At 39.4% G+C, this 144179-nt stretch overlaps 7 protein-coding genes and 2 long non-coding RNA genes across 13 annotated transcripts; 6 read left to right on the top strand and 3 right to left on the bottom strand.

Moving 5' to 3' along the window:
- The first annotated feature begins 51027 nt into the window (after nucleotides 1-51027).
- On the top strand, nucleotides 51028-57077 carry LOC101742086 (pyruvate kinase). The gene is made up of 10 exons (XM_062670041.1): nucleotides 51028-51151; nucleotides 51455-51569; nucleotides 52256-52482; nucleotides 52598-52933; nucleotides 53115-53261; nucleotides 53596-53700; nucleotides 54033-54269; nucleotides 55053-55275; nucleotides 55883-56072; nucleotides 56751-57077. Exons 2-10 carry the CDS (start codon nucleotides 51464-51466, stop codon nucleotides 56776-56778), a joined length of 1599 nt encoding a protein of 532 aa, XP_062526025.1. The 5' UTR covers nucleotides 51028-51151; nucleotides 51455-51463; the 3' UTR covers nucleotides 56779-57077.
- A 678-nt stretch (nucleotides 57078-57755) lies between these two features.
- On the top strand, nucleotides 57756-75056 carry LOC134198699 (pyruvate kinase PKM-like). Of its 3 annotated transcripts, XM_062670037.1 has the most exons (9): nucleotides 57757-58394; nucleotides 59519-59745; nucleotides 60645-60974; nucleotides 61678-61824; nucleotides 62968-63078; nucleotides 63841-64083; nucleotides 72048-72270; nucleotides 74422-74611; nucleotides 74972-75056. In XM_062670037.1, the coding sequence occupies exons 1-9, from the start codon at nucleotides 58283-58285 to the stop codon at nucleotides 74994-74996; spliced, it is 1608 nt and encodes a 535-aa protein (XP_062526021.1). In that variant the 5' UTR covers nucleotides 57757-58282; the 3' UTR covers nucleotides 74997-75056. The 3 variants fall into 3 exon arrangements, with proteins under 3 accessions (XP_062526022.1, XP_062526021.1, XP_062526024.1); XM_062670038.1 differs by lacking the exon at nucleotides 63841-64083 and having other exon boundaries at nucleotides 57756-58394; XM_062670040.1 differs by lacking the exons at nucleotides 57757-58394; nucleotides 59519-59745 and adding an exon at nucleotides 60393-60546.
- Nucleotides 75057-78810: 3754 nt separating this feature from the next.
- Nucleotides 78811-88096, top strand: LOC101741940 (pyruvate kinase). 3 transcript variants are annotated; one of them, XM_021353296.3, is made up of 9 exons: nucleotides 78811-78953; nucleotides 79127-79259; nucleotides 80581-80804; nucleotides 81822-82151; nucleotides 84127-84273; nucleotides 84754-84855; nucleotides 85104-85349; nucleotides 86037-86187; nucleotides 87858-88096. In XM_021353296.3, exons 1-9 carry the CDS (start codon nucleotides 78915-78917, stop codon nucleotides 88043-88045), a joined length of 1560 nt encoding a protein of 519 aa, XP_021208971.1. In that variant the 5' UTR covers nucleotides 78811-78914; the 3' UTR covers nucleotides 88046-88096. The 3 variants fall into 3 exon arrangements, with proteins under 3 accessions (XP_021208971.1, XP_004922942.1, XP_062526020.1); XM_004922885.4 differs by having other exon boundaries at nucleotides 86037-86259; XM_062670036.1 differs by lacking the exon at nucleotides 84127-84273 and having other exon boundaries at nucleotides 86037-86259.
- A 2609-nt stretch (nucleotides 88097-90705) lies between these two features.
- On the bottom strand, nucleotides 90706-94024 carry LOC119628922 (uncharacterized). Its single transcript, XM_038013034.2, has 3 exons — nucleotides 92368-94024; nucleotides 90770-92140; nucleotides 90706-90728 (listed from the first exon to the last, which is right to left on the bottom strand). Exons 1-3 carry the CDS (start codon nucleotides 94022-94024, stop codon nucleotides 90706-90708), a joined length of 3051 nt encoding a protein of 1016 aa, XP_037868962.2.
- Nucleotides 94025-116776: 22752 nt separating this feature from the next.
- LOC134199340 (uncharacterized) lies at nucleotides 116777-121060 on the bottom strand. Its single transcript, XR_009973792.1, has 2 exons — nucleotides 119137-121060; nucleotides 116777-118687 (listed from the first exon to the last, which is right to left on the bottom strand). It is a non-coding gene; the product is annotated as an uncharacterized LOC134199340 (long non-coding RNA).
- Nucleotides 121061-126651: 5591 nt separating this feature from the next.
- LOC110386530 (uncharacterized) lies at nucleotides 126652-129794 on the top strand. The gene is made up of 3 exons (XR_002431696.3): nucleotides 126652-126862; nucleotides 127363-127382; nucleotides 129694-129794. It is a non-coding gene; the product is annotated as an uncharacterized LOC110386530 (long non-coding RNA).
- A 1412-nt stretch (nucleotides 129795-131206) lies between these two features.
- On the top strand, nucleotides 131207-135128 carry LOC101737610 (protein AAR2 homolog). Its single transcript, XM_004933635.5, has 5 exons — nucleotides 131207-131512; nucleotides 131786-131988; nucleotides 132411-132668; nucleotides 133015-133141; nucleotides 133391-135128. Exons 1-5 carry the CDS (start codon nucleotides 131310-131312, stop codon nucleotides 133806-133808), a joined length of 1209 nt encoding a protein of 402 aa, XP_004933692.1. The 5' UTR covers nucleotides 131207-131309; the 3' UTR covers nucleotides 133809-135128.
- A 1171-nt stretch (nucleotides 135129-136299) lies between these two features.
- Nopp34 (nucleolar phosphoprotein) lies at nucleotides 136300-139457 on the bottom strand (the record flags this gene model as incomplete). The annotated part of the gene is given in 7 exon segments (NM_001044177.1): nucleotides 136300-136431; nucleotides 136588-136694; nucleotides 137204-137265; nucleotides 137878-137975; nucleotides 138652-138829; nucleotides 139108-139233; nucleotides 139308-139457. Coding segments are annotated over 6 exon segments (642 nt in total). The 3' UTR covers nucleotides 136300-136431; nucleotides 136588-136597.
- A 1142-nt stretch (nucleotides 139458-140599) lies between these two features.
- On the top strand, nucleotides 140600-143780 carry LOC101737752 (PCI domain-containing protein 2 homolog). Its single transcript, XM_004933636.5, has 3 exons — nucleotides 140600-141201; nucleotides 141563-141731; nucleotides 142327-143780. Exons 1-3 carry the CDS (start codon nucleotides 140986-140988, stop codon nucleotides 143133-143135), a joined length of 1194 nt encoding a protein of 397 aa, XP_004933693.1. The 5' UTR covers nucleotides 140600-140985; the 3' UTR covers nucleotides 143136-143780.
- The last annotated feature ends 399 nt before the right edge of the window (nucleotides 143781-144179 follow it).

Below are 144179 nucleotides of genomic sequence, written 5' to 3'. Positions count from 1 at the left end.
CTAGCGTTCGCACTGTGGACAGAGCTGTAACGTCACGACGTAACATTTGCATTTTTATTGGAAACGCTTAAAGAAACAACGTTTACGCTGTGATGGAAGGTTTCCCTTTTTGTGTTTGAATAATATAATCGTTGCGACTAGTTTTATCCTCGTTCCAGTTTAATACAATTGTATTATGTATGGTCCTACTTCTGAATAATCTATATGAAGTGGATTTGCACCGCTTCAATAGTATAGTTTCGACTTCGAACTCACATATGAAAATGGATGGCAGTATGCGTGCTATGGTAGGCTCCGGTAATGAATCCAGAAGCCCGTGAACTTGTCTACCTATGCGCTGAAAAAGACGCGACGATCTGAACTAACAACTCGGCTTTCGCTTGAAGAGTTAAACAGTGATAAAATATGGAGGCCAGACTTTGGCATGTGGTTGTTGATTCCTGAACTCGCCATAGGAATACATAAAGGGCGTTAAAATTCAGGAAATATGTTGACTGTAGTGTTGATTTTTCACTATCTTCATTATATAAACGGTTAAATTGCTTAAACAATCACGGATCACAATAATGATAGTTGATTTAAAAGCAACGGGTTAGTAAATAATTACTACCACGAACGACTGCGGCTAAACAGAGAATGGAATTGGTTGACGTTCTTAAATATTAAGTGTATTATCTATGGTTGTCATTCACCCGCCATGACAAACACAACTGCATTCAGTGTTACCAGCTCCTAATTAAAATTTCTATTAATTAAAATACGAACAGATTAACTGTTATTAATGTTCTTGAATGGAGACGGCAAATTGGCAAACTTAGTGCAAGACGCCCTCAGGATCGGTGGAGTGACGATCTGTGCAGGGTGGCTGGCAAGAGCTTAATCAGAGAAGCCGAGGATGGCGTGAAATTCGAGAGCCCTATGTCCAGCATTGAAACGCTACAGGCTGATGATAGATAGATAATGGTTATCACAATAACAGAATTATATACATGTAAGTCTCAAAATTGACTGATTTTCAAATCTAAGAATGTCGCGTGCTAACAATTTAGACCAATGTAAATTTCTACTTTTATTCAACCAATAAAATATTTCCTGATTTCTTTGAAACAGGACAATGAATGGCATTTTTGTAATCAAAATTAACTAACAAAAAAATATTTTGCATCAAAATCGTATGTACACATAAAATATGCTTAGTATGTAAACATTTCAAACAATATACTGAAGTTCAAAGAACAAATTCATTGTCATAGAATGAAAAATATACTAATTGGCTGGGAAAGCTGTGAGAGCAGTCCCAGAGGAATTTAAAATCAAATTAAATGTTTATCATTTTCCCATACATTAACAAAACAAACAATTAAATTAATGAATACTAGAACAAACGGGGTAATCTGGTTTAGTTTGGGAATGTTAATAAATTTATATCAGTTATGTAAATTCTGACCTAACAGCTTTAGCGGGTTCGAGTTTGACTGATTAAATTTTGATTGGCTGAGTTTCTGGACAATATTCCAATGAGTTCCATCTAAAATCGAGTACTGAAACGTTGTTGTAAGGAAATGCCACTTTTTTTTAAAAATCATCTAATTAACTTTGGATACACCGTCTCGTATGCCGTTAGCGTAGTGGAATCGAATCATAGTATAATTGCATGACTACGTCTAACAACTAACCGAGAGGCCATGGTTCCGATGATCACTGGTTCCCTGACCGGTGAGGATAGGTGACGACTTTAAAAATCTTCATTTTCGCTGTGATTTTTTCCACTAAGCTCGTTGTAAAGAACAACGTTGTCATTTTTACTATACTGTTGTGGCATACAACCTATTTAACATACGACCTACAATGACTAGAAGACATAGACTAAGACGGAGACTTGACAGTGTGGTTTGTTCTAAGCTGGAGAAGATTAAACAAGACGAAAGGAAACAGGAAAAAAAGTGAAAAACTGGATATCCTAATATGTGAACGAAAGAACTGACCGTTCATATACAAATTAGCAGGGCTTCTTTAAACAAAATATTATTGTAACCCAGATCTTCAATAGCGGTGTAAGTCTCGCCACTAATTTGGCTACAGTACGAAATAGGCTCGAAATAGTGCTGTGTGCGAGATCGGTGCCAAAACTTACACGACTCCTTCACCAAGTTGCGACTTAAATACTATGTAATTACAGCACATTATGCTAATAAGTATATTAAACACAGAATGTTTCGCGAATCTCAATTTCGGTGCTAAGCAGTTTGTAACGCTAATAAAAACGAATAAGAAGATTTCACTGAAAATACAAATATCGCAAACAAAGGAGTGCATTGCTAGGTTTACCTTATGGACCATTTAAAATTGTAGTTTGGGGGCACTTTTTAACCAAAATTCGAATTCAATAAGCCATCGTTCAAATCCTCAGTTACTTTGAAATAACAGATATCAACCAAGCAGTCGTCGTGGCCTAAAGGATAAGACGTCCGGTGCATTCGTATGAAGCGATGCACCGGTGTTCGAATCCCGCAGGCGGGTACCAATTTTTCTAATGAAATACGTACTCAAAAAATGCTCACGATTGACTTCCACGGTGAAGGAATAACATCGTGTAATAAAAATCAAACCCGCAAAATTATAATTTGCGTAATCACTGGTGGTAGGACCTCTTCTGAGTCCGCGCGGGTGGGTACCACCGCCCCGTCTATTTCTGCCGTGAAGCAGTAATGCGTTTCGGTTTGAAGGGTGGGGCAGCCGTTGTAACTATACTGAGACCTTAGAACTTATATCTCAAGATGTGTGGCGCATTTACGTTGTATATGTCTATGGGCTCCAGTAACCACTTAACACCAGGTGGGCTGTGAGCTCGTCCACAAATATCAGCAATAAAAATAAAATAAAAAAATAAAAAGATATCGACCAAGCAGTCATGCGTTGTGGTATTTAGATATACTTACTCAAACAGCAAAATAAATCTAAAACCTTAAAAAATTATGCTCCATTAAATCCAATTAAAACGATATTGGCAAAGAATAATTCAGTTTCGTTATTAATTTGAATACCTTATTAACCTTAATTCATTCATTAGGGCCCTCCATTTAAATTCCGCGAGCAATATCAAAATTGGCATTGATATGAATTTCCTGTTTCATTCGAAGCGTTCGTTTCCTTACTTCATAACAATTTTCGAAATTAAAACCTCGATCTAAATTGGGAAGTTAATTTTTTCTTAATTTAAATTGGATTTTTAAACTTTCCTTGTTTTGTTACGTTTACAAAACTTTAAAGTGGACCTTTTTCATTTGCCTTTAAGAGTTTCCTGTTACTGTTGTTATTAAGAGCATATTCTGATATTTTTAATACGCTTTTATATTAGCTTGAGTCGTATGTATGTTATTATGTAACGGAATCTTTGAACATGATTTTGACCCCTTCAAAACGCCGGATTAACTCGAAATTTGGTATACTTATTGAGGACCGATGACAGTTCAATATTTAAAAAAAAATTAATGAAAAAATTTAAATTCAACTAAAAAATGAAAAATAGTTTAAAAAAAACTAACAAAAATACGATTTATAGAAAATCCAACTAAAAAATAGAAAATAAATCTTAATAAATTTGAATTAAAAATAGTGTAAGAAAATGATTTTATTGTAAAAAAAGGACCATCAACTACCTCGGCGAGTAAAGAATGTTCTGGAAGTTGAAAATTCAATGAATCGTTCAATGGGAAATGTTACATAGTTTTATGTATACCTATCCTAAACTAACAATAAGACAAAACACTTATCGTTTCCCACCACAAAAGGCGGACGCCGAGTTCGTTGACACTTCGTAACAGCTGATTTAAGCATGCGCCCAACCCATTTTTGTTTTTCGATCAACTTTCCTGTATTGCTTTCTTTTCCGTATACCCATGTATCAGTGGGATCATTAATGCCATTTTTCAATTAAAAAATCGAACCCTTCATTAATGATATATGATATATATATTATATGAACAGCCAAAACACCTAATCCTGCTTTAATTAGACAAAATCGTAAGAGATTTTTTTCTGCCCAGTCCGTTTTCTCTGAACAGTCGTCCCCCGCAAAATACTTAAACCACTGGTGTATGCTACCCTCATGACACCAATAAGCTTCATTACCCTCGCTGGTTTGAACTTTTTGATCTCTTTTTATTCGTTTCCAACTTTTTTCAAATATTTTTTGGGACAAAATACAATTTAAAATTGGATTGAGCGATTTGAATACTACAAGTAATTATGAACAATTAAATTCGTTTTCGTGTTTATTAAACTACGCAAAGTTATTCTTATTACAAGGAGCTTATTCTTGAAACTTGATACTTTAATTCTTAATTATGAAACCTAAATTCTGAATTAAAGGACGATTTTACAAAATCTAAAGAAGAAATTTAAACCTACCGGTTTTGTTCGTTTTATTTCGCAGACTTCACGACCCACATACCGCGAGTACGTTACCGATTAAGTGCAATAAGTAACAACAGCACTTTATGAGTTAAAATGTGGATACATCCATCGTACGGGAGAGCACTCCAATTTATGTGCGTAATTAAGTGGAGTTTGCGTTAGGGCCGTCGCTCGGCACTTTCCAACGGTAAATGAAATTTACGTACGCCTCCACCTTTCGAACGTATCTTGAGATATCAGCGTAAAACAGACGAGAAAGCGTATTTTGATTTTGACAACCCTCTGACATAACTTAGTCTCTACAGACAGCAGAGAATCATTTATTTATTTTATTTATAACTTCTTATACTAGAAAGTATAAAGGGGGACTTTATGCCATAGGCATTCTCTAACAGTCTACCTTAGGGGAGTGCAAAGATGAAGCTTGGTAGGTGTAGTGTGAAGGTGATATTACTTAAACATATGTGTATATATAACATACATAATATTTATAGATACAAATACTCGTACTTAAATAAATACATATACATAAATAAATACATATAAAAACATATATAAACAAATATTATCAATTAGATGACTCTGCTAACTCTCTGAGAAACAGTTCTCGAACCTTCGTCTTAAACGCTTCACGTGTAGTGGCCGACCTTATCTTGAGTGGGAGCGCATTCATCGGGCTCTGCATGCATAGGTGATTCATGAAACGAATATTTTTGAAGTGAAACTTCTTGAGGGGCGTTGGGAGTAAAATTTAACTCGTGTCAGATTCCTTACGGCTAGAGGGAAAATATACAATTTAGGAAGAGCGAGAGTGAGAAAATAGACAGAGCGTATACCGAACCACTCGACCGTGGAGAGAGGGAAAGGACAAAGCGAGCTAGGTCGTTTTTTGCAGTTTCTGGAACTACTATTTTCTCTTTCTCCCTCTCTCCCTGTGTTTGTGCATGCGTATGCTTGTGGATACCTCTTGACTTCATAAAATGAAAAACATCATAGTATGAAATCATAAAAATAAGAAAACTACAATACTACACACCGCAAAAGAAGTTTCACTTCTTTGACGTGCACCATTTTTTTTTTCAATGTTACCTATACAATAAAGCCATTTCTTCCGACTTTTGCGTGTAATATAATCGAAATTGCTTATTAAGAACGAGACATTCTGTCCATTCATAACCGTTAACTATCCGAAACTTTGGAAATATATAAATAACGTAATAAATGGCAAAATAAAATGACGAAATAGTTTTCAATACGCACAAGAACAGAGTTGATCTATTTGATTTAAAAACACACGATTAAAGCCGGCCATTTAATGTTTTTACTGCTGGTAGGACGTCTTGTGAGTCCACATGTGTAGGTATCACCATCCTGCTTATTTTCAGTATTTTGTAGAATATAGGTTTGAAGGGTGGGGCAGCCGTTATACTATACTAAGACCTGAAAACTCATAGCTCAAGATGGGTGGCGACATTTACGTTGTAGATGTCTATGAGCTCCTGTAACCACTTAACTCCAAATGGGCCAAAGGCTGATCCACCCATTTAAGCAATAAATAAATAAATGAAAATCAAAAGTCGTGGTGCGAATCTTTCATGCCCAAGGCCTCGTCTACCCGTGCATTTAGTGTGACATTTTGTTTAAAAATAAAACTAATGAATAGAATCGCGAAATCGCTTTTTCTTGTAAATTAAGACTCTCACTACTGCTTTTAGTCTCCAAACTGAACAGAAAAGGGTGCCCGGGGAAACGCTGAATGAGCTCAATTACATTAATAATCTTTAGTTTCCGAGAAAAACTTGTATTCAGCAACCAATTTCGTTAGTGACGATAGTTTGTTTAACTCATTGTTTTTTTTTTAATTATGTCTAAAACAATCCTAAACAAATTTTAAAATAATAAGACAAACATTTGATGCCGCGCTACAACAAACTATCTTAAATTATTTTCATTTTAGTATGTATTGATTTAATTTGCGAAGAATATTGTATTATATAATAGAATATACAATGATGGTAGCAGCGAAAACAAATGACAATATACTTTGACCGTATTTATGGAATGGAAAGGAATCTTAACCGTAAAAATTCGGATTTTAATAAGCTTTTATTAGCTTCAGACGTATGTATGTAACGGAATCTTTGAACATGATTTTGACGCCTTTCAAAACGTCGGATTAACTCGAAATTTGGTATACTTATTAAGGACCGACAAAATTGAAATTCAACTAAAAAATGAAAAATAAATAATAGTTTAAAAAAACTAACAAAATACTCTTTTATAGAAAATTCCAGTAAAAAATTGAAAATAAATTTTAATAAATTTGAATTAAAAATTGTGTAAGAAAAAATGATTTTATTGTAAAAAAAAAGCGTGTCAATCGCCAATTTCCCGTCCTGCTACCCATATATCTTAAACGCTTTTATTACTGTGACAAAGCAGATATTAATGTTATGAATTTTACATACATAATCTTATACTAGTTTTAAGTCACTGCCGTTTGTTTTTTTTTGTTTTTTATTGCTCTTGTAGGAGACGAGGATACGGCCCACCTCATGGTGAGTGGTTACTGTCGCCCGTGTACATCAGCAATGCCAGGGGCAGAGCCAGGCCGCTGCCTACCGTTTTCTAACATTCGATGAAAATCTCAAAGACCTTCGCTTCAACCCATCAGTTCCTTATTCCAACTAGTAACTGTAACTCGGTTCCCATTAAACAAATGGGCTCATTAAAAAATCCGCAAACATTAATCACCATTCCCATTAAGATATAAAACGGACCAAATTACAAGAGAACCGCTTTATTTGCCGAGAAATGATTGTGTGGCTGTCATTAAACGATGTTATGGTCAAAGCTTAAGAGAAGATTAGGTTAAGCCGTTTTAAAACAATATTCTTTATGGTTTTCATGATAAAAATTTAGTTGGAATTGAGCTCGCCTTTAGCTTTGCCATGTGTTTATGTTTTTTTTTATTGCTTAAATGAGTGGACGAGCTCACAGCGCACCTGCTGTTAAGTGGTTACTGGAGCCCATAGACATCTACAACGTAAATGCACCACTCACCTTGAGATATAAGTTCTAAGGTCTCAAGGGTTGCCCCACCCTTCAAACCGAAACGCGTTACTGGTTCACGTCAGAAATAGACAGGGTGGTGGTACCTACCCGTGCGGACTCACGCGAGTTCCTACCACCAGTAATTACGCAAATTATAATTTTGTGTGTTTGATTTTTATTACATGATGTTATTCCTTCACCGTGGAAGTCAATCGAGAACATTTGTTAAGTACACATTTCATTAGTAAAATTGGTACCCGCTTGGAATTGGAACACCAGTGCATCGCTCAACGCGAATGAACTGGACGTCTTATCCGTTAGGCCACGACGACAGCTATGTGCACAGAGACAATTTGATTTTAATCTAAAAATTTTAAAACTTGCAAGTTTGTGATAATACAGCAATTCGGAAAAAAAATGAATTTAAAGATTTCATTCTGACACATTCACGCAAACAAAGATTATCTAAAGGTACAAGTTAACTGAATAGAAAGTTTAGAAAAATAAATCTAACTGAACCTTTATTCTTTTAATCCAACAGAAGAACACGACAGACTGTTATAATGAAGTGAAATATTCATCAGCCACCGTCTGGAGGTTCTGGCTACCCGAAAACGTACTTCATACTAATGTCGTTATTCTCTGAAATCACTACAAGATATTATTTATCAGTTTTTTTTAAAGTGAAACTTTTATTACATCGTCTCAAACTTTTTCGTCTGTGTGTTGCATGTCGCGTGACGGTCGGCCGCGGAGTAGGGGAAAAGTGAAAGGCGCTCGTCAGAGCAGCCAAGGCCAATATCACGGCGCCTATAGTTCGCCGCAGCTGACCGTGTAGTGTATAGACTATTACTCATTTGTGCCAGTGCTCCACGCTATTTGTTTGTTTTTGTCAGTGGTTAATATAAATGTTGTTTGGCAGAGTTAAATGTCTATAATGTGAAAAAAGTTTCACTTTTACCGTTGTTTCATAAAACCATACAATCCTTTTTTATCTTATATATTTTATCAATCAAACGCACTACGTCTATGCTGCTGTCTATGAATTTGTTTAGTATGCTTTAAATAAAGGTTGTATTTTATGTTTAGGTTAGTGAAATGTGCTGTGACTATTCATGGATGAAATCCAACGATTTATTGAAGAGACTCGTGTGTCACCTAATTAATATGACAAAAACCATTCTGTGGATGTCAATAAGAACTTTACTTTTTACGAGTGGTAGGACCTTTTGTGAGTCCGCGCGGGTAGGTACCACCACCCTGCCTATTTTTGCCGTGAAGTAGTAATGCGTTTCGGTTTGAAGGGTAGGACAGCCGTTGTAACTATACCTGAGACCTTAGAACCTATGTCTCAAGGTGGCTGGCGCATTTACGTTGTGGATGTCTATGGCCTCCAGTAACCACTTAACACCAGGTGGGCCGTGAGCTCGTCCACCAATCTAAGCAATAAAAAAACTTATACTTGATCATTTCACAGTGAACTATTGCAATCTATAATGCCTAGTATCGACTTATCTTACTATAAAAATCGATTTGTCAAAATAAGAGTTAGCTGAAGAGTTAAATTAAATAAAAAAAAACCCGCTGATCCACTAAGATAATCGAGCTATGGATAATAGTAATTATGATGTCAGTTCGGACTACTATTAGACAAAACCCAGGTCTTCGAATCTAGTTTGGCTATACTTAGATGAACAGAATAAGACCGTGCAAGTTTCGCTCCGCTGAATTTTTGAGAGGCCCGTGTGAGACTGGCGCATATTTCGGATGAAGTCTGCGGCGGTGTCGTCGGAAAAACGGAAAACTCGTTTGCAAACAGTTAGATGGATTATGAATTCACAGTGAAATTTGTGTACGTTTTGTTCATACGTGTGTATGTGTGTGTATGCTTATGTTTTTCTTTCTTTCTTAAACAACATAAGCTGGTTCTCTCATTTGTAAACGGTCTTATTTTATCGTAAACACAATTCTTGAATGACGTTTTATTTATTTAAATTTATTTAAAAATACAGATTGCAAACAGGCCATACACCGCTGTGACTACCGCTAATGGTATGAAATCATTAACTTTTTCACACTTCGCGCGTCGACAAATTAATAACAAAAAAATATCCCTGGAATTACAATAACTGTATCAAATTCCCTCACAATCTCACAAATTGTTAAAGCACGCATACAAAATAAACATACTTGTACGATAGCTCAGTTTTATGATATTTTAAAGATTTAAAGAATTACGGACTTACCGCCAACTGCTCAAAGATTTCACGACTCCTTTTTCAAATGTTGCACAAACTGCGGCAACACGTAGCGCTAGTGTCGCGCTCAGTAGATTGCGCGGGTACCGGGCAAGTTGGCGGGAGATTTCAACATGTAAACCCCAAAATCGAACAATACTAACATTGATTCCATTTATATAAATAAACCTTGAAGATAAAGATTAATTAGGTATATGTAGTTAGTATAGTTACATTATTGTGAACAATTGCGGACATACCGAAATATAATACAAAAAGTAACCTTGTGAATATACAACAGTCTGTAAATTTCGTTATCTGATTGCCTGATTACTATTTAAAAAAAAGATTCGATCCAATTTGTATGTAACAAAAAACAATTTAATTTATAAATACATACAATACAATCAAAATACATCTCAAACATCTATTCAAAGTATAGGTCAAAGCTTTTTAGTTACTGGAATTGTAATTTACAAAAAAAATCCGTATGAATAGCTAGCTCATTATCGCTAAGACCGATTTCATTAAAAAAAAAATCATTTTCAGTCGTCTCGCACACGACGTGAAGGCCTCTCAAAAATTCATCGCCCGTCTGCAAGCTTCAACGGATTTCCGTCTACACCGTACCTTACAGCAATATACTTAACAAATAATCACATAGCTCTTCTAACTACAACTATAAGCAAACACTCAACTAATTCACAAAGACGAATGGCATTTTTTTACCTGAAGGTTTTAAAAGGCGTCTTAGATTAAGACATAAACGAAACTTAATTATTTTATTTACTCGTTTTTTTATACGATGTTAGATTTACGTGGCTAAGCCACAAAAAATGTTAATTTAATAAGCTTTTAATTCGATTTTTGTGTACTTCCGGCTTAATACATTTGTAAAGGATGACATTAATACTATTGCCACAAAAAGTAGTATTTAAAAAATAATTTTAATACAGTATTTAAGATGATAAATAATAATATTAATTATCCTTTGTTACAATTGGTACACAATTAAATAAAAAAGAAATGTGGTGTCGTGGGACACCAGGTAGGAACGAAGTTCCTTCGGCTAATGTAGAATCGACACAAATTGCAAAAAAAGAAATGGTGCTCAATTTTATGTAGGTTTTCTTGGTTTTTCTCTTAAATTTTGCTGATTAGTTTTTATTTAAGTACGGGAAAGTATTTAGGAAATTCAGTATTTTAGGAAATAATAAATTACGTAAAATAAAAAAAATAGTAATTCAAATTATCAATTAAAATAACAAAATATATCTCTTTATTTTTGGTTGACAACATAAAATTACATAGAAATAGAAATAATTACTTAATAGAGAGAGAAGGGATTAGAGAACGAAAAGAAAGAAGGAGAAATAGAAAGGTATTATACACTACTCGCTTGTGTATGCGACTGTCGCGCCTGCGCACGTCTCATTTAACGGTTTTATTCCACGCACTTTTTTCCACCGTCTTATTTAACGGTTTTATTCCACGTACTTTTTTCCACGGATTTTTTCTTACGGTTTTACTATCACATTTTTTTCAGTTCGGTTGCGCAGCAAAATCCCTATCCCCTCCAAGCCTGCGGTAAAGAACTTCGTTCCAATAATTAATTAATTGTGTTTGTCGTATACACGAAATATATATACGACGATGTATATACGTAATCTTACAGCTTAATATATAGTAAGCTGTAGGATTAATCAAAAATGTTAATATCTTTTTTAATGACTTTCTAATAGCAAAAATATTTCTGATTAGGCTTAAGCTATGTTATCCCTATCGTTTAAGCATATTTTTTTTATTTCAAGAGGCCTTAAATGGATATCAGGTAAAAAGTTGTACAGAAAGCTGCCATTGACCTTTGTTGTGTAACTTCAATGATTGTCTAAAAGGGATCGTTCTTAACAATAAGACCAGGATGTTTTTGTGGTCTTACTGTATTAATTATAGTGTATATTTTGCTATTATTAATATATATATGCAGTATAGCGCGTGGAGGAACAGTGTTGTGTGTGCGCAGTATGGAGTGTATATGATGTTGAGAACAAGATTGATCGAGAAACGAAATCGGCAGTAGTTACTCGAAAAGAGGTGCATCATCAAATATGAGCAGCATTGCAGTACCAAGGCGATGATTTGTACTACGAATATGGTACATTATTTCCTTTTAATGCATTAAGGCGTGAACAAGTTCATGAGCTACGAGAAATTCAAATTTTACAATCATATATCAAATTTATCATCATATAAAATTTTGAATACCTTCACCTTGACATATAAGATCGAAGTCTAACTGGTACGGTATAAAGACAATTCCATCTCTTAAACCGCAACTCAACATATATATATCATCATCACTATCATCATCCTATCATGTAAGGCCAGCCCAGGGTGGCCTTAGGCTGGTCCAGTGTGTCTTTCCAGACTGCTCTGTTACATACTGGTGGTAGGACCTTTTGTGAGTCCACACGGGTAGGTACCACCCCGCCTATTGCTGCCGTGAAGCAGTAATGCGTTTCGTTTGAAGGGTGGGGCAGCCGTTGTAACTATACTTAAGACCTTAGAACTTATATCTCAATGTGTGTGGCGCATTTACGTCGTACACATATAAGACAAAAGTCGGGAAGACGACTAGACAGTGATGATTCTACGAGAAATTGCGATATCGAAATAAACCTGCATGTCATTTTTTTTTCTTTAAATTTCTGCGGCTTCCCATTTCTTTTATTTAAAGTTATTTACTCTCACAAAAAAAAAACATTTACTCTCCGATCCTCATAATCTATTGTCACCGACCTAAAGGTTGACATCAATTAGTCCTCGACCCATTTATTATAGCGGGCTTCGTGTGGAACAATCACTTCGCAAAACAATAGAGCATCCTTAACGTCAATCATTCTAACAAGCGAATCAAGTAAATGCGACCGCAATACATTTGCGAAAGTAATTGTCGATAATCCCATTCTCTCGGATCGTTTGGAGCCTCTGGGTCTGCGGAGGGACTTCGGTTCCCTCTGTATTTTGTACCGTATGTTCCATGGGGAGTGCTCTGAGGAATTGTTCGAGATGATACCAGCATCTCGTTTTTACCATCGCACCGCCCGCCACCGGAGTAGAGTTCATCCATACTACCTGGAGCCACTGCGGTCATCCACAGTGCGTTTCCAGAGATCTTTTTTGCCACGTACCATCCGGCTATGGAATGAGCTCCCCTCCACGGTGTTTCCCGAGCGCTATGACATGTCCTTCTTCAAACGAGGCTTATGGAGAGTATTAAGCGGTAGGCAGCGGCTTGGCTCTGCCCCTGGCATTGCTGAAGTCCATGGGCGACGGTAACCACTCACCATCAGGTGGGCCGTATGCCCGTCTGCCTACAAAGGCAATAAAAAAAAAAAAAAAAAAAAAAAAAAAATTTTTTTGTAGCAAAAACTTTCTCAGTGAAACCCGGCTTAAAATTGCGCCTCGAATTGGGAATGTATTTCTTCGGTTTGTTAAAAACCAGACGTCGATCGATCGTAGCGTAATGATAAAACTTACTTTTTTATTTCAACGAATCATGTATGCGAAAACGAAAGTATTCCATCGGGAACACCAAACAATGTCGTTCGTTAATAATTTCTTCCATGATAATGTTTCGGCGACAATCGTACGATTAAACACTCATAGGTAATAAGCGTTGTGAAACTGAAATAGGCTCGTTTCAATAAAATGTCCATAACAGAATTCGAATTCAAGTACACATTGTCAACCGGCATCAATTTTTTAAAGGGCTGTTGGGTAAGACAGATTCACAAGCGGTAAATCATGATTCATAACAAACAGAATTTGTCCCGCGATTTTTTTTTCTAGATGAGGGAAGATCCCATGGCCCTCTGGCTAAAGTGGTTGGTATAGCCCATAGACATTACCACGTAAATTCCGTCACCAACCATAAGATTGAAGTCGTAATTTTATAGCTGTCTCACATTTCGAACGGAGATCCACGACTGCTTTGCGATAGAAATAGTGTGAATGACAGTACAGTAGGTATCCTATTTCCAACACGGAACAGTCATTAATTCCTCCATGCGTCGTATTCCTCACTGCTGAAGGTCATGACCACCGTTTTGAATCACCTTCGCACGCACGATCTTTATCCATCTATTATGGTCTCTGGCGGTGTGGAGGGCCTTGTGAAATGTGGAATCAAGAGCAGTCTGGATCTGGTCGGACCAAGCTGCGCCCCCGAGGTCTTTTCCCATCCACATTACCGGTCACCGGTGGCCGAAGTATTCAGGGAATCGACATTCGAAGAACCAGTCGAGAGAAAGAGACATGCGAAGACACTCGGATGACAGCCGCGAGGAGATTTTGAGTTCTTGCAAAATTGATACGTTAGTCCGAAATGCTGTCCACGGAATACGGAGCATCTTTCTCCAGCACCATATCTCAAAGGCGTCAATGCGTTTGCGGTCTACAGATTTCAGTGACCAGGTCTCAGCGCCATATGAAAAAATCGAGAAGACTAGAGTCCGTACTAGTTTGGATTTGGTCTTTACGGAAATGTTGCGATCTCTCCAGATTTTTTCGAGCTGAGGCATGGCACTCTTGGCCATGTCATTCTCCGGCGCACTTTCTTCTCGCACGAGCCATTGTTACCGATGTTGGTAGTTAAAGTAGTCCTCTATTTCTAGGTCCAATGCGCCAGTGAGTTTCAATTTTCCAGACCTATCCACCACTATGACTTTGGTTTTGGACCTGTTTATGGGAAGCCTCATCTCCTTGCTTCTCCGCTCCATTCAGTCTAGAAGCGCAACAATTTCCGACTCATTTGCTGCCAGAAGAGTAATGTCATCGGCGTAACACAGGTTGGTGATTTTCACGCCACCAACTGTAACTCACTAATTATGACTCCTAATAAGCACAACATAAATTGACACTTGAACCTCACATGGGGCTCTCTGTGGAACCTAGAGTACAAAAGATAGAAGGGCAAAAGATCCGCGAGATGGCGATTATCGACATAATATTATATGTTATCCTCAAAGGTATAATAAAAAAAACCTTACACTTATTTCCGTTATCTGGTACCTGTAACACAAGTTCTTTACGAACTTACCACGGGACCAGTTAACGTGGCGTGATTGTTAGTAAATATTTATTAATTATTTAAGGATGAATTTATTGAAGGATGTGCTAGAATAAAATGTGTTCTAATTATGAGTATTTTTATTAGTTGAATAATCTAGCTAAGCTTTAGAAAAGGCTCTTCGAGGTATATGTGAAAAATCCACACTAGAATGTCTTTGAAAATAGCCCGAGGATCCACTGTAGCAATTTTTTCTCTTGCATTTTATACCCTTGACGGTTTTGACTCGCATTCGCTCGCTTTATATATCATTCTTAACAAGCAGACGAGGGTTTCTCATAAGAATTTCGCTTAGAAATTCTCGCAAAACCAACGTTTGTTATTTAGATACAAATTTAAAGTTAAACACAATTTTAGGCACGTCGACAGACTGTTTGGAATTAGTCACACCACATAAATTAAAATGGCCGCAAAGTGTAATCATTGTTCATTTAGTTTTGACAGCGTTAAACCAATATGTGAATTAACTTTGTTGGTAACTGATGTATTCTGAGCACACAAGGGTTGGTAGCCTTGGCTTACTTATTTCTCCCGTTACACAGGTATGCGCTCGAGTTGAATATCTTAAGAAAAACCGTAACATAATTGTTACTTTAACCTCATATCGCTGTGGTGGCTCCAGCAATTTCTTTGTTTGCAAAAAATTTCAAACTACCGCCTCAATACTTCAGGTGCACCCTAATTAAAAAACAGTGGAGAACGTCATTAAAAGGGTACTTAAGAGTTACGACCTCCTTTAAAAGCTTCGTTGAAGCTTTCGAGAAAAGCTTGTTTATGCAAAATCTCCTGCAAGTTTGTTAATATTAAGACAAAAAAAAATATTTAAGTATTTAAATTTTATAATATATTTTGTAGTATTATATAATATAGTTCTCGTTTTTTGCAAATCATATACTTAATTGAAAGCATTTGTACTGTTTAATCTAGCGTTTATTATTTTTAGCTTATTACTACGGAAGCTTCTACGTTGCTTTACAGCTTTCGCGGTCACGAACCACCAAAGTATTTCTTCGTCGAAATTTAAACATCGTGTTAATTGACGTTTATTTATATTTATTTATCGCATAGATGGATTGACGAGCTCACAGCCCACCTATTAAAAAAATATGGGATTGTGCTATGCTGTTTATGGTGTCCACATAACCACCAACAAAATAGTCAAAGCATATAATGTTAGATTTTTTAGATTTTCCTCAAATTCATAATTTTAAAATCACATAGAGATTTATGGTAATCTGAATCATTATTTCCACTATCATAATACATTAGCATCATCGCAATATAGTCTTTGTTCTCGTCAACTTTGACAAAGACGAGACATCCGGCCCTTAGTACTTGAGTTTGGCAAGAGGCCTTAGTCAGCAGACGGCTCACGACGCGTTCATAGTTCGTTTCCAATATTAATTATCTTTAAAAAAAACGGCGCGAATTTTTCGGGTGTGATAATAATGTTATAAAAAAAAAGCATAAAAAAAAAGCATGTTTTTTTATTTTTTAGCTTAGATGGTTGGCCAAAGTCCCGGCCCACCTGATATTAAGTGGCTACCGGAGCCCATAGACATCCACAATTTTAATGCCTCCACCTTATTCCCTACCTATACCATGGTAGCCTAAGGTGCTATTCCAAATACGCCCGCACGGGTAGATGAGCTCACGGGCTCAACCTGAGAGAATTTGCTAACTAATGCTAGTGCCCTAGTAAGAGCATTGCTTTGCAGAATCTACCATCGCATGGGAATCGCGACCCACTGAGAAGACCCGGCAAAAAACGCAGTGGGCTGTGGGTTAGTTCGCTCATTGAACTCTTCGTCGTTATCGAAGAGATGGACGAGGACGGTGACCGTTGCTTGAGGGGCCTAAAAGCACCGAAAGTGGATCCGGGGGATTCGATAAGACGTGTTTCAGGTGCTGGCGACTTTGCGTTGCCCACTCGCCTTGGTCGGATAAGTAATTAGCGGTGGCTACGATAAGAGCATTATGCGTCTATCTGTCTTGAGACATGAGTTCTAAGTTATATCTAATTGCTTAAGGAATTTGTACTCATAGTTTCATTTGCTATCTTCGACACCAAAGCAGACCAATAATCCTGTAGTTAGTTGATAATTTTGTAATCGAAATATTTTAATAGTAGTTATCGAGATGTTTTACTGCAGACAATGGCTTGGTTAAGCTTCTAATACTGCTCTTCTTCATGAGGACCAGCGATAGGTGGACAGATGCTCATCTGCCACCAAACGCAATCGCAACTAGAAAATAAAAAATTAACCTTATTAACATTAAGACAGTCACGAAATCTGAACGAACACGAGATTACGCTTCTGATGTTTAAGGGCCGTCTACATGTAGGGTCCTCGACCTTCCCCAACATAAAGAGAATTCTGTTTTAACTTCATCTCATCGATATCCGTCCTTAGTTAATACGGAAGCGTGCTCAGATATAATGAGAAATTGGTTTTTAATACAAAATCATAGTCGGTTAGATTTTTAATAATTCGCTAAACCTACACAAAAATACTATTATTTAAAAAAATAAGAAGACTTGAATAAGAAGAATCTGTGACTCACTCCAACATAAATTATTGTTCTCATTCTGCGAAACACCGTGGGACATGGCGTCGCATCGCGAGAGCATCGGTATCGCAGGATTTGACTGATGCATGACCACGACCACTCTGCCAAGAGTGTACGACTAAGAAGAATAAATAGCCCGGCAGGCTATTTAGTACTATTTAAAGAAACAAAGAATGATATGTTTTCTGATTTAAACATTTCTAATCTTTTTTTTTATTGCTTTAGATAAGCAGATGCCATGTTAAATGGTTATTAGACCTCACAGATATGAACGCGGACACTAAAAGGCTTGATGTAAATATCTCACTAGTATTCTAAAAGCTAGTCCTACTAATTATATCAGAATACACCAGGTATTTCCCGTACGGCTTTTGTTATCTCTCACTAGAATCATAACAGTCAAACTGAGAGTTTGTATTTATAAATGAAAACAAGGTTTTGCAGAAATAAAGCTTAATCAAATTCTTCTCCATATTATATTTCGTATTTTATACCGAAACTCGGATTGTAAGTTTATAAAAATACTCGACAACATTAACCTCCAGCCACGCATTGTTTGTAACCACCTTTACATATCAGCATGTTGCCATTTACTTTGACTACGAACTTACTTTATAACAACTGAACATAATATTACATTACGTCTGTGTCGCGAAGTTACCGAGATGTCGTATTCCGTGAATCCACGAAATTGTTTAATAGGATATGTCACGATATAATATTATAGACGAGTGAAGTCGAATCATGCTGCGCTGTGACTATCACTAATCATATGAAAAACATCGACTTCTAGAAACTATCCGCGCGCCACCTATTATAGTAGGATAACCTAGGATAAGTAAGTAGGATAGTAGGATAAAAATAGAAACCTTTTATGGAAATTATCAATAAATGTTTCAACACACTCAGTGTGCTTAGTGCGAGTTTTGAACATTCTTGATAGCGTAAAAGTTAACTCAAATTTGCATGATGTTGGAAGGTTTGCCTACGTTTACCGCCCTGCCTATTTTTACTGGTGGTAGGACCTCTTGTGAATCCGCGCGGGTAGGTACCACCGCCCTGCCTATTTCTGCCGTGAAGCAGTAATGCGTTTCAGTCTGAAGGGTAGGGCAGCCGTTGTAACTATACTGAGATCTTAGAACTTATATGGGCTCCTTACCTGACTGACTGACTACTTAACACCAGGTGGGCTGTGAGCTCGTCCATTCATCTAAGCAAAAAAAAAAAACTGTTGCGCTATCGTGAACATTAAAAAACTCGCACTAAGCACACAGATCAATGGTTAAAGAACGCATATATACATTTTATGTACATTTTAATAAATTTAGAAGAAAAAGTGAATAATGCAACCTATCGTATTATTCACTTTTTGAGTACCTTTACCGATCTACGGAAATATAATAGACAACGAATGCTTGTGGACATACATCGAAAAATTACCAAGGTAAAGATATGTATGTACATTTGGCTTATTAATTTCGATTGCATTTGATGAAAACGGCCATAGTAAAAGGTACAATTTAAAACCCAATACTATCGTTATCTAATCGTCCAGCCAACCAAATATAAATATGAGGTTCTAATTTCATTTGAAACAAAATCTAAATATACCACATCCAAAACATATTTTTCACGTATCAATGTAAACATGTTTTATTGGAGTGCATTGCGGTGTAGTGGTATTAGGGTAGTTCGTGTAAGTTTGAGTATGTAACATTACATGCTAATGGGAAGTCAAAAGTTCTTAGAAATGAAGTTAATTAATGAGGTAAAATTATTAAGCTATTGCATAGCTTCTATCGCGGGCCTTGAGCGCGGCGACTGAATCAAGAAATTCCGTAACGAAAATAACCTGACACCCCCACTACGCCTACTATGTAGATCGCGTTCAACACATTCACACGTTGCGCTTGTATAGTATTTGTGAATAAGCGCGCCGCGTGACGTCGCACTGCATGAGCATCATGAAAAGTCTGCCCATCTCTCTCTCACGCGGTCTAGCTTATGAGTGTGAAGGGGACAGTTAATGTTTTGCTTTTGTTAATGTTTATAAATATGGCGTGGCGTTATTTTTATTATTGTTTTAATATTAAATTATTATTGTTTAATTATAATTGCATAAGTTGATAAAGAATGCTTTGCAATAGCTTTACCGCGGCAGTCCCTGAGTGCCACACGTCTTTTTTTTTTTTAGTTATAAAAACCGGTTGCCATGCGAACCATTTGGAGATACGGTAATAGCAGAAACACAACTGACTCCTATCTATCATATAAAATCTTAAAGGAAAATTTTATGTTCATGCATTAGGAAAATTTCTACGTATTGTTTAATATGTAAGCTTTCACTTCAAATAATGCCAATAAATCACATCATATGTATAACCACACTTATAAAAGACTAGCCGTACTCGCTCGCTTCGCTGGTCATTTAAAATTGACATTATTATTTATTGTCATTATTATTAGAGAGTCCAAAACTCATATAAATATTAGCCTATCCATTAAGTACATGTATTTTCTCAATGGATACCAAGTTTCAAGTCAATCGGATGCATGGTTCAGTAGTTATAACGGAACATCCGTAAAAACCACTGTAGATTTATATATTAGTATAGATTATCGTTTTAGCTAAAACAACACAAGCCAGTATTTGTATTGTGTATACAGTGCATTAAATAGCTTTTGAATAATTGGTACGCAACCGGCATTCCGAGCGTTTCGTCTCCACGCTTTGTTACTTATCTGTTCTTACAGTTAGATAATTGGATCAAGATCTGTTGTTTAGCTCTAGTAAGTAACACACGGCTCTGAAGAACATCAAGCTTTTACGATTTAACATTATCTTTTAGTATAATAAGCTTTATGTGATCATTGATATTAAAATAAAGCATTCTTTGACAGAAAGCTACATTAAAACACTCAGATGTTACGCTATTAACTTTTAAAAGAACGCTTAATATATTTAAAATGTATTATCGGAATATGTTCAAATGTAAGCTCAGTGTATTATAATTCGTTCTAGAATGTTCGATATTAATTCGCTTGACGTTCGCTAACACCGTGAATATTGAGATACTTAGCAAAAGTTGTCTTTACGTCAGCCTATTGTGGAGGCAGTGAATTATCTGAACGAGTGCTAATTAAATTTCTTAGCGTCTTACTATGCGGAAGACGGTACTCTGCTAAAATCGTTAATTCACCGAACGAATTGTTTTGTTTGTTGTAGCCTTCGTGCGAATTCGTATCTACGTGACTCCTTCGATCTCCGAGCATTGAATAGAACATCGTTGAATATTGTAATGAATCATTGAATTTACCATTCACTTAGGGGTTGACAGCACAACGAAAAATTAATTTATTTTCAAGCAATATAATAAAGCAGACGGGAATTTTGTGAAACTTGCCCCTATACCCGTGATGTTTGTATTAATTCCCAAAGCTGAGCATTATTCATTCTATTATTGAATCTTATTTTTCAAGTATTTTATTAAGCTATTACATAGCTTTTATCGTGGGCTTTGAGCGCGGTGACCGAATCAAGAAATTCCGTAACGAAAATAAAACCTAACACCCCATCTCCGCCTACCATGTAGCTCGCGTTCAACACATTCACACGTTGCGCTTGTATAGTGTTTGTGAATAAGCGCGCCGCGTGACGTGGCACTGCATGCGCATCATGAAAAGTCTGTCCATCTCTGTCTCGCGCGGTCTAGCTTATGAGTGTGAAGGGGACAGCTAATCTTTTGCTTTTGTTAATGTTTATAAATATAGCGTGGTCTTATTTTATTATTGTTTTAAAATTAAATTATTATTATCTAATTACAATTGCATAGGTTGATAAAAAATGCTATGCAATAGCTTTACCGCGGCAGTCCCCGAGTGCCACATGAATTTTTCATTAAATTTAGACATTTTAAATTTTTTATTAAAGCTTCAATCCATTGAACAGTATACATTAAATAATCGTAAGCGATATGGGTATTTAATGTTACTATCAATGTTATATGACTATCAACATTTGTATGTTTCAAATAAAAATACCAAACGTTCGATCTCCACTAAAGTCTTAAAGTAGAGAATGTTTGTGTGAAATCGCTGAAGTAGTTTAATATATTTAATATATTAATAAGTAATGTCATAGCTTAGGAATTCGAATAAGCGAACATATTTATGAACAAGCAAAACTGCAAGATGCATTTAAATATTATAACTATAATAATTTATACGTTTGTATATTGTAAATTATACGTATATTCGGAATACACTATATTGAGTGTGTTTTGTAAACATTGTTGATTTGGTTAATCTATTTTATCGGTATAATCTGTGTCATTGCATTTTCCCTCCATTACTGCTGCATATTTTATACAGATTGCTTGCGTCTAAAAAGTTATGTTTAATAAATTCTATAAAACTATCCAAGTTATTATTGAAATACGACAAAGTGAGTGAACAAACAAACATCTTCCAGTAAATTCAGAAACGCACTTCTGTGACATGACCGTAATAGTGTTTTATTTTAATACAAACCAGTTTACAAAAAGAGCAGAAGTTGTACACAAGTTTTTTTTTCCGTCAATTCCGTATGGATTTGACTAAGCGAACGATTGCGGCGAGTGACGTCTTCTAATATTACCATTTAAACAGGTTTTATGGTAATCTGTTCGAGGTCGCGGAATCCTATTTTCGGACGGAATTTTCCAGAAACGTTTTTCTTCCTCGGGAAGTTTTAAAGGCGAAAAGTTACAAGATCTCGATACCCAGACTAAATAGGATTGGATGTTGTTTTAGAATAATTTAACATTAATTAAATAAGTTTCCTTTTAGAAAATTTTCTCGACGACAATAGCGGTTAAGAGGATTGCTTTAATGACCTGCAATATTTTAAGCAGCAATTGTGTTTTTTTAATGCCCTAAAAGGAATTGATTTTATAATTTATTACTGCGTTATATTTAACAGATATAGTAAAACTCTTAAATATCCAACTCGACAAAAACGTTTACCAGATTTCACAGCATTCTTACTCACCGTAGAAGGTTTAGAACAAATAAATAAATAAAAAATAGTTTATTTTTACTATTTTTTAGTTAGATTTTCTATAAAAGCGTATTTTGTTAGTTTTTTTAAACTATTATTTATTTTTCAATTTTTTTGTTGAATTTCAATTTTTTCAATTTTTTTTTAATATTGAACTGTCTTCGGTCCTTAAAAAGTATACCAAATTTCGAGTTAATCCAACATTTTTAAGGGGGTCAAAATCATGTTCATAGATTCCGTTACATACTAACACACATACGTCAGAATCTAATAAAAGCGTATTAAAAACTCGACTTATTTAACTAAGTTCCTTAAAATCTGCGGCAAACAAAGAACCTCTTGAATTCAAAGCTTTAGAAACAGGCAAATGACAGAACGAATGAGAAAAACAAACTAGACACCGCGAGGTTTCCATTAGATAGAGAGGACACCTCCAGAACACTCAATGCTGGGGTGAAATCGATTGTATACGCCAAACAGATAAGGCTTACTCCATAAGACCAAACTTTTCGAGCTTAGTTCTAGTGTGACGAGTGCATCGAAGCCAAAATGTAAATGTCCCCCTCCAAATTAAGTTCGAAGATCTAATTGCAATGGAACAGTGACTGTTCTATTTTTCAAACAAGATTACTTTACGGCTCGTACTATCTCAGAACAAATACGTAAACTTTTTTTTAAAGATAGGAATTGGGAGAGTTCTTATTTTTTTGCGGTATGTTAACCAAGGATGCATATGCGAATCTTCATATAATATATTCGAGAGAGCAGAGTGTACTCTTAAATGTTCCAAAGAGTGACCGTATTTGACGTTTTTACTGATGGTAGGACATCTTGTGAGTCTGCACGGGTAGGTAACACCACCCTGCCTATTTCTGCCCTGAAGCAGTAGTGCGTTTTGGTTTGAAAGGCGGGGCAGCCGTTGTAACTGTACTGAGACCTTAGAACTTATATCTCAAAGTGGGTGGCGCATTTACGTTGTACATATCTATGTACCCTATGTTCCAGTAACTACTTAACACCAGGTGGGCTGTGAGCTCCTCCTCTTAAGCAATAAAAAAAAACGTCCTTATCTAAGCATTAAAAAAAAAACTTTAATAACAAATTCTACTTAAAATTTAAGTCTGGCTGTACAAAGGGGTTTGGTTCGATAAATACAGTGCGGTAACGATACCCGCTCTGTACTGCACACACTCCTAGCAATTCTAAAGCCGAGTTATAATACGTTAATTAACCATAAAACGGATACATCATAATAGAGTTTCATAGCTTCATATTTTTTAGGAATTCGCTTCATTTTTTATTTACTCGTGTGCACAAACCCTAGTGCAGTTGCTTTTCAAAGTAAATAAGAAAACGTCTGTTGCTGCTACTTCCTCCTTCACCTAATTGCAGCAACGAAACTAATAAGGAAACGATAGTTGTGGAAATATTAGGTTTTAGTATTGCAGTATCGAATTAACGGACGGTCGTTTTGTTAGCGTGTCTGCTTTCAACAGTTTCAACTGCAGCTTAAAGTAGGTACGAATTTTAAAATTTTTAATTAAAAAATAGTTTCACCTTTATTTACATATATGAAGTAATATTTCAGCGTAATTTTCACTAACTCCAAGACGTCCTATTAACTCGTAGATTTTCACACGAATCAAAAATCGATGACATAATTTTATTTTTCAAGGCTGAAATAGGGATTGTACAGGTCAGCGCGCACATCATATTGCATACCGATGTATTTTATATCAAAGTCATTCATTTTCCGTTCAGTTCGTGTACCGCCATCAGCAAGGCGTCGCGTACTCGCATGATGTCATTTTTATCATAAAATATAAACAATCACTAATCAGTGTAAGCATATCAATAAACAAATAATCACTATTGGAGTTGTTATCATTATCACAACAGAGGGTTGTGTGGACAAACCGTACAGGGATCAACAGGCAGGATAAAAATTATTATGATTTTAATTTCACACTTACAGACGACATGAAAAATTCATTATTTTTTTGCATTTTATTAAAGAACATTTTGAAGGCCAAATTGAAGAAACTAGCGATCGATATCTACACAGAGTAAAAAACGAACAGAAATGTAACAGATCAGTTTAACTTTGGAACGGGCGGGGTTGGTCTGAGATAGTGATTTATAGACTGTGGGGCGCGCTATCTGAAGTAACTATTTAAATAAGAATGTTGTCTCCCCAGGTCGCGGGATTCCATTATCTATTGAATTATTATGTGGCAACGGCGATAAAGGAAACGCATTTATTGAGGTTTTCAAACTTATTTCGACTAAGTTGTATAACGTCCGGTATGTTGTTAAGTCGGGGTTCGATCGTGGAATGGATATAATTATTAATTAAAAAAAAAGTTAGTGAAAACTAGTTTATTAGGACAACAGAATAATTCACTTCATAGACCTAGTGAGGGTAAATCAAATGTGGACTGTTTCTCATTAAGTACAATACTTGATATCATATCTTTATTAATTATGTCTACGATTTAAGAAAACCAAAGAAAATACTAACTTTTATTTATTTTTTATCTTTAGGGACTCGGAAAAAAAACAAGATATTTCGTTCCTTAAAAACGCTTTCACCCTTGCTTTTTTACTCTTCATCATCAACCACTGTCATGATTTCTGTTATCGTTTGTTTTAAAGAATATTGAGTGAAAGAGTTTACATCTCACCAGCTTTAAGCTATTTACTTAGATAGACATCACAATGTTAACACTGTCACCCTCCTTGAGACATTGAAGGGTAGAGCAGCCGTTGTAACTATACTGAGATCTTAGAACTTATATCTCAAGGTGGGTGGCGCATTTACGTTATAAATGTCTATGGGCTCCAGTAACCACTTAACACCAGGTGGGCTGTGAGCTCGTCCACCCATCAAAGCAATAAAATAAAAAAGACATGAGGTCGAATTCACAGGGGTATTGTACTATTAACGGCTGCCCCACCTTTCAAAGCGGAACGCATTGTCGATTCGCGGCAGAAATACATACCCGTCCATGGGGTGTAACCTCCCACTAATGAAAATATCTAAACAATTGAATACCTATAAGATCAGTCTCGTCACAGCTGATGACTCGACAAGTACAAAATAAGCGATACACAGAAGCGCACTCAGCGAACTTGGGATGTGTGAACGGGTATTTCGAAGTCGTTCGATATTAAGACGGACGATAGTATTTGAATTGTGTCTTCAGACATAGTTCATGCATCTTGAAAACTCAACTTTTTTTTTTTTTTTTATTTCTTAGATAGGTTAACGTGCTCACAGCCCTCCTAGTTTTCATTAGCTACCGGAACCCATAAACGTCTACAACGTAAATACCGCCAACCACTCTGAGACATGAATTCTAAGGTAAGTATGCAGGAATAGGCAAGGCGGTGCTATCTACCGATCTCCCAAGATCACCAGTTACTGGAGGTAAAAAAGAAATTTGTTTAATAAGTTTCAAGAATTAAATAGTATCCACAAAATGTCAATAACTGGCGCATTCGAGGATATTCTCGGACCGGCAACTGATCGTTTTAAATCTGAAGGATGATAAAACTAAATGGTATCATTTCCTGCTTTATTAAACATTTGCATAATGAAAATTATGTTGTCATAATATGTATGTAGTAAAATTAAATGTATGCGATAGATAGATCCACACTTGTAACTGCAATATTTCTTCCCATCCCACTTAGAATAGGCACCCTTACATGAGTGGCCGCACAGCCAAGGAGTAAGAACATAAATTTCAGGGACGCAAGCTGAAGCCAGCTGTTCCACTGTTTCGAGGAAATAAATACGGATTAGATGCGGGGCTGTAAAGCTCGCTGTACATCGCGCGGCTGAATTATTGATAGCTCGTGTGCTACCCGCTTTACACATAAACTTTCTGATAGGCGGCTTATAGCATTCTCTATTTGCTGTATGACAAAACAATTATTATCTCATACTTTATTGTTTGCACAACACGTTTGTTCTTTGATTTGTTATTGTATGAAATTATCTCAATTTAAGTTCATGTAAATCACATATAATTGCTTTATGAAGAGAAAAGAATGATGTTTAAAACTAAAAAATACTCCTCAGCAGCAAAGTCGAACTATAAATGAGAATAATATTTTTTCGACCATAGTGATCTTATTTGTAATGAAAATATTGTATCGTCATTAGTCATTGAAACGTGGGCAAATTTTCTAGTTAATCTGAAGTCTTGAAATAATTTTGAATACATAAATTACATCCATTACAGTTCAAGCCAAAAAAAAGTGCTAAAATCCTAACGTGATCATTTCCAAAATCAACATAATTAAGATAAGCATTTTACAGATCCTCTTTGCAAAAGTTATTTACCAAAATACACGTAGCGCCGCGTAGTAGTGCTACGCGCTACAACTAAACGTAGCAAAATTTTATTGTTATGTCAATGGGTCTGTGTAGAACAGTTTTCCAATAGACTGACTCCTACAAGTCCCTTATTAAATTATGAAGTCACTAGTTTCGTTCTGACTAAACTAGAGTTATGAAATTCTTCAGCTTGCTTTATTGAAACATTCTATCTTACATTTACAGGGGTGATATTATTGTGCGCTTTATTACTTTTGTTAGGAAATGTTAAGGAATTAAATGATACTATATTCTCAATGTTTACGAGTCTCGAAAGCTTAGTGAAGAATAGTTGGGCATTATTTTTTTAAACTAACCAAAAAGCAAAACTTAAATGGGAAAAATTCTCCAAAATGTCAATGAAACTAGTGAATTTTAAATATTTTTTTTGCATACGTTTTGCATAGATTGCATAGACATCTACAACGTAAATGCTGCTATCTACCTTGAAATATGAGTTTTAAGGTCCCAGTTTTTACAGTACACAGTGTTTTGAAACGTAAAATGTGTTCATGAATATAAGGGACCATTATCTGACTATGTAAGGGACTATTACTGGTGGTAGGACATCTTGCGAGTCCGCCAGGTAGGTACCACTACCCTGCCTATTTTCGGCCGTGAAGTAATTATCATTTGAAATGACGCAGATTCGCACGCATAAAAGTTACATAAGATGATAAGATTGTATACTTTGGTACGTACACAAAATACTATCTATACATTGTCATTAATAATACATACATTTGCATATACTGATACAACACTAAACATGACTTTTTTTTTATAAAAGTAACGTTTCTACTTTTTCCAAGCACAGTTTCAATCGACTCTTAATAATTGTCAGCTCAGTTGTTTCCGAGAAAACTGTTAACGTCCCTTCTACGAGAGTATACAATGCAGTTTGACACCATTTTGATCAAAGTGCCCGTCGAAGCCACCTGCTCCTATTAAAGTCAATTAAAAAACTTCTAAACAAACTTATCGACATAAAATGGAAAACCATAAAACTAAGAATAGACATTTCAGTATTTTTCAATGCTGAGCAGAATATAAAAGAAAAAACTAAACACTGATTAAATAAAGTTAATCGCAATGAAATATCTTTTTTTTTTAATGTTTAGATGGGTGTAGTGGTTACTGGAGCCCATAGACATCTACATGCAAATGCGCCACTCACCTTGAAATATAAGATCTAAGGTCTCAAGTATAGTTACAACGGCTGCCTGCAACGGTGGTCCCGTACGAACTCACAAGAGGTCCTATCACCAGTAATAATATATCTCTAGTATCTCCCACAAAAGACAATTACTAACCCGAACTTAACATTCAAAGGTGTAACTCAATTTAAAACAAGAAGCTTCGTGGCCCCACGGGATGCATATTAGATCGGTCAATTCTGAAGATCTGTGAATTAGGATTAAGCTAGAAACGCTATTCTTGCAAATGACAAAGGCTTAAAATGTCAGCTACTATTATAATTAAAAACATTGTTCTTTTAATTGTTATACGACGTGTTTCGCGATGAAGAAATAATATAAAGTAATAAAATAGACCCAGAAACTTTGCTAGTGGTAGGTATTGTAAGCACGCATGAACTGGTACCATAATCCTGGTCGTTTTTATTGCGAAGCTGTCATACGTTTTGGTTAGAAGGATGAAATAACTTCATGCCAAATTATCGAGAAGTTGACCGCATATCTGTATTATATAACGTCCGTCTGGTGTAGTGGTAAGTGACATGGTCACTACACAAGGGGGTCGCGGGTTCGAATCCCGCCAAGGGAAGATATTTGTATGATAAATATAAATGTCTTTTCCAGGGTTATGGATGTATATTAAATATATGTATGTGTATAATAAAAATCTTATATTTATTTCTGTTATCTGGTACCTGTAACACAAGTTCTTTACGAACTTATAACGGGACCAGTTAACGTGGCGTGATTGTTAGTAAATATTTATTTATTTATTATTTATTATTTATTTTTATCTGTATCGTGTCTGTATCGTATCTGTATCGTATCTGTATCATATCTGTATCGTATCTGTATCATATCATATCTGCATTATAAAAATAGATGAACATTAAGGTGATTGTGATATCTATAGACCACATAACAGAAGATAGACATTTTGACTCAGCACCTCCTATTAACAATAAGAATAAAACATAATTGCATTTAATTATTTCACAAATCTCGTCAACGGTAAGTCCAGTCAATGATTTACATTACCCGTTCTAGTAAATGTCAAAATGTATTTCTATGTCCCTCAAACAAGCCTTGAAATATCAATGACCGAAATAAGCAATACCTTTACTATTATAATCCTAGTTTAATGAATACTAAATCGAATAAATTAAGGTATAAGACAAAGAGGCACTTGAAACGGTCCAGTACACTGAAAATATCCTGAAAGTCACGATTTTACTAAGAACGTCATATTTGAGGTTTGGGTGAGAGGATAGAAAAGCAAACATATCAAATACACAAATTAAATTTGAACTGATTTTTTTTTGTTTTATATTTTTCTTTATTGCCCGTGTAGGCGGACGAGCATACGGCCCACCTGATGGTGAGTGGTTACCGTCGCTCATGGACGTCAGCAATGCCAGGGACAGAGCCAAGCCGTTACCTATAGCCTCGATTTTCACAATAAATATTATTGTTTTAGGTTAATATGGATGGACAAGCAAAGGCGGACTTTTTGGCGGGAACGCGAGGAGTGAAGCTGTGTGATTTTGTTTATTTAGTGTTGCTTCAGGTTTAAATGTGTAATAACGGTGGTTTAATATCTGTGAAAGTGCACAAATGTGGGAAAATGAAACAAAGTTGCTGAACGTAACTTCTCGGGATCTTCCAAAAAGTCCATTGAAAAAGTCTCAGTAAATGACCACCATTTTACTGAGATTATACTTCATCCCATGTTATCATCTCATTTCATTTCGTTTCATTTTCATTTCGTTTCATGCCATGTTTCATAATAATCAAATTCATTTCATTTCATAATATCATATTTCATATAAAAAAATTATCATTAAAATTAAAATAAGACTTGACCTAAAAGTCTTAGTTACCAGGTCATAAAATCCCTTAAAAAAAACAAGCAAAGGCGTAGTGAAGTCGTGGCCTAAATTATTAGTTATTGTCCGCTCGCCGACGCGACTTTTCGACGTTCAAATACCGCAAGCAGGCTACGATTTTTTCTAAGAAAATACATACTTAACTTATGCTCACGAATGACATTCACATCCAGAATACGTACTAATATCCGAAATCCACTGTTAAACGGGAAAGGTATTTTCCGCCAAGCACATTAAAAACTTTCAACAACATGCAAACGAACTCAGCCGTGTACAGTCGTACTTTAAGCGATCCAAAACAAAAGGCGTGCTAATTATAAGTAGCTCGTACAATAGTGTATTAATTAAACACGGGCCCGCATGACTGTACCGAGTTCATATTTACTCCTCGCTTTGATTACGAACGCCCATTCACAGTATATACATACATACAGACACACATGTGCTAAAACTTTAAAACTAATCCTCGCTAACATTATGAGTAAGTGAGATCGTTTTTCGTTAACATATTCTCTGTAATTTAGCAACGAAAGGAGCCGTTAATTCAACTTCGCATATATGTGAAGCGATATTTTTATTTTATCTAAAAATATATGATTGTTTCCACTCAATTACATCCAAAAAACAGCCCTAACTTTAATATTCCAACACATTATAAGACACGAGGCTACGTCTAACAATAGTTTTTATAAAAATAAAAAAACGCCGAATGATTTATCTATATATATAAATGAATTGCTGTTCGTTACTCTTGCTAAAACTCGATAACGGCTGGACCGATTTGGGTTATTTTGGTCTTGAATTATTTGTGGAAGTCCAGAGAATGTTTAAAAAGTAGATAAATACGAAAATGCTCGGAATTAAATAAAAATAACAATTTTGTTTTTCCTTTGATGTCCCCCCCCCGCCCCGTCGGACGGATTCCTTTTGTTTGTTTTAAGTTTATTTTATACAAAAGTTTAGATCTTTTATTTATCGATTGAGGCACTACGAAGTCTGCCGGGTCAGCAGTCTAATAATAATTAACGAATGCCGATTTCTCTCACTCCCCGGAATGATTAATTTTTGGCAAAGTATATTCATTCAATCGGTGCGCTTTTGCGTGTTCACACAATTAACCACTGAATGTTTAACTAAATGAACATCTTCTACAAAGGGTTGAAAGACGATCCCTAACGAAAGATGAAAGATTACCGAACCTTTGTTTGCTGCCTCGAAAATTTGATTATCAAAGTATGTGCACTGTCCGCCCCTTTGAAGTACCATCAAAGCCTTAATTCGGCTCATCTCGTGAGTGTAGCGAAAGTTAAATTCCCTTTAATGAACTTGCCCGCAACAGTTTTAAAAGCTTAGCGTTGTTTCGTGTGTGGGCAATTATTTAGAATTAAAAGCAGACAATGATTTAGCGGAAATACTTCTAAATATTATTTTCGTAGGACTTTTGCAGTTTAAGCCTTTTACTGAGGACGTTCTTATTGTATTGTTTCTTTTTTTGCATTTAATGGCTTTAGGCGTACAATCCTCTAGACGACGTCACAACTACAGAAAGCAGCAACTTGGAAAGGTCCATTACGATTATAGTTTCATATTTAATGTGGTAAGCTACGTATAAGTCGCAGCAATTAGCTATTTCCTACTTATGCTTATTTTTATTATCTTATTATTTTCTACTGATGGTAGGACCTCTTATGACTCCGCACCATTACCCTGCCTATTTCTGCCGTGAAGCAGTAATGCGTTTAATGCGTTTCGGTTTTAAGGGTGGGGCAGCAGTTGTAACTATACTGAGACCTAAGAACTTATATCTCAAGGTGGGTGGCGCATTTACGTTGTAGATGTCAATGGGCTCCAAGTAACCACATAACACCAGGTGGGCTGTGAGCTCGTCCAACCATGCAAGCATTAAAATTAAAAAAAAACAAGATTACGTTATCATTTTGAATGGCATTACTAAAAAATCGATTATTGCTCGACCAACCATTTATTGCTTAGATAGATAAACCGGCTTACAGCACTGGTATAAGGTAGCTACTGGAGCAGCTTGACATCAACAGCGTAAATTCTGCAATTCACCTTGAAGATATGAGTTTTAAGTCTCAGTTTATATCACTCGTGGCGTCACTTACTTTAATGCTCAAAAAACTTCTAGAATAGTGCGTATTTCTGAATGAAAAGTCAAATCATGCGTCCTTTTCTTTTCCCCTGAAAATGAAATTTGCATTTTATTCTGAATAGTTAAGTAATCAAGAATTGAGTGCGTAAAAATTAAATTAGCTTTCGCAGCTATAAATATCGTTATGGATAATTGTATTTTACTTCTTCTCGTCTACAAAATATATGATGAAAAACTTTTAAATCCACTGAAATTTAAATCCATAAAAATTAAGATAATCGAACAAAAACCACACATACTCACATGATCCCAAATAAACGCCGCTAAAATTACCTCTACTCTGATATTCAATCATCAAAGAGACAACAAACCTGTTTTTCACATTTTTGTCCGAAATATGAATACGACCTTAAAAAAAGAAATTGACAAATTGACACTAACAAATCACTGAAACATGATTGCCACCCTACATTTTAAAATAAGGAATGCACTTGCATACATTGCGCAAGAAAAAAAAGCAAACCTATAGTATAAAGGCATGATGTGAACCTAAAGTAGGCACTAATTCAATTGCCACAAATAAATCCAATCGTGAACTTAAATGTACCAACCCAGTGCATACCAAGTGTATTTTATTAACCTTCAAACTTTACACAGCGACGCGGTACTTAAGATGCGGTACTTATGATAACACCATTCATTAACTTCCGAACAGAAGTTGACTTCAGTCGCCGGCAGGTAAGTTTTGCAAGCAATTTGTGGCTCCTAACTCGTCTAGTGCAGTGTCTCGCAAAGTCCACGTAACTTTAAAGTTCTCACATGTCCGTATAGTATGTCAGCATGAGACTACACTACGAATAAATGCTTGATTATGGCAGTTTTTTTTTTACTTACAAAAATTTAATTAAAATACGTCTTAGTACATACCCCTTTATTGTATTGTAAACAATTTTTCCCTGAACCCAATTAATTGGACAAAGAAAAAAATTACATGTGTGCAATTCACACGTGGTAGAAGTGAAACCTTCCAAAATTAAAATACAATTATCCTAAACGTCTTAAGTATATGTAAAATTTTGTCATTAGTAAATAATTGTAAGGTAGCGCCCTCTGTGAATTGATATTTTTCTTTCACGTATAATCCTAAATTAAAATTCACTACAAGAGCTTTCATACACACGTTAGTATTAAAAAATCTCATAGATGGCGCTGTATTAAATAGTATGTATAATTCTGTCTCATTCTTTGCTGGCTTCATCCTACACATTTTTGTATTTGTGTCTCTTACCTGTCGTTTTTTCCGTTGCATCCGGTTTGAAATCACAACGATTCTAAAGAAGTTTTCACTTCAAAATTTAAAACAAAAGAAGCCGATTGACGGATACAGTCATCATTGGTCTGGTTTCAAGTGATTATCGGAACAACAAGATGACAAGACATGATAGTGATAGCTTCAATATCCTGATAATGATATTATATTAAATGGCTATCCTACCTTTTACACCAGAAGTTGCAAATGCTTTGCTTCAGAATTAGGTAGGCAGATAATCTTCAAACTTTCTAGCTGATAGTATGCCTAGCTGATAGTTTACTACAAGTAAATTTGCACATTTACGATTGAAGTAAAAAATCATGGTTACACTATTAAGCCGATCGATGTCATATAAACTACGTAGGTTTATTTACTGTAGACTCTAGTTAGTTGGTTTAATACAGTCTCCATAAAGTCTGGACGGAGAAAATTCACAGTCTTATTACGTTTATAAATAACTAGCGACCCGCCCTCGCTTCGCTTCGGAAACATTAAAACACACATGAAACCAAAAAAAAAAAATAAAAAAAAAATAATAAAAAATTAAAAAAAGTAGCCTATGTTCATCAGGGACAATGTCGGCTTCTAATGGAAAAAGAATTTTTCAAATCGGTCCAGTAGTTTCGGAGCCTATTCGAAACAAACAAACAAACAAATCTTTCCTCTTTATAATATTAGTATAGACTACAATCTTTTTTGGCATTATTAAAGTTAAGAGATAAAGTCAAAAGATGGATGACTATCGAAAATAATAGTAAATCATAAATATAGGAAAACTGGATGAACTGTTGTCACAAATTTCCGTTTTTAAACTCAACAATAATCTCATTAATACTACATGCATACAAAATTTAACAGTTCATATAATATGTTTACTATAAATCTAATAATAATAAAAAATGCAGACAGAATTTCTAGAAGCATGCATTACTAGCGTCATGGTTTATTCTCGTTGTCTTTAGACTAATAATTGTATGTGAGTGAATGGAACCAAGATGACTAGTATCTAGTTTTAAGTTTAGTGATAAATAATGCGTTTTTTTTTATTGCTTTGATGGGTGGACCTGTTCACAGCCCACCTGGTGTTAAGTGGTTACTAGAGCCCATAGACATCCACAACGTAAATGCACCACCCACCTTGAGATACAAGTTCTAAGGTCTCAAGTATAGTAACGACGGCTGCCGCACCCTTCAAACCGAAACGCATTACTGCTTCACGGCAGAAATAGGCAGGGTGGTGGTACCCACCCGCGCGGACTCACAACGAGGTCCTACCACCAGTAAAGTTCTTATAGTGTTTGAAAAAATTTTTGATACCATACGTGTGTATTGTCAATTTATTTGGCTTTATCAAAACTTATTACAGAAGGCCACGCTTTGCTTCGACTATCACCAATACACACAATATTCGCTAAACCAATTTGTTGGAACTCCACGTACCCTAAATTTCTTGGATTTATATTAATGCACCAAAAACCTTATCTAAACTCCCAACAACAACTATAAAAAGTTTGGACTCGATATATTAAAGAATGCGTTAACGCCTGGAACGTAATCTTATTAAACTGAGCAAAATAGCTTGTAGTTTTCATTATATGAACCCGCAATGAAAAGCAAAGTCAACCCAACTTACTCCCCCAAAACTATACACTTCTGGCGTCACTTGCTCTTTTATTTCGGTACATTTTTTCACTGGTGGTAGGACCTCTTGTAAGTCCGCGCGGGTGGGTACCACCACCCTGCCTATTTCTGCCGTGAAGTAGTAATGCGTTTCGGTTTGAAGGGTGGGGCAGCCGTTGTAACTATACTTGAGACCTTAGAACTTGTATCTCAAGGTGGGTGGCGCATTTACGTTGTGGATGTCTATGGGCTCCAGTAACCACTTAACACCAGGTGGGCTGTGAGCTCGTCCACTCATCTAAGCAATAAAAAAAAAATGCTTTATTAACAACCAAGCAAACGAAATTAGATAATCATACACAAGTATTGTACGTATAATGACAATGGTAACAAGTCGTAACAGCATTAAAAACTTATAACACACTTTTGCCGGTAGTTTCAAAGAGATAATGAAAAGCTAAAACTAAGCAATGCACCTCTCGACCCCAGAGTCCGAGAAAAAGTTGACATAATAGTGATTTGTAGTGTAAGTTCCGCCCATCTCCCTGCCCAAGAGAAATAACTCGGCTCGTACTTTCTTAACGAAATGATTGCCTACGTGTACGTTGTTAGCCCTATTTATTTGGGGGTGGCTTTATTTACCCTCACTCCCCAGTGAGTAATTCAGTTTCTTAGTAGTCTTACAGACCAACTGGGACGTATAAAGTATTTTTGCTCTACGTGAACGATATGACTTGTTTTATTGAGATGTAGAGATGTGAAATAAACAGTCACCAAAAAAAGTCGCCCAAAATTACGTATTAATATCATAATATTAATATGCAGCTAAGTTTACGTAAGCTCAGTTTTATTGAATTTTAAATTTTTAAAGAATTACGGACTTACCGCCAGCCGCTAAAGATTTCACGACTCACTTTTTCAAATGTCACTGGTGGTAAGACCTCTTGTGAGTCCGCATGGGTAGGTACCACCACCCTGCCTGTTTCTGCCGTGAAGCAGTAATGCGTTTCGGTTTGAAGCGCGAGGCAGCCGTTGTAACTAAACTTGAGACCTTAGAACTTATATCTCATGGGTGGCGCATTTACGGTGTAGATGTCAGTGGGCTCCAGTAACCGCTTAACACCAAATGAGTTGTAGGGTGGGTACCGAACGGCTTGCTTTGAAATATATATACGCATCATTACAATCAACACATTATGTGACACAACAATAGTGAACTTTTAAACATCTTTGAATAACAAATCCATTTCTTTAGTCATTGTGAAGATCAACAATCATATACGTACAGGATGACTCTTACAAGTTATATTAAGTACTCTTACATGTGGAACTGAAATTGATCAGAATTTAATCGAATTTATAAGCTTTTAACCAGAAAACCACTTCGGCAGAAACCAGTTTCTTTTGAATGCTCTCAAAGAAAGTTCGTTTGGTATTTAATCTGAGTCCTGACTTGCTTAATACAAAATACTTTGAAAAGTTTCGAGTCGAGCCACTATAACAAAGTTATTTAAAATTTACGTCTAGGAACTTTTACATTTTTATCCAGCGAGCCCGTAAAATACTCATTTTATAGGAAATTCAATTCTTTTCTTTCTTTCACTTTTGAATATAATATTAAATTATTCATTGAATAAAAACATTCAATCCTTTCATATTTATTTGAATTACTGATATTAGATGGCTGGGGATATAACATTAGATTATGTCACCCACTGTGATACATTAGAAGAAAATCTCATTTGTGTTGTAACAAATGCATGTATCATCATTCAAACAGTAATGCATCACTGCTTTATACCAAAAATAGACGGCATACATACTACTACTTTTCGTATTTTAAAACGGGCCCTACTCCTGGTCATTATGCATATATTTCTCACTTTGAACTCATTACGGGATATAGCCTCTTCAACGTAGAAATTTTTCATGAATACGCGCTTGGTACAAATATTTACTTAAATTTACTGGTGAAAAAAATTATTTGCGTAATTACTGGTGGTAGGACCTCTTGTGAATCCGCGCGGGTAGGTACCACCGCCCTGTATATTTCTGCCGTGAAGCAGTAATGCGTTTCGGTTTGAAGGGTGGGGCAGCCGTTGTAACTATACTGAGATCTTAGAACTTTTATCTCAAGGTAGGTGGCGCATTTACGTTGTAGATGTCCATGGGCTCCAGTCACCACTTAACACCAGGTGGGCTGTGAGCTCGTCCACCCATCTAAGAAATAACAAAAAAAAAATTGATACTCGCCTAAGAAGCTGAACAACTGCATGTACGTATCACCCAGCACAAATACAGAGGGCTTATTTACACTGCCGCTTAAAAAAACATTTCAGATTATTTTATTAATTTAAATTTCCACAAGTATTTTTGGTATGAGCAAAGTAAGTTGTGCAATCGTCAATATTGGAAACAGCCTGACTTAGAACATGGAGCGTTTGAGAGCTATGCCCACACTACAGACCTACAGCTGCTATTTGCTAATCCCGACCAAGCCAATCGACCCTTGTATTTGGTCTGTACACTTTCAGCCATGCAGCTGAAGCATTTTTAGACACTAAAAATAAAAATTCATAAATGATTAATAACGCAATACTACATTAACTGGGTGAGCCAAAAACAGATTCAACTATGAAGAAAAAAGATGTGTGGTGTCGTGTGACACCGGATAGGAACGAAGTTCCTTATTATAAAAATATTAATTTTAAGTTCTATTCGAGGTATAAAGTAAATAAAACTGGAGGTTTCGCAACAACCCACGGTCATTCGGTAACGTGCGAACTTATTGTGGTACACTTCATTCACGGTTGTTTGCATAAGAGTTAGTATATTGCGAAAACGAACGCTCTGAGATCGTGGTCAATGTATGATGAAAAAATATGTTATTTTTTGTACGTTATTACAAAGTTAAGTCGTACACTGTGTGCATTACTAATAAAAATCATACGTTACGGACGTTTTTTCTCGGTTAGTGTATCCCTCTGCATCGTCGCATAAGGAACTTCGTTCCAAAAATTATAAAAAAAAAGCAGATTCAATCCCAAAATCACGAGTAATTCAAATTTAATAAATCACCAAACACTGCCTCTTTTGTAGAGTAAATAAAGGTATAGAATTCCCAAAGTATTCCCGTGACCTATCTAATCTGATACCAAGCCAGGCCTAAAGGTTCGAAGACAATATAACGAGCATCTGCCGCCATAATCGCTGCAATAAGGTAATAATACGGAGCTATACTCGCTGGTTATTCTACACACGTGGCCCGCACTCATTACCCAACTCTAGTAATTCTGAAGAGTTCTTGAATATAACGCGGTGCTTCGACGCATATGGAGTACCGTAGTGACTTCAAATTCGACCTTAATAATAAACGTGTCAATAAACATACATTCTTACTACATGGTCTTATTAGTCTGGTGTTTATTGTTCTTGACTGTAAAGTCTGGATTCGATTACAGCATAGCATAGCTTTACCGCGGCAGTCCCCGAGTGCCACACGTGTTTTTTTGCATATTCTCAATATTGACAGCAATCTGAATTGAAAGAAAATTTCAGTTTCTTAGAGGTGAACAGGAAGTTCTTAAAAAATTACTGCAAAAATATCTTGGTTTTAATTGTCTTTTTTCATTGTTACATCTTTTTAAGTAGCCCCTCCGCTCACGGGCAAAACGTGCGATAAGGAAGTTCATTCCAAAAACCAGTATCTTCCAGTTTAAAAAACAGTTACCAGTCTTCTACATATCACTTAGCTTCGAACTCTTTACGTCATAGAGTAATATTCCTGAAATTCAGATCCGGCTCTTGTTATAATTGTCCATTAGTTTCCGAGGCACCCAATTACGTGTCCATTACCGCGTGAATCTGCCTAATGGCAATTTCGCCTTAAGCGAGGCGGGACGTCGACTAGCGACAGTATCTCGTTACAGTTAAAACGACCTACATTACGTTATGAATACTTTCAATCGCATGTCGGAATTTTAACGTAACTTTTTTTTTATTGCTTATCTCACAGCCCACCTGGTGTAAAGTGGTTACTGGAGCCCATAGACATCTATAACGTAAATGCTCCACCCATCTTGAGATATAAGTTCTAAGATCTAAGTATAGTTACAACGGCTGCCCCGCCCTTCAAACCGAAACGCATTATGGCTTCACGGCAGAAATAGGCAGGGAGGTGGGACCTACCCACGCGGACAGTTTTTTTTATTGTCCATTTAGGCCCTAAATGAGTGCAGTAGAATGGCCTCGGGCAGGGAGAAATGGCGGGACATCATGAGACGCATCAAGTCTGCCCTTTCCAACACTACATGACGATGACGTCCACTCTGTCAAGAGTGACACGATTGAGAAGAAGGCCGATGAGCATACGGCCCACTTGATGGTAAATAGTTACCGTCGCTCATGGACACCAGCAATGTCAAAGGCAGAGCCAAGCTGCTACCTACCATGTAGTAAATGTAACATTACCTACATGGGAAATTACCTGAGGATTTTTTGACGTGACGTCATCTTCTTTATCAATGCATCACCAGCCGTCATATAAAAGCAAACTCCACACAAATAACCGCTAAGGTTCTAGGCAGAAATAGGCAGGGTGGTGGTACCTACCCGTGCGGACTCCCAAGAGGTCCTACCACCAGTGATTACGCATAATATAATTTTGCGGGTATGATTTTTATTACACGATGTTACTCCTTTACTGCGGAAGTCAATCGTGAACATTGGTTGAGTACGTATTTCATTAGAAAAATTGGTACCCGCCTGAGATTCGAACACTGGTGCATCGTTCAACACGAATGCACCGGACGTCTTATCCTTTAGGCCACGACGACGACACTTGTCTGTTTCGCGGCATAAATAGGCAAATGCGGACTCACAAGAGGTCCTACCACCAGTAAATGTTTCCTTGAATTCATCAAATCGATCTCAATTTAGAAGTAAGCGAAAATAAACATTGCTTCACCCAAGTCAGATAACCCTTTCTAATAACGAACGACAATATTAATCACGAAGTAAACGCACAACACGAATTAAACAACCGAGTTGAAATTAACGGTGGTACCGCGTTGTTCGGAACTTGCCAACAACTCCGCCAACTTGTTGTGCTACTGCAGTTCCTCGTTGTTTAATTCGTTCAACAACAAATAACTGGACATTAGAACTTGCATCGATCGTTTCTGTACCCGGGAGTCAATTAACTTCACTATTCTATGTTTTGGAACGAAGTTTCTTATGGGACGATGCGGAAAGTACACCCTAAGCGGAAAAAAACGTCCGTAACGTAAGATTTTTATTATATATGTATAGTCTTAGTATGATGGCTAAACTGTGTCTAATGTATAGTCTACGTGATGACGGTTATTATTATTATATATTTTTTGTAAATCATTGTGAATAAAATAAAGTTGATAACTTTGTAAAGTAGTTTTTTTTATTATCAATAAAAAAATCATAAAAAAAAATGTATACCCGAATAATTATTTTCTTTATACCTCGAATAGAACTTAAAATTAATATTTTTATAATAAGGAACTTCGTTTCTATCCGGTGTCCCACGACACCACACATCTTTTTTTGTATTATCGTTACGAATAGAAATATTGGCTGGATTTGTTGCTAAGGCTTTCTAGGCAGACGAGAATACATCTCGCCTGATGGTTAGTAATCACGGTCGCATTAGCAATGCCAGGGGCATAAACAAGCCGCTCAACACTACATAAATCTTATATCGTCTTGAAATACCCACAAATAGCACCAATTGAACTTCTGAAAGTTTTTTATTATGGCAGATATAAGTGGACGACCTCAAGGCTCATCTGAAGTTAATTGGTCGCCAGAGCTCATAGATATCAGCTACATTAATACCGCCAACAACCTTGAGACATGAGTTCTAAAGCATCAGTTTTTAAGTGCAACGGCAGCCCTACCCCTTAAACCGAAACGCATTACTGCTTCACAGCAGAAGTAAGCAGGGTGGTAGTATCTATCCGCTTACAGCACGCACTACCACTAATAGTTACCCAGATTATTTTCTTACACGATGCCTGCGGGATTCGAATGCACCGGACCTTTTTATCCTTTTGTCCATGGTGACTTCGATAAATTAGCTAATTCATACTAACTAGCACACCTGACGATAAACGGTTACTAGAAGCTACCACATAAATTCTTCACCAACATTCAAACATATGACTGAATCCGATCGTACAACTAAAGTTATCTTACAAAGCGAAAACCATGTTCGTTTTGCGGTAGAATTGTTGAGAAAGATAGAGAGGCAATTGTTGTGGCGAAAATGTCTTACGGCCACTTCAAAGACTAGGATTTAAGAATTGAAAGCTAAACAAGAAAATGATTTAGAAATTACTTTTTTCTCCTGCCTACGCCGAAAGTTCGGTTTTCCTCCCGCTGTACAGGGAAGAAAGTCTAACTTTTCCTCCCTGGATACTGACAAATGCGCATGCGCGTTAGTGTCTACGTCTGCTCTCACGCACCTAAAATTCTCCGCCATTGTTGTGCTTGCAATATTGTGTTTAGTGTAAAAGTGAAATTAACAAAAGGCAATAAAATTTAATAGTGAAGTATTAAACAAAGATCAGTTCATCAGACAGTTCTTATTCAATTAACAGTAGTTTATTTAAAAATTAAAAAACAGTTAAATTGTGTTTCTATGAGGAAGGGGGGCTTGGCCCCCCCAACCCCGCCAGGGCTTCGCTCTGGACCCCGTCTCGGCTCTCCATGAACTTTCGGCCTGGTAGGAGAAAAAATAGTATGTGCACCGCGGGAAAAAAGTAGGTCATCTCGTGGCAAACACGCGGGAGGAAATGTCCTACTTTTCTCCCTTGGTGCACAATGTATTATTACCGACACCCAAAACTGACCACTAGCTTGTGGAGATCTAATCATACACCATTCAAACATAAATTTTTTTTTTGTATACCCATCACTAGCTTATGTTATCAGACATTGCCTTTCATAACTCCAGATTGGGATATCACATAAGTCGCATAAAATATGTTCTCGTCCTTAGGCGTTGGTTAGAAAAAAAAACCCGCTCGCTTCAGTTCTTACTATAAAACTAATTTGCTTCTACGTGACATATTTCAATTTAGCCTCGCAGCAAAGACTTGGCACTTAAGGGACAGGCCTGTACAAGTTTGATACTAAACGCTCTTAGCTCAGTTGGCGCTCAATTGAGCCGACGCACGAATTCTCGTGATATGCGTGCTTCTCTCACGCCTCAAACAGCTTTTAAGAAGTTTACCGTCATGTGTTTAGAGTTGAGAGACGTGGTTATTCAGCACGTTGAGTTGAAATTTGTTTTTACTAGATGTGACATGTGATCAAATGTCACTGGTCTTCTGCGAAATTAATGTTGTCCGTACATTTGCAACTACGCATACCTGAATCAAAAAACACTGCATTATTTTCTTCAGTAGATAAATTAAAAATGATTTTACGGTGTAATCACGAACACGTCTATCTAATAACTGTATCATGATCAAACTTAGCACATGCAATTTTGATCACAATAAATTGAACCATCAATTTTTGTTATGAATCTTGTTTAAGAACTGAATGCTTGCTTGCTTGTTAATAAATTCATCAATTTTAGGCTTAGAGATAACGATTCGTATTTACAGAGTTTTAGATTTTAATTTACTAACATATTCAGTACACGAATTACTATATTGATATGCAAATCAAATTATTACCATTATCTCTGGAGAGTTGTCTAACAGAAGACGACTGGATATAAATCTATAAGCCCGAGAGCATACTTGGTTTGATTATCGAAAAACACACTCTACTACTTACTAACACAAGCTTTAAAATACAATACACGTTTTCGTTTTCAAATCATCATTGAAACTTATTTGAGAGGCATGCCTGAAACTTACCGGACCGGCACGTACATACTACATGTACCCGCGCTAATCCAATTGAAGCTATATCATGGAACCACGGTGTACCAAAACTATCAAGTGAGATAAAAGAAAAAGAAAAATGTGGAATAAGTGAAAAGAGAAGTTTTATACCAATTTCAATTTCAGTAATCAGTAATTGATTTCTAATTTACCAAAACAAAAATCGATCCGATTGAATTTTCTCTGTCTAATCATAATAACGACGATGACTCAGTGGAGAGCACCTAGTGGTGCAGGGCATGATTGAAGGTAAAAAGACCGCGCGGCAGATGACCATTACGATGGTCAGACCAAATAAAGCCGGCTCTAAACGGTCCCGTCAGTCAACGAGAACACAATAAAGGCCGCGATACGCGTCTTGTGAAGCGCACCACCACCCAAACTGATGACCACGACATCTTGGCAGAGTGGCCAAGAATGCAAACGATTAAGTAGACGAAAAACCAGAACAAAGTCGAAAAACTATTTGTAAGGAAGATAAAGGAAAACACATGGTGTAAACAATTGTTTTAATGCTAATAGCCAAAAAAGGTGTAAAAGTAAATCACATTTTTCTGCGTGCGTAGTTCCATTGTTATTTCACACACCGTCACTTCCATTTAACCAATCTCTGTGACTTGACCGAATTAAGGATATTTTAGTCTGATGTTAGTTTATGAGTAAGGTACACAACAACTTCAGGGCGTTCCCTTGCTAATGGGAAGTGTGAATAACCAGCTTGAGGAAAAAGCGCAAAGACTTGTTAGATTTATCGCGTTTGTGCAGAATATGTTCTACAAAAGTTTGATTCTCTGAAATTAAATATTAATCAGCCTTTTTATTTTTAACTATAAAATGTAAATCAACACCCAAACATCCTTTACATTTTAAATTTTTAAGTTGTTTATTTGTTATTATTTGTTTATTAAATTGTTTATTCCTAAAGCACACAAATTCTCGTAACGCTTAAGGGATTTCAATTAAAGATAATTTTTATAATGATAAATGTATACTATCTGGGCATCGACGCAGATTTCTGCTGTAAGAAACCAATTAATCTACATATTATTATGGATTGATTGTTTACGGACAAGAAGGTAATAAAAGCAACTCTTGATCCTAATTCTAATTTCCAAATTTATATCGCAGAAGAAAGCACGACGCGTGACTATTAACAAAGTCAACAAAACAAGGTGACCTAAAATAGAGGTTATATATCGTTTCCTCGAAAGCTAACAAATCGTAAGCCGAGGAAAGTACGTTACTCGGATTGAATCATCCGCCATATTCCTGTAACATTTTATATCTTTTTTCTACGTTTTCTGGATGAAACCCAATCGTTTTTACAACCGTGCGGACGTGGAGTTCGCTGGGCATCAATCAACGCGATATCGTCGGTTTGGGCCCATATTGGATTCAATCTAACTGTCACCAGCTGATTGGAAGGCTCTCCGTCCGTTCCATCAGATGTTACCTTTAAACTGTGCGTACAGTCAAACAATTTAATTTGTTTCAGTGTTTTCAATTACCGAAATAGAAATCACATTAATGGTAAGTTTGATTTTAATGCTATTTCTGGGAAAATTTGCTTTCCAAAGACATGATCACCCACAGGATTGAAATCCGGCCAAAGTCAGTTTCTTTGTTACACATGTTTAAAATCCGATGGCTAGAAGTACTTGTTTCTTGTATTATTTATTTTTTTGTTTTTCTTGTCTTTTGGTATCATGGCTTGTTGTCGAAGAATATGGTCCGTTTATAATCAACCTTAATTGTTTATGGGAGGTATGTAAAAAAGTAAGTCAAGTATGCACTAGCACGTGAATCTCAACCTTATGTTACAAGGTCTGTGGCGGAAATCAAGTCTGGGGTCTTTAGATGGCTATAAAACCTCTAAAACAGGTCGTACGATCGCATTACCCGTAAATCCTTGCTAGTGGTAATAAACTTTCACAATTAAAAACTCTCTATCTAGCCTTAAAACTTTTGGCACTAAATTTTGCGATACAGTCTATAAAAACGAGATGCCTGTTCACGTTATGGTGCCAATGAGCTTAAGCCCAGTGGGGTCATGAGCTCGTCCACCGTCTACAGCAATCAAAATATGTAACCCACAGACACAGCCCACTGAGTTTCCCGCCAGATCTTCTCAGTGGGTCGCGTTCCCGATCCGGTGGTAGATTCTGCGAAGCACGGCCCTTGCTAGGGCCAGTGCTAGCAGCTTCGCCAGGTTTGAGCCCCATAAGCTCACCTGCTCGTTCGGTAACGCTGATATAGCCTCACAAAGCAATCAGCATACGTAGGAAAAAAAAACAAGAAATATGTCAGCAACACACTTAATACAAACTTTGATTTCGCTAAACAATTAATAGATGTCACTTGTTTTTATTTATAACCCTTATTGACCTTTCACTGAGTAATTTACGAGCGGATGTGGATACACGATATAAGCGATTAAATACATTTTTTCCACGATAAGTAACCCTTTATAGAGAATGATAGAGTTTGACGCTCCCTGTGCGGATAGGTTAATAGCTACCCAATTTACTCGCGCCCTCGCGTGCAATTTCCTGCAAATCTCGTTTCTAGATCAAGATTTTCAACAGATTTCGACCAGATACCAGGAAAATTAAATTGAAGAACTAGCACATGTCAAATGCAACAGTTTAAAAAATATGAATTAATGAATGAATGGATGGATGGATGAATGAATGAATGGATGAATGAATGAATGAGAGAATGAAAATTCTTTATTACACAAAAATATTGTACAAAGACGAACTTAACGTCATGCAGGCATTCTCTTCCAGGTAACCCTCGTTGATGAAGTGAAAGATTCAAGAAGTGCGTAGCTGTGATGAAGTTAATACATGGCGATAATTTAAAGAATTATAATAGACATGAGTAAAATGAACACTAGTTTATCTATACTAATATTATAAAGAGGAAAGATTTGTTTGTTTGTTTGTATTGAATAGGCTCCGAAACTAATGAACCAATTTGAAAAATTCTTTCACTGTTTGGAAGCTACACTATTCTCGAGTAACATAGGCTATAATATTTTTTGAAAAAAATTAGGGATCCTTACTAAAACTCCAATAATGTAACCCAAGGTGTTTAAAAATTACTTAACATATTCTTTACATCGCGTGCTCTGCGAAAACGATTGATGATACAATAAAATAATATACTAAGACTTTGTAGAACACATTATTATTTACAAAAAGTGTCGCGACAGCATATGTCTAACTATTTTAGTTATGCCGCAATAAGTGTTCTTTTCTAGACCCGAGCGGAGCCGAAGCGGGCCACTCTAAGTAAATATACATACAAATTATGAAACCTTGATTTTCTTGTAAGATATATGAAATTTTATATTCAAATTTTTTTATTATATCAAAAGGTGAAAGGCTATTTTGTTTAAGCGACATTATTGCAACTTTACAGAAGAGCCGTTTAAAATTTGGAAAAAATATCATAACAAAAAAAACTTGTTTAGCTATTTTATATTGTAAGTGCCATCCATAATCAAGGGTAGAAGACTTTTGGATGGTAGAAGCAGACAAATCAGTCAACGTTTTTATGAACTATAGGTACATATTAAAATGATTTAATATTGTACGTAAACGTCTTTCCAACCATTGGATATCACTATGCCAAAAGGATACTATTGATTATTTACTATCGAAATACTTGCAAATTACGAATGTCTAAGAAACGAACGAACTTATAGTAGTTTCTAGTGCATTTCTCCTTATCAATTTTAGTGAAACTTAACTATAAATTACAGAATTTAAATGCTCATTAACCATAGGCTGAATTGGTACACGTGCTTGATAATAAATTATATTAAGACACTGGATTTTCGACTCTATCCACTTATAAAACAAATTAAAATAATTAAGAGTGATAATAATCGTGACACTACCCATCTGTGCCGTTTATCTTGTAATTACAGAGGCACTCTCATTCATAATAGGAAAATTAATTACACGGGGCGCTCTCCTTACAAAATTTAGCTACAATTACACTAATGTCTTAATTTCTTATGATTTAATGTTTTGCTTATACTACTCGTACTGTGCGATAATGCTGTGCGCTATGTCTTCTTATTATAATTTGTGCAGCTAGCACATTTGATTGCTTTTCATTACAGCACATTGATATAGTCAAGTTTGTGTACGTAGCAAACGAAAACCTACTCATTTTCAAATGTATTTGGTCTTGTCTATAATTTTATGAGCGTTCTCTTTTCGATGTGAAACATCCATAGCCGCACGTAACGATTTCTGGCGTGGCGACGCATGCCGTGGTGACGCGTCGCCACGCGCGTTTAGCCATCTCTCTCGATACACTGAGCTCGGATACCTATAGTATATACTCCGTAGTGTATACAGTATTGTTTACTACAGTAGACATAACCTGTGTTTTACTTGAAAACAAATTATTTTTTCGTAATATTTTATTTTATCATTATGACATATTTAGTTCCTATCACAATCCGTTCTTTTCTGCATATTACTTTTACAAAATAATGTCGATGTTTCACATCTGCCAGGCGTCCCGTGACGGCTCACATATTTTTTTTATTACTATTGAAGAGAGTTGAGCACGTGGCCCATCTGATGAAAAGTAGTCATCATCGCTCATAGGTATCAATGGCAATAGTACAGTCATATCGCTGCCTTCTGCATAATCCTGCATGTCATTCATATCAAATTTATCCATACTGTTTTATTTACATATTTTATTAGAAATCTTGAAGACTAAGGCTATTTGTTTAAATAGGTCATTTTTATTCAGCTCTTTGTTATACCGCAAGTTGAGTTTCATTTTAGATAGCAATCTGTATATCTGTCTTACAAAATATTGTCTAGTTTATAGAACACAGCGTTCTGTAAGAAAATATAAATAACATTTTTTATTTAGAGCAATAACATATAAATAACATTGAATTACGAATGACAAATATCAAACTATAACGTTGATAAGTTTTCTCGATTACGGAAAATTAAGTCTCTTCGGCCTCAATATTGAGCTATTGCTGCTTCTCATCCAACCGTCTAACCAGTGGTACAGTACCCGACGATAAATATTGCATATCGACCGTGGGAAAGAGACGGTTAGTTTTTGCTTCGTAGAGCGTTATATCAGTCGCACATTACCTGATTGACATTTAGTCTCCATAGTTTTTTTTTTATTGCTTATATGGGTGGACGAGCTCACAGCCCACCTGGTGTTAAGTGGTTACTGGAGCCGATATACATCTACACCGTAAATGCACCACCCACCTTGAGATATAAGTTCTAAGATCTCAGTACAGCGGCTGCCCCATCCTTCTAACCGAAACGCATTACTGCTTCACGGCAGAAATAGGTGGGGTGGTAGTACCTACCCGTGCGGACTCACAAGAGGTCCTACCACCAGTAATAATACCGGATCGTTAGTGTTTCGTCGCACACAGGTAACGCTCTACAACAAAAATAAAATTAGACGACTGTCTCTTTCTAAATATCGATATGCAATATTTATTGCCTAGTACTGTATGTCTGTCTGGTAATTTACATTGGTGTCGTAAAAGGTAACTAAGCATTTCACCAAAGAATGGACAGTAGCATTCCTCAAGTATTAAATGAAGCCTTTGCACTACTACTAGCCTTGCTACTGTTGTAGCTGCTGACTAGTAAATTTATGGTTAGGACTTCAAAAAATCGCTGCAACCTTACTTCATGTAGCCAATGTGATGACCACGATGAATGAGCCTCATGAAATATCTACCATCTTAAAGTGTATTTAAAATTTTTATTTACTCGTTCGTGAAAGAAATGTGATGGCATTGTACTTCAAAAGGAATCTGTGATTTAATGACGTCATTAAACTTTCATTAAGACCGTTCGAAATGTACACACCGAGAAGATAGTCGTCGTCGTGGCCTAAAGGATAAGACGTCCGGTGCATTCGTATCGAGCGATGCACCGGTGTTCGAATCTCGCTGGCGGGTACCAATTTTTCTAATGAAATACGTACTCAACAAATGTTCACGATTGACTTCCACGGTGAAGGAATAACATCGTGCAATAAAAATCAAACCCGCAAAATTATAATTTGCGTAATTACTGGTGGTAGGACCTCTTGTGAGTCCGCACGGGTAGGTACCACCACCCTGCCTATTTCTGCCGTGAAGCAGTAATGCGTTTCGGTTTGAAGGGTGGGGCAGCCGTTGTGACTATACTGAGACTTTAGAACTATATCTCAAGGTGTGTGGCGCATTTACGTTTTAGATGTCTATGGGCTCCAGTAACCACTTAACACCAGGTGGGCTGTGAGCTCGTCCACACATCTAAGCAATAAAAAAAAAAAAAAATTTACAAATTTATGTGACGTACAAACAGATTCGCGCTCACGAAATAAACTGCTAAGCGAATGTAAATACAGTTTTATTTAAATATGGCGCGAATAATACGTGAAGTAAAAATTTTGTGCCCCTTTTTACGAAAATTGCGTGGACGGAGGAGTATAAAATTTCCCACACTTATAGAGAATATAGTGAGGGAGTGCACAATGCTAATATTTTTTTTAAATAATGCATAAAAGATACATTATATCAATAAAGAAAACATTACACATACTACCATTTATTTGACAAACACCCATGCATACTTTTATGTTGTCAAACTTAAGAGTATCTATATATTAATACGTAAAGCAAAAACTTTGTATCCCTTTTTACGAAAATTGCTTGGACGGAGGAGTATGAAATTTCCCACACTTATAGAGAATATAGAGAAGAAGTGCAGGATGTTAATTTTTTTTTTATTGTGCATAGAAAATACATTAGGTAAATCAATAAAGAAACCATCACACACACTACCATGTATTTGACACACGTGTACACATATATACTGTTCGTTTATTGTCAAACTTTTGGTTTTTGCTTAAAGTCAATGTCAAATTGAGAATAGGTGAATATTGTTTATCTATAATATTATTTGTCTATAGTGTAGTCTTGGCGAAATCTGTAACTGTAGAAGTATAATAGTTTTTGATAATAAAACCATAATAATGTTCAAACTTTAAATTATAGTCGAATTTCGACTATTGCAGGACCACTAGTTATTATTAAATTTGTGTATTTAATGGCGTATTCTAAGTCCGGACGGGTAGTTGCCACTATCGTGCTTGCTTAAGCAAATGTCTACAAATCTTTTTCACAAATTTTACGCGGTATAAGGAAGCTTCTCCGCTCGCCTCTAGAACAAATAAATCTTGTAACCTACAAAAACGTCTGCGGACCTCGACTAACTGAAAATCAACATTGGCACGACGCTACCCCTTGTTTGTCCATTAGCTGCCCGCTAACTGGACAAATATACGAAAAGAATGACAAAGATACATTGTTGTGTCGTTTAGTCTCCGTAGAACCGCTCTGTAATTCATAAACCAGCGTCTACACAAACTTACCCGCAAATACGTTATTAATTTACGTTAAATTTCTATATTTCATTTTCAGATTGAAGAGAGTAAAATGGATACAAGTTTACGTAAATCATATTATCGATTTTGTGTGTCACATGAAACCAGTTTTTCAGTTTATATTATTATTTTATTAACAATTGAAATAAATCGAACTGGTTGTGTGAAGTTTATTGCTTAACAAAAGTTATTAATTTCTAACAAGTTATAATTTATACAAAACTGAAGCCCTGAAGCTGTTGATTTACGAATAAGCTACCCAAAGCTACCGTAGCAATTTTTTATTATAATTGCCTCGTTATAGACGAAAAACGAAAAATATGCTTTTTAATTTTTTTCCTTATTATTTTGTAGGTTAAAGTAGAATAATAACATTCGCCGTATACTTTACAAAGGTTTACATTTTAAGATTTAAAGAAACTAAGCATAATTTTTTTTTTCAATTATTGATTTATTGATCAGTAACAAAAAAATACATTACAATTGATTAACTTATGCACTCCCGGTACATAATTTAATAAGTTATGCTGACACTGTGAACTAAATTTATTGTTACTTTTAAAATACACGTGATAACTATGTATAAAAACGGTATATAACTGTAGTGCTTGATCGTATTATGTTACAACCAACACACTTAATTAAAACATACAGCCACAAAACTACCTAAAATCAAAAAGAACATTACACATACATACTTCAATCTTCTTCGTTTTCTCTTATTATTTGATAAACGTCAAGCTTTGTTGGTTTACACGTCTTCAGTTTTGGAAATTTGTATATATTTTTTAAGAGAATATTTTTATTTTGGTTAGTTACATAACCAAAAAAATTTTGCTTTATTCATCATTTCAGCCTATCGCCGTCCCCTGCTGAACATAGGCCTCTCCAATAGATTTCCAGTGCGACCGGTCCAATGCCACCTGCATCCAACGAGACCCAGCGCTTTTTACTTGGTCGTCGGTCCATCTAGTAGGTGGCCGTCCCACACTGCGCTTGCCAGTACGTGGTCGCCACTCCAGGATCTTTCTGCCCCATCGACCGTCCTCGTCCTTTGCTTTATTGTTCTACTAATTTTTTCCTTCCGAAAATTTGCATGCGCTGTAATTTCAGATACTTAATATGTTAAAGGGTGACCCCAGCTCCTTGTTATTTGATCAGAAAGAAGTCATTCTACGTAGCAAATCAGACGAGCCATACAGGCTCACGCCTTTCATCGTTACGTTTTGTAAGTTACGACTAATTAAGAGATAACTTTATATTACTATCAGGAGTTCATACCATTGGCCAGTTTTTTTTAAAATTAAAACAGCCACTAAGTGACGTAAGCCCTTCTTGAACTGGCTGTGACAAAGCAGTTTAACCCGATATCTGTTTCACCGTTGAGACGATCTCTGGATAGCCCGTCCACCGAGAAGGCTGTATGGCTAATGATTTACAATCAGATATTCCATCGAGTAGTGGCATAAATTTGTACAAGCTAGCGCTACCACCCTACGGGGCTCTCTTTCGGAGTTGTTTCTAAGAATGGTAATCAGATAATTTGGTGAAAAATCAACCAGTAAAGGCTTGGCGCCTGTTTTAATTCCCTCATAAATCCAACACGTATAGAGATCCAAACAAACATCATCATTAAAAGATGAGTATACAAAAACAGGTATTTTGACTGATTTTTTTGTTGTCTCCGAGAAAAAAAAAAGATCGATGAAAACAAAATTTCTGTCAGACATATAAATATCTTCTTGCCATTCGATATCAAGTAACATGGATGAAGTTTGTTAATGAAAAATGTCGAACGTTGTTTCTATCACATGGACTAATAATACTCGACGATACATCCACTACAAAATAAAAAGAAAACTTCTATTTCTAAAAGTTACAGCACTAAATAGCTAAATTCATTTCTCTTTTAAGGTGAAGGCACTCTGACTTATATAGACATCAAAACCTTCATTGAAATCGGCTTGAAAATAGTCAGATTCACAATGTCACGTGTAACCACCACAGATAAATTAAAAATGCTTGCAATGCTGGATGATGCTGTGAAGTCGTACTGCGAAAAGTATAACGTCACGGCGTGGCCCATAGCAATATCTGTTGATATACCAAACGCTTGTATTCGAACAGGATTATTATCCGAGGTACTTCCGAAATAGCAAAATACAATTCCCAAATTACCATAAGATCTATAGATAATTGATTGTATAGATTCAGCTTAGAATAACATCACTGCTCAATAATAACGATGATTTCTAGGAAATAAATGATGCTCATTTAATTTTGAAAGAAAATATGATAATAGAATTAACTAGTAATGCAAATTATAAAACTAAATGTGATTCAAAAAGGATATACATGGACGATCCGTACACGGTTAAAAAAATAACACCCGGAACGGAAATCTCGATACGCTTCGGGCAGATAGTATTGATATGCACTGAATTAATTGATTCTGAAACTATAGTATGTAAAGTCATAAGAGGAGGCACAATGGGAAGCGAGGCGTTCGTGTGTATTCGCGGCATAAAGCTGGAGAGACCTCCCCTATTGGAAACAGATATGGAATTACTAATGTTTGCGAGAAAGTTTAAGGTTGGAATTTTTAAATGTATTAAAATTTAATTAGCATTGAATTGAAACTTTAAAAACCATTAAAATTTTTGATTAAGAAGAAACGTATGTTGCCACGAAAACGATTTCAATGGTCAAGCAGTGATAATTTTATGGCTCAGTTTTTCAAACAAGTAACTCTGTATTTGATTTAATTTTTCAGGTTGATATAGTAACCTTAAATTCTATACGATATGCAAGAACAGTAAAAAGAACTAGGGAATTCCTTAAGTCAGAAGCATACAATCCGTTGATTATAAGTACTATTTGTGAACAAGAGGGTTTGGATAATTTTGACGAAATTTTAAAGGTTGAAAAATTTATGTAACTGATATAATAATAATGTAAAATGATGTAAGCACACTGTTCTGAACTTCCAATATCTTAGATTCAATGTAAATGTTACTATGCTTTTATCATAGCTAGAGCGGAAAGCTTTTCTTTATTACCCTTGTAGACAGACGAGCATACGACTCACCTAATTGTAAGTTACCGTCGCTCATGGACGACAGCAATGCCAGGGGCACAGCCAGACTACTTTTTACCGAGTTTTAAAAAACTTCCAAGGTAACACCAAAAAATTTTAGTAAGTACAAAAAATCACTTCATAACCTAGTCTATTTTTTAATACATTTATGTTTTAGGCATCTGACGCAATAATATTGGCAAGAGAATTCCTCGCCAGTAATATAGTTAACAAACATCAGATGATCGCAATACAACTAAAACTAAGCGCAAAGTGTCACCAAGTATTTTTTTTTTATTTTAATTCTTATTTTTCTTATTTTTAAGCTCTTATTTAAGCTGTAATAAATACATATTTAATGGTCTCATTTTGTGAACCCTGCTTTTATTAAGCCGACCTTTTGATCTCTAATATGTCGTTTTTAGATGACAAATGCAATAATTGTTGTATTGGCTTTGTAGCCGTTAGCTACTAGACGCTTTATTTACGGAACAAGTATGGATTGGGCGTTCGTCCCGATCAAAGATTTGGCACCCGCAATTTTTTATTTTCCCAATAAAATCTAAGCTCTGTGCTTGTGCACAAATACGTGGTAATGAAATTCCAAACTTTTAGATGGGGAAACCCTTTTTCATATCTGGGAATATACTAGAAGACACAATGCTTAAAGGTGTTATATCAAACTGCGACTTAAACGATATCACTAATGCCGTCTTACAAGGAGCCGGTTTTGTATTGAAAAATTATAAAGATCCAACGAATTTGGTCAAGACAATTAATATTTTGGATTCGGTTTGTCGAGCGGTTGAGCCTTTGTCCAAAACTAATGACTTTTGGAGATTGTCAAACGAAGTTGGTAGAAACTCCTTTTTTTATTATTTTAAGGCTTTTAATTTATAAAATCTTGTAGTCTTGATTCTTACAATATTAAAAGAAATGGTTATATTACAAATGACAACTGCGGAGAACAAATAAATACTTAGCACATCCGTAAGTTTACGTGTTCACCAATTGATTTATCAACTAATTCCAATTACAATTGAAACTATACTGAGACCTTAAAACTTATATCTCAAGGTGGTTTGCGGCGTTTACGTTATAGATGTCTATGGGCTCCGGTAACCACCAGGTGGGTTTTGAGGTCATCCACCCATCTATGCAATAAATAAAAACACATGTGGCACTCGGGGACTGCCGCGGTAAAGCTATTGCATAGCATTTTTTATCAACTTATGCAATTATAATTAGACAATAATAAGTTAATATTAAAACAATAATAAAATAAGACCACGCTATATTTATAAACATTAAAAAAAGTAAAACATTAACTGTCCCCTCCACACTCATAAGATAGACCGTGCGAGAGAGAGATGGGCAGACTTTTCATGATGCGCATACAGTGCGATGTCACGCTGCTTATTCACAAACACAAGCGCAACGTGTGAATGTATTGAACGCGAGCTACATGGTAAGCGGAGTAAGAAGTGTTAGGTTTTATTTTCGTTATTGAATTTCTTGATTCGGTCGCTGCGCTGAAAGCCCTTGATAAAAACTACTATGCAATAGCTTAAAACTTAAAATTAATAAAACTAAACAACAGTGGCAATTTTCTCTTGAGTTAATTACTTTTTTTAGTTCAAAATACCTGTTAACGCAGCCGAAGCTTCTATACTAGCATGTGCATTAATGGCCCAACAAACTCAGTCACTAGTAGTTATAATACCGACTGTAACTGGGAGAACGGCAGTGCATCTGTCCCGGGTAGCTCCTCAAGCAATCATACTAACTGTCAGTACCAATCCAGTTATAGCTAGACAACTCCAATTGTACAGAGGAATCGTCGCTATTATATATGACAGTAAGTTTTGTTGTAATAAATCATCATCAACAAATATTATGTATACTTATGACGATATGCCCATTCACAATGAGATTCTTGCATGTCAAGTTTATGGCAATGAAAAGCAAACCCGAAAAACGTTTACTTCATTGAAATTGACACGTGATTATTCCATCAAAATACTACAAAGTAATGTTAAAGAGAATGTTAAAAAGGTAGAACGCAGTTATAGATCGCTATTTAAAAAAAATGTAGATAAATAATAATATGGTTGATTCACCGTCCTTGTCGAACCCATCGCTTTCGACGAAGGGCTCGACGAGCGAATTAACCCATAGACACAGCCCACTGAGTTTCTCGCCGGATCTTCTCAGTGGGTCGCGTTTCCGATCCGGTGGTAGATTCTGCGAAGCACTGCTCTTGCTAGGGTCAGTGTTAGCAACTCTCCGGTTTGAGCCCCGTGAGCTCACCTACAAACATTAGGGTGAAGCTGAAATAGCCTCTCAAGGCTATCAGCATAGGTAAAAAAAATGGTTGAATAAAGATGAATTCTTATTTTACTCCTGTTACCCAATATAAATTAAATATCTTTTCAATCATCTCAAAATAATTTTCTCATTCGTAGATAAGCCTTTATCTGATTGGTACGACGAAATGAGCGCTCGGGTCCAATTCGCTGTGAGGTTCGGTATCAAACACGATCTCCTCAAGTACGGCTGTACTTACATTTGCTTAAAGAAGTCCACTCCAACCAGCTCGTTTTGTGATAATATTAGTCTGTGGAAAGTAGTCACTGAGGAGACAGAGAAACATAGGTAACTTCTGTTTGTAAAGCCCATCATGATTATTGCTAAATAATTAAAATATACTCATTCGTTAAAACATTACTGCCAGGAAGATTAGCTTTAGTGCCCTTAGAGTTTCGGCTCAAAAAGAAACAAGCAAAAACGATTTGGAAGTAGATACAAGTCAATGTGAAAACCTTCGAAGTCGATACTACTACTATTATGGACCTTTTTTTTTATTACCTGGATGGTTGGACGAGCTCTCAGCCCACCTGTTGTTAAGTGGTTACTGGAGCCCATAGACATCTACAACGTAAATGCGCTACCCACCTTGAGATAATAATATAAGTTCTAAGATCTCGATATAGTTACAACGGCTGCCCCACCCTTCAAACCGAAATGTATTACTGCTTCACGGCAGAAACAGGCAGGGCGGTGGTACCCACCCGCGCGGACTCATAAGAGGTCCTACCACCAGTAAACCTACCTATTTCTGCCTTTTGTTGATTAAGACTATCGATTTACAATATACTATAATACTTTATGTCTCGGAGTCAGCAGCGGTATTTACTTTGTAGTGTCTACAAGCTTCGGTAACCATAAAACCAAGAGAACAAAGAATCCCACTATATATCTTATGGAAAACAAACTCTCTACTATTATTATATATATATATATATTATTTAATAAAATTATTTTCATTTTTAGGATCAAATTTCACCTGACTCATCATTGACCACACTGCTCATCATTTTCACAAATGATTTAAGACTAATCCTTCTTACGGAACGGCACTAAAACAATTGTCAATAATTTTAGAGATCGTTCGTGTTCAGTACAAAAGCCACCGACATAATTTCTATGTTTTATTTTTTGATGTATTTTACAAAGTTTTTCTAGTAATTTCTTAATTATTTTGTAATGGTATAGTTTATTTATTTCTATTTATTAATAGGTTTACCTAATTAATTTCTTTTATGATTAGTGCAAGACTGTTTTGTTATGTACATTTTAATACACTGAATTTGGTCTGAACTGAGTCTCTAATTTCTAACATAATTTTACTATTTCATCTAATACAGTTATCTTCAACATTAGATTTAATTAATACTTAATTGATAATACGTATGAAGTTGAAGTTGCCGTTTTAGAATACTGGCCATTTGGAAAGTAATTTATGTATGGCGGGCCATAAAATCTTAATTCGAAGGAATTTTATTTTACAAAAATGGTCATTTAATTTTTAAATTCAGATTTTTTTGTTCACTGTATTTGTATCTTTTTCATTAATTTGGACATGATAAAAATACGAGTAATTATTTAATATGACGGAACGTTAGGATAGCAATACCGCTGAAACGACTCCCAATATTAATGACGTGTACGGAGAGAACACTACAAACAAATGCTCGACCACCCACAAATAACGTGGTCTGAAAACTTCCAACATGGAAATTTTAATATAAAAAATTAACCCTGTTTTCGCTCGAAAACTAAAGTCAACAACGACGAACTAAAAGTGATAGTGGTAGCCGACGATACTAATTCTACCGTCAAGTTAGCAGCAGCTTTCAAAGTCAGCATCAAAACAATATTAGTACATTTGCGTCCGATTGGCCAAGTAAAAAAACTTTATAAGTAGGTGGTGCCGTATAAACTGAATTATTACCAGCGCGACGAACTGTTGGACGGTTAAATTTGAGGGGATTGGGTTCTGTAGGTGATGAGGGGCTATTTAAAAACACAACTGCTTCATTATAATTATATTGCAGATTGCTTGAACACTTTTACACCATTATACAATTATTATCTTTATATTTTTTTAATGAAACTATTACATGTTTTTCATGCCGTGTCTAGATGAGAAGTAACTGACATTTTCTTACGAGAATACAATGATCTGTTTTTTAAAACATTTAAAATAATTCCAATATTCGAAATCTAATCAAGTGTCAAGTGTTGCCTGCCATTACATTTAATATACAAACTCCAACACGAACGCCTTAAGTTATGCCTTGCGTTGCTTAACAAACAGAATCTAAGGAATTTTGAGCTTCATTGTCACTTTCGATGGAAAATTGATTCTTTTTGATATTCTTAATCGGCTCTTTGGACGTCAACTTGACGATATAGATGACAGATCAAATACTATAATTATAAATTAAATAAATGTCATAATTATATCCACACTGGATATTTTGCTTAAAAAAGCTCACACAGAGAACTACAGTTATCAGGAAATGGAAAATCCAGCGGAATCGGTTTCATTTCGAGACGTTGATTTCAGCAAAACGGAAGTTATATTCCGCTCCCCCTTTGAACATCGAAGAAGTCCAATTTTTGTTACTTTGTGTGAGTATTTTAATTTATTCCGCGTTCGCATTCTCGGCAGCAGGATTACGAGAAAGGTGAAGGTGTGAGTTATTAGCGCTGTTTATTTGAAATGAGAAATATTTACCCCCGTGAGAAGTTTTGTCTGCATTTCAAATTGTTTTTTTTATTTGTTGCTTAGATGGGTAGACGAGCTCACAACTCACCTGGTGTTAAGTGTTTACTGGAGCCCATAGACATCTACAACGTAAATGCGCCACCCACCTTGAGATATAAGTTCTAAGGTCTCAGTATAGTTACAACGGCTGCCCCACCCTACCTATCCGCGCGGACTCACAAGAGTTCCTACCACCAGTAATTACGCGAATTATAATTTTGTGGGTTTGATTTTTATTACACGATGTTATAAATCTTCACCGTGGAAGTCAATCGTGAACATTTGTTGAGTACGTATTTCATTAGAAAAATTGGTACCCGCCTGAGATTCGAACACCGGTGCATTGCTCAACACGAATGCATCGGACGTCTTATCCTTTAGGCCACGAGGACGACAAATGCTCTGAAACGAAGTTGGAATAAGGTTGAAATTCGCGTTACTCTTTATTTCGTTTTCATCAATTATGCCTTTTTTTAATTGGAGTATGTTGGCGAAAAAAAATAGATTCTATGAAATGTTGCTGCATGGAGCGATAGGATGACCGCAAATTGAATAGTATGATCCATTTCAATTCATTTTTACCGCGAACCTCAGAATTGATGTCTGTTTGGATTGTATCAGATACACTACCTAACAATATTGAAATGAATTCAAGTGGCCATAATACCCTAGAATTACAGATGTCCGTCGGCATCGGTAACTAGTTAGCAATAATAGATATAGCTAACTAGCCAAAAGAAAATGAAAATTTTACTTCTTGTCTTAAGATGGTATGCTCGCAAGGGGCTGTAGGGGCGCTTCAATAACCTTATAATGATAATAATAAATTTATATCAAATGAATAGAATCAAATAGATATTATCAACACTAATTAGACTATTTAATTAAAATACCTATTAAAATATAGTTCATGTTTTAATAGTTATTTCTCGACATGTCGTTTTAACATTTTCGTTAATTATCTTTTTTCTCCCCACTCTTCCAACAGCCAATCCCAATACGACATTAGTTGACATACAAAAACTAATGGAAGCCGGAATAAATTTGATCAGATTTAAAATGTCGCACATTACTAAAGAAGATAAGATTCAACTTCTAGCAAAAGTTGATAAAGCTGCAAAAATGTTATCACAAAAACATGGGACTTCAGATTGGCCTGTCGCCACCGCTGTGGAGTTGAAAACTTGTATCATGAAAACTGGGATACTTCAAAATGTAATTTGCGTTCAATAAATTCAATATGTGAATAGTTGTAGGTTGTTGTTAACCACCACTTGATCTAATCCAGAATGAGTTCCAAAAGAAATTGTAATTAGAGTTATGGGCATTGACTTTTGTTGTTTAATTTCCTTGATTAATCTATTGCGAGGAATAGGCAAGCTGATAACAGAAAATGAATTTTTCAAATTGAGAAATAGTCGTTAATTTCCAATACTTTTAATAAAACATGTTTCACCTTTATTTGTCCTCAAATGTTGTCATCATTAGCTTTACTCAAATAGATACTTTAGCTTAACTTTTTATATACTTTTATGTACTTCTTGTACGACTCAAATATCAGTTTTTTTAAAGATTTTATATTGATAACCTCAAAACACTTTTCTCCTCACTCTTCTCACTTAAAGCATGAAGGCAGTAATGACTTGAATAGCGTTAAGACACAGACAGTGTTTTAAAACAATACGAACGTGGTTTCAGAGATATTGTACACAGATCATAAAAAAAAAATGAACGGGTAACATTGATAGGAGGACGAAAGGAGTCACAGGTTATTTTTTTTTTTGAAATAACGTCTACGCTGTCTTAATGCCACTGACTATTTGAAAATCACTTTGAAAAGCTATGTCATTCTGAATTAACTATTTCAAAACAATATTTAAAAAATTCGTTATTTTTTTTTCTTAAATTGGTCCACATTTACAAAAAAAACAATAGACATACAAAAGTTCTTGTTTCAATCAATATCCACCATTTAAAGTTCCATTTTATAAGTTTGCACACCATGTAATGCATGAGGTTGGAGTTAAAATATAAAATTATAGTTTTACTTCGAGAGAGTGAACTTTTTCTTCGGGAAAAAAAACACATTCTCATGGATCGAATTTTATTTTCAGCAACAAGAATACTTACATTTAAAGGAAGGTACGACCGTTACATTGACTTGCGATGTGGAAGATTACAACGCTTGCACAAACCAATATATTTTCGTTGACAATCCATACTTAACGACAGACGTTAATGTCGAGGCGGAAATATCTATAGATCAAGACGAAATAATATTACAATGTAAAATGGTCCTTAATGAAAAGTCAATGAAGTGCATTGTAACCAAAAGCGGGAAATTGGGAAATTTGTGTCAAGTATGTATTAGAGGTGGCCAACATACTCAGCCGTATGTGACCCAAAAGGACTTGCGTATTGTACAATTCGCTATGGAATATCAGGTATTCGGTTAACCTTATCGTTTTTTTTTTTTATTGCTTTGATAGATGAACGAGCTTACAGCCCACCTGGTGTTAAGTGGTTACTGAAGCCCATAGACATCTACAACGTAAATTTATGCGCCACCCACCTCGAGATATAAGTTCTAAGGTCTCAGTATAGTTACAACGGCTACCCCACCCTTCGCACCGAAACGCATTACTGCTTCACGGCGGAAATAGGCGGGGTGGTGGTACCTACCCGTAAAATATTACATAGAACTATTTTTTTTCCTACCTATGCTGATAGCCTTGAGGGGCTATATCAGCTTCTCCTCGACGTGTAGGTGAGCTCACGGGGCTCAAACCACTGGTCCTAGAAAAAGCAGTGCTTCGCAGAATCTACCAACGGATCGGAAACGCGACCCACTGAGAATATCCGAGAACTAGTTGTGAACAGTCGTATGTATCTAAAAACCACAAGCTCTGCGTTATGAGCAATATTTTATCTTCGAGGCTTGAAAACTTTGATGTTTTGCATACTGGAATTAAAAAAACCTCAATAGGCTAAGTTATATTCAAGGTCTAATTGGACTAAACAAATTGATGTCGTTATTTTCAATTGCTGTTGCTTTTCAATTGTAATTGTATTATTTTTATTTTATTTTTTTCTATCTACATTTGATTTTATTTCATTAATGTAATTTCACGAAACATTATTAACTAGGTGGATATGATCATAGTGAATTATTCCCGACACGCGGATTCTATCAAGAAAATAAAAGAGTTTATTGGATGCAAAATAAAGAAACCTATTATCATAGCTGGAATTTGTACCAGGGAAGGTCTGGAGAACATCGATGGCCTCATACGGGTAAAGTCCTATAAATATTCATTAATTTTTCCTTTAAGCTCTATGAGAGTTCACCATCAAAGAGCTCACAAGCAAATCGATATTCTCTACATACTAATATTATTGCATTTATCATACAGTTGCCAAATTAGTCGTTATAAGTCGTCGTGGCCTAAGAGATAAGACGTCCGGTGTATTCGTATTGAGCGATGCACCGGTGTTCGAATCCCAGGCGGGTACTAATTTTTCTAATGAATTACGTACTCAACAAATGTTCACGATTGACTTCCACGGTAAAGGAATGACATCTTGTAATAAAAATAAAACCCGCAAAATTATAATTTGCGTAATTACTGGTGGTAGGAACTCTTGTGAGTCCGCGCGTGTAGGTACTACCGTCCTGCCAATTTCTGCCGTGAAGTAGTAATGCATTTCGGTTTGAAGGGCGGGGCAGTCGTTGAAACTATACTGAGATCTTAGACCTTATATCTCAAGGTGGGTGGCGCATTTACGTTGTAGATGTATATGGGCTCCAATAACCACTTAACCCCAGGTGGGCTGTGAGTTCGTCCACCCATATTGAGAAATAAAATAAATCTGTTGTCTGTAAAGTCGGTTTACTAACAATAGTTGAACGTGACAACGTCATAAGAAAATACGCCTCAGTGCGAAGTAACGCCACATGAGTCATGTTTTTTCGTGCGTGCAGCCGGCTCCATCGTATTATAAGACGTTGTCACGTCAAAAATAAAAAAATAAAAAAAGACTGTAGCTAATTTACTATATAAATTCCCGAATTTTTTTTTGCTTAATACTTTTTTATTTGCCCTTTTAGGCAGACGAGCATCTGGCCCACCTGATGGTGAGTGGTTAACGTCGCCCATGGACGTCAGCAATGGCAAGGATAGAACCAAGCCGCTGCCTACTGAAATGATTGAACGATCTCATCACCCTGGTGTTGATAGTTATCGGAGCCCATAGACATCAGCAGTGTAAATGCCACGACCCACTGTAAGTCCTAGTCCTATTGTACAACGGCGGTCTCACTCTTCAAGCCGGAAGGCTAAAATACTATACAATGTGAATACTACAATACGTTACAACACCTAGCGTACAAATAAATGAACAATTTATAATTAAATTATATATTAATTTCTTATTCAGGAATCAGACGGAATAATGTTGTCACGGGAATATTTGGCTTATGAATTAACTGGAGCTTTGAGTTACAAAATGAATCAAATACAAAAATTTGTAGGAGCGAAATGTCTTAAGGTCCCATGAATTAATTAATTCAATTAAAAACATAGCATTTTAAACAACAGATTCGTCATCTTGACACTGGCTAGCTGTGAATATTGTTTTAATTATCTTGAGCCAACTTAAAGTTATCCGGTAGTTAAGCGGTTAACTGTATCCACCTAAACCACAGCATGAATGTATGGACGATTACGTTTCTTCGCAGACATGAGAAATTTCAGATACATCCAGCCCTTGAAACAGATATAAATAATTCATTCCTTCGTAACAATAATAGTCTAGGAGGGACTCGAGTTATATTTAAGTAGAAGTAATAATAAGTAATATTGAAATTTTATCGTCATGAAAAACATTGCTTTTATGATTACTTTAGTATTTTTGGGAAAAATCAATAAACTGTTCCATTATCTTAATCAATAATAAACGACAGAATTCACCCTTCAATTATCAAATTCGATGAACGAAAAAAATTCATATATGTGTTCAAAAGAAATTGAATTAAAATTTTAAAAATATATAAAAAGTAACTCGGATATGGAAATTCAAATTTATAGAAACATTCTAATAAAAATATTCCTTCGAGCTCATTTCATTCAATACTTACAAAGAAATAGATTGAATTAATTATTTAAAACATAAATGACTTCATATTTTATATTCGATTCCTTTGTGACCTATTCCAGCAGAATGTTTTTGTAAATATACATTTTGTAAATACGTTCTACGTACGTTTTGTTTTGTAAATAATAATATATATGTATTTATGTCTGTTTGAAGGTAGGTAAACCATTCTATATATCTGGTGGGATATTTCGCCAAGCGCTCACAAACGGTAAGCTGTGCGATCATGATGTATCTGACGTAACAAACGCTGTTCTGGACGGCGTGGTTGGCTTCGTTCTGAGAGAATGCGACAATGCAGACACCCTACTCTATGTGGTTAACTCATTGAGTGATCTTTGTCGTTCTGTGGAACCTCTTGTTAATGTACGCAGTGAATTCTGGAGAATGCTGGAAGAGGTTCGTTCGTTTGAAGGTTCTTATTTTGAAGTACGACAATCTATATCTATATATAAAAATGAATTGCTGTTCGTTAGTCTCGTTAAAACTCGAGAACGGCTGGACTGATTTGGTTAATTTTGGTCTTGAATTATTTGTGTAGGTCCAGAGAAGGTTTAAAAGATAGATAAATATGTAAATGCTCGGAATTAAATAAAAATAACAATTTTGTTTTCCCTTTAATGTGTCCCCCCGTCGGACGGATTCCTTCTGTTTGTTTTAAGTTTATTTTATACAAAAGTTTAGGTCTTTTATTTATCGATTGAGGCACTACGAAGTCTGCCGGGTCAGCTAATGTATAATTTGTGACTGCTAAGCTAAAATGTAACAATTACACGCCATTCAACAGAGTCGTCGAAGTCGTCGTGGCCTAAGAGTAAGACGTCCAGTGCGTTCGTATGTAGAGATACACCAGTATTCGAATCCCGCAGGCGGGTACCAATTTTTCTAATGAACTAGGTACTTAACAAATGTTCACGATTGACTTCCACGGTGAAGGACTAACATCGTGTAATTAAAACCAAACCCGCAAAATTATAATTTGCGTAATTACTGGTGATAGAACCTCTTGTGAGTCCGCACGGGTAGGTTTTTTTTTTTTTTTTTTCGGGCCGGGGGCCGAACCTCCTACGAGGTCCCCGCGCCTAGGGGGCGCGCGGGGTATGTGAGACTCAACGATCTGCAGGTGTTGAGAGCAGATCGCGGGCCCAAGGATTTTAGGGCCCACCCACTAAACGACTCCCCTGCACTCTTACACCCGACGTCCGATCTCCGTCCGGGGTCAGAACCCGTTCAGAGTAGGGGGGTTCCCGCGGTCAACACTACAACCAGACACGCGGCGCCACCCCGAGGACGCCCGACCGACGGGTCGTCGAGGCGATAGTCGACGACCAACGACGTCGGTCTCCGCGGTACGGCGGCCCTACCAGGCCGCCCGGGCGGTGCCGCTGGTGTTCCGGGATACCCCGCTGGGCCAGAACCAGCCTGCCGGGTCGGAACGCGATACACCGCCGACCGGGTTGCTCTTCAACAGTATGTTCGGCGACGACAGCGACGACGAAAATGCGGACCGCATCGCAGTCCGCAGCCGCCGACGCGCCGTCCCGTCCTCCTGGTGCCAGCGCGCTAGAGTGACGGTAGCGTGCGGCGCAGCCTCAACCCCCTTAGGTCGCCCCGTGACCATCACCGGGAGGAGACTGCCTCCTCATAGGGGCTGGAGCTGGACAAACGCCCTCCTCCGAACCCCGGCTCGACGGCGGCGGCACGGCGCCGAGAGGGAAGAAGAGCTCTCCCTCTCCCGTTCCGCCGCCTCCTTCTGCGAGATGGTGGACTCGCAGAAGTCGAGCATCGCCTGCCAGGACTCGTCGCTGCCGAGCATCGTAGCCACGACGGTCGGAAGCGACAAGTCCGGTCCTATTTTTGCAACGAGGACGCGGCGCTGCTCCGCGAAAGCGGTGCAGTACGCGAGCGTGTGCTCCGCCGTGTCCTCGTTGCAGCCACTGCAGTGGTGACACTTCGGCGTCGGCTCCCTCCGGGCGACGAGGTGCAGGTAGCGACCGAAACAGCCGTGTCCCGTGAGCACCTGCGTCGCTCGGAAGGTGAGACGTCCTCGGTCGCGATTCACCCAGTCCGAGAGGACCGGGCGGATCGCCTCGACAGTCCGTCGCCCGTAGGTGGGGTCCGCCAGGCGGCGAGACCACGCCTCGAGCACGGCACGCCGAGATTGAAGTTTCCGCGCTCGAACTTCCGCCGCGCCGGGACGCGGCTCCCCCCTGGAGCGGAGATCGCATCGCCACGCGTAATCCGCAGCGAGCGCCTCCGCTTCTAGGTCCCAGGGAGGCGTCCCAGCTAGCACGCACGCCGCCTCAAACGAGACGGTGCGGTATCCACGAACCGCCCTGACCGCAATCGCGCGCTGCGGACGTCGCAACGCCGCAACGTTGTCACGGGTCAGGGCGTGGCACCACACGGGAGCCCCGTACAGTGCCATCGACCGCACCACCCCCGTGTAGAGGCGACGCACTACCACGTCAGGCCCCCCGACGTTCGGCAACAGCCGACTCAGCGAGCCGGCAGCCGCCATCAGTCGGGGACCTAATCTTTCAAAGTGAGCGCGGAAGCTCCAACGACCGTCCAGTACGAGACCGAGGTACCGCAACCCGGTTGCCTCGATCTCGACGCGAACGCCTCCGATCACGAGGTGGGCCCCCTGAGGCGGCGCTCTCCGGGCCCCGTGAAACAACAGGGCCTGGGATTTATCAAGCGCCACCTCCAGACCCAACCGTCGGATCCTGCCGATGACGAAGGCCACCCCCGCGCAGGAAAGACGGGCAGACTCTCGCAAGTCCCTCCCCCGGGCCACGACCAAAGTGTCGTCCGCGTAGCAAACTACGCTCAGACCCGGGAGAGGAGTGCTTAGGGTGCCACGCAAGACCCAGTCGTAGCCGATGTTCCACAAGAGAGGGCCAAGGACCGACCCCTGTGGAACACCGCGCTGGACGGGGAAGCGGAGCACCGTCCCACCGTGCCCGGTGCACACGACCGACCTATCCTCGAGGTAGGACCCGATCAGCCGACGGAGATACGCAGGGACGCCGTGATACTGCAGCGCCCCCGCGATCACCGACCAGGGCAGGGTGTTGAACGCATTGGCGATGTCCAGGGACACCGCCAGTGCAACCCCGCCCCGGCTGACAGCCTCATCAGAGAGGGCGCGCACGCGCATCACCGCGTCAATGGTCGAGCGGCCCTCCCTGAATCCGAACTGCTCCGCTGACAGATCAGGACCCACTCCCGTCAGGTGCTGGACGATGCGGGCGGCCACCACTCGCTCGAGCAGTTTTCCCGCCTCGTCCAGCAACACGATGGGACGATACCCCGCAGGTGAGTCCGCAGGGCGTCCCTCCTTCCTTAGCAGAACAAGTCTGCCCGTCTTCCACTGCTTTGGAAACCGCCCCGACTCGAGGCAGGCTTCAAAGAGCCGCACGAGCCGGTCCCCAAGGGCACCGAAGGCCAAATCCCAAACCCGACCGTGAACACCGTCAGGGCCGGGGGCCGCGTCTTTCCTCCGCATCCTCGACACGGCCGCACGCATCTCCTGCTCCGATATGCTCGGAGGGACCACCTCAGCAGGGGCATCACCGCTCGCGTCAAGGCGTGGCGGCACGCCCATGAAGGGGGGCTCAAAGTCCCTCTCCATCCGCGGGAATAGCCCGGAGACAATATCCCGCAGCTGCTGAGGCTGGAGACGCTCCGTCACCGGGAGCGCCCACGGTCGCAATTTCTTGCGTACCGTCTGGTACGGGCGCCCCCAGGGATCCTGATCGAGCGTCTCCAGGAGCGTCTTCATGCTCTGAGACTTGGCCTCGCCGATGGCCCGCCGCAGAGCCTCCTGCTTCTCACGGCAGTCGGCATGTAAGCGGGCCGCCACCTCCGCGAAATCCATACCGCGAAGACGGCGACGGCGGTGGCGGGCGTTTCGGCGGCGTGCCCGCACGCACTCCTCTCTGAGGAGTGCGATCTCGGGCGTCCACCAATACGCACCGCCACGTGGGGCGCGGCCACTGACCCGGGGCATCGCAGCATCGCAGACGCGACGCATCGTACCCCGGAACCAATCGGCCTCCGACTCCACGTCCACTAGACGCGCGGGCATGGGCGCCCACGCGGCCACTGTGGCCGCCTCCACCGCGAGCACCTTATTCAGGCGCTTCAGTGCCCATCGTGGGAATGATCGGGGAGCGCTACGCGGGAGCTCCTCCTCACCGCGGGCGTCTTCGGCCGGCGCATTCAACAAAGTGGAAACGGAGAGCTCAAATCGAACAAACCGATGGTCCGAGAGCGTCTCCGCCCCCTCGAGAACACGCCAGCCACGGACACGGCGTGCGGCGGACGGAGACGCGAACGACACGTCCACGTGTGATTCCCCGTTCCACCGCACGCAGGTCGCGACCGAACCTCTGTTCAGAAGACAGAGACCGGTCGCGAAAGCCCACTCCGACAGGAACTCGCCGCGCGAGTCCGTGCGGGGGGAGCCCCACGCTGTACATTTAGCGTTGAGGTCCCCCGCCAGTATCACCGGGCGAGACTCGAAGCGATGAACCAACGCCTCGAGCCCACCCAGGAACCGTTCGAACTCAGCGAGACTCCTGTTCGGAGAGAAGTACACCCCGATCACGACGGTTTCATTGACCCTAACTACGACGTACCCGGATCCCCTGGCCACCATTCCAAGGGGGGGTAGCGCCGCTGACTGTCGCATCACGATCGCCACGGAGCCATCAACATCTCCGGCCCAGGAATCCTCCCGGTCGGGAGGTACGAAGTATGGCTCCGCAACGATCGCGATGTCGATGAACCACTCCGCCATGGTGTGGACGAGGAGATCCTGCGCCCTGGCGGAGTGGTTCACGTTGGCTTGGAGGAAGCGATGGACGTGATCCATTATTGAGGTGTCACGTCCATCGCTCCCTCGTCTTCCGTCCCACCTTGCGGCCCGACGGCCGCGGCGGGAACTGACTGGCCGGCTGCTTTACACGCAGCCGGCTCTTCCTCTGCTATCTTCTTCTTTTTCCCGCCACGCCTCCTCTTTGTGGAGGAGGGGGCGGAAAGACAGGCCGGGCCCCCAGCCCGATGATCGGCCCGCCGCTTCGCCGCGTCGCATAGCACGCAGTGTGGCGCGGCGGCTGCGCAGGAGACCGCTTTGTGTCCTGGCTGGCCGCAGCGGAAACAAAGCCCGCTGCGGTCCACGGCCGATGGGCACCTGGCGAGGCCGTGCCCGGTGCCGAAGCACCGGAGGCATCGCCAGGGGCGGGCCTTCTGTAACTGCACGTGGGCCATCACCCAGCCCACGCGCAGCCTCCCTGGTGAGTCGGCGGGCCGACCTTGTGGAGGCGTAGCCAGGAGCGTGGCCGCCTGCATAGGGCAACGCGCCCACGCAGTGAAGGCTCCAGAGTAAGAGCTTCGCAGCTCTCCCACCCTGACCTGCGTGAGGGTGCAATTGCCCTGCGATGCAATGGCAGCGGCCACTTCCTCCTTTGTGGCGCATTCATCCAGGCCCGTCACTTTGACTTCTGCCATTTTGACGGGCCTGTCTATACGCACCACTTCTGGGTCCGGTAGGATTTCACGGAGCCGGGTTGCTAGCTTATCCGCGGCCGCACTGGTGTTGGCACCAGGACACTCCAGCAACCGGGCCCCGTTGGCGGTGTGCCGGACTCGGAGGCCACCCTCCACGCCCATAGCATCCACGTCGACGCTAGCGCGCGCCCGGGCCATGACCTCCCCATAGGTGAGGCCCTTTTCCTTGGCAGCCGGCAGCAGCTCCAATACGACAGCCGCCGACCGCGGAGCGCGCGGTTTTCTTGCCTTGCGCCCTCCCTTTCTTTTCCCTTCAGTTGCTGCTCGACCCACTACCTGGGGAGCCTTGACTGTCGGGACGGGACGGGGGTTAGGTACGTCTTGCGCCCTCCTTCGACCCCGCTTCACTACCGTCGTCCAGGCTGCGTCCATGTTGGACGGGGCGGGAGGCAATGGACGGGGCTGGGGGTGTTGCGCTGGCTGGGCGGCATTCACACACCCCTTTGGATTGTTGCGGCTTCTGCCAGGCCCCGCCTTCGCAGGCTGGGGCGGGACAGAAGCAGCAGCCTGAGGCCTCGCAGGCTGGGCGGGTATTCGTCGCCCAGCAGTCTTGGACCGTGTAGCCAGTTTGGCCGCAGTGGCGTTCGCGGGCGCCGGTGCAGCCGCGGTCTTAGGCGTTAGTGATACCTGCGCTGGCTGCTCGTGTGCCAGCGGTGGCCTCGCACGCACCACTGTAGAGGTGCGAGCCTCAAGAATGGTGGGGAAACCGAACTGCCCCGCTGTCTCCTTACACCATCAATGGCCACACGCATTGCGGCCATCTCCTCCCGCAACTTTACACTCTCCGCCCGAAGCTCTGCATTCTCACTCTGAACGCAGGCGTACAAAGCCTGTAGGCTCTCCAGCTGCGACCGCAGGCCAGCTGTTTCCTCCGTGGCCGTGCGCTGGAGAAATGCCTCTAGGAGCCTACCCATGGCAGTGACCACGGAATTCAGGGCATGCACGTACGTGCCCTTTAAGGAGCCTGATTTGCTCGCCACCTTGGAGACAATATCCAGAGAGATATCGAAGATTTTGTGCAGGTCAGTGGGTTCAGTCTCCATAAGGGAGCGGCACAACCGCTCAACCTCTCCCTCCCTGACTCGTTCGGCCTTCCCACAACGGGTTCTCCCGCCTCGCAGCGAGCCGGCTGCCAATCCGCCGCAGGTTATCCGAACATCCTGTTCTTTGGCGGACGACGCCGCAACAGTCGCCGGTCCTTCCTCGACCGCCAAAAACTTGGCGGGCGCGGGTTCAATTTCCGAGGAGTCGGAGGGAGCGGAAGTCACTGGTCGCTTGACCGTCTTCCGCTTCCTCCGAGTTTTCGCATCAGCGTTGGCTCTGCTGGCGAGCCGTCCGGTAGTATTCCGGAGCAAAAGCGGCGACTCTCGACCACTCGACGCGTAGCCCCTCGCAGAGCTTCGCGTCGAGCGCAGTGAGAGTGCACTGTCGCAACGCTCAGGGTGCACGAATAGATCGTTTTCGCGGCTCGTGCTGCCGCCTCCTTCCTCTAGGCAATTGTTGCCCCCCCCAGAATACGAGGGGCAGCGTGCCTCCGATTGCTCGGAGGCACGGAGGGATTCTCCTCCCGCTGAGCGGGAGGTACCCTCCTGGGGTAATACTGTTTCGCAATTGTCCATGTTCATTTTTTTTTCCTTTCTTATTTAACCAGGGGTGAGGTCCCCTGGGATCAGGTGATGCCCTCGGGACTGGACTCCCTCCAGCCATTCATCCCTTCGCCGGGCATCGGAGCTTGGGATTGGGGTATTTTTTATAGAGGTTTACGTCCTCGCGACCCCGTGCCTTGCGGCAGCGGCCACCGCCCCCCACTCAGTGAGGATTACGGGTTGGTCGGCAGCCCACCGGGTGCACAGGGCAACTCGGCAGACCACCGCCCGACGCTCGAAACGAGCGACCACGAAGCCACGCCGGCGAACCGGTACCCCCCATATCTGGGGGGCGTTCCCCTGTAGCCGAAGCCGGGGACATAGCAACCAGCGGTCAGCAGCTGCGAAAATGCAGCGCTGACTCACTTCCACGATTACGGGGCACAGGGTGCCACCGCTCACGGCAGGCCGGCGAACCAGTGCCGTCGGAAGCTGCGATCTCCAGAAGGAGCACTCTTCACTTAGTGAAGAGTGTGGAGAGCGCAGTCCTTCCACTCCTCCTAGTGCTGATTTTGGTCCGCGTCATCCGATCTCTTTCGTTGCAAAGCCTATCTAAGCTATCCTAAACCTAACCCTAAACCTAGGACCTTAACCTACATCTAACCTAATCATATACCTAGGACCTTAATCTACATCTAAACCTAACCCTATACCTAGGACCTAAACCTAAGAATCCTTGCAACGAAAAAGATCGGACGATACCTCTGGGAATGTCGCCCAGAGGATCCCGTTATCCGCCACCTACGGACGCGCCACGGTGGAAGTCCAGCAAAACTCCCCCACAGACGGAGCCCCCGGCCACGCAGAGTGCGCACCGGGGGGCCCGCCCAGGTCCCGGGACGGGTAGGTACCACAACCCCGCCTATTTCTGCGGTGAAGCAGTAATTCGTTTCGGTTTGAAGGGTGGGGTGGCCGTTGTAACTATACTGAGACCTTAGAACTTATTTCTCAAGGTGGGCGGCGGCATTTACCTTGTAGATGTATATGGGCTCCAGTAATCACTTAACACCAGGTGGGCTGTGAGCTTGTGTACCCACTTAAGCTATAAAAAAAGTCGATACATTTGGATAAGGTCAAAACTATAAGCTGATGAATGCAGAGTTAAAAATTTTAAAACAGACGGTAAATTTTTCTCTACAGTTAAAAATTCCAACAAATGCAGCAGAAGCAGCCGCATTGGCTTGTGTCGCTCTAGCTAATCACACCAACGCCGGTGCTATAATATTGCCGACGGTCTCTGGAAGGACGGCCAAGTCTCTGCTTTGGATACGACCTAACTGTGTCGTTATCACTGTCAGTAATAAAACGAGTACAATACGCTTATTGTCCACCTATCGCTGTGTGGTCTCACTTATGTATAATGGTAAAAATGGATTATAAATTTTTAAACGATTTCTTTTAATTTTATAAAACAATCCAAATTCGTCTTCATAATGCTTTCAGTTGTGTTCAAAAAAAAACCAAATGTAATTAAAAAAGAAACTATATCGCTCTCGCGGTACATGCTTCATTTATTTATTTAATCTCTATATATAAAAATGAATTGCTGTTCGTTAGTCTCGCTAAAACTCGAGAACGGCTGGACAGATTCAGCTAATTTGTTTTAAGTTTGTTTTAAGTTTATTTTATACAAAAGCTTAGGTCTTTTATTTATCGATTGAGGCACTACGAAGTCTGCTGGGTCAGCTGGTTATGAATATAAATGAATCACGACAAAAAAGGAACAATTTGAATGGTAAAAATAAAGAGTGCTTATCACAGACAGGCTTAGACAGATTTAGTTCCTTCAAAATACAAAGAAATATGAATATCATCAATTATCTTAGTTGTCTTGTTCCGTGTTAATCCGAAATTATTATACTCGAAACTGAAAAATCCTCTTCAATCCACCAAAATCTTCGAAAAAATTATACTTATACTAGCGACCCGCCCTCGCTTCGCTTCGGAAACTATAATTTATTATTGATTTCTCCACTATGTAATGGATATTATTATACATATAAACCTTCCTCTTCATTCACTCTATCTATTAAAAAAAACCGCATCCAAATCTATTGCGTAGTTTTAAAGATTTAAGCATACATATAGACAGACAGATATAGGGACAGAGAAAGCGACTTTGTTTTATACTATGTAGTGATATCTACAGATTATGAATCAATAACACAAGATGAATAAAAACACCCAGGAATTTATCTTCATAATATTTACAAATCAATATTATCAGAGTAATGGAATGTACATATCCTATCAGTTCGGTGAAAATATTTACTTTTCTGATACAAATTTCACTGTCGACTGATTTGTCCTTTTCTGCAAATCTAATTTATTCGTGCTTTCAGGAAAATGATGGCGATAGTACCGGAATATTTTATTTATATTGAATGATTTTTACTAGTGTTTTCTTCAGTTTTTGCAACTTTTAACTGCGTTTATTATTTTCCATGTTCGTGGCCACGAAAACTAAAGTATTCGAAACTTTGTAAATAATATAATAGCATTAAGACAGTTTCCATGGTATTAACAACTTTACCGTTGTCATTCGTCAACATTTGAACATTAAGCTTACTAATGCCAAAAGTAATTTTAATCATAAGGTTGTATTGTAATTTTTCTTGTCACCTGAAGCCACCACCATTCCACAGATTAAAATATTGTTTCGCCGCGTAAATGAAAAAATTTACAGTATTCACCATGATTATATTCATATTACCTCACAATTAAAATTACATATTATCTGTGTGCTTAGTACGAGTTTTTTAACTTCTTGATCGCGTGAAAGTTAACTCAAATTTGTATGGAGTTGAAACAGCGCCCCCCGCGGCAAACGAATGGAAGCTATTCCAACTCCATACAAATTCCAAGAAGTTAATAAACTCGCACTAAGCACACTGTAGTATTATGTACCATTCATTCACTCACTTTCGATCAGATTCTTCCTATTCGTACACTCTTGACAGAGTGGTCGTGGTCATGCATCAGTCGGATCCTGCGATACCGATGCTCTCGCGATGCGACGCCATGTGGCACGATGTTTCGCAGATCAGATATACTCAGAAATATAAATGTTCTATAAGAATAGGTGAAGATTAAGATTATTCAAACTCAGATAATGTGATTTTTTTTTTTTTTTTTGAAGTGAAACTTCTTTATCGACGTAGGGAGGAAAAAATGTATGTAACGTTTTTCGGTTACGCGCCATTTTAATATCTTCCGTTATGCGCAATTTATTTTAATTCTATTTAGTTTGTTATCAACAGATATCGCTGCACGTAAATTGAACAATTCCTGAATCGCGGTGACGAGACGTTACATAGTTGATAGACGTTCTCGTATTTCTCTTGCTAAATCATACCTACCTGGCGTCGGGATACCGTGATCATGCAGGCGGTTCCCCGGGGTGCGGCTGCTCCATTGCACTGCAGAGTGGTTGACCCTTGCGATTATTTTTATATTTTATAAGTTTCACTTCTACCGTGTATGACTTGCACATATACACATCTTTTTTTTTCAGATACACCCCATACGAACTGGTCAATTGAAATGGAAAGAAGAACGAATTTCGCATTAGAACACGCCGTTAAGAAAGGGTGGCTCAGGTTTAAGGACATTTACATAATATTACAGAAGTATTCGGATGTGAGCTCATTCTGTGACGTCATTAAAGTTAGCAGCGTCAACATTTATAAAAAAACAATGGTCGAGTAAGTAAATTGTAATTGAGTTTTATTTTTTTTATTGCCCCTGTAGGCAGACGAGCGCACGGCCCACCTGATGGTGAGTGGTTACCGTCGCCTATGGACTTCAGCAATGCCAGGGACAGAGCCAAGCCGCTGCCTACCGCTTAATACTCTCCACAAGCCTCGTTTAAAGAAGGACATGTCATAGCGCTCGGGAAACACCGTGGAGGGGAGCTCATTCCATAGCCGGATGCTACGTGGCAAAAAATACCTCTGGAAACGCACTGAGTATTAAATTAAATTGTGTTATAATAGATCTGTAGTAGAATCAGGCAGTGACTACATACAAAATGTTAAATACTTTATTTACAATTTAAATTTCAGATGTGATGACTATGAAGCAATTTAATTCTCATATTTTCGTAGCTTTTTAAGAATGTTTAACGAATTAATAAAATGTTATACTTTACGTTTTGTTCTTATTGTATTTATTTTTTTAAGTCCAGATAAAAAGTATTCTTAGAATTGGACATAATTAGTGAAATAAACACAACTAGAGGTCGCGCAGTAGTCGAAATTCGACTATAACTAATTGGAATTGTAAGTTTGTACACTATTATGATTGTATTTTATACTTCTATAATCACAAATTTCGCCAAGACTACACTTTAAAAAATATTAACAAAGACAAACAATATTTAATCTATTCTCAATTTGACAACAGACGTCAAGAACAAAAGTTTGACAATAAAATAAATAGTATTCATGCGTGTGTGCGTCAAATATATGGTATGTAGTGTGTGTAATGTTTTCTTTATTAATTTAATGTATCTTTTATGCTATATTTAAAAAAATATATTAGCATTGTGCACTCCTTCTCTATATTCTCTATAAGTGTGGAAAATTTCATACTCCTCCGCCCGCGCAATTTTCGTAAAAAGGGATACAAAGTTTTTGCTTCACGTATTAATATATAGATTATTGAAACATAACAAACATCAGAAACATTCCATGAATTGACAACATCGACTGCCCATTGTTTCATCTCAATTCGCATAAACTACGTTTGAAAGAATAAAACACGCATGAGACGGAAAAATACAGGTAGGCAGCGGATTGACTCTGCCCCTGCTATTGCTGACGTCCATGAGCGACGGTAACCACTGACCATCAAGTGGAGTATAAAAGGTTTTTTTTTACCATATTATATTTATTTTTTTATTTTCTCTATGCATTTGCAATTAACAGCATATCCTTAGATGCCTAAAAGGTTTTTTTTTTACCATATTATATTTATTTTTTTATTTTCTCTATGCATTTGCAATTAACAGCATATCCTTAGATGCCTATTCTGTACATTTCTACTAATACTTGATAATAATTATGCTAATGACCACTAGCTTAATAAATAATTTGTGTTACCGATGTATTTACGTGATTTAGTTAAATAAAGAATAAATAAACGTCGATCGAAGAAACGATCCTGGGATCATGCACGTATTAACTGTTACGTCGATTCTCTAAGACCCTAGAGACTCAAGTGACGCCTTATCGACTTAAAATAATAAAAAAAACTTTTCATTTATTTACACAAGCGTTTTCAGAACTAGCCCAGAATCGGCAAGAAACTTCAGGCCTACTCTTTTCCAATAATCATATAATTCATTTAATATGTAACACCCAAAAATTAAAAATATATTAAAATCAATACGCGTATGTGATAATAAATACTGTAGTCATGTATTAATTAGAAACGTCGAAAATAATACAAAGAAATAAAAATAAAAAAACATGTGTCACTCGGGAACTGCCGCGTAAAGCTATTGCATAGCATTTTTTATGAACTTATGCAATTATAATTAGACAATGATAATTTAATATTAAAACAATAATAAAACAAGACCGCGCTATATTAAACATTAATAAAAGCAAAACCTTAACTGTCCTCTTCACACTCATAAGCTAGTCCGCGCGAGAGAGAGATAGGCAGACTTTTCATGATGCGCATGCAGTGTGACGTCACGCCAAGCGCTTATTCACAAACACTACACAAGCGTAACGTGAATGTGTTGAACGCCAGCTACATGGTAGGCGGAGTGAGGGGTGGAAGGTTTTTTTCGTTACGAAATTTCATGATTACAGTAAGCCGCGCTCAAGGCCCGCGATAAAAGCCATGCAATAGCTTAAAAATCGTTAAATTAGTTTTAATAAAGACCTAGTCTCATAAAAGCAAAGAATAAGAATGTGATATAAAACATTTTCCCGTAACACAATCGGGCATCAAGACGCGAGTGGTTTCATCGCGCCGGCTGATGTCTCGGGAGACCGTTCTGTTAGTTTGGGAGCACAAAGGGTTTACATCAAACCGGCGAGGATTTTATAGATTGTGAACCCCCCGAGACAGTGAAGGCAAATTGGGACTGATATAACAAAGCACGGAAACTAAATTAGTTTACATTTTTGTATCCAAAAACTAATGTTACGAATACATTTATCAAAGACATCTTTAAAATAGTCAACATAACAAAAAAGGATGTTCTCTGAATTCACTGATACCTTTATTTATTGATTGATTTACGGTAGGCAGCGGCTTGGCTCTGCTCCTGGCATTGCTGAAGTCCATGGGCAACGGTGACCACTTACCATCAGGTGGGCCGTATGCTCGTCTGCCTACAAGGGCAATAAAAAAACTCATATTGGTATGCACATAAAAATATATTTGACTAATTCTCAACATATTCTCACTGAGGTAATTTAATTTCGAAAAATTTCTAACATAATATATAGAGGAAAGTCTTATTCTTGAATAAATAAAAAAATGATAGAAGGTACAGCCAACTAAAAATACAGTCTTTTAAACTATAGTAAATAGGAAAAGCTGCAACCGGCAAGCTAGCAGTTAATAATCTATCGACACTTGAAAGGCAAACGTGACTAAGCGACAATAACTGCTTTGTACATAAATGATAGGCAATAACCATATTCGATGCGCAAAAAAAATATATTTCTAGGTCTAGTAAAATCATTTCAATCCTACAGCGAGATTCGTTAAAATAGATTTTTTTTCAGGTATTTCCACTTTAAGTTAGTCTACTGTAAAGTTCATGCATTGTCGCTTAGTCATGTTTGCCTTTCAAGCGTCGCTATGTAATAATGTTTATAGTTTTAAAAGCTTTAGTTAAATTATGCATTTCTTCCTCTATGAGCTGGAACATATTATAACAATTTAGGGTTGGTTTTCTTTGTGTTCATTTTCATTTGTCGTACGACCATATTAATATAAGCCACTTTTAGATTTAACTGAATAAATTCAAGAAAATAAATACAAAAAAAAAATTACAATGACTAATTTAATAAGCCAAATTGTAATATGTAATAAAAATATATGGTTTTACATAAAGTTCATTTAAAGCATAATATTATAATAATTTAGTGTACTTTAAATCTACTACTATCTATCGTTAACGCAATTTAACTATACACTCCTGTATTTATCTGAACATTCGTGCCACCTTTCAGTATTTCGAATACCAGAAACAGTATAAATCTAGACATAACCGTGTCTAGTTCACAAACACAAACGTAATGATCTTAAGACAAAGCAATAATTCAAAGCAATAATCCCCGTTTATAACAGTCAAATGTTTTCAAGGTTTGCACGGGTATATCCGTGAGGACGGCTAGTCGTGAAAAATGTTATAACACGCTACGAGGGCACTGAAATATTTTGCAAATCAAATTTAACATCACGCGTTAACTCTATCTCCTCCAGAGACCACACACAGGTACTCAACAATATTACGTTGGTGCGTCCGCACGAAATCTTTCCCTATTTTTCCGTTTATCTTTTTCGCCAACGTCGTTGTGATCCCCTAATGGTTTTCCCACAAATAAAACTCGTTTTTGTTTATTTTTCGTGGGCTTTATTTATTTCTGTCGGTGTTGTTAGCGACAGCTGCGTCGCTTGTTTATCATTCAGCTTACCCTGATCGGGATTCCTTTCCCGGTTTTGTAATTCACCTGACTTTTGTTAAACAAAAACAACGTTGATCCTGTATTTACGTAAAATTAGGATAGAAACAATAAATTAGCGATTAATATACGTAATGGTGTTGTTGTTTTTTTAATTTAAAACACACATACCTTGGCTGAATTAAATTCTATTTGTGCAGATAGAATATGTCAATTAAGTTTTCAGACATCGCGATTCGTTTTTTATGGGAATGACATTCTTAATATACGTCATTTGATGGAATGACAGAAAAATTATTTCTGGATATATGTACATATTTGTAGTATTATTTAATTAATTCGGTAAACCAAAATAATGGTTTGGCCTACAGAGTTCGATGTGAAACTAGAAAAAGTAAATTTGAAAACTTATAAGATACATACAATATCAAATGTTCATAAATAATGCGAATTAAGACATAAGGAAACCAACCAGGATTCTTTGTTCTTTTAAGAAACAAGCTATAAAGACCTTAACTTGTTCTACTTAAGGTAGATTATAGGATATTTTTGGATTTATTTTTTCAGTATAATGCCATGGAAATTCCTGGACAGCAATTGAGTGCAGCGCAAGCTTTCACCCCTCTTGATCATCTCTTAAATTTAGATATCAAGGCACCAGCGGGATGTCAGCGCCTAACTGGAATAATAGCTAATATGGGTATTTACATTAATCTCACTGTAATTTAAACACATAATCCAAACCGAATTCTATGATACCAGATTTCAAAAAATTAAAACTAAAATTCGCCTGTGTTCTCTCTTTCAATTACTTTATACGTACGTGTATACAGCATATTATGCCGGGTATATGTACTCGCGATCCCAATCGCGTTAACTTTGAACAAAATACAAAATGTAGCTTCACCTTTGTCTTGATTACGAAAAATTGCTACATTTTGAAATCTATACTACTATATAAATCTACAGTGGTTTTTACGGATGTTCCGCTATAACTACTGAACCATGCATCCGATTGACTTGAAACTTGGTATGCATGTAGAAAATACATGTACTTAATGGATAGGCTCATATTTATAGGAGTGTTGGACTCCCTACACTAGTTGCGGGGCCGTTAATGATGAGAATCTTTGTGGGGGGGAGAAATAATAATGATAATTTTAAATGCCCAGCAAAGCGGACGGGTACAGCTAGTATAATTATAATTATTGACTTGTGGTAGATCGTTTTGTAAGCCGGAATGGATAGCGTATTTCTGTTGAAAAGAAGTTTGAACGACAGCTGTTTTAAGTACAATTGAAATTATGACCTTGTGACTCAAATTAAGATGGCAGTAATCTCGTTGTTTCGATTAGCTCCGAAAACCACAAAACAATAGATTGGGTATATCTCACTTACAAATCTACCCCAAAAAAAATCGTCAGATATGTACCAAACAGAAGCGTCTTATATTAATATTGATATATTAATACGTAAAGCAAAAACTTTGTACCCCTTTTTGCGAAAATTGCGCGAACGGAGGAGTATGAAATTTCTCACACTTATAGAAAATATAGAGAAGTAGTGCACAATGCTAATATTTTTTTTAAATAATGCATAAAAGATACTTTAAATCAATAAATAAAACATTACACACGCTACCATTTATTAAAAATTTGATACAACACATACATAAAAATATACTCTTAGTTTACTGTCAATTGGGAAACTTTTTTAATTGTTTAAAGTCTGTGGTCAAATTGAAAATAGATTAATATTGTTTGTCGTTAATATTATTGATCTATAGTGCAGTTTTGGCGAATACTGTGATTATATTATCGAAATATAATAGTATTCGACAATAGAACCATAATAAAGTTTAAACTTATAATTTCAATGAATTATAGTCGAATCTCGATTACTGCGAGGCCACTAGTATGGATAATTGTATCTCCATTATTGTCATCCTGTTAACTTATTAAGCGGCCGTAGCGTATAGTATAACGTATAATACACGTATTTTTCAAATTGAACATCATTAGGTAAATCAACAAGTGATGTTGACACATTAGAGAAAATGATGTCCGCGGGAATGAACATTGCAATGCTGAATATGTCCTACGGGACGAGAGAGGAACATATTGAAATGATCAAACTACTAAGGCAAGCAGCCAAGAATTTCAGTGTTAACATGGGAAAGAATTATCCACTAGCCATAGCTGCAAGATTGGCTGGTAAAAAGATAAGAACAGGCAGTATAGCCGATGTTAGTATAATCTTTATTTAGTATAACCTATAAGCTAAAGCTAAGGATCGCAGCATATGGAGGGTAATCGTACGGGAGAAACTGATGCAACGGGGGAGTCACGGCCCTCAGTAAAGAGGGAAACGACGCGAGGAGGAGCAGTATAACCTTATTTGTCACTGAACACTTCGTTTTAGGTAATTATATAATTTATAATGATATTTTATGGTAATCAATATTCAGCAATTACGTTAGGAAAGCATATGACAATAAGACGTCAGATGTCCGTTTTAAAGAAAACTGTGTTTTTCTTTTGTCATTAAAAATCAGATAAAAATTTGGTGGGGCTTAAATAAACCCGCAGTGATCGATACTTGGCTTTATTCTACTTCAAAATTATTATATTGTTTATAAAGCAGGATAGTCCTTATTTCAAATTAATTGTGTGTTTTAAGGTTTCATCGTATGTGATCTCTATTGTATACTAAGTGCCAACTCATCATCGATAATACTTAAAGAATGCTTCTCTCTGTGCCTCGACGGCTGCTTATAAAATATTTCTTCTTCTTCTCATAAAGTATAATAAGTCGTCGTGGCCTAAAAGATAAGACATTTGGTGCATTGGTATCTAGCGATGCAACGGTGTTCGAATCCCGCAGGCGGGTACCAATTTTTCTAATGAAATACGTACTTAACAAATGTTCACGATTGACTTCCACGTTAAAGGAATAACATCGCGTAGTAAAAATCAAACCCGCAAAATTGTAATTTGTGTAATGACTGGTGGTAGGACCTCTTGTGAGTACGCACGGGTAGGTACCACCACCCCGCCTATTTCTGCCGTGAAGCAGTAATGCGTTTCGGTTTGAAGGGTGGGGCAGCCGTTGTAATTATACTGAGACCTTAAAACTCATATCTTAACGTGAGTGGCGGCATTTACCTTGTAGATGTAGATATGGGCTCCAGTAACCACTTAACACCAGGTGGGCTGTGAGTTCGTCCACCCGTCTAAGCAATAAAAAAATCCAATTTTTTCAGAGCTATGGAGAAACAGTTGAATTAAAAACAGGTGACGTAATAAGACTAACTACAGATGAGACATACAAAGACAGATGCTCGACATACGCCATCTATGTTGACTTTATGTATTTCGCGGATCAAATAACAAAAGGGGATCTAGTATTAATTGACAATGAGACTATAATGCTAAAAGTCGAAATCATATCGACCTCTACAGTCACGTGTAAGATTGAAAGAGGTGGAATGTTGGGTTCCTACAAGGATGTCTTCGTGCCGAATGTGGTGTTTGAAATGCCCAACTTCAGTGAGAAAGACAAACTCGACATTGACATGTTGATTCATCAACAGGTACCACGAAATTAAATTCTCAATTTTAGTAACATATAAATGAAGATTTAGTGTGGTGGTAGGACGTCTTGTGAGTCTGCACTGGTAGGCACCATCACCTCGCCTATTTCTGCGGTGAAGCAGCAATGCGTTTCGGTTTGAAGGCTGGGACAGACGTAGTAATTATACTGAGATCTTAGAACTTAAGGTGGGTGGCGCATTTACGTTGTAGATGTCTATGGTCTCCAGTAACCACTTAACACCAGGTGGGTTGTGAACTCGTCCACCCATCTAAGCAATAAAAGAAATTGAAAAGATTACTAGCCAGTTGTTCCGGCCGATTTTTGGTTTAATTTTGATCCGATTGCTACCATTTATGCGCTTCGAAGCCTATAACGTATACAATTCGACTTAAATATAAATATATTATAGTGTCTGTAGTTGTTTTCAGAGACGTTTCAAATACAGAACGTATTTATATTAGCAATTAGTATCATTTTAGTTTGATGTAATTAAAATAGAACATAGATATTTGTGATAATTTTTTCGTTTGTTGAACAAAAAACATTAGAGGTTATTATTGGTACTTTAAGAAAGATTTCCCGCATACTACGTACGTAGTAACAACAGTTGAACTATATGTTATGCCAATATGTATAAATATAATATATTCAATTAGTTGTAGCGAAGTGAAACCGAGTGTAGCAGTAGCTATAATTGAATTGAAGATTTGACAGACGCCTAAATCACGCTAAGGACACTAGATGATGACCGAGTTTTGCTCGGTTTTTTTTTTGATAACGCCATCTTGTTGTGTCTTTAAAGCGGTTAGTTGTCCTCAATCAAGAAAAATAGTATTATTATTTGTCAATAGATTTTTTTTTTTTTTATTGCTTTTTATGTGTGGACGAGCTCACAGCCCACCTGGTGTTAAGTGGTTACTGGAGCCCATAGACATCTACAACGTAAATGCGCCACACACCTTGAGATATAGTTCTAAGGTCTCAGTATTGTCACAACGGCTGCCCCACCCTTCAAGCCGAAACGCATTACTGCTTCACGGCAGAAATAGGCGGGACGGTGGTACCTACCCGTACGGACTCACAAGAGGTCCTACCACCAGTAATTACGCAAATTATAATTTTGCGGGTTTGATTTTTATTACACGATGTTATTCCTTCACCGTGGAAGTCAATCGTGAACATTTGTTAAGTACGTATTTCATTAGAAAAATTGGTACCCGCCTGCGGGATTCGAACACCGGTGCATCGCTCGATACGAATGCACCGGACTTCTTATCCTTTAGGCCACGACAACTTCAATTATTCAATTATTCAACTTCAATTAAGATATCGAGAAGAGTTGATTATTTAAAACACGAATAAAACAACATTTTCTGAAAATAAATCGTAGCTAGATCGATTTATCGCCCCCAAAATCCCCTGTATACTAAATTTTATGAAAATCGTTGGAGTCGTTTTCGACATTCAGATTATATATATACAAGAATCGCTCGTTTATAGGTATAAACAATAACATTCGGGTTGTTGGTCTACCGAACAATTTTACCGGCTTTATAATAAACGTTAGACAGTTGTTGATAAAAGTAGTTGTAATTAGTTTTACGGCTCGCGAATACCTAAGTAAATACAGAAAACATATTTGTTATCGTGTAAAAAATGATCAGTAACATAAAAAATATTCGAATTTCGCACTTACCAGCTGACTTTGGTTTGACTACGTACTGTGAGATACTTGGATATATTCATGCCAAACAATACGCTCAAATCAATACCAAAAATAAAATTTCTTTATTACCTACATTCGTTAGAATACGTTAAGGATTGAAAGACAAGATTTATTCCGTGGACGGCAATCTTTCTTCGTTAGACCGCGACGTTTTCGCGAAGAATATTTTCTTTACGTTTGACCTCCGAGGAAGATGGATTGTGTGAATTAGCACCGTGAAATCGATCGTTGCGAATATGATTTTCAGATCGACATTATTGTTGCTTCTTTTGTCAATTCACCAAATACGATAGCGGACCTCAAAGACCTCTTGGGCGTAAAAGGAAAGAAAATAGCTATAATTGCCAACATTCAAACAATAGAGGGCTTCCGAAACTTCGATGAAATCCTTTTAGTAAGTTAATTTATTTGTAGTGTAAGTGTTTTGTGATTCTACACGAACCTGCCTACCCAGTAGTAGGTAGGTGCCACCACCCTGCCTATTTCCTGCTTCCCATTTAATAGGTCGGGCAGCCGTTGTATATAGAAATAAGACTCATGTTTCAAGATAGGCGGTGGCATTTACTTTGTTTATGTCTACGGGCTCCAGTTATTACTTAACACCAGGTGAGCCTTGAACTCGTACAGCCATTTAAGTTAAAAAAAACATTCAATACAACCAATATCTATGAGCTTTGACAATACTTTTTTTAATTGCGGTAGGCAGCGGCTTGGCTCTGCCCCTGGCATTTCTGAAGTCCGTGGGCTGTATGCTCGTCTGCCTATAAGGGCAATAAAAAAATAAAATAAAAAAACATTGCTCTTTGTGACCACGGTTTTATTCATCACATCTAACAATAAAATTCACATTGACCTGTTTGATTTAATGTTTCAGACAGCGAATGGCATTATGATAACTCGACAGGAATTAGGTTCTGATATAACACCGAAGAAGCTAGTCATTGCTCAGAAGAATATGATTGCACGTGCGAATAAGGTAAACTATCCTAAACCTAAGAGCTAAGCAACCAAACATGATTCTCATCGAAAACTGGAATTTTCATGACCTTATTAAAAAAAACTAAAATATATTAAATATTAAAAATATATTTAAACACTAGTCCAGATTTGGATAACTAACTTAATCTATCTGGGACCAACGTGTTAATCTTTCTTACTAAAACCCTGATATTATTTATCGCATGAATGTAGTATTTCCGTCTTCTTACATAAAATTTTCGTCAGGCTAACGTTCCGGTCTGTGTCAACGCACATCTCCTAAGCAGCATGAGATACAAAAAATTACCACTAAGAGCGGAACTTTTGGATGTGGCGAACTGCATTCTGGATGGTGCCGACACTCTTGAATTATCTGCTGAAACAGCGGTCGGTCTGTACCCAGTCGACACTGTTGCCTGTTTAGCCAGTGCCTGTAAAGAAGCTGAAGCCTGCATCTGGTCTAAGCAGATTTTTCACGATTTTGTCGATAAGGTATATAGAACATTAGCAGTTTTAAAAGTCGACCTTTAAGTTTTTCTTTAGATGACTTCAAAAAAGATTTCGTCATTAATTTATTATTTGGACTCTTTATCAAAATTGTTTGGCACAAACTTTACTGTTACGCGTCTAAATCCAAAATTATCTAAAATATAACACATAAAAGATTAAAACTCCTTTTACGGTTTTAAGTCATGTTTTTTTGTTAAATTGGCATTATGTTCTTTCCGTTTCAAATACGTTACAGTTTTCGTGGTCACAAAAGACTGAGGTGCTATTCGCCTAGATTCAATAATGTTGTCTCGATCGAAATGTAAAGGCAATAAAAAACATGGGATTAAGTCGTGAAGCTAATTAATTGTATTAATATCTACGATTCACGAAAAGCTGTAACATGAGTGAGTTCAGAAATAATTGTAACTCGCGATAACATATTTTCAAAATCTTTTGTGGACACTTTAGCGGGTATCGAACCCGCTAAAGTGCCCACAAAAGCAAAAGCTATCAAAACCTAGTACCTAATTCAAGATTGCTAACGTTTAAATCTAAATTGCATTGGCACTGCTTGAACTTAATGACAAAAACACACAAGACACCACCTTACTAATTTCGTCTAAAGACTTACTATTGTCATTAAATCATAATCATTTTTGTCATTAATTGTTATTGTGATTATCACAGACGCCGATCCCGTGCGATCAAGCAACCGGTGTTGGATTAGCCGCGGTACTGGCAGCGCAGCGGTCATTAGCGGCCGCCATAATTGTCGTCACCACAACCGGGAAATCGGCGCAAATTGTATCTAAATACGGACCGAGATGTCCCATTATAGGTGTAACTAGATACGCTGCTATAGCTAGACAATTGCACTTGTGGAGAGGAATCATACCGCTTATTTTTGAGGGTACTTAAAGTCATAACACGTTTAATAATCATTTGGAAGAGAACGCGTATCATAATTTTTTTAATTACAAATTTCATATTTTTTTATTGTTTACATGAGTGTAAGAGCTTACGGGTCACCTGGTGTTAAGTAGGTACAGGAGTCCCTAGACATATTTTAATTAAATGCAGCAGTTTTTTACAGTACAGAGGCCCGCTCACCCTTCAAACTAAAACGATTTACTGCTTCACGACAGAAATAGCCTGAGTCCGCACGGGTAGGTACCACCAGGCACCACCAGGTACCTACCCATGCAGACTCATAAGACGTCCTACCATCAGTAAGCGTCTTACCACCTATCATTGTTGTGTAATAATTTTTTAGCCTTAACCTCGATTTTCACGAGTCGTACACATAATTAAAAAACTAATCTTACGGCGTAATCACGCATTTTTTATGGTCATTAAGTTGTTTCTGATTTTATGAATACTTCACATGTTTCGTGCTTAGCACAACATTCAATTAGTTGTGTTTGACCATGAAAACTATAAGCTATTCGTATACAATGACAATAAAAATCCGAGATTAAACCTTAAAAATAGTATTACTTAAATTTATAACTTATCGCGTAATAGATAACAGAGTAGCTAGCACGTGAGAACGAATTGGTATAACTTTACAAGCGAATATCGGTAGAGCTTTATAGTAATTATACATGCGGGATCCTCAAATCGATTTGGGCCAATAAAACAGTTGATTGCTTCACACAAACTTGATTTTATTCCGTATTTATTATAGCAAAGTTAATTAAATATATTATACACATTTTTTTCATTCCTTCTCGCGCTTAAAATAAAACTATTTGTGAAACCCTTCATTCGCAGTTTCTCTTACCTCCTAACACGACATCTCCTATCTCTCTCACTCAGTCATGCTACATTTCCGTCCCTACATAATAAAGCTGGACTATTATAACTGCTTTTTTTAAGGGATTTTATGACCTGTTATTTAAGACCTTTAAGTCATGTCTTATTTTAATTTATACTAGCGACCCGCCCTCGCTTCGCTTCGGAAACATTAAAACACACATGAAAAAAAAAAATTATTAAAAAAAGTAGCCTATGTTCATCAGGGACAATGTCGGCTTCTAATGGAAAAAGAATTTTTCAAATCGGTCCAGTAGTTTCGGAGCCTATTCGAAACAAACAAACAAACAAATCTTTCCTCTTTATAATATTATTATTATTATAGTATAGATTCTTATTTTTATGAAAAATAATAATATGGAGTAAAATGAAATGAAGATGATTAATTTGAGACATTAATCAACTGGGATGAAATTAAATGAATGAGATTATATTACATCCCATATCAGATGATATGGGATGTAGTAAAATGGTGGACTGCTACTGATTAGAGGACGAAGATATACGCCTTCAGCCTTCTGGAACTACTCAGTCGATCTGTCCATTACCTCCCCAACATGCTCATTTTATTTTACTACAGAACGCTCCCAATAATTTCAATTTTAAATTTTGATGGCAACCGACGTCATCGTGGCCTAACTCTCAACGAAGATCATCAGCGTTGTTTGGAAGATAAAACTAATTTTCTTTCAGATGCCCCAGACGCAGACTGGCAAATAGATTTGGAATGCCGGGTGAATTTTTGCACCAAATGGGCGATGGACCAGGGCTTCGTGAGAGTCGGCGATCCTATCGTCGTGGTCTCCGGTTGGAAGCAGGGAGCTGGCTATACGAACACTATGAGGATAGTTTACGCAGCCGCTGATTGTTCTGTGGTCTAATTATTTTTATTATTTGTAATACGTTTTTAATTAAATTTCCTATACTACATACATACGGTGCTTTTCTTGAATCGCAGTCTCATCACTGAGAATGATAGATAACAGTAACACGTCGACACTAGGGATTTTATTTTAATAGGACATCTTAGATATATTGATCTCTTTCTCTCTTCCTCTCTTCTAATTCTTGGCGAATCGCTCAGCAGTAGCAGACTTTTTTAGTGGAGTTTTGTCAGTCAGTAGCACAGTGAAGTTTTTTTACTGCTTAGATGGGTAATTGAGCTCACAGCCCACGTGGTGTTAAGCGATTATTGGAGCCCATAGACATCTATAACGTAAATGCCGCCACCACCTTGAAATATGAGTTCTATGATCTCAGTATAGTTACAACGGCTGCCCTACCCTTCAAACCGAAACACATTGCTGCTTCACGGCAGAAAATAGGCGGGGTGGTGGTACCTACTCGTGCGGATTCACAAAAGATCCTACCACCAGTAATTACGCAAATTAAAATTTTTCTGGTTTGATTTTTATTACACGATGTTACCTACACCGTGGAGGTCAATCGTGAATATTTGTTAAGTACGTATGTCATTAGAATAATTGGTACCCGCCTTTTTTTTTTTTTTTTTTTTAACGCTGGGGAATCCATTTACGGATACCCGGTCGAGAGGGGTAATAGACCGGGTTATGTCGGACTCCGGCGCCTCCAGAGAAGAAGAGGGAGAAGAGGAAGACCAAAGTCCTCCTCTTCTTCCAATTCCTACCGGGAGACTACGCCTTGAGAAAGGCGCGCGAGGCGCTGCGCGGCGTCTACCACGCAGGACCCGCCCCGCAAAACCGACTACCGACTAAACCCCATCGAGCTCCACCACTCCGACTCCACGAAACCTACGGTACCGCACAATGCGCGCCGCAGGCTCGCCGTCGCCGGTACCCATCCTGACAATAGGATGGGATCCAATCCCCGGGAAGATCCCGCAGGACGTCGTCTCAGGAGACACCGTGAGTGGCGCATAGGAGCCACCTTGCGCCGCCTCATCACGGAACCGACAGCAGAGCACCGGGCGCCCCCGCACCCAGTACCCAACAGTCCCTACGGGAGATTAACGGGAGCATCGTGCCCGCGTCGCCCACCCCGCCTTCTTCGCTGAGGAGCCGAAGAGGGATTCCACTCCCTTTCGCGCTCCTCAGCCTCGCGGAACGCCATGACCAGGTCGCAAAATCTGGCCATGGCCCCCCACGAACTCTCGTCCTCTAGCATGCGGGCAATGACAGCCCGCAAGGAGAGGTCCCTCCCCAGCACCGCGATGAGATCTCGCCGCGGGTGCTCCCAACGCGGGCACGCTTCGAGTGCGTGCTGAGCGTCATCATCCGGATGCCCGCACTGGTGACAACCCGGATGTGGCTCTCTCCTGCAAACCCTCCACAGGTACCTCCCGAAGCAGCCATGCCCCGAGAGGACCTGCGTAAGTCGGAAGGAGAGCACGCCGTGTCGCCGATCTGACCATGTCTCCAGCACGGGCACCAGGGCCTCGAGAGTGCGCCGGCGGGTGGCTGAGGTTTGATGAAGTTCCTCCAGCAACCGCTCCCTCCATTTAGCGTACGCCAGATGACGCGCAGCACGCCTCCACCGACTGACAGCCGACAGGCCGGGTGTCCGTCCCCGACCCAGGGACTGTGTCCTGCGCCGGTATACCGTAGCCAATACCTCGGCCTCGAGATCCCAAGGAAGGGAACCAGCGAGGGCGCAGGCGACCTCTCGGGAGATCGTACGGTACCCCCTGATGACCCTCACCGCGAGCGCCCGCTGAGCTCGGAGCAGCAGCGCCGCATTGCGTGCGGAGAGTGTGGGCGACCACACGGGAGCGCCATACAAGGCCATACTGCGCACGACCCCCAGGTACAGGCGTCGGACACCGACGCTGCAACCACCAACGTTGGGCAGAAGACGGACTAACGCACCTGCCATGCCCAGTAGCCTCGGAATCAACTCACCAAAATGGTGGTCGAAGCGCCATCGACTGTCCAGCACGATGCCCAAATATTTGAGCTTCGGCTGGACAGCGATCGATACTCCACCGACTATGAGCGTCGCGCCCGGAGGGGGTCCTCTCCGAACCGGGTGAAAGCATACGGCCTCAGACTTGTGGAGGGCCACCTCAAGACCTAGTCTCCGAATGCGGCTAACGACGGTGGAGACCGCCGCCGTTGCAAGGATCGCTGCGGTCCTGTAGTCAGCTCCGCGAGCCGTCACCAACGTGTCGTCGGCATAGCACACCACGTCGACGCCACGCAGGCCAGCACCGCGGAGGACCCAGTCGAAACCGATGTCCCACAGGAGTGGTCCCAATACCGACCCCTGTGGGACCCCGCACGACACCGTTTTTCGTCCCCATCCTCTTCTCTCGGGGAAAATCACGCTCCGCCCTGAGAGGTAGTCCTCTATCAGGGTGCGGAGACTATTGGGGATGCGGTGAAACCGAAGTGATTCCACGATTGTGCTCCAGGGGATCGTGTTGAAGGCGTTGGCGATGTCAATCGACACAGCCAACAACACGCCCCCCTCGGAGCACGCACAATCGGAGAGATGGCGGACACGCAAGACCGCGTCCACGGTCGAGCGACCCCTCCGGAAACCGTATTGGTTAGGAGCCAAATCAGGCCCAACGTTTTCCAGGTGCTGGACAAGGCGATTAGCGATGACGCGCTCGAAGAGCTTACCGGCCTCGTCCAGCACGACGATTGGGCGGTACCCGTTCGGTTCGTCACGTGGCCGACCCTCCTTAGGAATAAGGACGAGCCGACCAGTCCTCCATGGCTCTGGGAACCTGCCCTCACGGAGGCACCGGCTGAACAGCCTTCGGAGGGCAGGCCCCAAACCATCGCCCGTCAAGGCGAGCGCCCACGCTCGGGACGAGATCCCATCGGGACCGGGAGCCGTGCGCTTCGCCCGCATCCTCTGCACAGCCGATTCAAACTCCGCCTGCGAAACGTCCGCAGGCTCCCCGCCATCAGCAACCCGCATCGTCGTCATCACAGGGGGGACGAAGGCCGTCCCGGTAAAATCCGGAAACAGACCCCCGACTACCCGCTGCAATGTCTCCGGCGGCAGGGTCCTGGTTGCAGGGGGGGCCCAAGGGCGGAGCACATTGCGCGCCAGCCTGTAGGGCCGCCCCCACGGATCACAGTCGAGCGAAGCTAGTAGGTCGTTCCAAGCAGCCTCCTTCGCCTCCCCGATAGCCACGCGCAGGGCCCTTATGGCCATCCTGTACACCTCGTACAGTCGGTCCTCCTCATCGGCGTCCCGGTGCGTTCTTCGACGTCGATACCGTTGGTATGCGCGACGACTGACGTCGCACAACCGGCGCTGGCTAGCGATCTCCTCAGTCCACCAGTGGACTCTGCGTTTAGGAGCGAGAGCTCTAATGCGAGGCATAGCGGCGTCGCACACCCGCGACATCGCCTCGCGCAGATGCTCCACCCCCTCGCACACGTCTGCTGGCTCACCAAGCGAGTCAAGACGCCATGCCTGGACTACAGCCGCCTCACACAACCTCTCGACGTTGAGGCGCTTCTGGGCCCAACGAGGACCCCCCGCGCCGCCACCGCAGAGCAAGGAAGAGCCCTGGATAGACTCCGCCGGAGGCACTGCGACACCGAAACGAATGTAGCGGTGGTCGGAGAGCGTCTCCTCGCCGACCATCACGGCCCAACCGCGTACGCGATTCGCCACGTCGGGCGTGGCAAATGTAACGTCAACCACGGACCCGCCCAAACGTCGCACGCACGTGAGTTCTGCGCCACGATTGAGGACGAGAAGACCGCTTCCGACCAGCCACTCCTCCACCGCCCTACCTCTGGGGCACGTCCTCGAGGATCCCCAAGCCAATGACTTGGCGTTGAGGTCCCCGAGAACGAGTATCCGTTGGGAGTGCGACCTCCCAACGACGCGGCTGAGCTCGCTGAGAAAAACCTCAAACTCGGCGAGCGTCCTGTTTGGGGAGAAGTACACTCCCAATATGAATACCTCAGCCCAGAGGACAGCAACAAAGCCGCAACCTCTCTCGACAACGTCGAACCTGGGCGGAGCACCTACACAACAACGTCGGATGATAGCCACTCGGCCCTCCAAATCGGCTGCCCAATCGGGGCTCGAAGGAACCCGATACGGCTCGGCGACCACCGCAAGATGGGTCAACCCCTCTGCCATGCTCTGGAACAAAAGGTCCTGAGCTCTGGCAGAGTGATTGAGATTCCCCTGCAGGAATCGAAGGACACCTGTCATAACAGGGCGTCATTCGATGTCTCCATAGCCGTACCGGGCTGCCTCCGCGCATTCTCAAGCGCAGCGGAAGCTCCTCTTCTACGTCTCGGTCTCGGGGACTTGGCACAAGCCTTGCTCCCGGAGACGTGATCCGCCGGTCTGCCGGCAGAGGCACATACAGCACAGTGTGGCGCCAGAGAGCAGCCGGACGCTACGTGGCCGGTCTGGCCGCACCGGTAACAATCACGGCTGCGGTCGACCGACGACGGACATCTAGCGCTCACGTGCCCTAGCTCATGGCATCGGAAGCACTGTAGCTTCTTAGCCTCTAGCAGATGAGCGCGGAGCACGCTCCAACCGACCCTCAATTTCGGTACGGCGAGGACCTTCGTCGCGGCAGCGACGGGCAACCGAACCAACACCTGACCCATCCCACTTGGGCCAGACTTGATCTCTCCGATCTTCACCGCTTCAAGAGTGCATTCGCCAATCCGGGCGAGCTCAGCGGCTACTTCCTCCGGCGTCAAGGAGTCATCCAGCCCGCTGATGCGGATGGCTGCAGTCGTCACTGGCCGGGTCACGATGACCCCCTCCGCGGACAGAACCTCACGAAGCTTTTGGGCCAGGAGATCAGCCTTGGCGCTCTGATCAGCACCTTCCACTACCAACACCTTGGCCCCAGTCACTGCAGACCGGATGCGCTGGATGGGGATTCCGAGTGCCCCGGGGTCCACCTTGGCTCTCGCTTCGGCGAGTACGCTGCGGTATGTGAGTCCTCTTTCTACAGCCTCCGGCTGCAGCTTGAGCACAACAGCTTGAGAGCGCGGAGGACGCAGCATCTTCTCTTTCCTCTTTGCAGAGGACGGGTTTTTCTTTCCCGCTTCAGCGGGTGCTACCACTGGAACCGTCCTCACTGCTCCCTCCCTCGGCCGAGTGCCCCTACGGGTGACCGTTGACCAGCTCTCGATCAAGGAAGCTGGAGCCGGGAGGAGGGTGGGCGTTCCAGGTGGAGCCACTTGCGCAGTGGCTTTTCTTCTGGGGCCTCGTATCCTCTTTTTCGCCGATGTTGTAGATGGCACTGGTTTCAATAATGGTGCCGAATTCAGTGTAGCGTCTACGACCATAGGAGGGTCCCGTGATTTTTCGCGGCTCTTCCGCCTGTCCGCCGCTAGCGGTGGTCGCATTCGCGGCTCCGGTAGAAGCCGTCCCTCTAGCCCCGCAAAGCGAGCGTCGAGCATCGTGCCGACAGCTCGCATAATGCGCTGGAGGCGCAACTCCTCCTCTTCTTCTTCGGTGTTTGGGGCCGGGGCTGCGGCTGGTGCATTTCCTAGCACCTGCGAGACCGTAGCCAGCTCCCTCCTAATTTCATCAAGCTCCTTGCGAAGCTGTAGGATCTCCTGCTCCTGCTTGGCGTTGATCGCACGCAGTCTTTCAGCCTCTTCAGTTGCGGTGCGGCCCACAAGGTCCTCCGTGGCCTCCTTGACGGTGGCCGCCAACTCCTTCAATGCACGCACATACGTGCCCTTCGGGCTACTAGATTTGGCGGCCACCGTCAGAGCCACCTCAGCACTCTGATGGAGCCTACGCTCGGCATCAGGCTTAGGGACAGATCCCTCAGCCGCTCTCTTCTTCTGGCGCGTGGTGCGCGCGCTCTCTGTGAACTCCCTCTCCTCTCTTTGGGCCCTAAGGCACGCCTTCCTGGCAGCAGCCATGCCAACGCACTGCCTCGTGGTCGGAGGGCGTCCCCTTCCACGCTTTGATGGCGTCACGGCTCTGGGCTTCGCAACTGACGGGCCCTGGGCCTCCGAACCGGAGCTGCTGCTCAACCCGTCTGAGCTAATATTAAGGACCCTTTTCCGCTGTCGTCGTGTCGGCGACGAGCGGGTCGACGATTGGGCCGAACCGACTGTGGCCATGTCATCGTCTGACACGACATTGGCTCTTAAGGAGCTTACTTCAAGGTCCTTCTCGGACATCTTCCTCTGAACTCCGTCCTTCCCGGACCTGACGTCTAGGCAGTTTTTGCCCCCCCCAGAGTACGTGGGGCAGCGTGCGTCCGACGAGTCGGCCGCACGGAGGGATTCTCCCCCCGCGGAGCGGGAGGTACCCTCCTGGGGTAGTATCTTTTTAAAACTAGCCATTACATTTATTTCTTTTTTTATATATTTTTTAACCCAGGGTTCGGTTCCCTGGGACACCCTAGCGACTGGTCGCCCACCAGCCATTCATTCTCTCGCCGGGTGTCAGAGCTTAGAATTGGGTATAAAAGGAAAGAAGATAAAAATAAAACCAAATAAAATCAAAATAAAACCACAGGAGAAGAAGAATAGAAAAGCGTGTAAAATAAAACAATGAACGGAAACAAAAGAAGAGAAAGAGACAGATTGAAACTTAAATTAAATTAATAAATAAATAAAAATAACCAAAGGACAGTGTGAACAAAACAATAAAACAACAAGGAAAAGAGGGAAAAAGTGGAGGCCCTCGCATCTCCAGGAGAACCACCCTTCAGCAAGTGAAGGGGGAGGAGAGCGTGTAACCCCCGATGCTGGTTTTGGTCCGCGTCGCTCAATCTCTCCCGCCGTAACACAACGAGAGAGAAGGAGCGATGCCCCTGTGACTATTGCCCAGAGGCCCGTGATCCGCCACCTACGGACGCGCCCGGTCGAAGTCCAGCAACTCCCCCGCAGACGAGACCCACAGCACGCAGAGTGCGCGCTGCAAGCTCGTCCACGACCGGGAATTGGTACCCGCCTGCGGGATTTGAACACCGGTACGTCGCTAGATACGATGCACCGGACGTCTTATCCTTTAGGCCAACACGACAATTTTTTTTTTCTTCAAATAAATCTAATTTAAGTTAAGGTCACCGCACGACAGAGAAGCTAGGGAAATACGGACGAGACTCATAAGACCTCACCTGTTATTTTGTTCAAACTCGTAAAACTCTGTAAGAAAATAGCAAAGTTGAAGTCTAATTATGCCGCGAAATCACTGTCGTATCAAAAGAAAAACGTTCCGTCCGAAACCTTAACTCAGAATTTTAGGTTAACAATTACGGGGCAGTTGTGAAACGCTTTGACCGATTGATTCTCTGTAAACGAAATCGATGGCGACCGAGGTGTTACGCTGTCGGAATGGCGGCGATCGGCGTCAAAGGGTTAACTACAGTCGCTGGTTGACGAGGCAATTTGCAACACTGAGGTGCTCAAATTGATTTTATGTAACCTCGTCTACGCCATCGAACTCACGATCATGTAAAACATTTTAATCTGTTTGTTTACATTACTTAAACTTTAATTAAGCAACGCTTGATATTTTTAAGAAGATATGGAGAAATTACAAGGAAACGACTGACAGACTGGACTAATTTAATTTTGATAGTTTGAATAGTGAGTTGTAAGTAAGGAGCATCCACGTCATTTCGGATCCTCCCGATCCACTAAGGCTGCTTTTAGGTACCTCAAGCACCGGTCACCGTCGAACCCGTCGCTTGCGACGAAGGGCTCGGCGAGCAAATTAACCCACAAACCACAGCCCACTGAGTTACTCAGCGGATCTTCTCAGTTGGTCGCGTTTCCGATCGGGTGGTAGATTCTGCTAAGCACTGCTCTTGCTAGGGTCAGACATCGTCAGGTTTGAGCCCCGTGAGCATACCTACTTGTTAGGTTACGCTGACATAGCCTCTCAAGGCTATCAACTAAGATAGGAAAAAAAAAGAATGAGCAAACTTAGCGATTAACAAAAAGAGTGTCGTTAAGCCATCAAAAACTTGTTAAAAATTCGATGATTTCCATTACGTTATTAGTAAATATATCAATACGATAATTATCTCATTCTCAATTCGCCTTCTCGTTTTCAATAATATCAGCGTTCTCAATTAATTCGACAAAAAAAACAATGTTTTCTATTTTTTTTATTTAGTGTCCATAGCCGTGGCCACGAAAACTGTACAGTATTAGAAAGGTCGCAAATAACAAAATGACACTAATAAACGCGAGAAAAACCGTAAAAGAAGATTTAATTATCTCGCGAAAATCAAAGCATACTATCCATGTATCGATATATGTAACAGTAAAATATATAATATAGATATATTGATCTCTTTCTCTCTTCGTCTCTTCTAATCCTTTGCGAATCGATCAGCATGGCTCGCGTTAGCGGGTAGCTTTAAACTATAGTACAAAGATATTTGACAGATGCCTCAATATTCTATATACCTAGTCTTGCCATAAATACTGAGACAAAGGAAAAAATATATATTGCAAATAACATTTATCACTTTTACAGTGTGTTAGTTTAATACATAAATATAAAACAATTTAAAGTATAAAAATCTTATTCTAAGTAGTCTCCATTGGCTGCAATACAGTCCTACGTTGAGGCCAGTTATTTAAAGAAGCACGCACTCTTTCCATGGGAAAATTTTTCACTGCCAATCGTACGTGCCAATCGTACGGATTGTTTTAGGGACTCCAAATTATCATGGCGTTTAGAGCAAGCTGTACTCTCTAAAACTGACCATAAATCATAATCCAGCGTATTAAGATAGGGACTAGACGACGGCCAGTCTTCAGCTCTGATGAAGTTCGAAACGTTCGTTTCCAACCAAGACTGCGTAGACCGAGCTTTATGACCTGGCGCCGAGTCTTGCTGGAAGGACCATTCTTGATTATTGAACATGGTGTTGTTAAGGGGCTTCACTACCTTCTCAAGAATGGTATCTTGATACACTTGTGCCGATGTTTTGATACCTTTTTCACAAAAGTATGGCTCAGTCACTCCTTCATAGCTAATACCCCACCAAACCATCACTGAAGTCGGATAGTGCCCACGTTGCACTCTGCCGACTAATTGGGAAGCTTCCTTAGAGCTTTGAGCATAAATAAGGTCATTTTGTTTGTTAAAAGGTTGCTCAATTGTAAAAAATTTCTCATCCGTAAACAAAAAATTTCTATGACCTCCCTTTGCGTACCGCTTCAGTAGTTGTTTCGATTTTACCACCCTATTCTATTTTAAATTATCAGTTAAGAAATGACCAGTACGTCTCTTATAGGCTGCAAGTCCTAAGTCATCTTTTAAAATACGCGACATGGTTCTAGGTGCTGTCTTCATCTCCGGAGATAAAATCTTTTGCTTTCGGACAGGATTTCTTCGAATTCTTTCCCTTACTGCTTTGACCACCTTTTTCGTATGAACACTACGTGGACGGCCAGATCTTTTTCTGTCACAAACAGAGGAGGTCTCATTGCACCTATTAATAGCCCGGTACACAAACATTTTACTAATACCAAGCGTGTGGAGAGTTTTAAAAATTGCATTTGACTCCATACCTATTTTGTGTAATGCAATCACAGCGATTCGGTTTTCTTTATCACCCCACTCCATTTTAATATCAGAAAATATTGTATAATGTATTGGCTCCAAAATGAGAAAACTCAATGAGCAATCATATAAAAATGACAGATTCTACATTCAAATGTAATATTGTGTTTATTTTTAATTGTAGCAGTATTTATGGCCAGACTAATTATATAAAAATGAATTGCTGTTCGTTAATCTCGCTAAAACTCGAGAACGGCTGGACCGATTTGACTAATTTTGGTCTTGAAATATTTGTGGAAGTCTAGAGAAGGTTTAAAAGGTAGATAGCTAGATATGAAAATTCTCGGAATTAAATAAAAATAACAATTTTGTTTTTCCTTTGATGTGTCCCCCGTCGGGCGGATTCCTTTTGTTTGCTTTAAGTTTATTTTATACAAAAGTTTAGGTTTTTTATTTATCGATTGAGGCATTACGAAATCTACCGGGTCAGCTAGTTGCTAATAAAATTTTCAAAATAAGTTTCAATATATACAAGTTCCACAACAATAGCATTTTGATCGTTGAAGAAAAAAGAAAATAAATAAATAAATTCTTTCGTAGACATCTTAGCCTTCAAGAACACTAAAATTTATTTTGTAGTTACCATTTTAACCGTAGCACACGAGTACTTTGTGGCAGAAATAGGCGGAATAGTAAAACTAACCTGAGTTTTTAATAAAACATTATTCGTTTCAAAAAATCTAATCCTTAAATACTTTTCGTATTCACGGGATTCAAATGTTTTTGAACGGGTGGCGAACTCCAAAAAATCCTCAAAATGTCGAACGCTACACCCGTATACACCGACGGCATAGAAACGAGCGATATCGCCATCCGGTGGTCCAAAAGCTCACGTAGGCGACCACCAGCTAAAGGCAAAGGCGAAGCTTTACCGCGATAAACGTCGCCTGTAAATTCGCTTTAGTGTTCCGGTTTTTTTTGTTATTTTATTACACGTTCTAAAACTGGAGTTTTCAGGATCGATTTTTTTTTAACATTACACAATCCCATTTAACGGCTGCGAGCCAGGATTTTGTGCTATCGGTGCGGGAACAGACAAATACCAGACTAGAACAAATACGGTCAGTCGTAGAATTATATGCACTAGTGGTCCCCCTAGGTAGTCGAAATTCGACTTTATTTATAATAATAATAATAATAATAGCCTTTTCATTCCTAAACATAGGGTTACAAGAGGTCCCTAAGTTCGGTGTGCCTTTTAGCATAGGCCTCCTCCAATTCCTTCCAATGGGTCCTATCCCTTGCTACTCTCAGCCAGAATGGTCCCGCTGTCTGCTTCAAGTCATCTTCCCATCTCCTGATTTGACGAGTTTGATCATTATTATGGTTCTATTATCAAACACTGTTATACGTCTATAATCACAAATTTCACCGAGTCTACACTATAGACAAACAATATTAAAGATAAACAATATCTATTCTCGATTGAACCACAGACTTTAAGCAATAACCAAAGTTTAATAATGAACAAAAAGTATGTATATATGTGTGCGTGCCAAATACATGGTAGTGTGTGTACAATTTTTTTTATTGATTTAATGTATTTTAGAGCATAATTTAAAAAAAATATTAGCATTCTGCACTCTGCTTCTCTGTATCGTCGTTGTCAAACCAAAATCTGCTATGTGTACTTTTTGAGATTTTTACTTTTTGACCTTTTCGTATAGTTCACAGCCCTATTTACCGTATAAAAAAAACTGTTATGTGTAGCTTTAATATTTATCTATAGCTTTCATTTCATGTAGTTCTTAAAAATCCACCTTCATATAAAATTTTATACGAAAATGTTTTTACTCGTTAATTCAAACTAGAGTTTTTCCACATAGCAGATTTTGGTTTGACAGCGACGTTATTCTTTTTTTTTTTTTTTTTTTTTTTATGATTGAAAGTTTACTGGTGGCCCGAAGGCCTTTCCAGTTTCACCAGGACAGGTGGGCGAGCAAAGGCTCAGCCAAGAGGGGTGGGATTTGCTAACAACTGCCCGAGCGCCTCCGAAGGAGACCTAACAACTCAAGAGCAATTGTTTCGCGAATGAATCTACTACCGGATCGGAATCGCGACCCGCTGAGAAGATCCGGCGAGAAACTCAGCGGGCTGATGCATGGGTTAGGTTGCACGTCGACCTCTTTGTCGAGTTCGACGAGTACGGTTACCGGGGTCCCTAAGCCTGCCCCTAGTATTAGAGCTGAAGGCATCTAATGCAAAGGTTATTGGATCTGATGGATCCGTAAGGACGTGTCTAGGGCGTCGACGGTGACTGGCTCCTGCATGATCAGGATTCGGGGAGTAGTCAGCGGCGGCAACGATAAGGCGATTATCATGACGCATAGCCTTATCGAAGTATCGTTCCGACGCTGACTTCATGTATTTCCGAATTGATTCGAGGCCCAGGTCGTCGTGTAGGTCAACGTTCCTCACGAACCACGGAGCCCCGACAGCTAACCTGCAAAAACGGGATTGTAGGGATTGGAGGGTGTCTATGTGTGTGCGGGCCGCGTGAGCGAACACCACACTCGCGTAAGTCATGACGGGCCTTATGCAAGTTTTGTAAAGTGTCACCTTGTTCCGAAGGGACATTTTACTCCGCTTACAGATCATGGGGTAGAGTCTACCGAGAATAAACGCGGCACGGTCACGGGCTGATTTTATATGCGGGCGGAATGTCATCGATGCATCCAGGGTAACGCCCAGGTACTTGACCTTCCTGGCCCAGGGTATGGGTTGTCTAAAGAGAGTAATCGGGGGTGTGAGATTCCTCCTCCTAATCCGGGAGGAAATCCGTGTGGAGCTTCCCCTCTGAAATAGCACCGCAGTACTTTTCGCTGGGTTGATGTCTATGCGCCATTTTCGGAACCACTGTCCTAGGGCTAGGGCTGCGCTCTGAAGCTTCTTCGCGATTAGGGACTTATTTCTACTAGAATAGTAAACAGTCGTGTCGTCGGCGAATAAAACTAAATGGGTCGGCGGCGACCGGGGAATATCGTTGACGAATAAGCTAAATAGGAGGGGTGAGAGGACAGAGCCTTGCGGGACTCCAGCTGTGAGAGGTCGTGGGGAGGAGCGGGTTCCCTCGACTCGATATCGAAAAGAGCGGTTCGACAAGAAGTCCCGTATGATGAGCACGAGACTATCCGGCACGCCCATGTTGAATAGTTTGAAAATCAAACCATTGTGCCAGACTTTGTCGAACGCTTTTGCGACGTCGAAGAAGAGAGCTCCCGTGTATAACGGTTTTGGTCGATTAAGCCCCACAAGAATGTGCTCCGTGAGGCGGTGCACCTGTTGAACGCATGAGTGATTTGTACGGAATCCGAATTGTTCATCGATAAGAATGCCCTTGGATGAGACGAAGTCTCTGAGGCGTTTGTAGAGCAGACGCTCATACAGTTTGCCTAGAGACATGAGGAGGCTAATCGGGCGGTAGCTCGTCGGATGATTTTTTGGTTTACCGGGTTTATGTATGCCGATAACGTCCGCTTCTTTCCACACCGCGGGAAAGATACAGTTCGCCATAGCGGCATTGAAAATAGATGCCAACATCACGATGAGTTGGACGGGTAGAAGTTTAATAACGCGGTTGGATATACCGTCGGAACCGGGAGCCTTGCGAGGACGTAGGTCTTTGATCAAGTCTTTAACTTCCATCGGGGTGACGGGTGGTAACGCATCAGAGGGTGGCAAGGAGGCTCTGCGTTCTACCTCACTGTCTACTAATTCTACATGAACAGGGTCCACGGATTGAGTGCTGGGCGTGCACTGGGTTTGCAATGTATCGGCCAGCAGCTCTGCTTTTTCGTCATCATCGAACGCCGCGAGTCGGCCTGAGGGGCCTACGAGGGGGGGCATAGTTACTACCGTATCCGATTTGAGAGTACGAGCTAAGCGGTAGTAAGACCTTTGGGAGGGCGCGAGTCCTTCTAAGAAATCAGACCATCTGGCATCTCGGACTTCGGCGATGCGAGACTTTACGTCGCGTTGTAGGGCACGCATTCGAATACGATTTTCCGCGGTAGGATACCTGTCGTAGGCGCGTATCGAGGCGTTCTTAGCTCTAAGGAGTTCCCTAATATCGTCGGACAATTTGAAGCGGTGAAGGAAGTCCTCCGCTACAACTTGTTTCGATGACCTATCTAATGTCGAGGTGATGTGTGACGTTAAGATGTCTATGGCTTCAGCGGTATCCTGAGGAGACGGGATAGAGTCCGGGTTAAACGGGAGCGATGGTGGATCAGATTCAGCCAGGCTGATGCCCAGCGTGTGCCAATCCACCACAGTCCTCGTGACGGGAACGGAATCGGGAGCGCGACCGAGCTTCATAACGACGGGACGGTGGTCTGAATCTAACTCTGAAACTACTTCGATCGAGTGTAAGCGCAGAGTTACGTTTTTTAATAACGCTATGTCGAGTATATCCGGGCGATGCGCGATATTTAGCGGGTAGTGAGTCGGGGTTAGCGGAGCGACGATATCGAAGGCGAGATCATCGACTAACGCGTCAAGCCGCCTGCCATTCGGGGTTGTGGTGTGTGAGTTCCACCTGATGTGTTTACAATTTAGGTCGCCCGCCAGAATGACAGAGCTCCCCATACCGAGCAGCGCCTCGATATCACTGCTTAGAACGATCTTATCCGGTGGAAGATAAACGGACGCGATAACGATCGGCGCGTGTCCCGTCAGTGAGATTCGGCACACTGATGCTTCAATATTAGCGAGCGCGGGAGGATCGAGCGAGACGCAATGCAGGGCTCTTCTATAGTAAATGACGGTACCACCACCACGGGCAGAGAGCCTGTCGTTCCTGACCATGTTATAGTTCGCGATTTTAGGGTCACGGCGCGCGGGCTTAAGTAGGGTCTCCTGCACTAAAAAGATATCAATTTGGTGGTCACGCAAAAAGTCAGAAACCTGATCACGTTGATTTGCGAGACCGTAAGCGTTAAAAAATCCTATCGTTACGGATAGGGGCTTTATTCTACTTATATACGCCATTGATTACCGGCGGAGTGAGGGGAGGACGTACGTATTTAATGACGCGTATACGTCGGCGTATTCCTGCACAACGGCGATAAAGTGTTGTGCAGTGGAGGCAGCGCGAATGGCGTCGCCCAAAGCGTTAACGCGCTCAAAGTTGATCGACTGAAAGAAGTCGATCGCTAAAGCGAGATTGTCGGACGCGGTCGGAGGGCAAGTCGCGGGAGAGGGACGAGTCGCGGGGGCGGGACGAATCGCGGAGGAGGGAGTTGTAGACGTGTTCGTGTACGGCAGCGGTTTTGCCCAGGCCGAGACACTGGGCACCGCCGCCGGAACGAACGCTGGCTTAGCCTGCGACGCAGAGGGTGCCGAGGCTTTGATGTCTGGGCCGGAAGCTCGGAGGCGGTTTTGGCGGGCGACGCGGCGATTTATTTTAGGGGCTCGGGGGCAACCACGGTAATTCGCGGGGTGACCCTGTGTTCGACACAGGACGCAGCTAGGCGGTTCCGTCGCGGTTTTTTGGTCTCGAGCGCAGAGGGCCGTGGCGTGATCGCCCAAACACTTAACACATCGGGGCCGCGCGTGACAGTTACGGGAAGAGTGCCCGTACAATTGACAGTTATGGCACTGGCTAGGAGTGCCTTTTTTATGGGGGGCTTCGACAGCGATACCAGAGAGCCTACAGACGGTCTGTGTGTTAAAGATTTTCTTACCCTCGGGGGTAGGCTGGAGAGCGACTAGAACCATATTATATGGCTCCCTACCGCGACCGGTGTGCATACGGTGCACAGAATTCACTGGTAGGCCTTGTTCTAACAGGTCGGCTTTTACGAGCTCTACATCTAACTCTTTAGGGATTCCGCGTATTACAACGCGGAGTTCGCGCTCCTCCTGGAGCGTATACGTATGGAAACTTATACGCTCCTTACGGAGGTAAGAAGAGAGGGCCCTATGGTCGTCGGGTGTTTGAACCTTAATTTGAATGCCGTTCGCGAGGTTACGGGCATTCGTGAAATTTATATTTTTGGCCTTAAGGGCCAGGCAAACTCGATCCCAAGCTGCCTTCTCCTGAAGGATAACCGGGGGAGGGGTCTGGGTTTTATTTTGTGCCACCGGACGCGGCGACGGAGTGGCACGGGCTGGGGGCGCAACGGGAGTCTGAGGGCGGGGGCGCGACGCGTTCACGGCTTTGCTAATTTTAGCGGCCGCGGGAGCTCGAGACTCCGCGGCACGCTTCTTACCCTTCTGTACCAGGGTGAATCCATCCGTCGATGAGGCGGGAGCGAGGTCGACCTCCATGTCCGAGTCAGAGTCGGAGCACGAGGAGGCGGGTGCAGGCGACCTACGAGCAAGTGTAGGTGTTTTAGAGGGCGCGACGGAGGCCGCGGGTGATCGCTCAGCTGAAACGATGGTCACGGCGGACGACGCAGCAGCTTTTCTCGCCAGTATAGGCGACACGGGAGCGGCAGGCACGACAGAGGCTGCGGTGCTCAATGCAGAAGCTCTGCACGCAGGTACAGGCGACGCAGGAGCAGCGAGCGCGGCGGAGTCCTCGAGAGGACTCGCAGTGTGATTGGCCTTGAAGGCCAAAAACTCCGAGGCGAGCTGTGGGTGGCGAAGTCGGAGGAATTCCGCGAATACAGCGTCCATGATCGCTGAGTACCCAGGTGGGGCGGCCCCGGGTCTTGAAAACACTCGCCTTGCGGCGAGGCCCCAACTTCTCGGACCTGAGCGGTTATATTGAACACAGGTGGCAATGCGGCGCGATTACTACAGGACAAAGAAAAAGCACAACAAAACAGAAATTACGAAAAGAAACAAAACAAATAAATACTTGCAGGAAACCACTTTGTCGGCAGATGTACCACGAACACAGAAACAACAAAAGGAAACAAAACAAATAAAAACTTCCAGAAAGAGCACTTAGTCGGCAGATGTACCACAAACACAGGCCGCGCGAACAATGGCCGGGCTAACAAAAGCCGGGCGAACAAAGACCGGGCGATCGAGTGGACGATGAGCACGTCCGCACGTGACGGGTGCCTCTATCGGAATGACGTTATTCTCTATAAGTGTGGGAAATTCCATTTTCCTCCCTCCGCGAAATTTTCGTAAAAAGGGGTACGAAGTTTTTGCTTCACGTATTAATATATAGATACCATAAGTTGTTGTAAAATCTATAAAAGTGAACAAAAAAAAAGGTGGCGTTAGGGTGGGCTGTCAAATCTTTTAACAAAAAAAATCGTACGTTTTTAATCACTGTACTTTTTAATAAATAAATAAATAAAGGCGTGCTGTTGATCGCAATGACCACTGGTCAAATATCTTTAAAGAACGTGTTTAATACTTAGAATCTTAACCCTTATCTAAAAAAATTCAGAATACATATTTTATTTTCATGTTATGTTATTAAAGTTTATAAGCGCGTTTATATTTGTACTCGATCGTTCCGGTTATTATATTTCTAAATAGCGCTATAAAATAAAACTCATAATCGTTTGATAGTGATAAACCGCTAAAACAATTTTTAATGTCTTCTTATAAAGCACCCATAAAGCTCCGATAATTATGATTTAGATCATTACATTTTACGTAAAATAAGCTTCGATCATATATTCCTGAGCTGGTTTATCATGTAAAATTTCCTTTAATTTTGATTTACTAGTAAACATTTTTGCTAAATGTCTGAAAACTGAACAAAAAATAACTGTATTATCTTGATTGTTAATTCGATTGTTGAACGAAGAAAATAAGTAAATGATATATTTTTTTGCTTAGATGGAAGAGCTCACAGCCCACCTGGTGAACCCATAGACATCTACAACGTAAATGCGCCACCCACCTTGAGATATAAGTTCTAAGGTTTCAAGTATAGTTACAACGGCTGCCCCACCCTTCAAACCGAAACGCATTACTGCTTCACGGCAGAAACAGGCACGGTGGTGGTACCTACCCGCGCGGACTCACAAGAGGTCCTACGACCAGTAAAAGTGTACTACCACCAGTTAATAAGTAATAATGACAATCATGACCGGACATCTAAAGCTCAACAAGAATTCCCTATACTATGGGAACCAGAGATTGATGTACATACTTATTTATATACGTATAAATATAAAACAAACAAATTTGTTCATCACACGAATGTTTGCCCAATGCGCGAATCGAACCCGCAACACTCGGCCCAGCAATTAGGAGCGCTACCTACTACTTGACATTGTCACGGTTTTTCTTCAAACGCTTTTCGTAGTTTAGGCAGTAGTTTCTAGGCAGCGGCTTGGCTCTACCCCTGGCATTGCTGAAGCCCATGGGCGACGGTAACCACTCACCATCATGTGGGCCGTATGCTCGTCTGCCAACAAGGGCAAAAAAAAAAGCTACAGAAAAACAATTCCTACCTAAATTTTTTTATAATTCTATTCGGCTCCATTACTTTTATTAAAAACACAATATCATTTAAATTGCATTATTACGTATTACTTTCTTTCTATTAATAAAGGTTACCTTTCTTTGTTAGCTTGGAACAAGTGTAAAGGTCAGAGAACGTATACATCAAGCTGCTATATGTAATCAAATTAACACAAATGCGTTATACTGTGAGAACGAGAACGCTATTTTAGTCTAGAAAAAAAATCATTACTTTATTCTTATAGTTCTACAAAATCATTACTTTATTCTTATAGTTATCTTATATAGTCTGTTCTACACACACTCATCACTTTTAATTATTATTCTCATAATCCTCTCGCAGGTCTGCTGAAAGAGATTTCTTAAAGAAATAAGCAGTGCCTTTGTACATAATTTTCCTATTACTCTGTACTATGTCATCTATTTTTGTGTGTACATAAATAAATAAATAAAATAAATAGTCAGTGTAAATATGTTCTTTACTAAATTCATTATTAAATGAAATACTCAATGAAATTCAGCTAGAAAAATACAATAATGAAATGTCATCACTTCTACTGGTGATAGGGCATTTTAAGGATTGAGACACACTTTAAATAACTTAATTGAAACGTCTACGTCATTTTTCATGTTGACGGTATTAACGTTGTTGATGTCCATTAGCTCTGGTAGACACTTGACACCAGATGGGCCGTGAGCTCTACGGTCCATCTAAATCAGTAAAATTAATCTTAAGTAGTAACTTAGTAATAAAACAAACAAGACGTGTATAAGTAGACCAGCTTTTGCCCGCGACTTCGTCCGCGTGGAATAGTTCACAAATAATGCTTTATTTTAGAACAAATTTGGTTAGCATAAAAAACGTTATAGTGAACCAACCTTAATATTATACTATAGACATATGCTGTCGCGTACTTTTTTTTAGATCTTTTAAAGGGGAACAATTCTGTCATACATTATTTTAGCGAAACTTTACCCGTAAAAACCCCGATTTTGAAACATTCTTTATTGGTGCTCCGCTTGTATTGGTCTTAATGTGATGTTATATAGCCTTCCTTAATAAATGGGCTATCTAACACAAATATTTTTTCCAGTATTTCCTAAGATTAGCGCGTTCAAACAAACAAACCCTTCAGCTTTATAATATTAGTATAGATAAATAAACGGAATCCACTTGAAAACGTTCTGTTCTCGTTTCAATATACAATACCTATACATGTGAAGGTCGCTCGAAGAGTCGCAAAGGCCACTCGCGGAGCACGGTACATTGGCTGTAACGGACGCAATTACTCCTTGTTTCGTGTCGCTGGACTACCAACGTATTGTCAAAGACTCGCCAATTTGCACAAAAAGCATACAGCGCTGGATCCAATTTAACATTAAGCTTGAGCTCTCCGCATGTCGTTGGTCTGACCGCAATCTCATTCGGAACTCATGCATCTAGAGAACAGTTGATTTCAATTTTATTCGAAGGATTAGTTCGCTAGTGATTTTAATTATTATTGTTCTCGGAACAGTTTTTAATCATATAAAGTAAAAATTGATTAGCGACAAGTAAGGTTGTAATGGATTGCGTTAATAGGCCATATGTAGAAATACCAGCTACTTCTATTTGACTCGAATGTCTGAATGTCCATAAACCCATTAACACGGATCGCTCAGAACCCAGTAGAACTCAGTAGGTCTACGAATGGACTTCGATTTTCTCTGTATTTTGTACCATATGTTCTATAGGTGCTCTTAAGGATAGTTCGAAATGCTATCTCCGTCTTCTTTTATCACACACACCTCTTGCCATCAGAGCAGATTTCGTCCATATTATCTGGAACGGCTTCGTTTATCGGCAGTGCATTTGCAGAGGTCCTTTATGCTACGTATCATCTGGCTCTGGAATGAACTGCTCTCTGTGATGTTTCTCGAGCGCTTTAACAGGTCCTTCTTCAAACGAAGCTTGCGTAAAGAACTCAGCGGTAGGCATCAACTGTGCCATTGGAATTGCTGACGTCCATGCGATGGTGATCACTCAACATCCAGTAGGCCATATGCTCGTATGCCGACGATAATCGACAGAGTCTCGTGCCCACAGATAAGGTCCCTGTCGTATCACTCTTGTCAGACGGTCATCGTTGTCATTCGGTATCATTGCTGAGGGCAGATGTTATGCGCCTCACGAGCAATCATGCCTACAAATACTTCTAAGACATTTCAAAACACATAAAGAAGAGATATTGTATGCTGCTGAAAACCGAAACCTATAGAAGAATATACTAAGGAAGCCTCTTTTTGATTGCTTATGTGGGTGAACGAGTTCACGACCCACTTGGTGCTAAGTGTTTACCGGAGCCATTAGACATTTACAACGTAAATGCCGCCACCTACCTGGGGATATGAGTTCTTAGGTCTCAATTTTTACAGTACAATGGCTTCAAACCGAAACGCTTTACTGCTTCAGGGCAGAAATAGGCAGGGTGTTGGTACCTACCCGTGCGGACTCACAAAACGTCCTACCATCAGTACTATTGATTCCTGAACTGCAGCATTAGTAATCAAGACGATGAGGGGGATTAAAAAGGAAATTCCCGCATTTCCATAATTTTTTAGAACCAATTACAATTCAAATGTCCAAATAAAATAATAATGATGATTTCACCGCAGAAAGTAGACATTAATAAAATATACTCATCGCTGCTTTTTTCCATCAATAAGTATTGCATTTAGTTGGATGAAAATGGATGAATAGCTTGCTTGAGTGGGCTGAAAGGTTGGCTGAAAATTGCCCAACACTTCGATCCTTGGGATGTTTTTTGATAATGGAATAACATAAATACAGCGTAAACTATTATAATTAGTATCAGAAAGCCAATTGAAAGTCTTCTCGTGAAATTTTATGGTTACCTCAATTATTGGGCCATTAAGTGAACAAAATCGGCAGGCTCTTAGTGACGTAAATTTATAATGTTCCACGTTTGGATTTTTCCACACGATGTTACTCCTTTATCACGAAAATCGTTTGGGAAGACGTGTTAGGTTAGGTTCGCAATTCCTTTAAAAAAAAAACTTCTAAATTACAACCTCACTGATGACCACTTAATGGGATATAGGTCTTGAATTTGTTGATCCATTTATGCAGAACAATTGCTAATATTAATTTCATATTACTCACTCGACGTCTTCACAAAACGATAATATTCCTAGCGTTTTTTTATTTATTATTTATGCTTAAATGGGTGGACAAGCTCACAGCCCACCTGGTGTTAAGTGGTTACAGGAGCCCATAGACATCTACAACGTAAATGCCGCGACCTACCTTGAGATATAAGTTCTAAGGTCTCAAGTATAGTTAAGCGTACCTATAGCTATCTATATATAGCGTATCATCAGTCTCTAGAATATGTCTTAATAATTCTATAACGTTTGGATGTAGAACAGTCAAGTCGGGACCCAAGTAATTTCAGTTCTTTTTTCGAACCGCGAACGAAGCCACCCATAAAGTAACAACAAACGAACAAAAAGAAAAAGAAGAAGAAGAAAAAAACAAAACAAAAATTCGTGCAATAAAGGTGGGGAATAGCACTTTCAAGTCGAGATGGCCGACTAAATTGTAATGTTTACAAGTTAAATTAGATGAGGGCGGTACAAGTTATTCATAATGGAGGGAGCTAGCTCACCTTTTTGCGGGCGCCGCGACTCGGAGATTACACGGCAATTTGTACTGTCACGATATTCGCGTTCCACGTCAACTCGGATGCCGTTTAGGTTTTTAATTCTATTATCAGACGTAATTTGCGAGGCGAACGAGAAGAAACTCGAAGGCTTAAGGGCACTTCACAAGGAGATTTTTTTCGAATACGGACCCGCGAAAATACTCGTATAAGAAAGAATATTCTTGACTATGGTAAATAGAGTCGCTTCTTAATATTTTCTTTACTATTGCCAGATTTATGTGGTTTTTAAGGTTTTTTTAACGTAGGACGATAATCGTACCAAATGTGCTCGATCTAATCGCATATGAGTCTCAAGTATTTTCTTCGCTGCTGTAGATCTGCAGAACGCTCACGACAAGGTTGTTATCAGAGTTTATAGACATCACAATACCCACCTTGAGATTCGAGGTCATAGTCTCAATTATATTACCTACACTCTTCCACCCGGATTGTTCAAGCTCAAACACATAAATAACCGCTTTGGGGCATAAACACGCCGGTTCTAGATCCCAGTCCTCCTTGCGTCGTATTCCTCATTGCTGAGGATCCTGACCACCCTTTTGTATCACCTTCCACCTTCGCACGCACGATCTTTCTCAATCTATTCTTGTCTCTGGCGGTGTGGAGGGCGTTGTGAAACGTGGAATCAAGAGCGGTGCGGATCTGGTCGGACCAACGTATTTGGCTGCGCCCCCGAGGGCTTTTCCCATCTACCTTACTAGTCACGATGAGCCTCTCGAGATTGCTACCATCCTTCCGTGCAATGTGACCGATGTATTCAAGAGCTCTGCGAAGACAGCTCGGATGACAGCCGCGAGGAGATTTTGAGTTCTTGCAAAGTTGATACGTCGGTCCGAAATGCTGTCCACGGAATACGCAGCATCTTTCTCCAGCAGTCCCAGTATACTGGTATAATACTTAAAGAACACTGCTGCCCATTCACTGGTGAATCTTTAGTCGACTTTTAAGACACCCTCGGAAAAATATGGTGTGGTGCTAGGAACAATATTGGTTTTTATTGTTCCCTAATTTTTCTCAATTTTTGTTTAGTAGCTATTTACGTATTTTGGTGTTACCAATAAATATTTTTCGAAATACATTTTTTTTTAAATACAACAAAAGTAAACAAGACGTTAAATAAATCTAAGCCTTGAGGTATCAGTGATTATGGTCGAATTTCGTTCATTGGACGAACGCTGGTGTTATTAAATCTACGTTGCATGCACGAAACTTGTGTTAACGCGATACGCAGAGAGCTCTGTAATCTTGTTAGAGACACGCGTTGTGTGCTTAGTGTACGCGATGAGCTTTGAAAGGCACCCCTAATGATTGCATCGTCGAGGCACGTTGCAGCATACTAATAATTATGCATGTCGCACCGCCATTTTCCAACTATCTGTATTTTTATAAAACAGCGTAGACTTATTTCTAGTTTATATCTCTATAACAGGCCTATACAATACTGGCCCCTTTAATAGCCTCAGAATGTAGATACGACTACGTCAATACCGCTTACTCAACTTTAACAAAGCGAGATTCTGGCGACAATCTTTTGTTTTTTTTCCTACCTATTCTAATAACCTCGAAGGGTTATTCTAGATTCACCGAACTAGTAGGTGAGTCCACGGGGCTCAAACCGGGAGTGTTGCCTGACCTGAAACGCGACCCACTGAGAAGATCCGGCGAGAAAATCAGTGGACTGTGTTAATTTAGCCCGTCGAGCCCTTCGTCGCAGGCGACGGGTTCGGCGAGGCGGTGACCGATGCTTGAGGTACCTAAAAGCACCGTTTATGGATCAGGAGGATCCGTAATGACGTGTTTAGGGCGAAGCCGACTATTTACCATTCGGTCCACAGGATCGGGTATGTAATTACCGGCGGCCACGACAAGAGGGTTTTCATGTCGTGCCCCCTTCTCAAAGTGGCGCAGTGATGCTGACTGTAAATACTTACTGATTGAGTCAAGCTCAATCCACATTCCTTAGGAACCATGGTGCACCGACGGCTATCCTGCAAAAACGGGATTGAATGACTTGAAGGGGTTTCAAGTAGGTGCCGGCTGCGTGAGAGAACACTACGCTTGCGTAGGTCATGACTGGCGACAATCTTGTTTTTTTTTTTATTGCTCAGATGTGTGGACGAGCGCACAGCCCACCTGGTGTTAAGTGGTTACTGGAGCCCATAGACATCTCCAACGTAAATGCGCCACCCACCTTGAGATATAAGTTCTAAGGTCTCAGGTATAGTTACAATTCAAAGCCCGTCTAGTTTTAGGCGGCTATCGGAGCCAATAGACACGACAACATGTCTGAAGACCAATCGGAGGGAAAGTAAGTCTCAATTATATTAACAGTAGCTAATAATATAGCAGCAATGAGAAACTAATCGAAGCGAAGCCATCTAGTGGCCGACGCCCGTAAACATTTTTGTTGAGTGCTCGAATTGCTTATTTGCTGCCTTAAGTGCATTAAGTACTGCCATCTATTGACATTTACTTGCGTAAATACGATTACGATAAGCCTTAAACACAGAACATCTTACACTTCTCATAAACAATGTATCTTATTCCGTAGATTTTAAGTACATTTTTCAAATATAACAATAGCAAACAATACAGCCAGGGTAATATGAATTTTTCGAAATAAAAACTAAGAGCTGAAAAAATGTGATCGTTCGTAAATCATTACTGAGGCTGGAAATAATAATTATCTCTCTGCTCTTTTATAAGAGTATTATAATTTGTAATCGTTCGTTGTACGAAACTCAAATTAATGTATATTCGTAGCATTGTAGAAAACGTTGGTATTTTTCTGTGTGTAAAAATATATTTTTCAGCTTTTATTCTTTAAGAGATAGAATAGCAGTAACAATGAAATATACACGCATTACAGCGTGTCTAGATTTACAACGTGATAAATGTGTAACGTGTAAAGTTGATTTACTAAAATACAGTTTTTTGTTTTTTTTTTCAAAATCTTGATAATGCAATCGCCGTGGCCTAAAGGATACGACGTCAGTATTGCGCGATGCGACCGTGTCAATGTTCGAATCCCGCAGGCAGCTATAATTTTTTCTAATGTAATACGTACTTCATAAATGTTCACGATTGACTTCAGATTGAGATTAGCAAAGTCAGGAATGCAGGTGGGCCAGTGCCTAAACGGAAAACGATAAAACCTCACTTTATATTTACTTTTTTTTCTCTAAGAAACAATCATTCCAAACTTGGAATATGAGATCATAAAATTTTATAAATGCCCCAAAAATTTGGGATAGTTTTAATTGATTGTGTTTTGAGGTTTGATTGTGATTCTATATCGTTAGGTACTAACCTAGAAAGAAAAGTAAAAGGAGAGACCCAGTGGGCGTAGTCTCATGCACTGTTCCGATCCAATTAAGACGACGTTGGACTCCAGCATCAATATCGCTATCCACTGCGCAGAGGACAGGAAAAATGCAGAAATGCAGTCCGAACAAAAGTGCTCCTTAAATATCACGACCCTCAGCACAGAGGAACACGATGCGAAGGGAAGCCTGCTTATTTCTGATGCAAAAAAGTCATAGGTTCCGGCGGACCGTAATCTAGCCTGCTCAGATCATTATAAAATGTACCTGACATCTCTCTATAATGAAGACGCTACTCCAAATCGAGCAAAACAAGAAATCGATATTAGTTCTTTCAATGTTCCAAGAACATTGAAACCATAATCATAACCATAGTCATCAGTACACAAAAATTTTTTTAAAAGAACCTTTGCTTTGCAACTTTATAAAAAAATACAGATTATACGAAATGTCAAAATAGAATGAATCGAATAGGAAATAATGTTTTTGTTATAGTTTTGTTTGTACATTGTGATAGTTTCGTGGGAACCAAGCTGATGAGCATCGACATCTTAGCAACTCAAGGGACACGAACACTATTAAAAGTTACTCCGACTCCTGGAAGCCTGACGCGAGTAGTTTGTGTTTGTACATCCAAACGCGAGAGTATCTTCGAGCCGTACCTACATCTAATATTGCAGCCAGCTCGTAGTGTGAACTGACTGTATAAACATGACGATCATTCGCAAACACATTGGCTCTAAATCATTAATTACTATTATAATCCCTGATTGTTTAAGTAATTTAACCGTCAGTATAATAAAAATACTCAAGAGTTAACACTACAGTCTATATATTTCAATATCTCCTGAATGAGCTTGAAATTCATAAATATATAAGTCAACTAGCTGTACCCGTCCGCTTCGCTGGGCATTTAAAATTAACATTATTATTTCTCATTCTCATCATTAACGGCCCCGCAACTGATGTTGTGAGTCCAACACTCATATAAATATTAGCTTATCCATTAAGTACGTGTATTTTCTACATGGATACCAAGTTTCAAGTCAATCGGAAGCATAGCTCTGTAGTTATAACGGAACATCCGAAAAAATCACTGTAGATTTATATATTAGTATATATGATTTTGTTATTTTACTGTATCATAATACATAGCACTGGATTACAGATATGACGAACTACTTATTAAGGTATAAATACAAAATATACATATCATTTTATGCAAATCTTACCAGTTCACAAATTATGAATTGCATTAGATACCTACTTACTGCAAAAATATACATAAGATTATAAATTATGATAGATTATCCAAAAATAAATAAACGAGAATGTTGATCCAAATTCAATTACTACTTTATTAAGTCCTCGAGATATTTAAGTTGGTGTCTGTTTACATTTTATTAAAATAAATCGTCCAAAGATCAATACAAGTTAATTAAAATCCTAATACCGATAATAGTATCGGAAATTCGATGTTGTTTCATAAAAAGTTTTGGTATCTCCGAGCAATAAAGGAAGATGACAGATAATATTGTTTATATTGAGTTTGTTAATTATATTGAGTTGAGGTGCGGAGCTAAAATCTACTTATCGCCAAATTTCGAGCTTGTATCGTTGGATACTTAAACTAGCGGTTGATATGTAAGTCGTTTTCAATCAAAAATAAAAACAATCTTTACGTATTGGTGTTAGGTCTAAATATAAAATTATAATTCGAAATTTCATTGAATTCTAACATTCATTGTTTCTAAATTTCAAAAAGTGACAATGGAGTTTTAAGTTGCCATATAAGAGACAATTTTTTTTCCCATGATTTAATTTAATAACTCGCGTATTCATAATAGTGGCTTTTATGTGTATGTATATATTTTACGCTTGCAATGAAGTAACTAGTAAAATTAATTCGTAAAAATAAATTTCATACATCTCAACTCCGTCCAAAATTAAATAATATCGCCGTGTGCAAACAAAACGGATCACTCAGTCACGATTTTAAATGGAAACGTGGAGATGTCATTTGTAAAGCAAACACAGTCACATTTCGGACCACTGTTTACCTCACCGCCGCCGGGACGAACCTACTCTCAGACTTTAAAGTAATTAAAAGTTGCTAAGAGTCGTGGAATTTGAGCAAACCGTTTTCAACCTTGACGAATATCAACATCCACAGGGTAAATGGTTAAAAACGCTTCATAGTGTTATAAAATTTTAGCACAGATAAATTTTAAAGCATATCAAAGGGAAATAAATAATATTTAAGTACTTTGTGTAATGCAATCACAGCGATTCGGTTCTCTTTATCACCCCACTCCATTTTAATATCGCAAAATATTGTACAATGTATTGGCGCTAAAATGAGAAAACTCAATGAGCAATCATATAAAAATGACAGATTCCAAATTGAAATGTAATATTTTGTTTATTTTTAATTGTAACAGTATTTATGGCCAGACTAAGTATATTTTCTTCGGATTTAGCGTGTCATACACACATTTAAACTTGATTTTATGGTTCAATTTTACTTTTAATATTTTTATGTTACTCGTTCCGAACATATCGATATTATCATTCTGTGTCCAAAAAAAAATATATCAAGAAATTATATAGAAAAATGGACGGTAGGTAGTTAAAATAATATTCTAATGTCGATGGATAACACCTTCATCGTCCGTGAGCATGAAAACTAAAGTATTCGAGATATCGGAAATAATAAACGCGAGATTAATCCGTAAAAGAAGTTTTGATTATATTTTACATATTCCCTCCTAAGAATAAAACTACATTTTATCGTTAATTTTTATTATTAACGTGATACTACCACGGGACTATTGAGCATTTTTCCAACAAGTCTTTTAATACGTCTTAAGCTATGTATTTGAATTACGTTAAAAGTCAGACAGTGAAAAGAGCTCCATCAAGTTAATTAGAAGACATTTTACAGAACACTAATTGCATTTTTTTTAACGTCTGCGGCCTTTATACCGGACAAAAGCTAGATGCCCTCATTAGTGCTGGAATAGTCTTAGGTCGTCTAGGTTTTTATTACCGCGTACTTTACCTTTTATTGTGTGTACTATAAATAGGTGTCTGAAGTCGAGTGCACTCAATATTTCTTTACGAAAAAAGTTGATGTTTATATACATACAGATTTTTTTATTTCATTTTTGCACAATTTGTGAAGTAAAGAGCAGACGGTTAGCGTGGCATGGACATGTAATGCGTAGAGAGAAGATGCATGTGGCTAGAAGTATGGAAATGGTAGTGCAAGGTAGGGGAGAAGAGGTCGACCGAAGAAGACATGGATGGAGTGTGTGAATGACGATATGAGAGAGAGAGAGAGAATGGAAGAGAAAAAATAGCCGTGCCGACCCCACCTAGTGGGATAAGGTGGAGAAAAAGAAAAATATACCTATATTTGCACAATTTTTGTTCAAATCTCGGTCCCAGTATTTTTCTTATGGGTATTTTTTTTGTGTTCTAGCTGAGCACTTGATCTCGACTCGTGTCGTATTTTTTCAGTATCCATAACATACCCGATGATTATAATCTTGCATTTCAGTTAGAACGCGAATGTGGAATTTTAAAATGTAAGTATATGTAGGCTTGAGGGTAGACATTATCTTGTTGAACACCAAGTAAAACGATGTCACTATTTGATTCCTGATTTAATCAACAATATGTTATCTTAACAATTCACTTTAACACTTGTCCAACTTTAACCAGTACGTACAACAGTCACTGAATCACACAACGTAACGAGGATATAGTAAGTGCACCAGGCAAGCGCAGTCCAACGAATGTTTCTCGCAAGGCACGCACCGCCTTTTTATACTAGCCGGCGCAGCTGGCTTATGAGTCACTTCTGTTGCACGAGTGGAACGACACGGCCGGCGCACCCGGCTTGTGTGAGTCACGCCTGTTGCTCGTGATGTTTATTAGAAATATTGTTAACGCCGTCACGGCCATACTGACATGCGCTCGTCCTCGTGCGCCTTTTTATGGTTGTTCTGTAGACAATAAGCGTATTCGTTCATCCTGACATTAACGGATGCAACTTAAAACGTGGTCTATGATATTAACAATCTAATACGGTTCGGTTCGCATAATTCTTCAGAAAATCCTATACTGGCTATAAATACTGACTGCTTACATACCTGGGCCAGTTCATTTAAATCTCTTCAGGTATGTAAGTATGTCCCTTTTAACTTAAATCGGAATTGTTATCCCTTCAGTTTTTCGAACTGGACCGGATAATGCTAGACCGGATCGCAATCCCTGTAGCTAATTGTTGTGGCTAATCTGGATGAAAATCCCTATAGCCAAGCCATTGGACCGGACAGACCCTTCAATGACTTCACACTTTTTTTTCTCTTTTTTTTTTGCTAGTCCGGATTAACATCTCTCTATCCACATACAATTCTCTTTTTTTTTTTTTTTAATCTGCGTGTACGGTAGCGTTTGTTAAAACATTTCTTAAACCAGAACATTTACGGAATACGGACATATACGGAATTTCTTCAGAAATAGTGCGAGACCGACCATCGTTTTCTACATTTCCAACACCTGCACCTGAGGTGCCTGAGCTTACAGACATTGTATCACTACCCACAGACTATGTTTGCTGTATCGCTATTTGCGGACAAAAATGTCGCTTCTATTGTCAGTGATAGAGTCGTCATCATTAAGATCAGTTTCACGAACAAGATTAATTAACCCATCTGTGTACGCCGTCACGTCATCGTCACTATAATTTTCAGAAATTTCTAGTAGGCCTGACGGGCCTCGAGGTACTTCGCGTAAGTTTTCATGGGGAGCTTTGTGCACTAGAACCATTTACATATCTCAACTTATACCTATCGTTTTCCAAAACTGCAGATGATTGAAAGATTACTGGTGGCCCGGAGGCCTTTCCCGCTTCACCAGGACGGGTGGGCGAGCAAAGGCTCAGCCAAGAGGGGTGGGATTTGCTAACAACTGCCCGAGCGCCTCCGCAGGAGACCTAACAACTCAAGAGCAATTGCTTCGCGAATGAATCTACTACCGGATCGGAATCGCGACCCACTGAGAAGATCCGGCGAGAAACTCAGTGGGCTGATGCATGGGTTAGGTTGCACGTCGACCTCTTTGTCGAGTTCGACGAGTACGATTACTGGGGTTCCTCAGCCTGCTCCTAGTGTTAGAGCTGAAGGTATCTAATGCAAGAGTTATTGGATCTGATGGATCCGTAAGGACGTGTCTAGGGTGACTACGGTGACTTGTTCATGAAACCGCTTACCATTGAATAAATTACTATGGCTTTGTTTTATAAGACTACAGTCTGACCCTGAATGGAACATAAAGGGGGAGCCAAAACCACTTATCTGTAACACACTGAAGCTCTGGAACACACGTTGACGTCTCTGGTTGGACCTGCCACAGCACCTGGAGCAGTGTCGTTTTTCTTCTTGTAGCGCATGGAACACTCAGAAGCTACATGGCTCGCATCACCGCACACGTAACAGCCGACTTGCAGGCGAGAGCCGGGCGCCCACGGATGAGGAGGTTGTTCAGGTTTTGCAGGCTGTATTTTTGTGAGGCAAGTAGTAGCTCGAGCCTTAAGCGAATGTGTGAGAGTCAAAATTAAATCGACACCATCCAATACTTCAACTACTTTAAACGGCCCTTTAAACTTCGTATCTAATTTCGTTTGATTATGCTCTTCGTATTAATGTGTGGACGAGCTCACAGCCCACCTTGTGTTAAGTGGTTACTGGAACCCATAGACATCCACAGCGTAAACGCACCACACACCTTGAGATAGAAGTTCTAAGGTCTCAGTATAGTTACAACCGCTGCCCCACCCTTCAAACCGAAATACACCACTGCTTCACGGCAGAAATAGGCAGGGTGATGGTACCCGTGCGGTCGATGGCACTATACGGAGCACCCGTCTGGTGCCACGTCCTTACCCACGAGAACGTCGCCGCGCTGCGACGCCGGTAGCGCGCGATCGCAGTTATTCAATGATACCTCACAGTCTCCTACGAGGCGGCGCGCCCTAGCGCAAGTGCAGCCGGAGCGCGGGGGCTCCAATATCGGCAGTCCGTGCTGGAGGCGTGGTCTCGTCGTTTGGCGGACCCGTCGGCCGGCCTCCGTACCGTCGAGGCGATCTGCCCGGTTCTCGCGGACTGGGTGGGCCGCGACCGCGGAAGTCTCACCTCCGGCTACCTGTGCAGACTCACAAGACATTTTACCACCATGCAAACTTCTTACCGCAACAAATCTTACCAGCCACCACGCAAACTACAATTTTACGGGTTCCACCTCTCTTACACGATGTTACTCCCACACTGAGGAAGCCAACCGCGAACACTTGTCAAGCACGCACAAGCACGCACTTCACCGGAAAAACCTGCATCCGCCAGCGGAACCCGAACACCGCCGCATCGCCAGACACGAACGCACCGGACGTCTTATCTTACAGGTCACGACGACTTCAGATGTGTCAATTTTTCTTCCCCACGGAAACTTGCTTGCTTTCTTGTTTGCTTGCTTGCTGGAGCCCGAAGTCATCGAACGTGTAATGTTATTGGTATTGAATCGAGTAGATTCTAAAATTTCAGCGACAATTCACAGTCTCATGTCCTGGTTTACTGTACTAGTGCCATGTAACTCTAGCAGTAGTCATTGGCTTAAAAACGATTCGTGTCGGAACTACCCACTCGTCATGACAGATCCATTATTGCGATCGAAGTTTCACTTGAGATTTGCACTTGCCTTAATTTCTTGCAATAGTTTGTTACGTGTTGTATTTCCGTTAGTAAATGCCATGTGATGACGTCGACAGTCAAACTGGGCAACATGAGCCAGAACGTAAGATGTGACGATTTCTTCGTGGCTCAGATCTTCCATCGAGGTAACAGAGACGTTATTACACGACTTACGTATGCTGCATTCACGCTCTTGTGGCGTACCACTACTAGTATTCTGATCTGCATCATGTTTTTTTTGCTGTACTTCGAACATGTTCAAACACGTCACGCCAGTGAGAGTAGAGTCCTGATCTCACTTCTGATGTAGGCTTGAGGGTAGACATTATCTTGTTGAACACCAAGTAAAACGATGTCACTATTTGATTCCTGATTTAATCAACAATATGTTATCTTAACAATTCACTTTAACACTTGTCCAACTTTAACCAGTACGTACAACAGTCACTGAATCACACAACGTAACGAGGATATAGTAAGTGCACCAGGCAAGCGCAGTCCAACGAATGTTTCTCGCAAGGCACGCACCGCCTTTTTATACTAGCCGGCGCAGCTGGCTTATGAGTCACTTCTGTTGCACGAGTGGAACGACACGGCCGGCGCACCCGGCTTGTGTGAGTCACGCCTGTTGCTCGTGATGTTTATTAGAAATATTGTTAACGCCGTCATATACATATTTGGAAAAAACCAGAAAGATCTTTAACCAAGCCGGTAACATTTGTCAATAGACCAACGACCTTAATTTTGTTGTTTTTTTTTTTTGTTGCTTAGATGTGTGGACGAGCTCACAGCCCACCTGGTGTTAAGTTGCTACAGGAGCCCATAGACATCTACAACGTAAATGCGCCACCCATCTTGAGATATAAGTTCTAAGATCTCAGTATAGTTACAACGGCTGCTCCACCCTTCAAACCGAAACGCATTACTGCTTCACGGCAGAAATAGGCGGAGCGGTGGTACCTACCCGTGCGGACTCACAAGATGTCCTACCACCAGTAATTACGCAAATTATAATTTTGCGGGTTTGATTTTTATTACACAATGTTATTCCTTCACCGTGGAAGTCAATCGTGAACATTTGTTAAGTACGTATTTCATTAGAAAAATTGGTACCCGCTTGCAGGATTCGAACACCGGTGCATCGCTCGATACGAATGCACCGGACGTCTTATCCTTTAGACCACGACGACTTCTAAACCTGTTGTTCAGGAACTTGTATATATTACCTAGTACCTAAATGTTGTTAGCACGATTCATGTTTTTAATGGATATCTGTGACACGCGATTCCAAGTTATCCATGAATTTAGATGCTTCGAATCGAACCAACTTTTGATTTGTCAAACAAATCGAATTATCAAAAGATTCAAATTCAGATCTATTCAACTAACATAGAATATGCACAAACAGACCAAGCTCTGTGTATTATTTTCGTCTCTATACTTACTTCTGATTATTTTGAGGCCAGTCTGTAATTAAAATAATCGAATGTGAATAAATTATCTCAGACCTTGCACTATAGTGGCGTATGCATGTTACCGGAACCTATAGACATCCACAACGAAATACTGTCACCTTGAGACCTGAGTTCTGGCTTGCTGTTCTATAGCACATAGGCTATCCTACTCTTCGAACCGAAACTCGTTACTTCGCGGCAGAAATGGTGGTGATACTTACTTCGCGGCAGAAATGGTGGTGATACTTACTTCGCGGCAGAAATGGTGGTGATACTTACTTGCGCGGCCCCACAAGAGGCCTTCCCACCGGCGCGGCGTTTCATTATAACTTGAACGAATTCCGTTGAATTTACGAAAAACACGTTTTAAATTGTTTTCAAAATTAAATTTATCGTAATTCAGTAATAACGAAACGTCCAAAACAATTTCCTCAATATAAATTCCGAGCCTTAACCCTGTATCTGTTTCAAAGAATGTAATAAGTACTTTAAATCTTCGCTGTAAATCGTCCTTGAGGACCGATTCGTTTGAAATAAGGAAATAGATTCTTTACATTTTCCTTTTTGAACGAACGAATATCACGAAATGAATCACAAATATTTTTTAAATGCAAGTTTCGAGACTGTTCCATGGTAAAGTCAAGCAAATCTGTTAATTTAAAAGTCTCAATATAAAACAAACATATGTATTTTCAAAATGTTCATTAACTTTAATTCTAATATCAATGTATATCCAAAAAACATACAGCTTTGGCTAGAATAGGTTAAATATTCAGGGATTTAAAACTATACCTTAATAGTGTAAACTTCAAAAACCGGCCCCTTTTAAGCTATTTATTTAATTTAAATTATATCAAAAATAAATACCGGCAGTTCTAGTTATTCGATGAATAAATTACTACGTAAATATTCAAATAAAATTTTCGGAAGAAATTAATTATATAATCGATAGAACTGCGTTTAAACAGAAAAAGTTGCAAATTTATTTTGTACTAGGTTATAATAATAAAGAGGTATTTAATTTTACTGATGGTAAATTTAAGCTGCCCTTTCTGTCCATTACTAGGTCACGATTCAACTTAAAGCTTAAACAAAATATTATATACAAATATTAACAATTGTTGGCTACAGAATATTGTATCTTTAAGACGTAAAAGAAAAATGTAATTACAATATGAACAACAATATGAAATAAACCCGAATTTGTCCCGAAAATAGTATTTCCATACCTTTAATTCGGGATAAACGATGGCTTAAAGCAATATAAGACTATGGCATCAATTCGCCCAGATTTATGTGAAAATTGTACCTTCGTGTTATAATTTTCAAAGATCCGAAAATACTTCGATAAAAGTAACCAGACTTTTGCAAAGGAAGCATTGGTTCCGCTCGCGTTGCGCTCTAAAACTGGATCCGAAAAGGATGTTTTACTGGGTCGCATCCAAGCCTCTCCAAGTCTCACTGCAATCCCTAGGATTGTGGACGAATTCAATTTTCTCCGCATCGATACCAGAAACAATAACCGGAGTGTATGTGTCAGCGTGCGTCCAATCTATAAAAGTTTCGTCTTCAGAAATATTGTGCTACCGTTTTTTTCACAGTTTGTTCACAGTTGTTTCACAGTTTGTTTGCAAATTATTGTTGTAGTAGGTTAAATAGTATTATTTACTTACAAATTTGTTGAAGAATAACATAATCGGTGATAGATTGTGAGCGTGCACGTGTAGGTTTTAACATTCAGCCTATTTCTGTCGCAAAGGAGCTATTCGTTTCGATTCGAAGCTTGAGACAGCCGTTATACATCACATTAGAGACTCATACCTCATGTCTCAAGGTGGGTTGGTGGCAGTTACATGGATCCATAATCTATACGCTAACAACAAAATAGAAAACGTATATTATAAAGAAGACATACATCATATAAATATACATCTACTTACCATAAATTTAAAGAAAACTCATGTATACCAAGCTAATATAAATTAAAAATATAAGAAGCCATAAAACAAAATTTTTTCTATAAAATATCATGTATTACGACGTAATTTTTATTAAGAACTAGCTGACCCGGCAGACTTCATAGTGCCTCAATCGATAAATAAAAGACCTAAACTTTTGTATAAAATAAACATAAAACAAACAAAAGGAATCCATCCGACGGGGGGGACATCAAAGGAAAAACAATTATTTTTTTATTTTTTTATCTTTTAAACCTTTTCTGGACTTCCACAAATAATTTAAGACCAAAATTAGCCAAATCGGTCCAGCCATTCTCGAGTTTTAGCGAGACTAACGAACAGCAATTCATTTTTATATATATAGAAGAATGAATAGGATAATTTAACAAAAAAAAACCTCAATTTTTATTTCTGGTTCCATTCACATTATAATTTACTTAATAGTTAAACTGCCATTTGTTAACAGGAAATATAAAATTATGATTGGTTTCTTGATACAGAACATTACTTACAATGACTCAATAAATTAAGTATTTTTTGCAGTAATTACATTCTTCATGACAAATATCCTTTGTTATATCCTATTTCGTTTCGAAACAATTTCGGACTCTTCAAAATTACAGTCACGCTCAATCTTTTCAAATTAAATCTTCCATTTATGCCCGATAATTGTGCAATAGATACAGCTTTCGCCATTTACCCAACTAAATTCTTTAAAACTCGTTTCTGTTAAAAGCATTTAGTGGAGCGTAAGTCAAGCTCGCCTCAGGATATTTCCCGTCGCTCTTCACTGAGAAGTAAACAAAAATATCAATTTATTCGGTCTAGACTCCTTAATGATTCCCAGAACTTTTTCTTAACAACAAAAAGACCTATAGAAATATAAGTTAAGTTAACCTTTCTTTTAATAAAATACGGAGTCATCACTGTTCTGTCAAATGGCTTCTTCTATTACTTATAAGCTTAACGTTTAATATCGTAAAGGAAGACTGGGTTGAATGATTGCAGAAGTAGGAATATTGGCACGTATTTATGAAGGCAGAAGGAGATAATAAAAAGCAGGCTCTTGGAAGTTTAAAATACTTTTTGATAAACGATCCATAAATCTGACGGCCATCTAAAGAATCGTACAGGTCACACATAAAATTCATTTCATAAATACATTTAAGAAAACATCAGCCGATTGATGAGAATTTTGTGTGAACCGGACGCGGTAATCTCACAAAATGCTATCTCGTTACGTTATGTCATACAATAAGCTTGTCAATTTTTAAGAAACTCTGTGTTCTCGGCGTCTGTTCTGGGTGTTTAAAACACCTTAATATTAAAATTAGTCATAATAAAATGAAGTACCTAAACACAAAAACCTCTGGAATATTTTATGATCGCTGCCTTATTGTAATAATAATACATAATATCAAAATTTAATTTCATTGGATAATTTTATGTTGATTAGTTTCAAACGAATTAGAATATAAGGAACAATAATAATTGCGCAATTGATACCCTTAATTAACATGTACAAATGCCTAGTGTAGGCATACACGCGAATTCAATTACGTCACTGATTGAGGAACAGACAGGGCATGAAACAGACAGTCACAATATCCGGTAGTAAATAATATACATGTATACGGTATAATATGATAGACTAGACCAGAACGTGAGGAGTATATAATGCATAGATAGATACACACACACAACACAAACATGGAAACCGAAATGCACTCAACAAACACATCGTATCGCAGCATACACGATAAATTAAATACTCGACCAGTGTGCTTAGTGCAATTGGGCTAACTTTTACGCTATCGAGAACGTTAAAAAACTCGCACTAAACACACTGATCTATCTTACAAGATCGCCGCAAGCTATTGTATGTTTTGTTTGTTTTTTTTTTACCATAATTAAGAAGGAATTCTCCAAGACGCAGATAACTAGAATACAGCTTGAAGACTAATATTTTTCTTATCCATATTTAGTTTAAGGTTTAGTTTAAGAATAAACTGTTATAAAAATAATGATATTTTTTGTGTATCTCAGGGATGTGGACAAGATAGGACTATTATAACAAATTACATTATTATTTTAGCAACGTTTCGGTCTTTTATTAGACCTTCATCAGCCAACACGACACATTATTTGTGCTTTTCAATGCCAACACGGCTTTGTTTCCGGAATCAAAAATAGTAATTAAATAATTTAGCGGCTTTGTAGATTTGTATTAGTCTCTGATGTCTGAGACAATTGTGCAGTGTAAGATAGGGATTATTTAAATTCATATTATGATGCCTGATGAAGGTCTAATAAAAGACCGAAACGTTGCTAAAATAATAATGTAATTTGTTATAATAGTCCTATCTTGTCCACATCCCTGAGATACACAAAAAATATTTTATAATAATTATGGACGACAATATTGATAATAAAAATAATGATGTTTAAAAAGAGAAGGAATTCTTAATTATTCTAAAGTATTCCTACTATTAATTATAATATTCCATTTGTTTTTTTTTTCTTTTGCCACTACTGCTATGTACGTCACAATTCTGTAATGAATTTAAAAGTTATTAAAACGACTTAAAAGAAATACTATATGTAGGTAACTTCTATTTGTGTTCTGCCGATTTTCTTTTTCTTCATTAAAATCAATGACTTGTTTCATTGTCGAAATCTTATCTTATCTTATACCTTTAAACGAGCAATTCTTGTATATATAATCTGAATCTCGGAAACGGCTCCAACGATTTTCATAAAATTTAGTATACAGAGGATTTTGGGGGCGGTAAATCGATCTAGCTACGATTTATTTTCAGAAAATGTTGTTTTATTCGTGTTTTCAATAATTAACTCTTCCCGACATCTATTGGCGAATAATAATACTATTTTTCTTAATTGAGGGCAACTAACCGCTTTAAAGACACAACAAGATGGCATTATCAAAAAAAAAACGAGCAAAGCTCGGTCATCATCTAGTTTTATTAATAACCCATAAATCACAAGACACAATTTATAGGTATTATCAGTGTTTTAGACTTCGACACGTCTTTCGAACGCTTGACGAAGGCAGGTGTAAAACGAAAAAGGACAAAGGGGATAATAAGGGGCGTTTCAAGGATCGACTGCGGTCACACAGGGAATGTGCCCTATCGTCGTCTGAGGCTCGTCAAGAGCGCCACTACACAGCTCAGACCATACATCCAGAGGAGTTCGGAAGCTCTTCAAACGAACCCGTGTTTTATACACCCGCTTGAATTTTGGCTTAAGCACGTTACCACCGCAAAAAAATATTCAACAAGAAGTTTAAGTTTCACAATACAACCACGATACATTCTAAAATTAAATGAAACAGTTTTCTGACAGCTGACAAAAATATTTTGTAGATAGCGTCTTTATTGTGGTATTTCTAGGGTTCCAAGAGCTTAATACTTAATATCTGATGACCCATGAAGCTTTCTGCCTATTCAAATCCACTGTATCCTGTGAAAATGGGATAAAATTCCAATTAACACAGGGGAACTAACGCCCAATCTGGTATTAAGCTGTTACTAGCGCCTATAGAATACGAAACGTAAGCATTATTTTCCACCTTTATGGTTTAAATCGCAAGTAAGCTGGTACAACGGCAGTCCTACTACTATTTGTAGGGCGTCTTTTGAGCCCGCATGGATAGGTACTTCCACGCCGCCTATTTTTGCTGCTAAGCAGTAATGCGTTTCGGTCTCAAGCGTGGTACATCCGTTATCCTATCCGATTGACACTTAGAGCCTTGATTTACTTGGGATTCACAAAGGGAAAGGTTGGTCAGTCACACTTCGAAGCAACAAAAAAAAAACAATCATGGCACTGAAAATGATCAAAATCATTATTCTATTACTTGTTGGACAAAATTGCTAAACAAAATATTACCATGAGAATTTCAGAAGAATTCTCGTGTTTATTACTTTCACAATATATGTACGAGTAATAAATCGAAATCTGGTAAATTTCAAACAAAGGATTTTAAAATTCAATACCTCCGACGAAACAAAGCACGAACACAAGAGAAATGAATATAATTTTTCTTTCCAGTTTCATTTCAGTTACCCGAGGTGAGTTCGATCCTCTTGTCTACATATCAGTGGTACCCTGGAGGATACGTATCCTTAAATTTCCGCGGAAAACAAAGAATCCTTGAGTATAGTTCATAGGAGCGAGCGAATGGAAATTTACATCCTAATTTCCCTAGTGGCTACAATTGAAATACTGCTCGTCAGCGATATCAAAAATCGAACACCAAGAATTCCGGTTTCGATTTTAGAGACTTTGTTTTGGCTTTCATTTAGTACTGGTTATATTTTACAAATATTTTTTTCATTAATTCAGACATACTGAATAGTATTTATACATATGCCTTATATATGTACTGTGTGCTTAGTGCGTGTTTTTTAACGTTCTCGATAGCGTCAAAGTTAATTTAAATTTGTATGGAGTTGAAACGTTTGCCTGCGTTTGCCGCTAGGGGCGCTGTTCCAACGACATACAATTTTGAGTTAACTTTACGCTATCGAGAACGTTAAAAAACTCGCACTAAACACACCGAACTGTCATTGGTATTCTTAATCCCACTGAGTTTCTCGGCGGATCTTCTCAGTGGGTCGCGTTTTTTTTTTTTGCCCTTGTCGGCAATTAAAAAAAAATCCGATCCGGTGGTAGCTTCTGCGAAGCACGGCTCTTGCTAGGGTTCGTGCCAGCAACATCTTTGGGAGGCTCAACGACGAAAGGAAAGATCTTCCACCGAACGGATGACATTGCTCGGTAGACCGACGGTCCGAATGTTGTTGTTCGGAACTTGTATATATGCGCCTTATCTTGAAAATGTCGTAAGCGAGATTCAGGCATCTGTCAATTATCTTGCGTTGAATGATGGCTACCCGCCACATCACTCCCCTCCGAGACTGGAGGTCGTATCATTTTTAGTTAGCGTTGTCCGTGCTGAGATTAGCTTGCAAGGGCCAGTGCTGCTCGAAGCCTGCGGTGAGTCGAGGCTGAGCTTGAATGCTGCGTGATTGTCGCCAGTGCTGCTCGAAGTCTGCGGTGAGTCGAGACTGAGCTTGAATGTTGCGTGCGTATCGTGCGTTGTCCATGTGATGCAGAGCTGCCACGCCGGAGATGTGTGACCCCAAGCGTTGATGATCCGGTCGTGGGCTGCGATGAACTGTAGTGTCGAGATGAGACAGTGAAGTTGCGTGCCGTAGGACCAGGAAGCGCGGTGAGTCGGCTGCGATGGTCCTGTTGAGGCTGCGATGCTGGCTTGCTGTAGGACGACTGTCAATGACGTGCTTTTATCTGCGAGAATGCGGGGATTGTGGTAGCCGAAGTTCTTGTTGCGCTGATGATGAAGGCTGCAATTGTTCCGTCGCAGGTCACCAGTTGTAGGAATTTATATACGACAAAGGGAAGATCTTCCACCGAGCGGATGACATTGCTCGGTAGACCGACGGTCCGAATGTTGTTGTTCGGAACTTGTATATATGCGCCTTATCTTGAAAATGTCGTAAGCGAGATTCAGGCATCTGTCAATTATCTTGCGTTGAATGATGGCTACCCGCCACACATCGTCAGGTTTGAGCCCTGTGAGCTCACCTACTAAATCGGCGAATCTAGAATAACCTCTCGAGGAAGAAAAAAGTGTTGTTATGTTACATCTGTGTGCTGATTTCACTGCTATCGTTGACATGATGAAAGGGAAGAAAAAATAAAATGACATGTATCCTTTTTTTTCGAACCAAGTTTGCTTTACAAATAACATCTAGTAGAACATTTTTATCGTCTAACATAACTCTCCTGTATGGTATTGGTTTAATTTAAGGCTCAATATACGCGGTGCGACAGGGCGGAACAAGTTTCCGACGTCAAACAAACTCAAATTACACTGAGTCAACTAGTGTAAACCACTAATTACGAACGACAGGTAAACTGAAAGCGCTTCTGGGTCCCGTCTCGTCGACTCTGCACTTCAGACGTGAAATTCGTCACCTGTTGAAAATAATTAGGCAAAAAAAATACGCTGTGTTAACAAAAAAAAATTGGTGCGGTGCTGCAGTGCACTGCTGTGTTGCCCACTTCACGCTGAAAAATTCGAAAAATCTAGACGTAATTCGGTCGGAATTTGTTTTGGCGACCGAAAAATGGATCTTTTTTTTTATTCCATTACTTTAAAGGACGAGACTATGTACGTATGTGAAAAAATATACCTACTTGATTAAGTCAAACTATATTAGAGACGTAACAGAAATGTAATAGGTAATAACAATACATATTTTTTTTTGTCTTATAAAATTCAGTATATAATTAAACTTTTCTCGGATGTGTTCTTATCTCAAATTCTGCATAAGACAAAACAAATTTCTTATTTCTCAGTTAACTTGAACATCGTCCGATCCGAACCACACCAGACTTTTTTATAAAAAATTAAGATGATGGAATAAAAAATACCATAAGGTTTTGCATTATGGTCTTTCCTCTGAGTTTTAATCACTGAATTCCTGTAAAATATAGTGCCTTGTCATATATTATTACTACTAAAGGGATTAACTATGAATATAATTTTAAAATCTTAATTATCATAACAAGATTAAACATACCAGTATACTTATATACTATGTTCGAAAGCATTCGCATTGATTACAGGGTTCTAATTGGGTCTTCGCCTTAATCTAGATTATCTATCACCTATCGTGCTCATCCCGTTGACCTGGTTTCTTAATATTGAGGGGGGAACAGAACGGGTTGTGTTGGACTCTGTACCTGACGGCCCCTACGGGAGATGAACGGAAGCTTCGCGCCCGCGCCGCCCACTCCGCCTTCTTCGCTGAGGACCTGAAGAGAGATCCCACTCCCTTTCGCACTCCTCAGCCTCATGGAACACCAGAATCAGTTCGCAAAGCCTCGCACGAACTCTTGTCCTTTAACATAAGATCAACGACAGTCGCAAGGAGATGTCCCTCCCCAGCACCACGATTAGATCTCACCGCGTGTTCTCCCGACGCGGGCACGCTTTGAGATGCGCTTCCGTTTTAAGATTCGAGTGGTGAGGTGGGAGTCTCAGAAGTCCGTACGATCAATATATTTCATCAAATTTGAGTTTCGTCGAAGTTTTTCATATACGCTCTGCTGACTTATTCTCTGTTCTATTATGAGTAGCTCCGTTAAGCGTTACAGAAATATAAATTAATGTACCTACCCTCCTGTCTTATGTTTTAGAGAAATTACTTTATAAAAAGCGTGATTCTGTGCTCATGTAGAAAAACAAATCCTAAGATAGCAGACAGATTTAAAATAACAAATTAATTAACTTAATAATAATATGCCGAAAATTAAACATGATATATTTATAAACTTAGTTTTTCAAATGAATTGAGTTATAAAGATAGTCGTAGGTAGCCATGCTGAAAAAATAAACAAATAGAACAAGTGAAGGACACATCACTTAGTTATCTATCTATCTATCTATCTCTTAGGCTTATGGCGTTTCCTTTTAGATTTCGCCAATGTCAAGTGTATTTAATACTCTGCTTTCTATAGCGGGCTTCGTGAACGAGCAAGGTCACAGATATTCACTAAGAATTAAGTGAGTAGCTAAGAATATTTGATGACAGGATCTCTGTTGATTTACCTAAAACAAATAAGACGCACACAATATATATTATACAGGGGTTAGTTCGATAACAGACAGACACTTAGTTACTGTTAAATACAATCGTATTGGGTTATGGTGCTTTTAATGTTTAAAACATTGTTTTACATAGTTGAGAACAAAAACATTATTTCAAACCTAAGAAAATTATTAAAAAATCTATTCACTTCAGTCTGCATTGTACCTACCTTTCACGTTCAGAAACATTCAAATCGGCACGCGTCGAGATTTTGACATTGACGTTTGACACTCACGAATGTAAACACATTGATTGATTGATTGTATGTATTTTTATCATACCATTAATTCATATTTCATTGTTTCGGGAGCATAGTTGGATATGGATCAAGAAACAGCGAAAAAGCTGCTAGTGGAAGGGGGCACGTTTGTATTCTTGAGAGTCCCTTCAGAAACCCAGTTTGGCATCGATATGCAGTGCTGGAACACGGAGGAAGATTTTCGTGGCGTTAAAATGATTCCTCCAGGCTTACATTATGTTCATTACTCTGCTGTCAGTAAAGGTACTGGCGATATTGCACCTAGGTAAGTGCGTTTTATATATACTTTAAAAAAACAATCCTAGTACTATACAAGGAATTCAAGTTTGGAGGTTGTTTTTGGAATCTTATCACTTAATTTTAATATGGTAATTCGATATCAGATTTACACTCAGAATTTACATATTCGAAGCACAAAATATATGTATACAGCTTATTAAGTTTCTTCGTGTATTGTTATTGAACTTATATGAGACTGATATCAATATTATTGTTACTTGCATACCTAAATAAATTACTTTTCTTGATTAAATTCCAGATCTGGCTTCATGCATTACTTTCACAAAAAAGAATTTCTTGTGAAAATGTGGGACAAAAAAACTGAAGATTTGAGCAAGGAAGAGATCAGTGATGAGAGCATCCAACGTTTGAAAGATAATTTATTTAATTTGGACCGACATCTTGCTCCATATCCATATGAAATATGGCAGAAGTGGAAGTTACTGTCTTCACAGATCACTGGTTGGTGTCTTCAATTAAAGAAATACTTGCCCTACAAATCTTGAATGAACTTAGTCTTGTTGAAGTTGGTGGTAGTTCACATTATGAGCCTGGTCATATTGGCATAGTGGAGCATATTGAGACTGGTCACTGTCCTCGCCGAACCCGTCGCTTGTGATGAAGGGCTTAATGAGTAAAATTAACCCATAGACACAGTCTACTGAGTTTCTCACCGGATCTTCTCAGGGGGTTGCGTTTCCGATACGGTGGTAGATTCTGCGAAGCACTGCTATTGCTAGAGGCAGTGTTAGCAACACTCCTGGTTTGAGCCCCGTAAACTTAGGCTTGTATCAGAAAAAACAATTCATACAAGAAACTAAAATATTGTGTTATTCCAGAATCTTATATCAATAATCTGTACTAAGTTTAATTTCTATTGTCAGCTGAACTAGCAGCAAAATTGGCACCAGAAAGTGGAATGATAAGAGCATCAGTTGAGCTTTTATCGATGACTGATGCAGAAAGACCAAGAGGAGTCAAGTCTTCATCTAGTTCAATAAGTCAGGAGAATGAAAAATCTCCCACTAAAGAGGATTTCAGTGAAGAACAGATTGCCGGACACTCAAGTGCTAAGAGAGCTAAAAGAATCACAAGGGAAGAGAAAGAAAAGTCATTGTTACCAGATTTGAAACCAGTTCCAGGTAAATTAATGAAACAAAGATAAATGTAAATAATATTTTTCCCCTATATATCTACTAAAATAAAACTACACGCCTAATTAATTACTGATTGTAGGACCTGTGAGGCTGCATGGATAGGTTATCACCAGCCTGCATATTTCTGCCGTGAAGCAGTAATGTGTTTCGGTTTGACTATACCTTAGAACTTATATCTCAAGGTGGGTGGCGGCATTTATGTTGTATATGCCTATGTGCTCCAGTAACCACTTAACACCATGTGGGCCGTGAGCCTGTCGTCTGTCCACCCATGTAAGCAATAAAAAATATAAAAAAAAATAAAAGAATTCTAAAATGTGAATCTTTACAGGAGCTGCTATGAGATTCACAGAAATACCTCAAGATAAATATCCACCGGATGCAACACCAGAGGAGATCACGAAACATTACTTAGATCAGTCATACTCATTAGAGCTCATGATAGCACAGCATAATGAGTAAGTATCTATTTTTATTAACTGTTAGTATTTTAAGAGAAATTTGAGGGTATCTTAATATAAAATTTTGTTGACTACATACTACATTCATATGTTGATTACATATACAGTTGAATGTCTATGATGGATATTTTAAGCATTGTTCAGTGCCGAAGTTATCAGGAAGCTAAAGTCAAGTCTCGACTCTTGACATGATTAAATGCACAAAAGCCAAAATCTAGAATTCTATATACGTGTTTTATTTTTCAGACCTCTACACATCATAGGAGAACTGCAATTCGCATATTTGTGCTTTTTGATTGGGCACTCCCTAGAGGCTTTTGAGCACTGGAAGAGCCTCGTCATACTCATATGTTCGTGTGACGAGGCCATACACAAATACAGAAGTGTTTTCTTTCACTTCATTAGGACTATTGAGGTGCAAATCGAAGAGATGCCCGAAGATTTCTTAGCCGATATAGTGATGAATAAAAATTTAGTATACAAGAAACTCCGTGAGTTTTTCCGCACGGCTTACGTAAGCAAAGTCGACGGCAGACTTTTGACGATGATTGAACGCTTCAAAGATAACCTGACCGACAAATTGCAATGGGATTTCACTGGTCTAGACGCTGACGATGAAGACGAGAGGCCGGTCGTAGTGAAACTCGACGATGGAACTCAATAGATTATATTTAATGGCTCCTCTTCACAATCGGCCATGATAGGCCAACAAACAATCGTCCATCATCGCCGCCATGATGGGGCAACTCTCCACACAATCGTGAACGTTTATTTACTGACTGTCTACTGATATGTTAAGACGTCTAGGTATCGATGATGGAAATCGAGGAGATCGCGGCTGCGGCAATATTTTTAGTTCTATATAGTCTATATAGTCATTTAGTTAATGTGCGCGAAAAAAGAATCGTGAAAACTTTTTTTTCTTAAATCCCTCTTGTAGACAGACGGAGTCGCCCATGGACTTCAGCAATGCAAGATGAAAGAAGATAAGGTGGTGGGTGGTGGTTATCAATCGGACCAAAACAAGGTCCACGCAACCATAGTTTTAAAGTGGACACAATTGACACACATTCGAGACAACTACATCCTGACTAATCGGCGATGGTGTGGACGCTCACACAATCATGGGCCATCATTCTTTTGATCTACCGCCACAACGCCGATTGCGCACGATCATACGCGATGATGGCCGATCACACACATTTATGCCCTCTACACTATCTTGAGTTTCTATAATCGCCCATCATGGCCCATTGTGAAGAGGAGCCATAAGGACGGTTTTCATATTTCATTTAACTTGGATGATCTGTGCAACCGACACTTTCCAAGGTAGATGATATTATCCTAATTGTGTACTGTGTACATGTAGAACCAATTTTATGATATTATTTATTAGTTCAATCGTTCATAGTAACAAATGTTTGATTACATTAAAAAAAATTGTTTACTTTAAAAACTTTTCTGAATGTTTGTAAATTTCCAAAAAGAAATTTATCATATGTTCTGTCTATCAAAATCAAATTTATCATATTATATTCTATCAATATACTGCAAGGTTGAAAACTTTTGCAGTGGTTTGATTACGTAACAACATTAAGTTCAATGTGTTATGACGTCACAGATCAGTAACTTTTATTACTAATTTACAGACTGCATGGGGCTAAAGAATTAGTTTTTTTTACTCAATACACCGAATCCATAACTAGTTAGAATAAGAAATATTACAAATAGATTTTTTTAAATTAGTTATATACATAAACAGCAAAATTCCCTATAATGGGTATAAAGGTTCTTACATAATGTAGACCGGCTGTTTGGGAATTCGAAAACTTTTTGACAAGGTTTTCAATATTTACATACCTTAAGAATAGTTACGAAAATGTGTGATCAAAGAGTAATGGTAATTATAAGAATTAATATAATTTATAAAAAATATTTTTTGTATCATAATTTTTCAAATTAAATAAATGGTACCTGTAAACAATTGCATCTATTTACATTTTTAACTTTAGTATCTTTTTTCTTTAACTGTGCTGATCCCAAGAAAAAGTTTGTCGCCGGATCTTTTCAGTGGGTCGCGTTTCCGACCCGGTGGTAGATTCTGCGAAGCATGGCTCTCGCTAGGGTTCATGTTAGTAACCTCGTCAGGTTTGAGCCCCGCGAGCTCACCTACTAGTTAAGGTTACGCTGAAATAGCCTCTCAAAGTTATCAGCATAGGTAGTTTAAAAAAAGTATGGCCTTGTACGGCGCTCCCGTGTGCAACGCGGTTTGCTGCTCCGAACTCAGCGGACGCTAGCGGTGAGGGTCTTCAGGGGATACAGTATGATCTCCTGGGAGGTCGCCTGCGCCTTAGCTCGGTGGAGGCGCACTGCACCTCATCTTAGCATACGCCAAGTGGAAGGAGCGGTTGCTGGAGGAACTTGGCCGAACTCCTGTCACCCTCTGGCGCACCTTTTTTTTTGTTTTCCTGCCTAAGCTGATAGCCTTGAGAGGCTATATCAGCGTAGCCTTAACTAGTAGGTGAGCTCACGGGGCTCAAACCTGATGACGTTTCTAACACGAACCCTAGCAAGAGCCGTGCTTTGCAGAATCTACCACCGGATCAGAAACGCGACCCCCTGAGAAGATCCGGCGAGAAATTCAGTGGGCTGTGTCTGCGGGTTAATTTAATCGTCGAGCCCTTCGTCATGCGCCATGGCCAGGTTTAACGACGTGAAGTGACGTCCCGTGAAGCTGAAGAGCACGAAAGGAAGTGGGATCCCTCTTCGGCTCCTCAGTGAAGAAGGTGGAATGAGCAGCGCGGGTGCGAAGCCCCGTTCGTCTCCCGTAGAGGTCGTCGGGTGCCAGGTGCGGAGGGCCGCCTGGTGCTCGACTGTCGATCCAGTGGTGAGGCGGCGTAAGGTGGCTCCTGTGCGCCGCTCACGGTGTCCCCCCCGAGGCGACGTCTTGCAGAATCTTCCCGGGGATGAAATCCCGCTCTATTATCAGGACGGGTATCGACGAAGGCGGACTTTCGGCGCGCATTTTGCGGTACTGTGGGTTTCATGAAGTCGGAGTGTTGGAGCCCAGTGAGGTTTAGTCGGTAGTCAATTTTTCTCGGCGGGTCTTGTGTGGCTGACGCCGCGCACTTAATCATAAAATGCAAAAAATAAATAAAAAACATTTCTTGTATTGTATTTACTTTGACTTAAATATTATACATTGCTTTTTCTTTTTTCATTGTTTACTGATGGGGTTCTTTTTGTACTGCTTCTTAAGCTTCAACTTCTCAGTGTCGCTTGTGGTACTGTAACAACATACCCAAGCAATAATAATCAATACAATAATCACATTGACACTGAATAGCATATAGGAGCCGAGATTTTATGGAAAAACCATGAAGTAATTCATTAATAGAAATCAGATTGCATTGTATTATGAGAAACGAATTCATTTTACAAACCTTGTTTTATTTACTCAATTTCTGTTAATTCTTCTGGGATATCTACGGGCATGAAGAAATCATAATTGATGCCCAATTCCTTTAACTTTTTCTTTGTTTTATTTAAACTGAAATTGAAAAATAGAAAATAGTGTAGATAATTTAATTTCATTATTAGCACTAACATGGAATTAAGATATATAATCAATATTTTTTTTAAATCTACTAGTTCTTGTCCTATTTGGAAATATTCTTTTGGTTCATCATACAATTTCCCAAAATAGACATATTTGCTTCGATCAGAGTTAATTAGATTTAATTATAATAGATACATGCACACAGCAAGTAAAGAACATAATTTAAAATTAATTGACTAAAATCTTTATTGATGCTGATCTTGTTTTGATCTTAGTATCTTAGTCGCTAGCTAGTAATGCAAGGTGGCACTAGTAGGTACAACCAACCTACTCATTTCTGTTGCAGCATTTGACTATGGTAACCACTTAACACCAAGTGGACTGTGTGCTTGTTCAGCCGTCTATATGATAATTGGTTTATTAAAAAAAGTTTGGGTGATAATGTAACAAATTTCACTAGTACAGTAAACTCAAGACTTTCAGTAAAATAATTAACTTACCTTTTCATTAATTTACGAGCACTTCTTAATTCTTCAGCATCACTCTTTACTGCGTTGTATTGCTTAAAAACAATTGATTATTTTTAGTTACTTATTAAATATTTGATATATCGCACCTTTAGAATTTAAGAGACCCATTTCGTAATTTTTTTTATTTTGACTTTCATTAAAAAATTGACTTAGAATGTTTTTCGTTTATAAAGGGACAAACTTGTCCATCTCTTTCACACCGTCTCCTTCTTCTACGTCTTTTCAGTTTGAAATTTTTTTCAAAAAAACACATTTTTTCGGTTGGGTCTCTATAATTCTAAAGGTGCAATATATCTCTTATGGTAATTTTATGATCAACACATCTTCATTGTTCAATGAACATATTTTAACAATAAATTTACGATTGAATGGTAAACATTACAATAAAAATTCCACATTCAATTGCTGTTGTTAGAATTTTATGTTATGGGTGTCAAAACCACATACAAAGCAAGGGCATGTATATTTACTAAAAAACAAGTTTCATTCACAAAGATAATAGATATAGAGAACTGGCATTAGCAATTTGCAAAAACCACTAACATGTGCAACATACATTATCTACTTTAATAATACTGAGTACACCAGATTTTGCTTGGGCAATCTTTATAGACATTTGAAAATTAATATTTTCTAATACATACTTTTTTAAGTTTCAGATTCGTATTTAAGACAGGATTGTTCTGAGGGTTCCATGTGTATCTCATGGCCCATCTTCGTTTATCAGGTGGTATGTAAGCAGCTGAAAATGAATGTATTTTTATTTTTTTACCAGTCATCCAGGTTTAGCCAAAATAAATTTGTTTCACCAGTAAGTTAAGGTATTAGTTAAGCAACATTAATACATAACAGAATCGAAAATGGATTGAAAATTATGAATACTAAAATGTTAGATATAGTAGTGACACTCTTGTAAGATTACTAGAATTTTTTAGGCTTCCCAACAAACAGAATTCATTCATTGATTTATGTTGAGAATATTTTTTATTAGGTATTTTTTTATTAAAATTTTATAATTAATGATAAACTTTAGATGCGCATTCATGTCCATATACACACAGCTCTAGTGTTTTCTGTCTACATCACAAATCATCAGCCTTGCTTATATTTAGTACCATGCTATTATTATCAGATCACTTTACTATAGGAACTAGAACAAAATTATCACAATGAAAATATTTGAATGAAGAACTAAAGTATGTCTCATAATTACTGATTGTCTTGTTTGATTTACTATATTGCCTATTTGTGTCTATTTATTGTAAGTAAATTGAACCCTATTCTAAAGCTATGGATAATTTGAGTGTCTATCAAAAGGTTGCCTTAAGCATTTAAGATTCCTGTGATGGCTTAACACTAGATGAGGTATAATGGGCTTATATGTTTATTGATCTACACCCATACATAATAATGTATACCTTTTATCAATCTTTTCCCCATGAGATAATTATTCATGGTCTCAGCAACAATTTGTGCGACAGCAGGATCATGAAACTCTACAAATGCATATCCTTTAGATCTGCCAGTGCGCCTTGATCTGATCACTCTACAGTTAGAAACACCTCCAAACTGACTGAAGTATTGTGTCATTTGATGCTGAAAAAAACCCACAAAAGATATGAGTCTAAATAATTGCAAATAATTTGTAAAGTATAGCTTTTTGGGCAGAAATAGGCAGGGTGGTTGTTACCTAACCGCGCCCACTCACAAGACCTACCACCAGTAAAAAATTAATAAATGACCTTTTGTACGTTTTTTTTATTGGTATTTACAACAAATCAAATTATTCCAGGCGGTCTATTAACAACAGGGACTCTTCTTCGACGGTGGGACGGTAGTTTGCCAATTAAAGCAAAAAAAGAATTGTAACCAACCTCATAAAATCCATGTGGGATATGTCCCAAATAAACAAGCCCTCTTACACGTTTCTTTTTTTTTATTTTCTCTTCTTGTACTTTAGGGGTGACGGGGGTCTGATCCTTCGCTTGCGTTTTTTTCTTCTGTGATATAAATAAGAATAAGTACACTGGTTTTTTATAACCTAGTCTCAAATATATAATGTTATTAATACTACCTTTATAGTTTTTTGCAATCCTTTAATGGATTTGATAAACTTTTTTTGTTTGCTAGAATCCAACGCAACGTTTTCTTCCATTTTATTTCGTAATTTAAAATGTGATTTAAGCAAAAACTTAGAAGTGTAAATAAAGAACAACAAAGTCTTCTTTTTTAATTTTTAGGGATTTTATGACCTGGTAAGTAGGACCTTTAAGTCAAGTCTTATTTTTATTTTTATGAAAAGTGGTATGAAATGAAGGAAGCTGATTAATATAAAACAATGCACGAAATGTCATAAAATGAAAATGAAAATGAAAACGAAGTGAGACGAGACGAGACGAGATGAAACGGGACGAACGAGCACTTTCACAGATACTAAATAGTTAATAAACCACCGTTATTACACATTTAAACCTGAAGAAACACTTAATAGACAAAAATTTAATAAAACAAATCTCACAACTTCACTCTTCGCATTCCCGCCAAAAAGTCCCAAGCCTTCTCGTGTATTAAGTGCACAGATTGATGTTCGTTTTAATATGTATCGTTTGCGTCAGATAGGTGTAGGCATTACATATTATCTATTTTTTAGCTGCAAATACGGTACATCAATTTAATATAAAAATAGATTCCCTTTGGCTATCTGGTAGAAATAACAAACTCTCGTGTAACAGACACAAAAAGCTCAAGACCTTTAGGCGGGATCGTGAGAAAAGGATTAATGTGACTTGTTACATTTTGTTCATTTACTTTATGCTTAAACGTATAAAACAGTGGTTCACTAGCTTTTTCGCACCTGTGTTAATGCTTAAGGCTATGTTCCGATGTACACTGGGAGCACTGTAAAATATAATGTAAAATTAGTATACTGCGAAGCCATTCCTTTAATAGCTGCACTGGTTACTTTTTTAAATGGAACACAGTACAGTATAAGGGTGAGACCGATATATTAGTATTCATTAAGATATTCGTAATACAGCTTGGGAATTTTTAAATGCATTACTTTTTAATGTTTGAACCTTCATTTCTTGATTCCTTGAAGTCAAATTCCTAGATACAATATACTATTTATATTATTAATAACTAATGTGTATTATCTATGATTATTAACTTATTTCACGAATACCGTATTAGGTTTAACTCGTTTACCCGTTTTATCAAAGTATATTAAGATATCAGGATATTCACGTATTAGTTAAGGTATTATAATATTACATAACGAATATATTTGTATATTGACAAATATCAGTATTAACCCATCGTTAGTACAGTATGATGCCTGCAATTTGTGTCTCAAACAAAAAAAAATGTATGGTTGCCGCTGTTATAATTCACTTCATCTAAAAAAATAAATAAACATTTGATTTCACTTAATTACATTCCATTTCACATAATAAGTATAGTCTTGGCCTTCCAAATGCTTTAGCGGTATAGACTTCTTTCCGTGTGCCTATCCAAGGAATGAAAAACTTATCCTTTCTCCAGTTGAGCTGTGGAAAGTGGAAATGACATATAAAGAAAACAAAATTTCAATGTTTTCATGAGACCGATTTTGCGCTAATAAACTCTGATTCTTTGATAAATATCAATCATGAAATGTCGATTGACGAAATTATAGGAAAAACTACATTCTTGTAATTTTGTATATTAAAATTAGTCATTCAAAGTTAAAAATCCAGTAATACCTAACCACAATGTCGATGATAACTGGCACTCTTAATCAATACATACAATGTGTGGAACGTATGTACAGAACGGGACAAGGTAACATATTGTCTAGACTGTTGTCTCTAAGAGATGAACATGTCTACAATAGGAATCTATTATCTAGCGATATTGCAACCCTTGTCACAGGAAATTGTGTTGCTCCATTAGATGAACTTGTAATTGCACACTTATCATGTCTTAAGGTGAGATATATGAATTTAATTCTGGTTTTAAATTGATAAATATAGATTAAAAAATAGTAAATGTACCATTATTAATCTGGCCGTTACTACAGCGAACATTACCTGTTAAGTGTATTTTAAATATATCGTTTTATTAGCTTCTCGTCAAATACTTTTACTGGTGGCAAGACCTCTTGAGTCAGTAGTAGTCAGAAGCAGTAATGCATTTCGGTCAGAGACTGAGACCTTAGAACTTATATTTCAATATGGGTGGCGCATTTACGTTGTAGATATCTATGGGCTCCAGTAACCACTTAACACCAGGTGGGCTGTAAGCTCATCCACCGATCTAAGCAATAAAAAAAAATGCTTTGCATTCCAGGCATTATATGCAAGTGATTACATTGAGGCATACGATCATCAGAGTATATGTGTGGCCTCTGTCGTAAAGCTATTACAGGGACAGAAAGAAGAGAACTGGTGCCTTCCGGTTATGTATGCTGCATGTTTAGATCTTAGACTTGTTGCACAGAAAGCAGAGGCATCTAGCCGTAAGTATGAATTTGCATACATCATTCAAGAGCTAAGATAAGATGGTAATAGTATCAAGTGATTAGGGCATTAAGAATAAGATGCCTGGAGTACTCATATTGAAATCTTCAAATGCCAAGGAAAATAATGTGTCATAGAAATGAGATCTTATAGTATTTATGATGGTCGGTTGTGTTATAAGTTTGCACAACTAGGTATGTATTACCAAACTGCTTGTTTCTGTACTAAAGCAATCATGTATTCTAGCTTGAAGAATAGTGCAGCAATTACACTATACAATTCAGCCTTAAACTTCATCACTTAAGGCAGACTTCACAAAGTAACGTCTACAGACTCTAGTAACCACTCATCATCTGGTGGCTGTTTAAGTGCAGGTTCCCTTCTACTCAAGATTTGTCTCCTTAGTCTTGTTTGAAGAATGACTAACCCTAAGTGCTCAGTATATTCACAGGTGGTAGGATTCAACTCTGTTATGGTGGTACAATGTCGAAAAAACGAAATTATCTCAAATACTTGCATGAGTTGTTGTCTTAGTCAATATTGTGTTAAATAATCTGTATTCTGTACAATTAATTTCATTTGTCAATATTTCAGCTCAAAATGGCAGTAAAATTATGGAAAAAGCAGCAGAGAGCTTATTAGCTTGCTTCAGAGTCTGTGCTGCTGACAACAGAGCTTCAGATGTGGATACCAAAAAGATAGGCATGTTGTGTCTTGTAAACCAACTTCTTAAAGTATATTTCAGGATAAACAAGCTCCACCTTTGCAAACCATTGATTAGAGCCATTGATTCTTCACCATTCAAAGATCAATTCCCACTGGCCCAACAAATTACATACAGATATTTTGTGGGTCGTAAAGCCATGTTTGACTCAGACTATCGTCTAGCTGATGAATACTTATCGTTTGCTTTTGAAAATTGTCACAGAAGAAGCATACGAAATAAAAGGCTCATTCTAACTTATTTAGTTCCTGTGAAAATGCTGTTGGGTTTCATGCCCGCAAAATATTTACTAGAGAAATATGATTTGCTACAATTCTGGGATCTAATATCAGCTGTGAAAAATGGAGATTTGCGTGGTATCGATATGGTTATGGAGGAACATGAAAAGTTCTTCATAACGGCTGGTATTTATTTGATTGTAGAAAAATTAAAGATTACAGCATACAGAAATTTGTTTAGGAAAGTATATTTAGCGGAGAATTCACATCAGATAGACATAGCCAGCTTCGAGGCAGCATTACAAATCATGGGACAGGAAGATGTTGATTCAGATGAAACTCAATGTATTGTTGCAAATCTCATATATGATGGAAAAATCAAAGGATACATCTCATACCAACACAAGAAAGTGGTTGTCAGTAAACAAAATGCTTTTCCTCCATTATCTAGTCTGTATTAAATTTATACCATTTAAATAATACCTAGGGGAATACACACTTAATTTTTTGATTGTTTTAATAAAAATTAAGATTCCATTAGCATAAAGGCTGATTAAGTGAAATGTGATGATGAGCAATTGTATATCTGACGCAATTTCACTATTTAAATACTTTCTTTTTGATTACATATAATATCCATAAAAATACACAAAACAGTTCAGTAGTCCAGTTTTTTTATTTTAGTAGCACTAATGTGTTTAGGGTTGTCATTAAATAAAATAGAAACTCACAACGGTAGGGGTGTCTTTACACCAAAATATGTCATTAATAAAACAAAATATTATACATATAATACATAACATGAGTCCAAACCTTGTCAGTGAATATGGTTAAGCACTATAACAATAATATCTATTAATTGAGTGTAATTAATGTGGATTTTAATAAAAGATGATGATGATGAGAGATTAATGACATGATGTGTAATTGTTTTGAATCCTGCTTGATCTGTATTAAGTTTAAAATTTAAATAAACGTCTAGGGATTACAGATAAATAATAATTTTGAATTCGATATTTCGCGTCGTTCGGAATCTCTATTTATGAAAATACTATTTGTCCCTGTTTTGTATCGTATGTTGCAAATATATTCCATTACCAAAGTGAGCAATAGTTTCAATGTTCCCATCACTATTGTTTTTCAAATTTTTATTGAATTGGAACGTTTGCCTACGTTTGCCGCTAGGGGCGCTGTTCCAACTGCATACAAATTTAAGTTTACTTTTACGCTATCAAGAACGTTAAAAACTAACACTAAGCACACTGAGTAGATGATGTTATGGATATAATTGGATAGTAAACTTAAAAATACATAACCAGTTATATAATAAAGGAAAAGTTTTACTGACGTGACAACGTCTTATAATTCGATGGAGCTGGCTGCACGCACGAAAAAACATGACTCATAGAGGCGTTCCATTTAAGGCAGTCTTTCTCAAAGTGGGCGATAACGCCCCCTTGGGGGCGTTTGAAACCTACAGGGGGGCGTTAAGGGGCCTAGGAAAA

The sequence above is a fragment of the Bombyx mori genome, chromosome 9 (assembly GCF_030269925.1).
Source record: "Bombyx mori chromosome 9, ASM3026992v2".
NCBI lineage: Eukaryota > Metazoa > Arthropoda > Insecta > Lepidoptera > Bombycidae > Bombyx > Bombyx mori.
The sequence above is the reverse complement of the archived record's forward strand: the minus strand, read 5'-3'. Positions and strand labels throughout refer to the sequence as shown.

Excerpts from the sequence above, each read along its gene's own strand:
- LOC101742086 (XM_062670041.1), top strand. The coding sequence starts at position 51,464 with ATGTTAAAGGGTGACCCCAGCTCCTTGTTATTTGATCAGAAAGAAGTC. Across the intron at positions 53,262-53,595 it reads ATTTTGACGAAATTTTAAAG|GCATCTGACGCAATAATATT; the intron begins GTTGAAAAATTT and ends TTTATGTTTTAG. Across the intron at positions 54,270-55,052 it reads TTTGGAGATTGTCAAACGAA|TTCAAAATACCTGTTAACGC; the intron begins GTTGGTAGAAAC and ends TACTTTTTTTAG.
- LOC134198699 (XM_062670037.1), top strand. The coding sequence starts at position 58,283 with ATGGAAAATCCAGCGGAATCGGTTTCATTTCGAGACGTTGATTTCAGC. Across the intron at positions 60,975-61,677 it reads AATTCGCTATGGAATATCAG|GTGGATATGATCATAGTGAA; the intron begins GTATTCGGTTAA and ends ATTATTAACTAG. Across the intron at positions 61,825-62,967 it reads ACATCGATGGCCTCATACGG|GAATCAGACGGAATAATGTT; the intron begins GTAAAGTCCTAT and ends TTTCTTATTCAG.
- LOC101741940 (XM_004922885.4), top strand. The coding sequence starts at position 78,915 with ATGGTTTGGCCTACAGAGTTCGATGTGAAACTAGAAAAA. Across the intron at positions 80,805-81,821 it reads GAACAGGCAGTATAGCCGAT|AGCTATGGAGAAACAGTTGA; the intron begins GTTAGTATAATC and ends CAATTTTTTCAG. Across the intron at positions 84,274-84,753 it reads ACTTCGATGAAATCCTTTTA|ACAGCGAATGGCATTATGAT; the intron begins GTAAGTTAATTT and ends TTAATGTTTCAG.
- LOC119628922 (XM_038013034.2), bottom strand. The coding sequence starts at position 94,024 with ATGGCTGCTGCCAGGAAGGCGTGCCTTAGGGCCCAAAGAGAGGAGAGG. Across the intron at positions 92,141-92,367 it reads GAATGCGCGGAGGCAGCCCG|GTGCTCCGCCCAGGTTCGAC; the intron begins GTACGGCTATGG and ends GTTGTTGTGTAG. Across the intron at positions 90,729-90,769 it reads CGTCGTGCTGGACGAGGCCG|CACCTGGAAAACGTTGGGCC; the intron begins GTAAGCTCTTCG and ends CGCCTTGTCCAG.
- LOC101737610 (XM_004933635.5), top strand. The coding sequence starts at position 131,310 with ATGGATCAAGAAACAGCGAAAAAGCTGCTAGTGGAAGGGGGCACGTTT. Across the intron at positions 132,669-133,014 it reads AGATTTGAAACCAGTTCCAG|GAGCTGCTATGAGATTCACA; the intron begins GTAAATTAATGA and ends GAATCTTTACAG. Across the intron at positions 133,142-133,390 it reads ATGATAGCACAGCATAATGA|ACCTCTACACATCATAGGAG; the intron begins GTAAGTATCTAT and ends TTTATTTTTCAG.
- LOC101737752 (XM_004933636.5), top strand. The coding sequence starts at position 140,986 with ATGTCGATGATAACTGGCACTCTTAATCAATACATACAATGTGTGGAA. Across the intron at positions 141,202-141,562 it reads CACACTTATCATGTCTTAAG|GCATTATATGCAAGTGATTA; the intron begins GTGAGATATATG and ends TTTGCATTCCAG. Across the intron at positions 141,732-142,326 it reads GAAAGCAGAGGCATCTAGCC|CTCAAAATGGCAGTAAAATT; the intron begins GTAAGTATGAAT and ends TCAATATTTCAG.